At 44.5% G+C, this 144,179-nt stretch overlaps 2 protein-coding genes across 3 annotated transcripts; both read right to left on the bottom strand.

The window, feature by feature from the left end:
* Window positions 1-7,383: 7,383 nt before the first annotated feature.
* On the bottom strand, window positions 7,384-21,878 carry Irf4 (interferon regulatory factor 4). Its single transcript, XM_057787836.1, has 8 exons — window positions 21,651-21,878; window positions 20,520-20,706; window positions 19,588-19,676; window positions 18,837-18,981; window positions 17,102-17,209; window positions 14,401-14,754; window positions 10,641-10,753; window positions 7,384-8,696 (listed from the first exon to the last, which is right to left on the bottom strand). The coding sequence occupies exons 1-8, from the start codon at window positions 21,864-21,866 to the stop codon at window positions 8,556-8,558; spliced, it is 1,353 nt and encodes a 450-aa protein (XP_057643819.1). The 5' UTR covers window positions 21,867-21,878; the 3' UTR covers window positions 7,384-8,555.
* A 40,406-nt stretch (window positions 21,879-62,284) lies between these two features.
* Dusp22 (dual specificity phosphatase 22) lies at window positions 62,285-118,423 on the bottom strand. 2 transcript variants are annotated; one of them, XM_057787445.1, is made up of 8 exons: window positions 118,275-118,423; window positions 108,697-108,730; window positions 104,859-104,941; window positions 81,497-81,546; window positions 68,559-68,633; window positions 65,647-65,818; window positions 64,783-64,855; window positions 62,327-62,884 (listed from the first exon to the last, which is right to left on the bottom strand). In XM_057787445.1, the coding sequence occupies exons 1-8, from the start codon at window positions 118,293-118,295 to the stop codon at window positions 62,838-62,840; spliced, it is 555 nt and encodes a 184-aa protein (XP_057643428.1). In that variant the 5' UTR covers window positions 118,296-118,423; the 3' UTR covers window positions 62,327-62,837. The 2 variants fall into 2 exon arrangements, with proteins under 2 accessions (XP_057643427.1, XP_057643428.1); XM_057787444.1 differs by having other exon boundaries at window positions 62,285-64,855.
* Between the last annotated feature and the right edge of the window lie 25,756 nt (window positions 118,424-144,179).

The raw sequence follows: 144,179 nt of genomic DNA, 5'->3' as shown, positions 1-144,179 counted from the left end.
CTGTTTCCTCCTGTCTGTCTAGCAGCTGTCTGACTGGCTGGCCCCTGCAATTCCCTCTTTTTCTCCCTCATTCTCTCCTGAGCCTGGATTCCTTCTCCTACTTATTCTCTCTGCCTGCCAGTCCCACCTATCCCTCTACTACCTATCTATTGGCTGTCCAGCTTCCGATTACACCAGTCAGTTACCTTAGGCAGGTAAGATAAAAGAGCAACACATCTTTATATAGTTAAACAAATGCAGCATAAACAAAAGCAACACATCTTAACAGTTAAACAATTATTCTGTTCCACAACAACAGAGACCTATCAAAAGATGAGAGACTGCGCATGGTGTTGGTGATTTGATGATAATCTGGTGAATTTTTCTTTACATGCTAACAAGTGCTTTTACCTTGCAGTTTTTAAAAAATGTTTTAAATTGATCTTTTAAGAATTTCTTACAATGTATTTTGAACACATCAACCCCAAGTCTTTGCTCAGCTCCTCTGAGAGCTACTCCCACCTCTCTATAGACACAATTTTATTTTTTTTCATTATTTTTAAAATAATGCATCAAGTCCAATTAGCAATGTCATACACTCCTAGACGTGAGGCCATACACTGGAGCCTGGTTGACTTACTAGGACCACACTTTTAAAGAAAACTGACTCTCTCTCCCTGAGAAGCCATCAACTGTCTGTAGCTCCTCATTTAGGAGTAGGGGTCTCATGAGTGAGCCATCAACTGTCTATAGTTCTTTGGTTAGAAGTGGTGGCTCAGGAGCATCTTCCCCCTCGATGCCATAATGTTGACTGACTTGATCTTGTTCATGAATGCCACATGCCATGGTTTTTCTTTGTCTAGGAGACACTGTTTGCTCTGGTTCTTTGCATTGTCTGGAGCTTGCCATCTTTTTGCCCCCTTCTCCTTAATGGTCCCTCGTCCTTGGAGGGGTATATTTTGAATGTCCCATTTGTGATCGAAAAATCCACTGACACTTATTGCCTGCACTTCCGCCATGTGTGTGTTTCTACATTAACCACCATCTGCTTCATAAAGAAACTTCTCAGGTGAGGTTTGAAAGTTGCACTGATCTCTGGGTATAAAATATGAATTTAGGGGGCAGTTTGAAACTATGCCCACTTAATAGAATAATATCCTGAGACCTATGGGATCATCTACCATGGGTTCCTGACCAGACTTACAGTAACCAGGCATGAGTTCCCCCCTGTGGAATAGAAATCAGAAAGTAGTTGGTTACCTATACAACAATCATGCCATTATTGTGCCAATCATTGCTATATTTCACAGGGTTCACAGCTAGGTAAGATTGCTTATGATATCCCCCCTCCCTACCGAACTATGAAAACTAGGTAGTTTCCTAGTCTGCACCAACTTGAATCTCTCTGTTCCTATGATCAATGTGTGTGATGTCTTCGGCAATGGGATTTTACCATGAAGTTCTGGTGGGCAACCAACAGCAATGAAAATGGTCTGTATTGTTTTGGGGGTCTCCAGGACACCTCTGACTAACCACTTGAGGGGAAGTATCTCATACTTGGTGCTGTTAGCATATGGCTTCAGTGATAAGTATTATTCCCTGTGTGTATGAAACTTGTAACATAGGTTTCCATATGGCTTTTTTAGACGTCCTAGTGGTACTCTGTGTCCCTCATTTACAGATTTTAATATTCTTTCTTTGCATACTTGAAATCTAGAACCTGAGCTGGTTGTCTTACTTCATTTATCTGTGTACTAAACTCCTCTTTGTTGACACTGATTCTTTACAAGACTGAGATCATGAAATCTTCTTCTGTCATTCCATCTTTTGTTTTCCAGAATTAGGTTGTGAATCTGTGGAAGGGTCAGGGTGGCAACTGTTCCTGGTTTGTGTATCTTTGTTTTGGTTTATACCTGTTTGGTTGGATGTGTCCTCCAGTATTTGATTCTTTCCCCCCACTCTTTTTCTGTGTTTATTGTGTTTCTCCTGAGTCTTCCTGGTGTGCTGTCTTCACTTGAATTCACATGTTCATGAAAACTCAGGGAGAAAGCCAGCTGCAGTAAAAAGCATGATGGTTTCTCAGCAATCCTGGTGCTAACCTGCAGTAGAAGACACAGGTGCTTCCCTTGTGTCTCCAGGACATTTCAGGGACAGCAGCACTAGTGCATCGATTGTGTGTGATACGGTTATTCATTTAATGGATATAAATAAGGAAGTATTGAAATGAGGCAGGATGGAAAAAGAGGAAGTGAAGTATGGATGTGTGTGGGCAGGAGGTAAAAGAGTCTGGCATAGATGCAGAAAGAGAAAGGGCATTTATAAGTGCTTATTTAAGCAAGGCAGAAACCAAATCAGAATTGAATAATTATAGTACAAGTGTGTACATTTAAAGTATTTTAAGTAAAAAAAATAAATAGAAAGTAAGTTTCCTCATGTCATAAAGTACTTAACTAGTATTGAGCTTTACATGGTTATGAATTATTTTGGTTCATAGATGGATTGCCTGTGGATCTTCGTGGGCAGTGTTACACAGAAATGCAGATCTATCTAAGTTCCCTAAGTCAGTCTTTTTCCATCTATTTACTGAGTTCCCACCGTGGGCAGATAGCAGTTCTATAATGGCATACACACTTTCTCTCTGTAAGAAGTTGATAGTCAGGAGGACATATTGATGAACTTGGAAATCGCCGTAAAGAATGGCCTGTGCCATGCCGTAGACACAGATATTACATAGCTTCTGTGATTGGTAAGCACTACTGGGAGGTGAAACAGTTTAGTTCAGTCTTTGACAGGTGGGGCCTAGCGTGAGGAAGATAATTGAGGGTGTGCCCTTGAAGGAGTTATTAGGACCCTAACTCTGCCCCCATTTCCTGTTTGTGTGCATGTGCCTATGTTTGTAAGTTCTGGCCCCATATTCAGCTCTACTCAGACCCATCTCGGCATGTCCATAATTCTTAGTTATTGGTTCACATAGTCAACCAGGAAATTGTCCTCCCACCCTGCGGATGTAGTCTTTTATTGCCTGTGGCTCTCACCACTCCTCCCAGTTTACTTCTCTTCCAGGAGGCAGAACTGTAGTGCCATTTCATGTGTAGTTTAATAAACAATGCCTACCTGAAGATCAGAGAGTAAAACAGCTCCTCTGGTCAGCCTTACACACTAGGTAGTGGTGACACACACCTTCAGTCCCAGGAACCACACTAGTTGCCATAGAAACCAGGCGGTGCATGCCTTTAATTTCGGTTGTACATGTCTTTAATCCCAGCCCTAGAGAGGAATATAAAACAGGAGGAGACAGCTCAAAGCCCCAGTCTCATTCTGAGATTCCTGGAGGCAGGGTCGCCATTTTGAACTGAGGTAGAGCCAGTGGTTGGTTGCTTTGCTTTTCTGACCATCAGGTTGAACCCCAATTTCTCTCCCTGAGTTTTTATTAATCATGCTTCACAGAATATAATTCTCTTTTTAAGGGACTACTGGCATCTACACCTCATTTGGTCTCATCTTCCATCTTCTCTCCCTAGATCAAGCATTTTCTTCTGCTAAGCAAGATGGCCAACAGAACTGACAGGATTAGTCTTTCTCAATGTTCTGTCCATTTTGGTCCCTGGTCCCTAAGGAAAGAAGAAAAAGCAGGAGATGGAGTTTCTCTGGGCCACAGAAATGCCACCCTTCTCAGAACCAAACAAAGTATGCATGGGAGGTGAAGTGCTTCCAGAAACGACACTCTAACCTCATGGGAGAGGGTTGCCTAGGTGAACTGGTGGCAGGAGAAGTCTCCCAGGGAAGAGGACCAGAGTACCTGTGAAGACATCCTCAAGATAGCCCTCTAGCCCCTGGCTCACACTGCAGGAGGTACATCCTGGTTGGCCTTTAATTCATAATTAGACCCAAACTGGAAAAGACATACCTCTGCTAGAAAATGTGAGAGATTACAGCCAACCCTGCAGTTCCTTCCCAGAAAGACGGCATGCATGGATGCCATGTCTTCCTGAGATAGATGAATATCGCTCCAAGTGCAAAGCACAACCAAACGTGTTTGTTCTGGCACTACCAATTGACTACAGAAAACCAACAGTCAATCTTGTACCGGAAAGAAAAATCTAAGACCTAGGGACCAGTAGGAATACAAAAAGCTAAGACCTCAATTCAGTGAAATCCCTTTGAACAAGCGTAGGTTTGAGTAGTAAAATTACTTGGTAAAATCCTGTCTGTGTGTGCTGATTTGAATCCATCTATGCTTATGGGGTGCAGGGAGCTCCCAAAAGAGAATTAGTGGGGTTATTGGTTACCATTTAGTAAATTCAAAATCACCCTGCTATTCTGGGTATCCTACAGCTACACTAAAACCTTTCCCCAGAGCCCAATGAAGCCCTGAGCTTTTCACAGCCTAGGCTGTAGTTGTGGGCTGACAGTCTTCCTATGAGATTGGGAAATATGGAAGTTCACAGCCATGTCAGGAAAAGAGATTCAGCAGAGAAAGATTCTCTGGCTTGGCTTCTCAGAGAGAATTCCAGCCAAGGAGTTCCGGATAACAACCAGGATTCTACGTGCACCTTGAGCCTGCCCCCCAAACCTGCCCTATCAGAATGCTGGCTTGCTCTATGTTACCCCTGTGACGAGAAGCTCAGAGGGACTTGAAGTATAAAACCGAACATTAAAACAATTAAAGACTATTTTGCCTGGCTAGAGAGATGGCTCACCTTCATTAAGAGTACTTGCTGTTCTTCCTGGGGAATGGGAATCGGCTCCCAGTCCCAATTTATGTGGCTAACACCCCCCTGTAACACAGCCACAGGGGATCCGACCCACTTTCTGGGCCCTGTAGGCACCTACATGTGCATGTACCTACACACAGGAAAACACACACGTACTATAAATTAATTCTTTTTTCTTAAAATGAAAAAAATATAATCCCTGGGTCCACCAGGCCTTTCAGAAGACAGCTCTAGGGAGGAAAAGGCAGGGTGACTAGGGGCTCCCTTCAGACCAAACTGAAGACTTAGGTCTATAATGGCGCAGTCGTGGAACTAGCTTGCTGTCTTCCCTCCCTCTTTCCTCCTCCCTCTTCCCCCACCCCTCAGTTGAATAGGGCTCTGATTTCAAGGACACGCAGGCAGCCAGGAAGGAAGTAGGGTGCTGACAGGCTCCCCAAGAACCCAGCAGATGGAGGAAGTATTTCAAAGGCTGCCAGGGTTGTATTAAATGTGCTCCATAGTCAATCTTCCTAGAAATCCTTTATTTATCAAGTATTTAAAAACACGCAGTTTGCTCTGTGAAGCAAGTTTTACAGCAAAATGTATGGCATATGCCAACCCCGCATGCAGAATGGGAGGCATCCTTGCCTTCCCAGCTCAGACATGGCAGGACCTCCAAAGTATGGGCTCTGATCCAGAGATTTCTGAGTCCTGCCCCACCCCCACCCAGTTCTCTTACTGTGAAGTGGGTGCACAGGGCATGGGAGCAAGGGGGCATGGATGTCTTTCCCTGTGAGGGCAGTCTACCTTGAAGAGTGTGAAGCTTGTCTCAGTGTCTAACGGGCTGGCCTGCTGGCCTTTCTTTTCTCCTCTACTTGAGTAATCTCGGGAGATGCGCTTCTCCAAGCGGTGAAAATGGATCCAGGGAAATCGACCTTCCCTGTGTTTGTGTAACAGTGAGCAGCAGTTGGCAAAGACTGGGTGAGTCCCCGCATACAGCACAGGCCTCAACTAGAGAAGAGGCGACTTGCAAAAAGATGTGTGACCCTATGGCAACATCAAAGTGGATACAGCAGCCACGTGATTTAGGGAGATAAATAACAAAAACAGAGACCTTAACAATTTCACAATTTTCAGCAATAACAAACAACAACATATTTACCTGTAGAAAGGAGGGAGGAACAAAAGGGCATTTAAACCTTGTTTGAATTTTGGTCAAAATATCACCCATGGAATAAAAGTTTTTCCTATATAGGACATGACACCTAGACTCCCTGCTAGATTCCCTAGAATCTTCTGCTGCTGGGGTTTACACTCAACTCCTCTACAGAGTAAGAGTACCTCACACATGCCTTAACCAGTCACCAAACTCAGCCTGGTGGCATTCCTTATACCCGGCATACAGCCAGTCAGGCAGTCCACCCAGGCCTCTACAGTCCTGGTATTTTCACAATGAAGCAGGCCCCTCGTTGCTCCAATTCCAGAGTCTAGCCGGATCTCAAAAGGTGGTTTCTATAACCTTCTTTGTCTAGGACAACAACGGAGGGATTGGGGGCTTTTTAATTTTAAACTAAGCATTAATGACTGCCCAAGGACAAGAAACAAGCCAACAGCACATGTCCTTGTGAGCCGAGTATTCCCCCCCCCATCATGCAGTGTGCCTCAGCCTGCCTCTCCCACAACATCTTCCCATGAGAAAAACTAGATTCCAGTATGTGCATGCCACTTTGTTTTAAAAGGGACGAGGAAGCCATTCCTTTCTATGTCAGGAGCGTTCGCCTGCTCGTTCTGTGCTTCTCTTTCCTACATGTGGCTCAAGATTGGAGCCATCAGCATGCATGGCTGTAAAGTGAGATAGGAGTTAGTGGTCCAAACGACCAAGCATTTTCCAGAAAATTCAGCTTCACTGTTAAAACGGCATTGCGTTAAGGTAGAGGAAAAGAATTCACATGGCAACTGGGATGAAGTGTCTGCTTTGGGGGGAAGAAGAGTCGTGGTCATACCGGACAGGACAGAGAACTTTGGCGAAGTGCCAGATGTGGGTGTGGTTAAATATTCTCCAGGATCATAGCTACAGTTTTGGGCCTCGGGGAAAGAGCAGTTCTCACTTTTTTTCTTCCCTTGGGATAATATACCCCAGAATGCTTTGCATCTATAAGATGTATAAATGACTTCCATTCATGAGACTCAGTGGGCTGCTGGGATGCATCCCTGACAAGTAGCTAATGAGATGCCTAAACCACAGCCAGGCACACTGCCGTGGAATTCCACATGCCACTCAAAAGGTGAGGTAAGGCTGCATAGTCAGGTACATAAGAGTCTGTCACCATCTCTCTCCTCTCTCTCTCCTCTCTCTCTCTCTCTCTCTCTCTCTCTCTCTCTCTCTCTCTCTCTCGGTAAAAGGCGTCTGCATGCGTAAGTATAGAAAACTAAAACAGCTTTAAAGAACAGACTGAACTCTCAGAGCTAATTCTAGGAAGGAAGATTTAAACACAAAATGCTTTTCAGTTTTCCCCTTCTCTAATTGATGATATTTTCCATAATGTGTATTATTTAACAAAGGCTCCTTTTTAAACATAAAAAATGACACTCCAATGCTCCATTTCTTTGAATATATACTGCGGAATGACTTAAGAAATAGTAACGAGTACCATGTTAAAAAAAAACAAAACAAAACAAAACAAAAAAAAAAAAACAAATGAGTGTCACGTGTTTGAGACAAGCTGACTCTTCCTGAGCCTGGGAGAAACAGAAATTACATGGTGGTAGGGGAGAAACCCTGGAACATGGCAAAGTCACCTAAACAAAAACAGTAGCAAGAGAGTAAGGCACCAGACTTACGAAGGCAAATGGGCCTCTTGGAATTCTGTGAAAGAATGTATTTTGGGAAAAGTCTAGTAATTTTGAGACTGTCAGACTATTACTGGCACAAGGAAGCATCTAACATACAGAATAAACAGAAACAGCCTACTGAATCTGCAGCTGTTCAGTCAGCTGAACCACTGGTGTCCTGATAGTTCCCAACCTGCACAAAAGCTCCTCCCTTCCAGTGTTGCCATGGAGACTACGGATGGCCAACAAAACAAATAGAAGGGGAAATGGCACAGAACTTAAAAAAAAAAAAAAACTACCTCTAGTATTCAGTCTCTTGATTTCTAGCTCTCTCTCTTCCTTCCTTTCTTCCTTTATTTCAGAAAAAAATAATAAAGGGAGACAAAGAAAAAAGCTTTGTAGTCATTGTTAGAAAGAAGGACATTAAAAAATGCCCCATCTTATGTATCCCTGATGCTTTTCGGCTCAAGTATGTGACCACAGAGTACACCAGCTGGCTGTGAGGGAAGGCCAAGGAGAAGGAACAGACAGGATACAGGGTCTACTTGCAGAGACTAAGTGACAGGGACATTGCAACCTAGACTAAGGCTGAGAGACATGACCCCACCATTCTGGAACACATTTTCTGTGGGTGGGCAGGGTAGTCTCCAGTTTAGACTTTACTTTCCTGAGAAATAGACTGCTTAAGTCTGCTTTCTCTAGTCAGGGATTCATACCGACAGTTTCTCAGTCTGCAAGCAAAAGCCGGTCTACACCAGGCTCAAGCCGGCATTTAAGTACATGTAAACACATCACTGATCAGATCAGGTCTCACAGTTATAAGCCAGGGCACGGTCACCAAAATACCAGCACTTGTCAAGACCCGGATGAGAGTCACTCTTCTGGGACGAGCGCCTCTGTTGAGCTGTTGGAGCTGTTTTTCATCACAGACCCCTGCTGGTGGTGTCTTCAACTGTGAACCCACTTGGTAGCTCTTCTGAAAAAAGGGGGCGTCAATCAGCTGCCATGTCAGAGTATATACAACGAAGCAAAATCCTTGGTGTGGCTGGTTCACTCTTGAATGGACGAATGACGGAGCGATCGGTGGTAATCCGGAGCACTGATGTGTTCAGATAGATCGTAGCCCCTTAGGAAGTGTCCACTGTTTTGTTGAGCAAAATAAAACAGTTGTCTGGCTAACAGAGGTTCCACCTTTAATAAGACATTTTTAAAAAAGAGACATTAGTAGATGTGAAAAAACATTCTCTTAGCACCATACAGTTGAAGCGTCATGAAATGACCCTCAGACTCTAAGCAAAACCCCAAGTTGTAAAAGGTAACATAGCAAAAACATGTTCAGAACCATTTGAAAAACCAGTTTTGTTTGCCCTTACAACACCTAGAAGGCCTATCTTGGAAACAGTATTCTTGATTTTATAATTGAAGCTGAATATGGCATTTTTCAAACTAATTGTCTCTTGGAATTTATTTGACTGAATGACTGGTATCAGGTGATTAAATTAAAATTTAATTAATGGGGGGAGTAAAACTCAGGGTAAGTTAGGTTCATGAGTTTGACAGGGAGAGGGGGTCACCCTGAACAGACAGAAGACCATGCGATATGTACAACTCTGAACCACAGGGAGAGGGGTCACCCTGAATGACCGGATGGCCATGCAGTATGTACAGCTCTGAATCACAGGGAGAAGACAAACACTTGAACAGCATTATGGCAAACCGTGGTTCACTGGCTCTGGTGGATCTAGTTTGTTTGTGAGCATAGATCACATTCCCAACCAAAGCCAGCCTTCACTAAGTCAGGCTGAATGATCTGTATCAACCAATCACAAATGCATTAAAACTTCTCTTATTTGATATACAATGACCGATATGACTCCTCTGTAATCACCCTACATGAATTAAGTCTGTAATAAGACAATCAAGAGAGTCTGTGAGTGGGCGCCTGAGGATGTTTTCCACCTATGGACCTGAGGGCAGCATTTTGAGGCCCTTGCCTATAGGCCTGCCCTTGCCTTTCCTTGTGGAGCCCCACTGCACCCAAATTCCTTCAAATCAGATCAAGGCAGGAATTTCCTCACTACTTTTAAAATGCTGCTTATCAATGCTAGACTCACCCACTCGGTTACAAACTTATTGTATCAACCACCAAATAGAACTGAGGAAATGCTCAAGTCCAGGATTAATGTTGCTTCTTGGATTTTGTTTTGCAATCAGGAAGGGAGGCTGAGTGTTCAGCATCAGTGCCCCACCCCCATCCCCAGCTGGGTCTGGAATCCAAGGCTTTACCAGTGCTGGACAACTGTTTACCACTGAGTTGTATGCCCGACTTTTAATTTTTACTAAGAAATACTCTCAGAACTAAAATCCCCTTTGCATTTGGATATTGTGGGTATTTAGAGATGTAACATTGACTTGGTACTGGATGCTTTTCTAGACAGGCAATAGAGGAAAATCTTCCAATTAAAAACATCAGGTACTCAGAACTGCTTTTTAGTTATTAAACGAGTGTTACACATTGTCTAAATAAATCTGTTATCTTTTCTTCACAAAAGATATTTACAGGCCATGGTTGCACGCATCTTAAACTGGACTGGGTGTAAGGACACACTGGCCTACCTGGACTCTTGGGAAGACTTAGGCCTCCTCCACAGACCTCTTGTCGAATTATTAAATAACTTCCCAAAGTTCCACAGAAAAAAAAAGAGGTCCTAGGAATTATCTGGAGGGAACCTACGTTATATAAAACAGGCAGCTTCCCTGTGGGGAAAGTTCTTCCCCTCAAGGAAGCTCTACTAGAACAGACAGCCCTTTAAAAGCCCACAAGAAGCAGAGAGGTCAGAGGGCAGCTCTTGGTACCAACTGCTTAAAATCCCTCTAGAAGGGGACGTGAAGAATAGCGGACACACAGAGCCTTGGGTTGAAGACATCCACCCTGTTGCTTTGATGGTGACAGACTTTGGCTGGAAGCTTGTCACCCTGAGCTGTGCTGTTCACTGGAGCCTGTTTCCTCCTCTGCTATTTTAAGGGCTGCGTTTATTTTCCCAGGTGAGTTGACGTTTGCTCTTCGCTTGCCACTTCTCTAAAAGGGACCACTCCACAGTGTGTGACTCGACAGTGATGTAACTGGGAACTCACATGAGCCGTGATGAGCTTCCTCTGCCTCTGGGGGTCTGGAAACTCCTCGCCGAAGCACAGGGTCACCTGGAATCTCGGTGCTGGCCGGCCATGGTGAGCAAACACTTGCAGCTCTGGGAACCCACAAAGGAAAAAAAAAAACTGCTCAGACATCTGGTAAAGTGGGCAGAATGGAAAACAAGAGCCACGTGTGATTCTGCTTTGGGGGAGCCCAAGCTCTGTTTCCCTAAGTCTAGCCCTTGGAATAGACCCAGACACAGAGCCTCATGTTTGAATTCACCTGTGACCTCATAAGCTCATTTTACTTGAGGAACATGACCGAAGCGTGAGAACTTTGTTCTGCAGCACTGGACTCATGGAAATGCACAAGGTGAGAGAAGGAAGTGAGGGAGGACAGAAAAGACAAAGAAAAGTAGTAGCCTTGTTGAAGCAAACAAAGAGCACGGGCAAAGGAGACATTTCAACTTCAAAAGGCAAAACCTTCTGGGTGGCCTGAGGTTATTTTTAAACACCGCTGCCCTACCCGTGGTGGCCACGTGGTGTTTGGGCACCGAGGGCATCTGTCTCCCACACCAGCTGTTGGCAGTAGTGTCCCACAGGGTACTATGTCTAAAGCTCCAAACCATGACCTGAGTAGACTTCAGTCTCACTTTAGGGACAGAATGATGACGTAAGAACAGCAGGTGGGTGGGGGTGTGGGGTGGGGGTTGAAAAACCCCTCTGGCAAGGATGTGCCTGCTGAGGGTATTCCTACTTGAGAGACGTGAAACAGACAAGAACATTGTTGAAAAAAAAAAAAACCTCTCCCTGGCCGGGGGCGCTGCCACTGGCCAAGTATTTGCCTTCTGTGTGCAAGGCCCCGGGTTCCACCCTTAGCATTGCTAAGAACAAAAAGAAAGCCACATTCAATCACTGACATCAACCCTTACTCTTCCTCCTGGCACTGTGTTCCCAGGTCTTGTCTACATAAAACTGACAGAAAAGAGCCGCCCTCCTGCAGAGCAGCCCTGAAGACTCTGCCCTTATCTGATATGAATGCTCAACCCTGTAGCATATAGGGACTGTCCCTAGTAGGGTGCAAATCCTGAATGGGTAGATATCAAAGATTTCCACTGCTCTCTGCAACTGAAGAGCTTCTAGAAGCTCACATAACCGACTTCCTGCTTCTCTCTCTCTTTCTTCTTCTTCCAGAATTCAAATCAAACCCAAGTGGTTCAGTCACAGTGTGTAAAGTGCATATCCCTGAGCCTGGGAGGACACCCACACCACAAGCTAGTCAGAGGAGCAAGTGAGGACAAATCTCTGAGAAAGCCCACCTCAGCCGGCTAACTCGAGAACACTGGGCGGGAATCCCTAGGTGCAGAGGCTGTTCTGCCGCTTGGGGACTGTGGAGGCTGTGGATGCCAAAAGAACAAGTCCCACTACAGAAGGGGGAAACAGATATGAACAGTTCTTGCTTATGGAAAACTCTAAGTCCGAGAAAGTAAATTTCCAGCCAGCAGTGTTCTTTCTACTGTGGCACCAGCCTCCTGCCTGGATCCCCAGCAGGAAAAAAACTAAAATCAAGAGTACTTCCCAATCCCGCTCTGGCAACCGTCATTTGTTCTGGGATTCCTTAGTCAAGCAGGGAATTGGTGGTAATCTTCCGGTGGGGTGGGAAGTGGGGGCGCATGAGGACTTCCAGACCCCAGTGCAGATGACCATTCCAAGAAGTTGCTCTATTTTGCCTTAGACTACAAACGCTACAATTCACCGCAAGGGAAGCAAAACAGTCTTGCCAAGTTCCGAGGGTCTTTCCTATGTAGCTGCTTTGGAGCCTGAGATGGTTCCCTTTTAGTGCCCCAACTCTTAGAAAACGGTATTTATCAAGGAACATGCTTTGCTTTGGGAAATAAAAGAGTCTTTGGATGAACCGAAGCAAATGCTGGCCACTGAAGCTCAAAAGACCTAGGAAATGCCACTAGCACCAAGAACGCTGGGACTTGTAAGTGAATGGGAGGGAGAAGCACATGGAAGTTTCAGTTGTCTTCCCTGTGTACACATCCAGGGTAGGGTGAATCAGTGTTGGGGAGATAGTTGGACTCCCACATGATAACAGCACCAGTTAGAGCATCTCAGATAAAGAGTTATCCTGTGTGCCCACCAATTAACACACAGATAGAGAATGCCATGCAATATAGATAACAACAGAATATTACTAAGCTCTTATAAAGGAGGGTCTGCAAGCTGTAACGACACAGAGGAGCCTGGAGAACATCACGCTAAGTGAAATTAGCTATGCATCCGAAGACAAATACTGCGCGACACCCCCATGTGAACTCTCATATAGCTAAACTCATAAAAGTAGCACTGAATGGTGGTCACCCAAAGTGGGGAGTGGTTAGGAAGCTATGGGTCAAAGAATATAGGCTCTCATTAAGACAAGAATTTGTTGAACGCAAGCTCAACAATGGTATATCTTCATGACTACAATAATGGACCACATGCTTGACAATAGCCGAGAGTAGATTTCAAGTAGTGTTCTTGCCAAAAAAAAAAAAAAGATAGGCATACAAGATGATACACATGCTAACTAGTGTGATTTACACAGTGTACATGCATTCTAAGCTACCCTGCTATGCACAGATGAAAGGAGCAAAACCACTTCAGGTTCAAGAAATGGAAAGCACAAGAAAAGTTGGAGGTGTGGGTTGTATGGGAAGGGCTTCAGGAAAAAGCAAGCTCAAGATATGATGGGGAGACTGGCAGCAGCCAGCAGAGCAGCCTACCCCCCAAAGACATCCTGTGCCAGAGAGCTAGGGAAACCCTCTGGATGGCACCCCACAGTGGCATAGAGAATGACTTCATAGAAGCCATCTTGGGGCTAACTTAACTAAAGAAAAGCAAAATGTAAACAATAAGAAATACAGGTTCTGGCCAGGCGGTGGTGGCGCATGCCTTTAATCCCAGCACTCAGGAGGCAGAGGCAGGCAGATCTCTGTGAGTTCGAGACCAGCCTGGTCTACAAGAGCTAGTTCCAGGACAGGAACCAAAAAGCTACGGAGAAACCCTGTCTCGAAAATCAAAAAAAAGAAAAAAAAAAAGAAATACAGGTTCTGGAAAATATGACTAGAAGCCTTTATGTGCCAGAGATAAGGCCAAGCTTTCTCAGCGTGTCCCCCCTGCTGAAGCTGGTCCTTACACTCTCCACCTTGGTCCCACCTGCAGTGTGGCACTTTGGTAAGGATGACACATCTCCTGACCAAGAATGTCAACAATATGCTTCTAACCATCTTCATTTTTCTAGGAACCCCTAAGAAGCTGTAGTGTCAACAGATAAACTTGCGGAGATCATAGAGCCGGTACAGTGGAACCTTGCTGGTGGACAGGCACTAGCTGCCGAAAACCCACATTTTACTTCGTTAGCCACTTGTGATGGTGCACATATATAATCCCAAGGCATCTCCAGTTCTAGGCCAACCTGAGCAACATAGCTCTTGCCTCAAAAGAAAGACTGATAATAATAATGATAATTTAAGATATCAATTTGCACCATAGTCTATCCTGGCCAGGTCATAGGGACCCTCTTCCTGGCCCTCTGTTAATAAGAGGAGCACACAACAGACAAATGTAAGACATGAGTCAAAGAGACACCATATTCCTGGGTGAGCTCACTAATCTCAAGGGGAAGACCCCTGCTTGGGCAGACTCCACCATTTGGGACCTTCCAATTGCCAGCACCCATCACCACCTCCATCAAGCAGGTTGTGAGGTATATTACCTGATAGGAACTGCTGTGTGTCAAAGAGCTTGCAAGTCTGGTCTCTTTCTAGTTTGTTGGGCCGATCGCTGCACAATGCCAGGGGCCCATCCCAGTAGATCCTGCTCTGGCAGAGTCTTTTGGCATAGAGCCCATCTGGGGCCATCCAGAGGACCAGTCCCCTCTCCAGGTGGCTCAACAACTTTTCGATGTTCTTCCTCTGCCCATTGTCCTCTGGGTAGGGGAATAGGACCTGGTCCAGGTTGCTGACATCATAGGTATGTCCGTGGGAGATCCGACAGCCTTCGGGGCTGGATGTGGTCAGCTCCTTCACTAGGATATCCCGGTAATAGAGGCAGATATGCAGCCGGCAATCTGTGAAGAGAACTCTGGAGTCAGTGTTGATGGACCTGGGGCAGATACCACAATGCTCAGAGGCCCAAAGACTCAACGACAACACTGATATGTGTTACATATCAGTACAGTAGGTGGAACACTAGTGTGTAAAGATGCTCCATGAACAAGCAGGAGGTTGCAGGGCCAAGGGAGTCTGGGAGATGTGAGCTGCCCTTGTCCCCTGCAGATTCCTGGACCACAAAGAAACTGGAAGGAAACTTGTTTCTCTAACATGACTATTTTCAAAGGTTGATGTGGTTATTTACTCCTCTTGGGGGAGGGGTGCATTGCTTGGATTTCCAGCCCATTTTTACTAGACAGCACCTCTATGTGGGTTGGTTGGTTGATGATGTTAGCAGTGATGGCATTTTGTCTAAAATAGGAAGTAACACCACTGAATAGGAAGTCATTTCACAGCCAAATCCATTTTAATTTTGAAGTTGAACCCCAAGATTAATTTCACTAGTAAAAACTACAGAAATATCTCAGAAGACAAGCCAAACGTGTCGACAGCTCTGAAACTTCCCTAACGTATCACCATGATGTCATCTAAGTAAAAACAAAACAACAACAACAACCAACCAACAAACTCTCATGTACATATGTTGGAAGTAAGAAATGAAATTACGATTTCTGGGCCATGAAAAAAAATGATACCTTTATTTTCTTATTTTCTTTGGGTGGGAAAAAGGAATTGATGAGAAAATGCTCTAAGAGCCAAAAATTAATGTTAAACCTTATAAAATCCCTCTAAACTTTGTGTTCAACTTTGAAAAGAACCCAACAACTATATTTTCTACAGCTTTAAGACATTATTGACAAATGATTTTATTGTTTCATAAACCGCTTTAGAACACCACCCACAGTCTTAAAGGGCAGGTTGGGTGTGTAAAGGGCTCCCCAGACAGAGACAGATACCTGTGGTGGGGGTTGGAGCCCAAACAACGCCTGGAAAGAATGGCTTTCTGAAAAGTGCACTCTGGGTTGATAATTAATTATGCAAAACAGAAAAAGAAACCCACAAAACCCTCGTATTCTTCAATGGCAGATTCTGACGCAGCCCACATCATGGTGTCTCCTATTTCTGCTGCTATAAAGAGCAAGTCAGGCAATGCACCCAAAGAGAGGGGGCGTTGGCCATCTGAGGTGACTGGCAGGGCAGGTTTCATTTCATTTAATGTCACCAGAGTCACCAGATTGCAGAGCTAAAAACAGATATTTATTTCCCACTCTTGGGGTACCCGGGGCACCTGTACAAGTCTTAGGTGTTCCCGAAGAGGGTCTGGGGCTTTCTAGACTCAGTGGCAAGCCCTAATGCTCAGAACTGTCTCTCTGCTGCTCTTAAGTGGCTCACAAAGTCTCCCCAAGCATCAGAATTGGAAGGAACTAGGTGTCAAGACTTATTCCTCCCTTGTGAGCAAGGGAAGTGCCTAAAACTGTTACAATTTAGTTGATATTTTCAATCACAGACTTTTAAGGCAGCCATAGGCGTGGTGAGAATTCTAATGTGCAAACTATTTTTAATATTCACCCATTCGATTTTTTTTTTTTTTGAGACAGGGTTTCTCTGTGGTTTTGGAGCCTGTCCTGGAACTAGCTCTTGTAGACCAGGCTGGTCTCGAACTCACAGAGATCCGCCTGCCTCTGCCTCCCGAGTGCTGGGATTAAAGGCATGCGCCACCACCGCCCGGCTATTCACCCATTTGAAAACATACAAAAAATCATCTAAAGATTAAATGGACATAGGCTGCATATTTCATTTGTGTTGGGGCTCCCTTAAAACATGTCAGTATCTCTAAGCTCAGGCTTAATTAGTAGCAGAACTTTAAAATCAGATCAAATCCATTCATGATCAGAAATTCTGTCGAAGCTGCAAGGGAGACAGAGCAATATAGTCCTTTGGGGGGGGGCATAAGAACTTCTCAGAGACCAGGGTCCAGAACCAGCATTCCCTGGAAGCAGTTCAGGACCACCTGTTTGTGGCTAACACTGAAAGGACAAACAGCATTTGGAAATGAAAAGCTTTATGCCAATGAAGACTCTCTGCTCCCTGATGTTGGCTGGAGGAGGAGCCTGGCTACACATTCCTGGAAAGTTGGGCAGGTAATGGAGAGGTTAAGGACGTCATCCAAATAGTATTTGGCTAGTTGTTACTCCTGCAGAGATTTCTAATAGTGTTCTTTAGTCTCTGTGATATTTGCAGATCCTGGGTCAATGTCTACTCCAGGCCTCAGGTCCGGCAAGGTAAGAATCTAAATCCTCACCCAACCTACCCGGAGGAGAGATGCCACCTCCCTGAAAGCCTTAAAGGAAGCGCTACACTCACCTGAGAGCGCCAAGGCTTCAGCAGACCTTATGCTTGGCTCTATGGGGATTCCAGGAGCCTGGGACTCAGGTGGGGCACAAGCATAAAAGGTTCCTGTCACCTGGCAACCTGTGTTTGCAAATAAAAATCAGTTGATGTCTAAGCAGAAAGTCCAAGTGCAGGGGGGCTCTAGAGTTGGGAGGAGCCATGTCCTGTCACCTTCCAACCCAAGCTTGAGAGGCTCCCAACACCCACTGCCAGCAGAGCACGTGATTATGAGGCAAAGGGCAAAGTCCAAGTTGAGTGGGGAAAATACAGAGTGGCGCGGAGGAAGGAATTAGAGCCCAGCCTTGGTGGAAATGTGGAGCTCTCTCCATATCCCATAGCAGGACCCTGGGGCCCGGAAGGAGAGGGATTCGCACCAGCCACACATCACATTTCCAGCGGGGCCAGAGTTCAGATTTAGATAAAAGCTGGTTAAACACATAACAAATTGTTCAGTCATCATTTATGCTGCTCGCTGTTTGTAAGTTTTGGGGAAAACTGAACCATGTTCCCTGGCAGCCCAGAAGTTATGGCACACCAAACCAAGAATAGTCTAAGCAAGGATGGAATGCAGGTACTAGGGGGCGGGGGCAGTGAAACTGTGACAAGGAAATGATTCCCAGATAATCTCAAAGGACTACATGTGTGGTGACCTGTGTCAAGACTTCTATTTAAATAATAAACTTAGAAGTCCTAAAAGCTTGGTTGAAGCCCAACCTGGTGGTACAGACATGTGATCCCAGCTGCTCAGGAGTTCAAGGCAAGAGGTTCAAAGAGTGATCTAGGCTGGGTAATTTAGCAAGACTCTCCCTTAACACACACAGTTTAAAAGGGGCGCAGGGTACAGGGTACAGCTCAGTGCTCTCGCCTAAATAAATACCAAATGATCAAAGCTTTGCCTAACAGAGTTTGTGGAATTTTCTGTGTCCGGTTAATTGGTGGGTTTGTTATTGTTGTTGTTTGTTGGTTTGTTTGTTTTTCTGTGGGAGTTCATCTAGCATCTGGGGACCCTGCGGGTCTTCTGGAGCTTGACACTCGTTTGTAGAGAAGCTTTGTGGATTACTTGTGCTCTGTTCCACCCTTAGTGCCAAGAACGGCTACTAATGACTCACCACTCAAGGGACATGAACTAACAATGATCCCCTGAAGTCCCTGGAAAGGTGGGCTGGGCACAGTTTGTAGTGTGGTCCCTTACAGGAGAGTTGAAAGAAATAGACTAGGGAGATAGTATGGCCCTCTATCAGTAATAAGGGACAATTCAGAGGGAAGGCTGACAAAAATCTGCCCCTCTGTCCTAATATGACAAAGAAAGCATGATGTTATGGAGAGTTAAGAACATGTTAACCAAACAATTGAAACAAAAAAAAATAGACAAATTTTATAATTGACACTGGGCACTTGTAGATATCCATGCTTTTCTCTATTTATTAAAAAGGGGGTATTTTTCAGCTGCTTGAAATGATTTCTGGGATCTTTTAATTAAGTTCCCACACAGAGTGAAACTTCTCATGGCTCTCAGGACTTCAGCATCTTACAGGACAAGGCAAGAGCCCGCCCCACAGCCCCCACCCTCTCCAGTCTTCATGTGATGTCTCTCAGCATCTCTGTGGAAGGGGACAGCCCTATGGTGCTAGGCAGGAGGGCCACCCAGGGGTGCCCACACCCTAAGCCCAGGTTGTTCTTCTGTCTCCTTCCCTGGCACATTCCTTACCATTTTCACAAGATGGACCTTGCCAGTGGTGGCCGCGGGGGCCGAACGTCACAGGGCACTGATACGGGATTTCTGGGTGTGGCTGATCAGGAGCATAATCCCTCCAGGTTCTGTCATGAGGTGGTATCATGTAATTATGAACCTGCTGACAGAGCACAGGCATTGCTAAGAGGAAAACACCTTTTTTCTGGCCAGCAGCTAACTCATCTTGTCCAAAAAGTAGTTTGCACTGTCTATCACAGTAGGTAAGAAACAGCCATAGAGGGTCTAGGGGCACAATGGGGACATTGTGTTAATCTGTGATTTTTGTAAAGTTTCATCATATGGCTGAGCATGGCACCAAAAATGCTGCAGCGCAGTCTGCCCCTTTGTAAGCCGCCAAAGAGAATAAAACAGTACTGTAATTGACGTTGGGGAAGCCTAGAGAAGTCAGCTGCCCTGTGGTTTCACATGACAAGGTCCTACTTCCAAATTCCTTGACTTCCACAAAAGGTCTCATTCCCAGAAGACTGGCCATCAGTAGAGAAGCACATCTCAATAGGTGGGACACATCAGACTCCCCAACTTCACCACCAGGGAGAGTGACACCATGTTGAAACCGAAACATCCTCTCTGGCCAGGGGTTTGTTCGCGTTTGTCCTAGCCACAGCAAACAGCAAGCCCGCTGTTTTCATTTGTGTTTTCCCCTCTCGGTGGAGCCAGCCAGAAGACTCAGCCTAGCCTCCCATAAGCCCAATAGTCCCCCACATACCTGGGCTGGCAGTGAGCCATAAGGCGCTGTCATGGGGTAGGGGTGGCCCATGGCCATCTGTGTGTCTTCCAGAGTGAGCTGTTTCGCTCCTGCGTGTTTGGGGAAGAAGAAGAAACAGCACTGAAAGAGGGAACTGGGTTAACTGAATAGCAAATCTTAGAAAAATACCTGAGCATTTAATTCTTAGAATGCATAGCCATGTTAACCAATCAGGTGTTTTTTTTATTTTTTTTTTTATTTTCAAGCAATTCCCTCCAGCTATTATTTGTCTGTGCTGTTAGACTGTTTAAGCAAGTTTTGACTTGTGTGTGACAGCCAGAAAAAGAAACACCACGCAGGGCTCTGTGATCCACCGAGTGAGTGGTTTCTGGCAGTGAGATGGTGTCTAGCTGAGGCATCCTGCCTGATTGGAACAAACACATATTCCCGGGCTCCGATCTAGACACACCAGTTGGAATCTTTGAAAGAGGAAAGTGTAGATCTGAATCTTCATAAGTACCCCAGCAGGCCGTAGAAACTTTGGCATTCTTATTACAATAAGTGTGAATACTTATGGGGTGTGCAATGTGCTTTCCCCTCTAAAAATGCTTAATTATTAGAGGATATTAGGTAATTAAAACTTTAGTGGATCTTGCAGTTTTTGTTTGGAGATTTGGTTCACATCCTAATTGAATGGAGTAACCGGAACACTTTAACGCCTGCATGGGCATACCCACGCCCCCACCGGGCTTAAAGTCCGAGTCCTAATCTTAAACTAATACCACAGGGTTTTCACTCATAACCTAGAGAGCATGGGCAGAGGCTGCTGGGCTCGGCCATGGGGCAGGAGGTAGCAATCTACAAAACAGAAGTAGAAAGTGGCCTGAGTGGGAATTGGGATCTATGTGTCAGGCTGCCTCTACCCTAAGATCTATATCGGGGGAATCCCCTACCTTTTTTGGCTCCTTCAGGAACAATCCTGTACACCTTGTACGGGTCGGAAATATCGAGCTGGCTCCTCTCTACCAATTCCTCAAAGTCATTGCTTTTGTTCAGAGCACATCGTAATCTTGTCTTCCAAGTTGGAGGATCTGGCTTGTCGATACCTTCTCGGAACTTTCCTTTAAATAGCGCCCAGGCCTAAGAGTGAAGAGAAGCAAAAGTCAGAGCTCAGGTCTTCACAAGGAATTTACAAATTGTATTTCTGAAATGAAGATTGTCGTTTCAGCTTGGCTGCTGCCCAAAACGTAGAACATGATACCGGATTCCGTTAAGGTAAGAACTCACCTACGACCCTGTGGTGAGATAGGGAGACCCTCCCCCTCCCCCCCGCCCCCCCCCCCCCCCCCCCCCCCGGACTCCAGGTACCCAGTGCCTGCATCAAGTGTGGATAAGACTAAGGCCTGCAGAGCTGCGGAGGGGCAGGCCCCAGAGAGGGCATCTACGAAGTCACACTGAGGTACTTTGAACAAATTCCCGCAGGAAGTCCCCTTCCCCTACCCTGCTGCCAGGTGGAGGCTGGGGGCTTCACAGTTCAGTGAGCCAACTCTCTGGGGACCTTACTCACGTGCGTGTGTGTGGGGGCGTCCCAGAGGAACACTTGGAATAGACAAAGTCACCCAAAGAACAGAAACAGAGATGGAAGCTTCCAGAACTAGAACCAGACTACAGAGGAGCCCAACCAAAGAAACAAAACCCAGAGAAACTCAGAAAAGTAGAAAAATAGAGACAGGGTACCCGAAAGAGGTCCTAGTCATAGGCGGTGACAGTGGCAGGAAACAGCCTAAGGGACTATGTAACAGAAGCCCCAGCCTCAGGGCACCTCTGCGCCCCAGGGATGTTCAAGTAAGAACGGGGACCTGGTTTTCCGATGGTGTAATCACCAGAGAGATTAGAGCCTCTTTCCCTTCTCCCGGGGCTTCTGCCAAGCAGGACCCCCAAGCTTGACGCTCAGGCCTCTGCCTCGCGGGGCCCACCCGACCTCCCGGTCCCTTGCTCTGGAGGTACAGAGAGTCCAGAGAGCTTTCTGACTCTCCTCTCTTCCCCCACTCTCTCCCACCCTAGGATCCCCGATTGCCTGTAACCTTGAAGAGGGCGGCGTCCTCTTCGCGGTTGTAGTCCTGCTTGCCCGCGTGCTTCCACGGGATGCGGAAGACGCTCTTCTCTTCGTTCTCCCACACCAGCCCGGGGTACTTGCCGCTGTCGATCTGGTCGATCAGCCACTGGCGGAGTTTCCCGTTGCCGCAGCTCACCGCGCTCATGCCGAACTCTGCGCCCCGGCTGCCCGCCTCCAGGTTCATGCCGCGTGCCAATCTCCTCCCGAGCTCGCGCACTGTGGGGAGACAAACTTCCCTGCAGACACTGTCGCATCTCTTTCAGGGCGTCCTGACCCAAACTCTTGCAGTGACCACGAGGCCCCGGAGTTCCTAAGGCTGCGAGGTGCTCGCGTGCAGTGCCAATTTCGCCAGAGTCCCCCAAGAGAAAGTATCTTGGCGAAGGTGTGGAGAGCATCCCTTGGCGCGCACCATCTCGCCCCATCTTGCACTCACTGTTCACTATTTTAACGCGCTCCCCATCGCAAGCTCCTAGAGACACAACTCTCTGAACACTCCAAGTCTTGTGCCATCCTGGCCGCCCCGTTTGCTTACTCGCTCCTCTTTGCCGGCTCCTTTCACCCCACTTTTCCCTCACTCTGTTTCTACTCTGGTCCCCCTCCTGGGGTTAGGCTGCTCCAGGCGCGAAGGACCTGGCACGTGGACTAGCCCTTGTCCAGGTCCTGTGCCCATGGTAGATGTGGAGCACCTAGCTCTCCTCTCCCTCGATTTTTTTCTTCTTTTCTTTGACACCCTCACTTTGTCCCCGGGATAAAGCCAGGCCTACCTACCCAGCCAGAGACAGTTACGTGGGCCCTGGAAGCAACAAGTGGAAGTCTGGGTTTGGGGTGAGCAGCGCAGCCAAAAAGCGGGAGATTCCAGCCTGCAGAGGGTCGGTGCGACCCCAGGCGGGGGTTAAGGCGAGTCTGGCAATACTTGGTGCTGCGGACAGCAGCACCAGCTCCCCTGCGCGGGAAGCGAAGTAGGGCGTGGGGGAAGGGGTTCTGAGCGCCCCAAGTTTAGAGCTCCTAGTTCTCCTTGGCCATCTAGCCTAGGAATCGCGCTGGAGTCCTCAATGAGTTTGGGTCCTTATGAATCAGGATTGGGAAAGGAGTTTCCGACGGAAACAGACAGGGTCAGTGGCTGTCCCACTGCGGACAAGCTGCCGCCAGTGTGTGCTCCTTTGATGGTAAGACAGTCCCGTTAGCTCGTCCCGCCCAGCCCGTGGGGATGTTCTGGGCGTCCAAGTAGCCTCACACAGAACCCACAGTGCACATATCCCGGGTCAACGCAGACTGAGGGGAGCCGGTGGGACCCCTATCTCGCCACGTTCCCTCAGGGATTGGGCTCAGGGATGAAAGCTGAGCTTTTCGTTCCCGCCCTGTCCTGTCACCAGCATCATACTCCTCCTTCTGCCCGACTCCAGGCCTTACCTCACCCGCACTCTGAGCTGAGGGCAGCAAAGGGTCCCAAGTTCAAGTGGTGAAACTCGGAAAGCGAGGTGAGAAAGAGGAACTTTATAGAGCCGGGGCGGAGCTCTGCGCTGGGCGGGGCGGGGCGGCTCCGCCTGCGAAGGCGTGACTCGCCTAGACCGGGCCAGCCCTCCATCCCTGCCGCGTGCCAGGCCAAACGGCTGGGACAGGAGCTTCGGATTGTAGCCCGCAGGGTCAGGGGCTGTCCCCCTGCGGACAAGCTCTGACTTTCTCCAGTCCCTCCAGGGGAGGGGGCTTGGGACTCTGACACACTCGGAAATTCTCAGTTCAATGGGACAGTCACTCTGGCCCGTTGCAGTGGAGGACAAAGCTCAGGAAGGAAATCTCCGCTAGATACTAGAACCTACACGGAGACTAGCTGTTAACTAGTAACCGCTCATCTCTATCGGCACGACCAGGGCGGGAAGCGGTGGAGGGGCTGGAGTCTAGGGAACTTGGTTCTCACAGCACGTGACAGAAGAGATAGATTGAGAGGCAGGGAGCATCCTTGGCACAGACAACGGAAAGCCCTGTCTCTCCACAGTGTTTAGAGAACATCAGGCTCACTAAAAAGAAAATAGAGAGAGGAGTCCATAAGTCGTGGTCCAAATACGGTGTCTGAAACGCTTACACACTTTGGGTGTATGAAACCGATGAATTGAGATGACTCAGACAACACAGCCCCCAAAGTTTCATTATGGCAACATAAAAGAGATGGGGATCCCTAAGTATTCAGGTAGTTAGTACTTCCGGATGTCAATTCACGTTAAAATGATAATTTTAACCTCAGTCTCCGGAGAGGCAGTTACCAGTTACCGGTGGGGTAAGAGTGCCCCAAACAGGAGAACTAAGCGGATTAAGAAGTTTACTTCATTGACAATGTGGTCATTTAATTCCCCGAGTTTTCACCACTGGCTTTCTCCAGCCAGCCTTGGACGTCTGCAATATGTTGTTTACTTGATATTTTCAGGTAAGCAGCCAAATCACCAGTTTCTATATGATTTTAGATCACAGCCACCGCAGGTCAGTTTGGAACGTTTGTAAAGCTTTTCATTTCACTTATTTCTCGGTTTTTCTTTTAATCTTCTACCCTGGGTCCTGGACTTTAGAAGAAACAGCTGAGTTTAGCCCCAGCACAACAGACTCAGCGATGCCCACGGTGATGCTTTTTTCCTAACAGCAACAGGCTTTCTCAGAAATTAACAGGATGCCATGTCTTTATTTCACCCCAGTCAGTTTTCCACTGTCAGAGCCGGGGTAGTAAACAACAGAGTTTCGTTCAAAGAAAACTCTGGTCACACCCATTTTCCCCTCTTCTTCCTTCACAACTTTGTTCATTCAGAAATATTCTTTGAACACCTTCTACCTGTTGGGAACTGCCCTGGTCGCTGGAGACACATCTCTAGGTGAAGGAGAGATCATTGCTTCAGATAGCATGGTGTTGCCACTGGGGAATTATTTTCCTTCACAGTGTGCACAAATAGGAGACTGCTCCACGCAAAAACAGCAAACCAGAATTTTTTTTTTTTTTGTCCTTCCATCCACGTGTGCTCTGTCTTGGCTTAGACGGTTTTAACATTTTCCTCGCCCATCCACATCCTCTGTTTTCAGAATTTTGAACAATAGTCATTACCAGAAACCTTCTGAGACTTCGCATGGCTATCTCATTTAAAGATGTGATTACTAATCGTCAACGCCATCTTCTGGCTTACTTGTTTGTCATCGGCTAGATCCCCTAACTGTGATAATTTAACGGTGAGGTGGATGCAAACAATAAACTATCTGAACCATTAACATTTCCTGGTTCATTAGCATCTTTTAATTGCACACAGTAGTAGGTTTCTTCCCGGCATTTTTATCCACAGATAGAGAATACTCAGGTCACCTTCCCCTCCTCTAGTGCCATTTCTTACCACTCACCCCTCGAGCTTTCCGCCGTGTCCCACATCCTTAGGCGTCCCCTTTTACTTTCATGCCCTTGCCTCAACACGTGAAAGCATGTGAGACACATGTTTGAGAGACTGGCTTATTTCACACAACACATTGAGGTCCGGTCCCAACCATTCTTGCAGACAGTATGATTTTGTTTCTCTTTTTGGTTGAATGAAATTTCCTTATGAATCACTGAAGGTTCTTGATGTTCACATTGTCGCTGGTGGAGAGAAAGGAGTGGCCAAGGTGCTCACTGAGAACTTCTTAATCATAGTCACAGTTGACAGGAAAGGGGCAGTTTTGAGAGTCACAGATCCCCCCCCCCCCATCCTCCTTCCCACTGAGACTTGAGAAAACCACACATTCCACAGTGAAGTAGTGGACAGTTGTTCTAAAATGTCATGGGAAATTAGTTCATTGAGCACCCATCCCAAAGGCAGAACTCTCTGGTCTGGATGGAGATTATTTGGATTATTTGGCTAAAGAATGCTGAGCAAGGAACCAGATCTGAACCAGGTAACCTTTTCATTAACACTTAACCATAAGGAAACTGAGAAAAGCTGAATAGACCTAAATTCGATAGTTTAAGAATTGACCTTTTAAAATTATACATTCACATGTAAGAAAAATGGTTTCCAGAGCCCACAGACACACCAAAAGTCGTTATTTGGCCACGGGTGTAGCTTGGCAGTAGAGTGCTTGTCTATCTCCTAATGGGCGCTGGGTTCAACCCCAACATCCCTAAGCAAAGCTGTCACCCCTCCAAGAGGCTCAGACCTTGTTTTGGATAAATATATTTTCTCATGAAGTCACTCCTTAAAATGAGAATAACAATTTGTCTTTTAAAAAAAGTGAAATTCTGTACTTGAAAAAAATTAATGTGACTATTTTTAAACTTTTGTAAAAAAAAAACTAAAAAATGAAACAGGAAAGTTTAAAAACATGTTCTATGGTTTTAATGCAGGTTGCCTTTGACTTAAAAAAAAAATCTGATGCCCTGACTACAATGTGTGAAGAGTCAGGTATGATCTCTGACCACATTATGGTAAGTGGCAGGGAATGATGGGTACGACCTCTGACCACTTTATGGTAAGTGACAGGGAATGCTGGGTATGACCTCTGACCTCTTTATGGTAAGTGTCAGGGAATGCCTCTGACCACTCCATGGTTAGTGTCAGGGAATGCAGGGTATGACCTCTGACCACTCCATGGTTAGTGTCAGGGAATGCTGGGTATGACCTCTGACCACTCTCTGGTAAGTAAGTAGCAAGGAGGAAGTGATTAGAGCTAATGGTAGTGAAGGCTTGGATAGTGATCTAACTTTCCCATGGTCAAAAGTGATAGTGACCTGCCCTCTGAAGTGTCCTGACAGTGAAATCATATATGTCACAAGTGTTCACTCTCTTGGAACTGTGACTGTTTGTATCCTAAAGCAGCACTTGGGAGGTGTCACAGACATAATGACATTTGTCCTTCATCCACGGTTGTTCAGGGCAGCATGTATTCAGTCCAGTTGTGCACATGAGGAGAGAGACCCGGAAGGGCTACTGGCCATCTCTGTGACTTGCCCAAGGACTCAGCTTTTGTGGACCAGTCTTTCCCATTTATACATCTGTTTGCTGCTCCTGGGGTTAAAGTTAGAGAATGGGGAGATGGCTCAGTGGGTAAGAGTGCTTCCTCTGCGAGCATAAGGGTTCACCCTGAGTTCAGGTCCTTAGCACCCATGTAAAAGGCCGGGCATAGCTTTGTGTGCATATAATCTCAGAATTGAGAGGATGAGGCAGGTGGATCCCAAGAGCTGAACTGAACACTTAGAAAAGCGATGCATTATTGGGCAATAATTCATACAACTGTTTTTATGTAGTCCTGAACATATCTTTTTAACTGAAATTGCAAAATGCTCTGAGTGTTTCTGTGCTTTTGCACAGCTCCAGGATCAAACATCCCCCAGAATATCAGTCATGAAGAAGCAGAAGCTGTTGTGAACACGGTCGATGCCAGGAATCAAAATATGTGGCTGTGTCCTAGGCAGAAAATAACCACTCTCAGGCTAGTAGGAAATGAGACTTGTCATTTTAATCAATTATGTAATAAGGAGTCACCAAGTCTGTGACTCTAGGGCAACACTGCCCCTTTCTTCTCTTTCGTCATGTTTATAAACAAGGGACTGTTCCCCTTTTGTCCCCTTTTATCAACAGCATTCTAAGAAGTTTCCTCGTAACAGTCCTCTCTGACTTGCTGGGCTTGCTGCGTAAATAGTGACGTGACTCTGAGCAAGGAGACACTTGATCCTGCCAACTCCTGTTCCCAAGCCAGCAAAAGTGCAAATGGGGTGCAATCACTGAGGACAATTTTCTGAAAACAAGCAAGAGGTGAAAGGCAAATAGCATTGTCTCATCTCGCCCGTGTGTAGCATTGCTTGACTCTCGATCATTCTAAACTGTAGCTGCTATTTTTTTCAGCAGAACACTGTGCATCACTTGTCACACGGGTGCCATTATTTCTGATGCTGGGGCACTTGGGGTGGTAGAGTATATCTTTCAGGGAATGTGACATTGTGTATGGTCAACCTCGGGTTTAGGGGTCTGACTTCCTTCTTGTTCATATGGGTTATTCAGGACCAGTCAATGTGGGACACCATTGACCTCTGGCAAAGAAAAGGGGTTCAGCAAGACCCATGCACTAGCTTCTCATGCTGGCAATGAGCAGTGTGTGTAGAGCCATGACACACATTGCCTGTTATGAGGTGAGAGCCACAGCAAAGGAGGGATTGTCTGGCTGTGGTTGGGTACGGCAGACAGAGGGGAATGACCAGTCCTGGGAGGATTCTACAGCAGAGACAAGGTCCCAGGCAGAACAGGCACATGGGAAATCGGGGGTGCTAAGGAAGAGGACCTGAAGCCTGATGAGGAAAGATCCAGTTGCAGATATTAGAAAATGGTACCCCTGAGAATCCACTTCCCAGACTCTCACCGAGGAAGTGTGACTCTGAGCTGGAAGTTGGGGACCTGGGTTAATACTGTCAACTTGATGATGTCTAGATCTACGAGATGAGCCTTTGGGCATGCCTGGGGCAGGTATTGTCTATACTAGGCTTTTTTTTTTTTTTAATTTGAGGGTATCCAAGTTTGATAATCTCCACTTTTAGCTCAGACAAACCTTTTTTTCTGTTGCTGTGATAAAATACTCAACTAAAGCTTGAGTAGATCACTAGACAAAATAAGCCTTCATCCATGATGAATCTGAATTGCTGGTCTTCAAGTCCTTTCTGGTCCAAAGGTTCTGCATTCCCTTTATTGCTGTGGGACAATGGTCTTGTACTTTGTAAAGATTTGTCACTTGTATTTTAATAAAATGCTGTTGGCCAGTAGCCAGGCAGGAAGTATAAGCGAGAAAGTAACCAGCAGGAAGTAGAGGTGGGATGACAAGAACAGGAGAATTCTGGGAAGAGGAAAGGCTGAGTCTGCAGTCATCACAGAGGAAGCAAGATGGAAATGCCTCACTGATGAAAGGTACCGAACCATGTGGCTAACACAGAAAAGAATTATGGGCTAATGTAAGTTATATTATATTACAATATAATATAATTAATAAGAAGCCTGAGTTACTAGGCCAATCCGTTTATGATTAACATAGACCTCTGTATGATTTTTTTGGGACTGAATGGCTGTGGGACCAGGTGGGACAGAAATCTCTGTCAACACTTTATAGTTCCCCATCAACACTGACAAAGAAAGACTAAGGGTATCCGAGTGGGTCCCCTTGGACCTCTACATTGTATGAGCAATAACCCCATGCTTTCAGGTCTTCAGACCATCAGCATATTGATAATCCTGTACCAGAGGAGTCTTTTAAATGTCCATCTCAGTTTCCAACCAAGTGCGTCTCTCTGTGTCTTCTGGACCTCTAACCTTCAAGAGTTCGTATCTGAGAAACTACCCAGTGATCATGGGCAGTGCAGGGGAACAGGGCTGCTGGTCATTCAAGTTGACTTTCTTAAGGTGAATAGGAAGTGAAGGATTTTGCTTGCTGTGTACCGTATGTATCCTTCCTGTCTCCCCCACAGCCTGGCTGTTGATGTATTACCTACTTGTTGTGGTTCAATGATCTCTCTTCTGGGAGTCCTAGAGCGGTGTGTTTCTAGCATTTCCAGGGGTCCTTCTGAGTGTTCTATTCTCCAAGCAAGACGACACAGTGATTTTTCTCTCAACTGAGCCAGCGTCCTCACTTCCCCAGAATCAGCCTCATGAGGGCTCCTTCCAGGTAGGCATCAATGTTCCTCAACTTCTACTGGTGCTGTGCCAAACCCATCATAAGTTGAAAATATCATAAGTCACATGCATTTCTACAGTTAACCTTTCAAATATCCCCGCTTCGGAGATCAGCACAGTGTAGAGCTGTCTCCACTGGCGACAGCACTGAGATTGGGAGTTGAGGCCCCTGCTGGTGCCTGGCTTGGCAAGATAGAATCAACTCTTTGTGGCTAAGCTGGGAAAGGATCAGAGTTCAGGATTCAAAGGATGATTGCACTAGTTGTGCATCATTTATGGCATTATAAAAACTATTAAGTCAATCTAAGGTAAATCAGAGACCACCCACACTGTGATTCCTTTTGGAAGCAGACCCCATCCTCCCTACGATGCGTCATCTAGTCACTTGATCCTGGCTGTAGGTTTCTGCATAGCCATGAGGATGGAGTGGGAGAGGGGTGGATAACGGCAGCATGGTGACTTACACAAGGGGAGTATCACTATCCTTTTCAGAGAGCCTCTGGGAGTGGCCGTTCCCTCTGCAGCCAAAGATACCGCCTGGGCAATATCTCCTGCATCCATGAAGGACAGTGCCAGGCATCTCTTCTTTCCTGTCTTCTCTGTGTAGACTTCACCTGCTTGTTTCTCGTCCCCGTCCCTCCTCCTTCCTCTTTCCCTCCACTCCACCCTCCTTCCTCTCCCCTCCTTCCTCTCCCTCTTCTCTCTTTCCCTTCCTCTCCCCTCCCTCATCCTCCATCTCTCTTCTCTTTTCCTCCCCCTCCTCCCTCTTCCTGTTCTTTTCCCTCCTCCTCCTCTCCTCCCTCCCCCCTCCCCTTCCTCCCTCTCCTTCTCCTCTACTTCTCTTTATTCAAAATCTTGACATAGTTTATTGTTGCAGATTACCCTACAACAAGGGCCAGAAAGAGAAACTAAGAAGCAGTTACATTAAAACTTTTGCTGCTTATATCTGATGGTTGTGAGTACACCGAAAGAGTTCTCTTGAGTGTCTTCGGTCCTCTGAGGCAGAGAGACAAAGGAAGTGGTTTCTGATCCAAAGCAATCTTAGCTCTCATGTCATTCAAATAAACTAAAGTTATTTCCCACATTAGGGGATCAACATTTTTCAATTTAAACTTATCTTTCAGGTGATACCAAAGAGAACCATGAAAATCATGTGTATTACTAGCGTGCTGTGCAGTGTTTTGATACTTGTGTGCCCAGTGTTCCTTTCTACATGATGTGATTAGACGGTGAGTGCTGGCATATGGCATGTGGCGTATGTGAGGGCATCACACCTCCCTGAGGTTTCGGCAGGAAAATTTCCCCCTGTCACACAGCAGCCATGGGCAGTAGGCTCTTCAGAGAATGCGAAGGAACTATATCATGTGAGAAGCTACGCTTGAGCAGAACTCTGATTGCACAACTATCCTTCTCCAGACTGGGCAGGTGGAGGAAAAGTTCAGATAGAGGCATCAGAGGCTAACAGACCAGTTTCCCAGCCTGGTTCTTGGGCCCACTCTGCCTCTGAGTTCTGGAGTCATGCCTCTGGCTGCTCAGGGAGTCTTCAGGAAGGCGATTTTAAACAGACTGTGGGGGTCCAATTTAGTCCACATTGTCCTTTTGCGGAACACAAACATTTAAAGTGATCTTCACAACCAACCAATTTTAGCAAGAGAGTCGAAAGGTTTGTTTCAATGTCAGCATTAGACAACCCAGAGAAGATTCTCTGTCAGCTTCCTTCCATGAACATTTAAACATCTGAACATGTTTTCTCTTCAGTGTTCTAAGGCTCTCATTTATGAACACCGCTGATTTTTCCCATTTCAAGTATAGTGGACTGCATGGGCCAGACAGCCAGGGCTCTCCTCAGACAGGACTGTGGATTTGTGCCTTCTGTCTTCTCTGAAGGACCAGTGACAGAAAGTAATGTCTTTGGAAGCTAAATGTTGAATTCACACTTTGAATCTCGAACTTGAGTGAAGGGTTGATGTTTCTTCAACTCTCTGCTTTTCTCTAACGACTGGCCCCCAAGGCAGTGGGGTATGGCAGTGACCACAGACCTTCCATGGCAGATGGGAAAGAATGTAGTCTTGAACTGGCGTGAGCCCTACTCCCCAGACCTGCCCTGGTTTTGGATGATCTCACAAGGTAGCTATAGCACACACCCTCAGCTCAGTAGCAGCCCCAGGCTACAGTTTCCTCAGTCAGTTTTTACTATGGCCAGGTGGGGGAGACAAGTGGGGAGCATAGTCCTACCTTAGAGAGGAATATGTCAACACCATGGAGCTCCCCTGCAGTCGCCCAGATGGCCATGGAACCAGCTGGGATTGAGGACAGCCTCACCACACACTTGAAAGGTGTCACGTGCTCTAAACTTTGGCTTGTTCCTGATACCTTTCTGGGGTCACGACCCTTGATGGTTCCCTTCGTTCATCTTCATTTGCTCCTCTCCCCAGGATTTGGGAGGCCTGGAGTACGGAGCAGTGTGATGTCCCCTTAGCTTTTTTCTTTGACTTGCGTCTTACAGTTCACAATTACCAATGCCTTCGCCTTATCTACAACCCACCTGATCTCCTTCTTAGAGAAAGTAACAGTTGAGGTGTGAGCATCCTGCGTCTTCCCTTTCACCCTCTCCTTAGAGGAGGCTTCAGCCTGTCTATGGCTTGTTCCCATGATCCAAGAGTGAATAAAAGAATCATGGAGTACACTAAATGATGCTTGTTGCGTCTCCTTCAAAGCACTACAGTTAGGTCAGGTACTCAGCGAGGTTCACCTTTTTGATGTTGCTTAGGCATTTCCTCTCAAGTCTTTGGAATTCTAGAAAGGCAAAGTGACAATATTAATGGATCTATGGGCATGGGCAGAGATCATATTGGGGACATTCAAATGTAGAGACAGTTTGGACAATATACAATGTTAGGACAGAGTACAAGTGCTGATGGTGCTGTGGGCATGGACAGAGGTCATGCTGAGGACATTCAATCTTTGTTTTCGACAACACTACACAACATGTTGTACCAATCTCTAAGCGAGCATGCGATGTAGATTGTTTATGTGAAGTGTGTTGCTTTGTACCAGGCAGCAGCCACAAGCAGTACTGACAGCACAAATTTGTTAAGAACCCATTTTACGATCCCCATGAGATGGGGTCCCTCCTCGATGCAGAGAACTTGGTTCTCTTCTCCTCCCTCCACTCCTCCAGGTCTCTGGGATTGTTTCCCCCATGTGCCTTTGGAAGCATCTTTGTGGAAAGGTCTCTCTGCTTAGCCTGCTGGACCAACTCAGACCAACTGAGGTCACAACGCTTCATCTGGGAACTGCCTTCTGTTCTAAACCTTGTGCTTTGCCCTGGACTCTTTGCAAAATCGTGATCCGCAGGCAGTTTCTTATGAAGAGATACACAGTCTTGGCTACTTGTTCTTATTTGATATCATCCACTCAGTGTAAAAGAAACCCATTCATAGAGAAGACGAGCCCCCGAGGCCCAGTTGTGTGTACTCCACTAATCTTCTTCAGCAGATATACTCTGCTGGAAAGGGAACACTCACAGTGCATGGTAGCCCCTGGTAGTGTGATCAGCTGCAGAAACGGATTCTTCGGAGTGGCGTGTGGACATGCTCACAGGGAAGGAGCTGCACAGAAGAAGCTTAACATGTTGGACTTTAATCCTTTTTTATTTGTAACTGTATGAACTTTTAATTTGAGTAAATTTTAATTGAATGCCTCCTTTATTGAGCAGGCTCATAGTCTCTCCTGCTTTTTATCAGGGAATCTGTTTTTTTTTTTTTTGTTTTTTTTTTGTTTTTTTTTTTGGTTTTTCGAGACAAGGTTTCTCTGTGGTTTTGGAGCCTGTCCTGGAACTAGCTCTTGTAGACCAGGCTGGTCTCGAACTCACAGAGATCCGCCTGCCTCTGCCTCCCGAGTGCTGGGATTAAAGGCGTGCGCCACCACCGCCCGGCTATCAGGGAATCTGTAATGAACGGATTCTCGTGTGCTGGCTCATTCACCTCTACCATTTATAAACCGGAAATCAACATTTTCCCCCGCAGAAACTTCCCAGTTCTTTCAGAGTTTTTTCCCTTGGAAAATCAAGCACACACACACAAACACACACACACACCAAAAAAAGTTAAGTTTCAGGATGTTAGCCAATCACTCCGATGGTATGTACTCAGTGGGCATAATGCATAAACCTAGAGGAGTTTTCACAACGTAGCAGTAACACTCCTTGACATGACTGTTGTCAGTCTTTGGTGACCAAAGGACCACTGTAGCTGCATCCTCAGGATGCACCGGGGGCATCTGCCATCAGATGGAGCTTGAAAACAACAAGGAGAGCTGTCAGCTGGCTTTTCCATCTGTGCAGTAGGGGAAGACATCCCAACATGCCACAATATTCCAAGAGAAGCTCGATTTTCCAGGGCACGTGGACTCTCTATGGTAGCAGGCCTTTAAAAGGCAAATAAGCAGGTGCCCCACACTGTTGGATTTGAGTACCAAGTTCAACTTTCATACTTTCTTCCCTTCTCTTCATTGCCATGAGCTATCCTTCCCAAGGGCCAGGGAGCATCTCTCTTTGCTGGCCATGCCCCTGCTTTGCAGAGGCCCCTTGTTTGGGGTTTAGTGTTGTTTCGTAGGTGGATGAGATATTCTACCATAGGCAGCTGCCTTCTTCAGAGGTAATGCTTGCAAAAACAGACCTAAAATTTGTGGCACTGCTGCTGTCACTCCAAAGCTCCAACCTTTGAGGTATTTCTCCATAGCATGAGTAAGAAAATCCCAGAGACTGGTATTAAAGCTCAGCCTGAAGGTCAGAAAAGCAAAAACAGCCAGCCACTGGCTTGTACCCCTACCTCAGTCCGAAACAGTGGTCCTGCCTCTGGGAATCTCAGAATAAGACTGTCTGAAAGCTATCTCTTCCCGTTTTATATTACTCTCTAGTGCTGGGATTAAAGGCATACACCACTTCCACCTGGTTTCTATGGCATACTACTGTGGCTACTGGATTAAAGGTGTGTCACAACTGCCTGGTCTGTCAGGCTGACCAGGGGGTGTGTTTTACTCTCTGATCTTCAGGCCAGTTTTATTTATTGAAAGACAAATGAAATATCACTATAGGCCTCTCCTTCTTATGACACTCTGAGGCCTAACGCTCAAGCTAGAATGGCCACCTGCGTGGAACACTACGATGTTCTCCTAAGGTTCCATTGATTCAACTCAGCTCTTTAGCTCCTGTGAGGCTCAAAATGAGGCAGTGAGGGATGGCGAAAGAGCTTGCTGAGGGTGACTCAGCTTGGTACTGGGTTCATATCACTCATCTCCAAAAGTATCATTCTCTAGGAAAGTACCAAGTAGCGGATGAGTGGAGATGACAGAGAGAACCAAAGAAAAAAATCAGCAAGAAGACTTCTCTTCTGAACCTCGGAGTCGTAGGATTTCAATACAATATGAAGGAAAAGAACCTTCTCGGCTGAGACTAGCATAGTTGAAAATCTTAAAGTATAACGGGGGATATTAGTAGAAGAGAAACAGTCTGAAGGAGACATGGGGACTGAGGAACTGGGAAAGGAAGGCCATGGAGAAACTCCAGACTTTTAAGGCCCTTGTTCTGGACAGGACATTAGTTCTTCTTCGTCACAGGGATAGGATGCACTCAGGGGCCAGCCCAAACTCTGGGGTTCAGCCAGTAGACCTTGGGATCTACATTTCTATTAGATAGTAAGGGGATAGGAGTGTGGGGAGGTTGAGTCGGGCGGTCTATGAGACACGTGCTTCAGAGAACACTGTTGGAAGAGGAGCGGCTGGTAGTTATGTGTGACACAATTGAACTGGTATTCTAGGAAGGCAAATTTGCAAGACTAGCCTAGATAGAGGTGTAAACAAACTATGGAAAGATAGGATGGACATGCTGAAGGAGGGCAAGCCTGGGGTTCAGAGGGCAAAAGTGAGGGGGAGGTGGGTCATTAAGGATGTTGAGCCCTAGGGACTGTGGTGTCATTACCAGGGGGAAGGAAACAAAGACAAAAGTGATATTTAGAAGGGAAGGCTGAAAGTGGCGAAGTTAATATTGATTGACAGCTCAATGAGATGGAGAAAGAATTGCCATGAAAACAGTCTCTGAAGAAGTTTCTAGATGGGGTTAGTTGAGGTGTGAAGACCCACATTGACAGTGAATGGCATCCTACTGTGGGCTGGAGTCCTGAGCCGAACAAGAAGTAAAGGAACCCAGCCTTAGTACCCCACATCACTCTGTCCCCTGGCTGCTGACATAATGTGACCAGCTGCCTCAAGATTTTGCCACCACGACTTCCCAGAATTCCCTGAAACTCTGAGCCTGGACACACACATGTAGGATGCATTTGCACACCCAGAGGGACATGTGGATGGTGAAGTATCTTGAACACAGTGGATATTGTGGTGAGCAGCTGGCTTCTCTATTTTCTTGCCTCTGACTGGTTAGGTAAGGGCCAGGGGGAGGTCAGGAGGAACTAGGTTCCTTATGACCATGGACACTGATCGCTTCCCTCCCTTCAGGTCTACTCATGATGGCTTTGGAGTCCCTCAGGGTGGGAACAGTGAAGGTCACTTCCTTTTGAAGACTGTAGCAGGCTCCTGTGCACAGGAAGGAAACTGCCTGTCTGGAAGGCACGAGTGCAACAGCCTGAAGCAAGGGAAACCGGTACTCATTGGATGAGCATGGTGTGGGACACAGTCTGAGGGAACTTTCTAGGAAGGGACTGATTGGAACATTATTGCCCTGAGTTGGCTTTGAGACTTTGAGCTCTGGAAAGGGATCCTGGGGCCTGGTTCCATCACTGAGAAAGGTCTTGGGAGGCAAGAGGATACCTCATACAAGCTTTAATTACTTTGGATCTTGGATCAGCGTGGGGCATCAAAGCGCACAAGGATCAACCTGATATCTGTTCAGAGGCTATGGGACTTTCTTCACTGAGCCCCAGCAATGTCTCGTATAACTGAACATTATAATCCCATTCTAGACAGTACAATGTGGTGAAGGGGACCTGGCCAAGCTCTCCAATGTCAATAGAACCATCTGGGGAATGAGGGCAGCCTCTGTCAGTCACATGCCTCATTGAGAAATGCACCATATGAAAAATAAAAAAAAAAAACACATCTGTCCTCCTTAGCAATCCATTCCCTGGAATGCTGCCCGCCCCCTGCCTTCCTTCAGGCCACTTCCTAGAGAGTCTTTAGGGGTTTCCAGAACCCACAAAGGCCTGGTTGCTGGTCACATTCTCTCTCAGCCACTCTAAGCATGCTCTCTGTAATCACTTTCTCTGAGCAGAACACAGGGGTCTTCGATGGTCTTGTTCTCTGGAGACATCTCCATTGGAATGTGGAGATGTGGCAGGGCTGTTTTCTGAATGAATGAACAAGACACTGGTCCTTGAACAAGTAACTGGTCCTTGAAAAGAGACAGACAGCAAATTCCCATGCATTAATATTAGAGCAGATAACAACCACGTGGCTAAAATGGGCATTTTTTCCTCCAATGTCTTCAAAGACATTCATCTCAACAGTGACTGAGGTGACACTAAGAGACACTTTAAATACTGAATCACGGGGGAACAACTAAATATGCATTGGTACATCTGCACAGTTGGAAACTTATACTTATGAAAATTTTCGTTAATTTTGGGGAAAAGCTTATGATTCAAGGTTAAGGGAAGATAGCAGATGCAAAATTGCATGCATGATGTGATCTTAACTCTGAGAAAAAGATATGGCAGTTAGGGAAATCCCCAACATGTTACCAACATGGTTAGGGGTCACACACTATTCATATAAATTTTTTTTTCTCTTTTTTCCCTCTGAGTTTAACACTCTTTGGGGATAAACACACAATGTTATTAAACCTATAAAGATATTTCTTTAGATTTCTAGTAATTTCTCAGAAAAATTACTTCTCAGCAAGCTTAACTAATCATGTTGGCTTCCAGCAAGCCCAAGGCCGCCTCTACCCTTTGCTTTAACAGTGCCCTTCTCTGTGACGGCCCCTGTTTCTCTTGCTTTTTGTTGGATAGTCGGATAGTTTCCCTGAAGCATGTCTTGGGTACCAGTTACTTCTATTTTCACATGAATGTCCTTTTCTGGATTACTTGAAACCTGGCTTGGGCTGAACCTGCTGTCCTTCTCGGTGCTAGCGGTGTTAGGGGAAACACAGACACAGCCGAGCATGGTTCCTGTCCGGAGCACACTGCCGGATGACTGACTGGCTCTTCATTTCTGTTCTTTACCTTGGAGGAACTGCATTTACCAAAACCGCCAGTGACATTCTTCTGGCAAAATTCCAGTGGCCTCATCCCCTTTTCTAAGCCTTTAGGCCTCTCAGCACTTCTGCCAAGGCGGTCGGTCCCCTCATGACATCTCTCCACTGTGGTCACTGGGGGTGTTTAAACCCTCAGTCGGTGCTCACGTCACGATCCGCCGAGCACCAAGCATCCCTTCCTCCTTCTCAGGTCTCTAGGCCTCACCACACAGTCCGGTTGGCCCAGGTGAGCTGAGTCAGTCTCTGAAGGTATGCCATCTCCACCCTGAAGGATTGCTACCTTCCCCATACTGTCTTCACTCATGTCTGTTGACTTACGCTGGTCATCACTGCCACACAGAACCTCACTTCTGCCTCTCAGCTCCTGGAGAGCCAGTGCTCCCTGCAGAGCAGAAGACAGGCCTCTCAGCCCCCAGTTCAGGCTCTACCACAGCTTCCTTTTTCGGTGGTGCTGTCTAACCCACTCACCTTTAAAGGTTACCTGAAGTTAATATTTATAGGATGTGTAGTATCTATGGGGACTCTGAAAAAGATTAGCTAGCCAAACTGAGGTTTTTCCTTTAAAAATTTATTGCACAAAATAGTGGATTCCATTATAGATTATACATACATATATTATACACACACACACACACACGTAAAACCTTACCTTGTCAGTCCACTACCCTCTTCCCATTCCCCATCTTTCTTCCCAGTGGTTCCCCTCAAATAGCTCTTCTGTTTTCATGTGATCATACGTATGTTTGCTTGTGTGTGTGTTTATTTGTCGCCTTTCTTCCTTCTCCCAATTTCCTTCTCTCGCTCACCCCCTTTAGACTTCTGCCATCTTCTCGCAGTATCCCTTTTACTTCCAGCCATATACAGCTGTTAATATTGCCTATGCTGAGCATAGGAGAGAAAATTAGGATGTTTGTCTTTCTGAGTCTGACTTTGTTTGTTTAGCATGGTATTCTGTAGCTCCACTCAGTCTCCTTTCTGGATGAATGAAATTCACACACACACACACACACACACACACACACACACACACACACACACACACACACACGACATCTCTATCCACCAATCTGTCTGTGGATGTTTAGGCTGGCCCATATGGCAGCTACTGTGGACAGTGCTGTGGTATATATTGAAGAGCTGCCCTGGAGTCCTTCAGGTGTGTTCCTGGGGGTGATACAGCAAAGTCACATGGTAGTTCTATTTTTAAGAACTGTTTTTCTTTAATAAACTTCTGTACTGACTTTTCATACCGACTGGACCCATTTGTGTTTCCACTGGCAGTGTAAGTGGCTTCCTTTCCCTACATCCTCCCTGGCATTTGTTTCTTGCTATTCATTTCTTGATGGCAATAATTGACTCTCTGACGGAGCTGAGACTCTCGGTGTAGTTTTAATTTGTATAAAATATAAACTTTGGTAGTATGAAATTGAAAATCAATAAAATATGCTATTTATTTTGTTACGGTTTCCCCCTCTCTCCCTTCCCTCCTTGTCTTCCCTCCCTCTCTATCCTTTCCTTCTTTCAATTTGAATTAACAAATAAAAACTATACTTTTTTTTTTTTTTTTTTTTTTGGTTTTTCAAGACAGGATTTCATTGTGTAGCCCTGGCTGTCCTGGAACTTGTTTTGTAGACCGGACCAGTTTTGAACTCACAGGGATCTACCTGCCTCTGCCTCCTGAGTTCTGGGATTAAAGGCGTGTGCCACCACTGTCCCACAAAATCGTACATACTTTTTGTTTAGCTAACTTTCCATCTCTGTGCCAAACATGATATACTTAACTTTGAAAGATAAAAAAAAATCGTTTTGGATCATGAGTCAGTTTGCAGCTCGTGATCTTGTTTCTTTGGTTCTGAGACAGCAAAGCAAGTCACGCTAGAGGTGTGTAGAGAGGAGGCTGAGCCATCGAGCCGGGAGGCCCGAGACACAAGGACTTCTGTCAGTAGCCCTTTCAAGTGGTAACTGCAAGCGGCCCAACTTCCCTCCACTAGACCCCACCTGCTAAGGTCCTGCCGTCTTTCAATAGCTGGTGACCAGGCCTTCACACATGGGCTTTGGGGGACATTCCAAACCACAGCGCTTGTGGTGCACAGAAGATGATCTGGTGTGTGCATGTACTGTGAAGTTGCCGTTAACCTGGCAGATCTGCATTTCCTCGCTTATTTACTCATTTAGCAAGAACACTTAATTACGCTTCAGCAGTCTTCAAGTATGTAATTCATTGTCTTTAACTGTACTCATCTGGTAGGTCCCAGGAGTTTACTCTTCTTTGCTGACTGACATTTTGTGTCCTCCCCGACTCCTCCCGACCCAGGGCCCCAGCCTCTGACCACCGCTCTTGGACTCTTTGCTTCTGAGTTGAAAGTCTTTAGATTCTGCATCTGATGAGAGTCTGTGGTGTTAGCCCGTGCCTGGTCTATTTCACAGCTGATGTCTTCCACATTCACCCCTGCTATTGCCAACAGCAGGGCTTCATTCTCTATGGGCCTACCCTGTAATATATGCTTTGCATAATTCACCGTATCTATCATACTATGCAATAGGACACAGCAATTCCTTTCTTTCTGTCTAACTGAAATTCTGTACCCATTGTCCTACATTTCCTTTTCCCCTGAGTCTTTATATCCACCATCTGCTTCTAAGAGTGTGGAATTTACCTTTCTATCCCTGGGCCTCTCTTTGAACATGATGTCACCAGAATTGTCAGTGCCATCACTAACGGGAAGACTTCTTTCCCCTTGAAGGCTATATATTATTCTCTCATGTACGTTCGCTGTTTTCTTCATCCAATCCTCTATTGGTGGATACATAATTTGATTTGATATCTTGGCTATTGTGAGTGCAGAAGCAAACACAGGAGCGCAGCTAGCTCTTCACTGTGCTCATTTAATTTTTGGATATATATTAAGTAACAGAATTGTTGACTTTTACATACTTCTTTTCTTCAGGCATGGTTGTGCTAACTTAACTTCCCAGCAGCAGTGGGTCAGGGGTTCTTTTCTTCCATGTGGGCATTATTTTTTTTTAATTTCTGTTTATATGTCACGCATGTGAATGTTTGATTACATGTATTATGTGAACATGTGCATGCCGGGTTTCCTACAGAGGCCAGAAGAGGGCATCAGCTCTTCTGGAACTGTTACAGGTGGTTGTAAGCTGTAAGGTGGATGCTGGGACCTAACTGCAGGTTTTCTATGGGAGAACTGGTGCTTTTGCCGCTGAGAGATCATTCCAGTCCCAGGCATTCTTTGAAATCCTTGATCAGTGTATTTCTCTCTATATACCTAATTTCCCCCAGAACTTCCAAGAGCGAGGATTAGATTATGCTTGCTTTGATTCTTTCTTCCTTTCTTTCTTTCTTTCTTTCTTTCTTTCTTTCTTTCTTTCTTTCTTTCTTTCTTTCTTTTCCTCCCTTCCTTCCTTCTTTCCTTTCTTTCCTTCTTATTTTCTTTGCAGACTTAAAATAGTATCATGCATAAAGAGAAAAAAGTCGAAAGTTTCAGACTGTTTTAAAAATAAGGCTAGTTTTTAAAATTCTGCTTTATTTGGTTCTTAAGCAGCATACAAATGGGTTTCATTATAACCTCTCCGTGCATGTCTATCTGCGATCTGCGTACTCCTCCATGTCATTCCCTTGCCATTACTTCTTTTGCTCCCCACACCTCAATCCACCAGTTACCTTCCTTCCCCCACCCCGCTGCATGTGAAATCTAGATTCTACATATGAAAGAAAATATGCAATATTCGATATTTGTCTTTCTGAGTCTTTTATTCTGCTTAAGAGATGATCTCTAGTTTCGTTCATTTTCCTACAAATAATATTGTTGAGCTTTTGTGTACTGTTGTACACTGTGTACTGTTGACAAGCTTCAAGACTGGTTCCATACCTCAGTTCTAGTGGAAAATGCAGCAAAACACATGGATGTGAAGTTCTTTTGTGGTCTGATGACTTAGAATCCTGCAGGTATAAACCAGCTGTAGGATAGTGAGATTATATAATGGCTACGTTTTCTTTTTCAGAATTGCATACTAATTTCTATAGTGCCAGTTCCAGTTTACATGTTTTCCAGTACTATATAAAGGTCTCCCTCTCCTCATAGACTCATCACTATTCAAGGGTGTTTTCTTGATGACAGTTATTCAATGGGGTGAGATAAAACCCAGTAAAGTTTGGGTTGTGTTTTCAAGATGGCTAACACTGTGGACCACCGAAGATGCATTTCGCAGCCTTTGGCACTGTTTGAGAACCCGCCTTCAATTCATTACTCACTCATCAAATGATAACTTGTTTGATTTTTAATTTTTTTCCCCTTTGGGATTTATTGTTTTGAGTTCCTTACAGATTCTAGATACTAATCTGTGTTAGATGCTTAGTTGGTGGAGATGTCGCGTTGCCCTGTGGTCGACTCTTCATTCTGTTCATTGTTTTCTCTGCTGTGGGGGACCTTTTAATTCAAGCCCATTTGTCAATCTTTGGGTGCATTTTCTGTGCAATCAGAGTCCTTTTTGGAAAAATCCGTGTCTGAGCCTCTGTCTAGAGTGTTTCCCTCCAAAGTTTTTCAGGTCTACATTGAGATCTTTTATCCAATTTTAATTGTTTATTATATCAGTTATATTATTATTGTTATTATTACCATTGGTATAGAGAGACAGCATATCTAGTTTAATTTTTAATTTTAATTTTTTGGTTTCTCAAGACAGTTTTCTCTATGTAAGCCTAGCTGTCCTGGAACTCACTCTGTAGATCAGACTGGCTTCAAACTCACAGAGATCCACCTGCCTCTGCCTCCCAAGTGCTGGGATTAAAGGTGTGCGCCACCACCGCCTGACTTAGTTTCATTCATATGGTTTATTCATTTTCTTTAGCACGGTTTGTTGAAGAGACTATCTTTTCTGCAGCATATGTTTTTGGCACTTTTTTGACTAGGCGGTGGCTGTAGCCATGTGCACGAACAAGGTTAGTTTTAATGTGTTATTTTGTTTTTATTATTGTACAGCGGCTACATCCTGTGCCTTCTCTTTTTCTGCTTTACTCCTGACACCAGCCCAGAGCTACAGCTGATGTTTAGCTTCTGACAGGACTTCAAAGAATCCCAAACTCTGTTATTTTGGTGATTTTAATTTAATTTGTAAGTGTGTGACAAGGTCTTGATATGTAGCCCAGGCTGGCCTCATTGGCCTCATGGTGATCTTTCTGCCTCAGCCTCCTGAGTGCATGGCTCTCATTTTGGTTTTGAGGAAAGCAGATTTTTTTTTTTTAACGGCTGGTCCCTCTGTCGGTTTTGGGTCCACCCTTGTCGTTCCTGCCGCACTGCTTTTGATACCACTAGTCAGCAATTTCGCAGAATGTCTCTCCATTGCCTGGTGTTTGTTCTGGTTTCATTGCGGTCAGTGCACTTTTGACAAAAATCCCACAGAAGCGAGCTGTGTCCTCGGTGCATCACAGCGATGGACGTGTGACAGTAACGGGGTTTGTTAGTGTCGCTGTTCCCCAGAAGAGTCCAATTAGGGTTCTAACTGAAGGGTTTCCCCACTGATTAGTGATCGGGTTTTTCTCTCTCTCGGGAGAGATAAGTCCAGACTATGCAAATGCAGTCTCTCCTGCGTGCTGTGCCCAGTGATTCAGTGACTCTGGGTGACCGGTCTGCTTAGAGCTATCACTGAAACCGTCATGGCGATTCTGTATTTTTTCATTTGTATTTCCACATCTGCTCACCTGAATTCTTCTACAAGCAGGAATGCTTCATCCTTCTACTTATTTATTTACTCATTCAGTTCCATGCCAGTGTGGACTCATGCGCATTTATTCATGTTGAGCTGTGCGTTAGACGATAGTGTTCTAATCCTTTGTCGTTCAAGCTACAGCAGTTTGGCCCTGGCTGGCTCTGCAGCCTTTTGACATGTCCACTTCTTTTCCAAGCACCCCCTTATTCCCCGGCTGCACAAACATCTCAAGCTCATCGCATGGTCTCTCCCTTTCCAGGCCTGGCATCAACCACGCCTCCCTGACAACCTATGTTGGAGTTTTTTCAACACCATCATTGATTTCTGTCATCGCCTTCTGAATGAAACGCTGACCACCGACAGTGGGACCCAGCCACAATCCACACCTCTTAGAGCAGCTCCAGCACAGCCGGGCAGCTTCACAGAGCACTTAGAAAGATCAGCCACTCCCATCTCCTTTAGTGGCTTTTGATCACTCAGCAAAAAGTTCTGGAGAATGGCCAGAGAAAGAACCGTGAAGCAATTCCAGCTTCTGCCAGCCTGTGGAGCCTGGAACTAGGAATCAAACCTCTGTCCTCATTTTTTCTAAAAGTAGTTCTTAAGGCAACAGGATCCAGGACTGTGCAAGCCACTCACACAGCCGAGTGCAGTGCAGGCAGCCGTAGGACAGGACATCTCAGGAGTGGCATTGGTGGAGACAAATGTGTAGAAGTTGTTAGTGTACACAAATAACCTAGAGCCAGATAGGGAAGTGCTCAGCAGGCTGAGGACAATAAACGCTGCAGGGGGCTGACTGCGTGCTAGCCTGCAGGTCACTCTAAGTCCCTGAAAACAGGATCCAGTGTGTGGCTGTGGCTAAACGCTCTAACCAGGTGAGTGAGCTTCTCTCTCAGACTGGTCTGAACACTTCTCTCCCGCTGCTGCTACTGCATTCCTAACATGAGGAGACATTCTGCTGAGTCACAACAATTCCTGAAGTGTGGCACAGTGAAGTGCCAGTAATTTAGGTTTTACCAGAACGGTCGGGTTTCAGGATCTTAGAAAATCATCCAGTGCTCCGAGTCACTCTGTAGCACAAGAATTCGGGAGCCCAGGGAGACTCGGGGTTACCTTCAGAAGCGTGTGGGAAGTCAGGGGGTTACCTTTGGAAGCATGTGGGAAATCAGGGGGTTACCTATGGAACCTTGTGGGAAATCAGGCTTTGAAGGTGCAGCCTGCTCGGGTGTCTCCACTCCTCATCCGTGTAACATGATGCTAACGCAACTCTGCCACACAGTCTAGTAAGTCAAGAATCCCTAAGACAGAAGCCCCCACCCTCTGCCCAAACAGGCTTTGTGCTTTTTCTTATGATTGCTACGCAAGTGCTCTACCACTGAGCCACACCCCAGCCCATTTGTTTCTCCGTGGCAACATGATCTTGAGGAACTTCTAGCCACCAGCCCAGATCCAGTGTGATGGCATCATTTGTGCTTGGACTGGTTCTGGCCAATGGGAGCTCCCGCTGGCCAACTTTTAACTCTTGGTGACCACACCGTCCCTGATGGTTAAACAGACTTCGGGGCAGGGATTCCTCAAGCTTGACCTAAGGGGACTGATGTGGGAAAGACCCACAGGGGTGCAAGAGTGACGTGTGGGGTAGAGAGAGACAAGTTGCCAGGAGGAGAGGGTGCAGCCTTTGAGGAACTGAAAGGGCTACAGGCTGTGCCTGTGGGCAAGTGTTGAGGAGGTGGGGCTCAGTGAGTCCGGCTGCAAGAGGCCTTCCGAGGGAACGGAAGCCTGTGTGGGCTTTGGAACTGGCTGGCTTAGGATGTAAAGGCGGTAACACCTAGCGATGGTGTATCTATTGCCATGGAGAAGGTGCTGATAGAGGGATGCTGCTGTTTGTTACCACCACTGCTCCAGCTGCTGCTGTCTCTGCCATTGCCACTGTCTAATACTATTCTCTCCTGCCACTATTCCCGTTATCGCTGGCATCCCTGAGGCTTCCTGCTGGCATTATCTTCCTGTTCCACTGTGGTGGTACTTCTAAGGCTGCTGCTGTGGCCTCTGCCCTCTGACGTAATGGACACTGCCCACCACCTTCTGTCCTCTGCACTAATCTCCACTCAAGAAACTATGAGAAAAGTCCTTAATCTGTGATCCTCCTGCATGTCTGAAGACTGGGTCCTAGACATCCCTTAACCCCTCTGATCATTTACAGGGAAGGGGAGGGGAGCTTGTCTCCTGGCCTTAGGAAGCTCCACCTTGAGACCGAGAGTGACTAGAAGCAGCGACTCCATATAAGCCCTTGTTACCTACAGCACATGAGCCTGGGCTTTGTGGAAAGCTGGCTTCAGCCCTAAGCCTTCACTTCCTCAGCAAGCAGGAACCAAGTATCTGTGCCTTGCCAGGTACTATCTAGCGCCAGCCCCTCAGAGCTTGCATCTGAGTGAGCAGAAGTGTCTCATTGTCTACACATCTGTTACTCCCATTGTAATGCTAAGTATTAAAATGTAAACCGAAGTAATCCTTAGCCTAGGCAGAGACAGTGGCCTCACACGGGCACCTGTGAGGTGCCCAGTGTCCCATGAGAAGGTTCTATAGGGAGACGGCCTCCAAAGCCCTACAGGCCGTCGTGGAGTCTTCCCCAGGGACAAGAATGGCTCACTCCAAGTATCCTCCTTCAGTGGGGTTGTGGGTCCAGTTTTAAGTAGACGACCCCCAAAGGACTATTCAAACCAAGGGAAATCAGAGCTTATGTTTGAAATGTTCAGAATGGCTGTTTGCTAGTGACTGTCTCACAGGATGAGGTGGGAGCTTAACTCACTGCGTGCGCGCACGCGCGGGCACACACACAAACACACACACACACTGCTGTCTGTAGAGGTTCAGAGTGCATGGACTTAGGAAAGCCCCACACTCACTGAATGAGTGATTTATTCAATAACATTTACGGGAGGTTGGTGTTGAGAAGACCCCATCTCTAACTTCCAATACTGCGTCCTCTCCACCGCGCGCCCCACCCAGTGTGCTAATGTACCATATGAGAAGAGTCTCATTGCTTCTACACAGAGGAAGATCTGTGGGGCAACAAAGAATGTGTCTGCGGATGAGAGAGGGTTCTCAAAGGCTCAGTCCTAGGGAAGAGGGAGCCCGTAGATTTTTTACGAGACAGCATGCCAGACCAAGGGTGAACTCAAGAGTTAGCTGGGGAGATCTAAAAGGGCAAGGTATTCTGAAGGAATAGCAGGAGTTCCAGCATGGAGACAAGAGCCCCAGGGCTTATCAGGATGGGTTCCAGACACTGCAACATCATGCCACAATGCAGCCTCTTGTCCTGTCCTAAGCAGCCTGTGTCAAGGAACTGAAAGGCTAGAACAAGCACCAGCCAACTCATTTAGATAATTACCTGCAGACTTTGGGGTCTGTAACCAAATCTCACAGGGACCACACAGTCTGCACTGTCAAGCCAGGCCTCATGAAGGGACAGTGACATGTAGTCTCATTCCTGCTTTAGCCTGCCCAGGCCTTGCTCTTGCCTCCCAAGAGACCACCACTCTAATGACTTTGATCAACACCCCCGATCTATTTTCTTTATATGTGTACTTATAAATCTTTTGCTTGTTTGGAAGTTCATGGACATTTTCTGGGCTTGGTGGTACATGTCTATAATCCCAGAACTCAGGGGCCGTGGTGGGGAGACCCTGATCTTGAAGCCAGCCATAGCTATATAGTGAGACTTATCTCAAAACACAACACAAAAATACCAAAAAAACCAAACACGAACAAAATAGTAAAGGTTATAGAGAATATATTTAAAATTTGCAGTAATCATACTTATGTGTATATATACATTTACTCTTACAAAAAGAGCAGACATGACAATCCATTGTCAATGATTAAAGCAGGACCCTGACTATTTGGAATAGGTACACTTTACAGATTTTTTAAAGGTATGCAAACATTAAAAACTTTAATTAAATTTCATTTTATATGTAAAGTTATATATTACCCAGAAAGATTATTCAAAGAAGTTTCAAAAAATTAATATACCAACAGTGTGTAATATAAAAATATCCCTTTTTGAAGAGGCTGTTGATTATTCACACTGTGAACTAATTTTCACTGCCATTAAATTATCCCCAGGGAAGCATTTCAACTATATCTTGATTAATAGTTATTCCTAAATGAAAAATATAAAAATTTACCGATGTTGATTGAAATCTCTATTACTCACTTATTTACTTATTGCCCTATTAGCAATTCTTAACGAGAGACTGACTTTCATATAAGCAGGTATAATTTATTATAAATTAATGTTAAGTTATAGCTGCTTCTATTCTCCAACTAGTGACCTCATTTCATTTCTCCTGTTTGTCATTTCAGTATTTGATCTGCATGGATAGACATTTTTGCTTAAGGAGGATCCTTCTTTGCTTGTTTGCAAATGATGGTCTTCTGTAATTACTCCTGTCTTTCCGAAAATGAGTTAGGGATTGACCTACCATCTTAAAAAATCGCATTACATATTTACATATCACATTTCTTCATAAGTCTCTTATATTTATGCTATATAAAATATTATGTCATTATTGTAAAATGTAGAGAGTCCAGTAACACTATAAACTGAAAAAATAAATACCTCATTAGATGAACTTATGTGAAATTTTCCATCCTAAGACTTCTCACTGAAATTTGTACTATGAAACATCAAAAGATATATTTCTATAAGTAATCACAGTCGGCAGGAAAAGCTCAAGTACATCTCAAATCATGAGTTAATTTTTGAAGTTTACATTGTCAACTTTTAAATACATAAGCTCTCCCAGACCATGGTAAACTAGAATATTTACACATAGCACCTGACTGCAGCTATCAGACTGAGTGGTAAAAGCCGGTGTTTATTTTGTTTATCTGATTAGGAACAAATGGGAGAAAATCCATTTCTAGAGGACAGGCTACCTGTGTTTACTCACAGACATTTATATTTCTACATAGTACTAAAGAGTCTAAGTCAGAATCTCATTTGATGAGCAATTTTTGACATACAGTAAGACTTAAAAATATCCAGATTTTATATTTCCTTTCTTTAAAAAAAAGGGAAAAAAAAAGCAAGTAAAGGGGGCTGGGTGGCTAGGTGGTTCAGAGTACTGGTTGTTCTTGCGGAGGACATGATGGACAGTGGCTCAAAACTGTCTGTAACTCCAATCTCAGGGAATCTGCTTCCCTCTCCTGGTCTTTAAGGGAGCCAGGCACACACATGATGTGCACACACACACGCAGGTAAAACAGTACACAATTCAAAACAAAACAAAACACTAAAGCCTGAGAACCCAGGTGGCAGACAACTTGGGCCCCATCAGCTGCTCCATTGACCTTCAGGAGACAAGACAGCATACAGACCTCCTCAGCCACTCCTCCGGGGTTCCTGACACCCCTCCCAGGGGCAGGTGACCCACAAATGCCTGGGTAGCTTCTGCACGCAGGCAGAAGTCCTTGCTCTGTTGCTTTTGACCAAGAGACCCTGAAGCAAGTTTCCCATTGCATAGAGAGCAGAAATAGCTGGAGAACCAGCCTGGATGATTCAAGGTCTAAAATCCTCAGTCTGCAGTCAGCTGGGAGCAGCAGGAATTGTGAAGAGCCTCCCTCCACAATCGTGTCCTCCTTCTGATGAGATGAGAAGGGGACCAGAGATGGGGAAAAACATCTCCCAGGACAAGGGTGAAAGTTCAAAACCTGCCTTTTGAATGCTGTCTGCTGTGGTAACTCTGGCCAATTAGCATATGTGGCACCTCACCTGCGTAGTATTTTAAGTCTACAGTACATTAGCTATAGTCACACAGTATCCGATCAATCTCTTGAACTCCGTGCTGTGCACATATTTCATAACACCCCAAACACAATATTTTGGTCAAATTAAAAACAAACAAACAAGTTAAATCATAGGTTAAAGTGTGCTGTGCACTTCAGAGGGAGAGAGAGAGTTTATAAACACAGGACAGTGTCTTTGACAGTGAGGAATGCCAAGTCTCTCACTTGGCAGTTTAGGAAGCAGCTTCAGCCAAGGGCTGGATACAGATGGGAGTTTGCCAATTTTGAATGATGCCCGCCCCTGCCCCCCTCCCTGGTTGTACTTTAGGTCAGCGTAGGCCTCTTCCAAAGCTGGGAAAAACATTTCCCACGTGCCAGAGTTGCACTTAAAAATAATAGTAACCCAAACCCTCTTATCTACAAAATAAAATGTCTCCAGAGAAGAAAGGTACCCTGGAAGGAAAAGTTAAAAAGCAGAATATATGACTGGCTTCATCTAGGAGTTTAGGTAAGGTCAGGGGTCAGGTACCTGGCTTTGGGAGGAGGGTTTAAAGTGATCGTATTTCTATAGGCTGAGGTGGGTTCCTGCTCAGAGATCCATTTAGTCTCCATTGGCTGTCCCCACCAGTCGCAGAGGGACAGGGTTCTTGAGGGAAAGAGCAAATGCAGACAAAGGGGGCTCCTTCTTGGGGCTCTCAGAGATCCACCCACCCACCAATCCAGAGGTAGAAGAGAGGAACTGAGGGGTCACGGGCTGGCCCCGCCCACCGACACCTGTGGCTTGTCTTCACAAATCTAAGTGCAGATTCCTAGAGAAAGGATGGAAGGAGGGAAGAGAGGGCAAATTTGCATTTTTTTTTTTTTTTATGGGAGGACAGAAGAGGAGTGAGAGCAAGAACAAGGGTGGGGAGGGAGGGCACAGCCCTGTTTTTCTCTGTTGTCCACACTAATCACAGTCTCATCCTGTCCTGGGTTTCTGGAGGACAGTTAAGTATGCCCCTCCTGTGACTCAGTGGTATTTCTGGGAAATTACCTGAAGGAGAAAACGCTATTTTCCCAAGTATTCCCAAGAAGGGAACAGGAAGTGCCCACTTTAACAACAGCCTGCCTGGACTCTTACTTCCTGTGTCTTGATTCATCTCTTCTCTTTGCTCACTCTCGTGTAGGTACCCAGGACACGGACCAGCTTGTCCATCCATAAGATGAAGAACACAAACCACTGTAGTCAATGCTTGCTGGAAGAATCCGAGATGTTAGAAAAATGGCTCCAACCTCAAAGAATATGTATTGAACAGATACTAGTTGTGAATCCACACGGCCATATAATGAGAAATTAGACGTGTTGACACAGATGCCTGTGTGCACTGGTGAGTGAGAACAGGCTGCAACAGGACAGCGTCCAGTGACAGTATCGTCTGTGTGCCCTTGTCACCCTGTAGCCATCTGTCTGAGCACTGCCTGTCGAGCTGCTGGGGGAAGGCTGACAAGATGCTGAGGCTGCTTCTCTCTCAGGGAGGATGGGGACAGTGCTTGCTTTCCCTGCTGCTTCGTATGCACACAAACTGCTTGGACAACACACATCTGCTGTTTTTAGTTTTAGGGAAGGTGCTGATCTTATTTGAAGATGAAGGATGAGGTTGTCACCCTGCTGTACAGCAAGTCCAAGAAGGCTTGAAAGGTTTTTGAAACCACAGCTGGAAATTTTTTCTACATTTGATAGAATTATATATTTTTAATTGTGTGTGTGTATGTGTGTGTGTGTGTGTGTATGTATGAGGGAGAGTTCATGAGTATAGGTACCCTTAAATCCTCTTGAACTGGAGTTACAGGCAGTTGTGAGCCATCTGACATGGATTTTGGAAACAAAACTCAGGTCCTCTGCTTTTATTCAGAGTCCTATCTCCAGGCCAGAGTTACATATTTCTTTTAATGATATAAATTATAATTTTATTTTTCAGTCTTGTTTGTGGGATGCACTTATAATTCATTATGTCTTACATATATGTCAAATGCACTTTCTAATAAGTATACTGCTTTTCTAATTGTTGCTTTCAAATCTTTTATTTTAGTGACGATTCTCCCCCCCCTTTTTCCTTTTATTTATTCTTCTCTCATACAATACATACCACCACCATCTCCCTTCCTCCACTCCCCCACGTCTTTTTAGAAGCAAGATTTTCTTTTAATTTTTTCCCCTTTTGGAGTTTGGATTCAGAGAGAAATTGTTTCACTTAGATTGTGTCTCAGGCTGTGTAGGTGACCAGGGAAAGCATTCTCGACAAAATACAGATGCTGTGGCCAAGATGGAGACAGTGCAGAGTGCCTTCAGTTGTGTAGGGATCTGTGTGTGTGCACGCAGGTGTTTGCACAGGTAGCTGGTGTCTGCGGTGCGGGTGGGGTAGGGGAGAAGGAGGGGGGGAGAGAGAGAGAGAGAGAGAGAGAGAGAGAGAGAGAGAGAGAGAGAGAGAGAGAGAGAGAGGAGAGAATTGCCCTCAGTTGACTTCTACCATAGGCTTCTTTTTCCTTGTCCCCTCCTTGTGGTGGGGATTAGAAGCCAGGGCGTTGTACACATTAAGGAAACGATCACCATCCACTCAACTCCAAACCCAGCATTTGCTTCCAACATGCCTCAGTATTGCTGTGGACAGGAGAGGGATAAAGGTCATTTCCGGTCCATGCTCTCTTGCCTTCCTGTGACACATTTACTTTTGGGCTGCCTGTGTTTTCCTGTCACTACTGAGCCTCACAGGGCTGAGGCAGAGCTGCCCACTGGAGCAAAAGAGGGGTCAATGTGAGGAGAAGCTGCTCAGGGAGCCAAAATGCTGCTGTTTACTTGCTGTATTCCCAGAGGTCCCTGTGCTGGGCGGGGGCAGTGTTCTGACTCACTCAGTGTAGGTCTCCTTTTATGTGAGTGATCTCCAGACAGAGGACTTCGTTGCTAATTCATCATTGCATAAAGCCACAAAGAACTGGGAGATAGAATTCCACCTCTTGGCATCTCAGCCACTTTAAAGAGTGGATGGAAGCAGCCAGGAAGTCCCTGGTCACAGATAAAAGAAATATTTTAATTCTGGCTGATTTCTTCTTGCTTGCAGCGGGGTTTTATGCTCTGCCAAACACTGGGTGATAAGAGCTTTAGTTTTGTTTTCTTAGATCTGTTTTCTTTCCAGCTCCACCCGTGTGTAGGCTTTATCTTTTCTCATTGAGAATAACATAGATTGGAAATTCTGTTTCATGCCATCTTGAGGTTTTATCTGTACCAGCTAATACTTGCTATTTTTAAAAGTTCTAAACGTTTTAAACCAGTATATATTAAGATCTCAACTAGGAGACGGGAATAATCCATCCCCTTCCCCATGTCTTCCTTTGGTGAAAAGTATGTACAACAGAATAATATATCAGGGGATTCCAGAACTTATCCAAATGGTTAAAAGAGAGCAATTTTACTAGCATCTGTGTTTTAGACACACATCAAAACGGGACAACACATGAATGCAGTGACACACAAGTCCACTCAAAGGGAAGGTAAGCACCACGTCCCTCTAACTGACAGAAGAATCTTAATGAGGAGAGGGAATCCAGGGGGGGATCTCCCAACTCAGTGCTGTTCTTATTTGGCCGTGAATTCTCAGTTGAGAGGCTGTTCTTTATACTTCTGAGATCAGCAGCATCCTGGTCTCAGTAACAGACGCCAGAAGCATCCCCTAGCCCAGGTGTGACAAGCAAATTCATCTCTATATTATTGCCACATGTACCCCCAGGGGGCAAGATCAGCCCCAGCAGAGAGTCACTGGTCCCGCCCACTCGCCATGAGCCTGCTGAGTCCAGTAAAAAAAACAAGCAGCAGACAAGTCAAGGAAGAGGAGAGGCCTGCCACTATAGGCCACAGCAGGACAAGCTCAGCAACCTTACACAGGAGACAGGATGCCAGACAGAGGCACTGCACACCGTGTGTTGTGTGATTCCATGCCAATGCCGTGTCCTTGGGAGGTGGAGTTGGTCCAGCAAGGCAGTAGGAAGGTGACTAGGTGCAAGAGGACAGGCCAGTCTCATCAGGTGGTGAACGTGTTCGGAGATAAGACTCTGAAGATGGCCAAGCCACTTGGTGGCCTTATTGCAGTCACTGAAGTTACACTTTAGATGAGTGAGGCTTCTGATATTTAAAATCCTGCTAACCAGTTTTTCTCTTTTAAGTAAGAAAAATAGGAGGGCGGCATCAGAAGGAGAGGATCCAGACAGGGACATCATGATGAACTGTCTCTGTTCAACGGGCCAGATTCCCTGCGTTTCTGTCTGCCCCAAAGACGGTTACAAGAAGCTCACAATATTTTTGCTGGTCAGACAGCTGCAGTCTGTTAGCACCTGATGCAACCCAACGGGCTGTTTAATTCGCCCTGGCCTGCATCTTCCTATGGAAAATAGTGTGTATGCATGGTCACTCAAGTTCAACACAGCCAGGAAGGTGGCAAGCAACCAGCACGGGTGTGTCTTATAGACAGCCTGTATTCTCTGTTAGAGTATGAATTAACTCAAACCAGTGATCCAATATATCTGGTACGACATGCTATCTGAAGAGGGAAGAGAGTCAGAGGCCACGCAGAATTTCCCACTGCCCACTGCAGTAGCCAGACAAAATAAAAAACAAACCCCAAAAACAGTTGTTTTCTCTTTCTCTGTCCTTTGGTTTAAATGGCAGCTGTTCTCATTATTCAAAGAAACTCTGGGGACGTTCCCTGTAAATGATGCAGTACAAGTTTTTTCTGGAGAAAATGTTAGCTGCTGTCAAAATTACTATAAAAACATTCAAGGTGGATGAGGGGGGACTGGGACGCTGGTGGAATATGTGTGTGTGTGTGTGTGTGCGTGTGTGTGTGTGTGAGTGTGTGTGTGAATGAGTATCTTCCTGTGTAACAGTCCTGACTGTCCTGGCACTTGCTTTGTAGACCAGGCTGACCTTGAATTCACTGAGATCTGCCTGTCTCTACCTCACGTGTGCCATCACCACCCTGCCTAGAATGCTTTACTTCTTTTCTCTCTCTCTCTCTCTCTCTCTCTCTCTCTCTCTCTCTATCCCTCCCTTCCTCCCTCCCTTCCTTTTTCTTTCCTTTTCTTTCTCTTTTTATGCCTACCCTTCCCCCCCAAAAGGTGACCACATTCAAGTAGGTCATCTAGGGAAGGCTCAAAGCCTGCAGCTCACCTCCACTAGCCCATATGCTTTCTCCTTGAGGTAAATTTGTGTGGCAGGCAAAGGTGGCTGGGTTCTGCCAAACACTAAACATCTTGTTTTGCCAGCACCATCAGGTTTCTGTGCCCCTGTGGTGTGCCCATGTGAAGGTGTGCAAGCGGAGGGGAACCCATGTATTAGAAAAGTACTCAAGACTTGGTAACACACCACTGAAACGCCATCCCTCCCAGATCAAAGAGAAAATGTATCTAGAAAGAGACAGAGTGGGGCTGCAGAGACGGTTCATGGTCAAAAACACTGGCTGCACTTCCAGGAGGACCCAGGTTCGATTCCCAGCACCCACAAGGCAACACACAAACATCTGTAACTTCAGTTCCAGAGGATCTGACATCCTCTTCTAATCTCCGAGGGCACCAGGCACACACGTTGCTGGAGATACGTTCAGCCGTTAAAGGCTAGGCTCACAACCAAAAATACTCCTAAATGCTTTCTAAAGATGAGAGCAGTTACAGGAAAAGTTCCCATTAACATGTTCTGGGGCAAATGTGGAGCAGACCAGAGCCCCCACCCCAGATCACTTTTAGCAGTTCCTTGTTGACTCCAAAGTGTTTCTTGGAAGCTGGCAGCAATTACGGCTGTTATCAAATTTCTGGCCCCATATATGCCATTGCTAATCCCAACCACATGAAACAGACAGGAGGCACCAGACACTGAGCTTCTATCCATCCAGCTCTTCTCCCTCACTGTACTTCTCAAGGGGCATCCTGTGGATACCTCTACATGGGGACCAAAGCTTACTGGATTCTAGGGACACCACCCCTTAGCGTTTCCCTTGGCCACAGGGGTGGAAGGTTCTAGCTGCAGGCAGGTTCTAGCTGCAGCAGCCCTTGCTTCCTTTAGCTCTGTCCTGGGTAATCGTCCCAGAGAGATCTATTTCCCGCCAGGATTCTCCACGTTTCTATAATCCATCCCTTACCTTGCAGTGACAATGGAGCATGGGTGACAGAAAGCTCACAGCTGAACATTGCTCGTTCGCAAGAGTCAACTTCCCCAGGTCCCCAGATGGTGTTGGCACCTTAAATGGACAAGGCCGTTGTTCCTATTGCTGTGACCCTTCAATACATGTCGTGGTGACCCCAACCATGAAATTATTTCATTGCTACCTCATAACTGTCACTTTGCTACTATGATGAATCGTAATGTAAATATCTGATATGTGACTCCGGTGAAAGGGTTGTTCAACCTCCAACGGGTCATGATCCACAGGTTGAAAATCATTGGACTTTAAAGTTTGGGGCACATCTAGCCAGCAAATCTCACTGCTTGAATTCTAGCCCTGACTTTGCTGTTTTCTGGTTGTGACGCTAGAATTAAATTTCATTTGTTAAATGAGGTTAATAGTAAGGCCTGACTCACAAGACTGCCATGATGATATTCCAAAAAGAAAGGCCTCAGTCCCTGCTGTGAGGGTACACATTTAATGCTCAACGATAGCTGGCCATTACTCAGTGACTTTCCTACCCTCTAGAGGGATTGTGTCTGGGAATGAGAAAATTCACAAACACAAACGCTACCTAGGAAACCGGTTCCAGCCACATCATTGTTCCTGTAGAGGTATGGCATCATCTGGCCCCTCTCTTCTCTCAGAGGGAGTTTCTGCTGCAGTAGACTACAGGAGAAATTCCTCACATGGATGGGTGGACTCTTCTGGGACTCCCCCAAGTGTTCCAGAGAACTGGATCAAACTGGGTCTCAGTCAAGCCTGCCTGGCCTGTGATTCCTATCTGGTCAATCCCAAGAGTCTCAGTTCATCTGCCAAGGAAATGCCTTCACTCAGCTGTATCACCTGGACCTATGTCTCTCCCTCCTAGGCAGGTAGGAGATGACTGGAGGAGGTTGTGAATGCACAGGACAGGGCATTCTGTGGGAGGGCCATGACTATAACGCTGTGGGGCCATGTCAGGCCACCTGACACCACACTGTCAGACAGAGCTGAATCTGCAAGCAGCTAACACACACAGTTCATCCGAGTGCCCTCTCCTCACACCTCTCTTTCTTCCCTCTTGGTCTTCACACAAGGCCAAGGAGGATCCTAAGCTTGGGGCCCAGCTTGGGGCACACGACTTCTAAACTCAAGGTCTGAGGGAAATGCGTACCCTTTGAGATTGAAGTCGTGAAGGCCACACCCTTCTCCGAGCAGAAAGCAACATTTCTCTGATGCATGTACAAACCTTTCTGATTTTCATTTTCCAACATGGCTTCCAACCAGTGCTCTGGGTTTCCCCAGGGCAAAGCACCTCACCAGAGTCTGGTTCCTGTTTAGACTGCCGTAGCAGCTGCTGGGGACAAGAGCCAAGGCTGAGAGCGGGGCACACCAGACTAAGAGGATTCTGAGAGGCAAGATAGTCAGTTGTCCTGCTTCTGACACGTTCCATGCACATGGAGTTTATAGCTAATGTGTGTGCTGAGCAGCAAGCAGCGACCCCTGGACAGTTTTTTGTTCTTTGCACCAGTCAGCATGGTTCCCCAGAATGGTCCAAAAGAGCATTATTTCTAAAAGGAACTGTCCCGGTAAGACCCTTCCCCAAGCACTGATACATTTTTAAAAACAGACCTTTGCACATGGGTATGTCCAAGAATGTCCACTCTAAACACCTCCTGCAGAAATTAAGTACCTCTCACGATTAGAATACTGAACTGCCCATACTTTCAGACACCTGCTAAAATAGCTCCTTTGGTGATCAGATTCTAATAACTGAAATAAAAGCTTCAGGAAAATTAACTGTGAGCTGCTAACTCTTATGATCAATAGTTTGCATAGAGACCTGGAGCCAAAATAAACCCCAGCTTGCAGATGTTCAGACACGTGCTGGCAGGTCTTTCCCATGATGGAAAGATGCGGGTCCAGCGCTTAGCACCCAGAGTACTGTCAGATGCTTCCTGCAGTCCCCTGAGCTGCGAAAAGAAATGACACTAATTTATGATACTGGCAACAGCGACACTGAAGGAATCTCACCCCACTACTTGGCAACAAGTCTCAAGGTCTTGAGCTGTGACAGAGAGACAAGATTGCAAAGGGACCAGCCCTCAGGGCATGGGATCGTGCTCAGGTGTAACACTGCCCATGCCCTTGGCTGTGTTCTGGCGCATCTGAGGACCAGGAGGTGCCACTGAATGGAAGAAGGGAAGAAGTTTCCAAGTAAGGAGCCAAGGGCACATTTCTTGTTTCTCCCTTTTCTCTGGCAATAAGGGAAGCGGAACCACCCTCTGCAGTCTTGGTGATTTCTTGTTAAGTATATATATAAATACCAGAGTGTTGAAAGCACATTCTTAATAAAATTATTAATAACTCAGGGTCAGGATGGGAGGAGCCAGATGATGTGGGATGGCAAGGGTGTGACTCTCTATGTGTGTTCCCTATTTCTATGAGCAGAGAGCTGGCATGCAACACTGGTTGGTGACCAGCTCTGGCTGTAGGGTATGGGCTCATATGCTTCCTAGGCCACTGACAGGTACCACCCGAGGACCCGAATGTCCAGGTATTTGAGCTTGGCATGTCCTAGACATGGCACATGCTACTCCCTACTCCCCTGGAGGAAATGAATAAACAAACAAAAGAGCAGCAATAAAAACAAATACCTTGAGTGCATGCATGTGTGTCCCAACCCCATCAACTGAATTGATTTGTGGATAAATAACAGGTTTCCTGCCAAGACAGAAACGAGAAAGAACCAGTGCTCAGTAAACTAAAAAGCCACTAGTAGGAGTTTTTCCTCTGGGACAAGTGCAAGTGCCAAAGCTTATGTTTGGGACTCTGAGAAACAGGACGGACTGTCGGCAGCTTTGGTAGAGGAAGTGGTATGGACGTGGGGATCTGCCTGCAGCCCAGCAGAGGTGTCTTGCTGAAACAAGCGGACTTGCCTAGCAGGGGGAGATGGAGCCTCCCGGAACCATGCAGGTCTTCCCTTCTGCAGGCAAACGTACAGTGCTGGCTGCGGCAGCAGCACTCGGGCCAGGGCATGCAGCCGCGTATGCAGCCGCGTCTGGGCACGGTGACTCCATGCCCTGCACAGGCCTGTCCTACCTTGTTTCCCATGGCTGTGACAAACACCACGATCAGAAGCAACTTGGGGAGGAAAGGGTTTATGTCATCTAAGGTTTGTTGTCCACCACCCCAAGAACTCCAGACAGGAATTCAAGGTAGCATCAGGAGGCAAATTGCAGCAGAGGCAACGGGGGATGTTGCTTGCTTGCTGGCTTGCTCTTCATGACTTGTTCAGTTTACTATTTTTGTTTTTGCTTTTTTTTTTTTTTTTTTTTTTGTGACAGGGTTTCTCTGTGTAACAGTCCTAGCTGTCCTGGAACTAGCTCTTGAAGACCAGACTGGCTCGAACTCATGGAGATCCGCCTGTCTCTGCCTCCCGAGTGCTGGGATTAAAGGTGTTACTTTCCTATATTCCTAGGACCGTGTGTCCAGGGCTTGCATCACCCATAGTGATCTGGGCCCTCCAACATTAATCAAGAAAATGTCCCACAGAATTCCTTCCACGATAATCTGATGGAGGAATTTTCTTGAATGAGGTACTTTCTTTCCAGGTGACCTCATCTTCTGTGAAGCTAACAAATGTAATCAGCATAGAAGCCCGGTGACCAAGTTGATCTCCCAGGAGTTCTGACAATGAGAGAGAGAGAGAGAGAGAGAGAGAGAGAGAGAGAGAGAGAGAGAGAGAGAGAGAGAGAGAGAGAGAGAGAGAGGCTGGCCAGAAGACAAAAATCAATCTTTTAGAAAGTAAGTATTTCCTTCCCCCAAATTAGGAAATTGGAGGCTGACTAGTACATTAAGGTGGATGAGTGTGACTCTGGGGACTGTGTGGACAAGCTGTTTGCACACTGGGACAAGCCTTCTTGGAGATGTATCAGTTTCTTCCTTAGCATTCCCCTACAGCTAACCTGAACACGGCAGAGGCACACTGCCATGCTGTGCAGGAGACAATACTAAAGTAGCAGTGTTGAGAGCATGCTCCCAGAGAGCAGACAGGTCCCTAAGCTCAACCCCCCCTGCCCCCCACAGCCACACAGTTCCTGTCTCACCTAGTCTCCTTCAACTCCAGTCTCCTTGCTTGCTTGACCTGGCTCAGGGATTCACCTGGATGGTGGTCACAACTGCCTCCACATAGGCCTCCCGTCCATTCTCAACAACACCCGAGTGTGAAGTGAAAGTCTCTCAGACTGAGTGACGGATGGCAGAGACATGGAATGCTGGAGATCCAGAGCCCAAATCATTTTGGGCTCTCTTTAGTCCCCACAGTAGTTATTTATTGCCCACCTCTATCTCTGACATCATTCGATCAGGCGAAACATCTGGATTAAATTGACTTAGCAGACCCATAGCGTCCATCACACTCAAAGCTAAGAATATGACTGGATACCATCTGAGACCTACCGCAGTGATCGCCGCACTTTCCTGAGACCTGCACATCTGATGTCACTGCTAATGGGTTTGGTATATGCACTAATTTGACTTTCATTTTTTCAAACTACAAAACAGCATTAATGTAACTGACTTCAGGGTGGAACATATCATTCAGGACAACCTGAACCTGTTCTGGAGCCATGGACACTCTAATCTGGCTCAGAATAAACTATTTCACATTTCATTTGTGTGGGGCAAACACTTTTTGCGTTGTGTAGACACTAAAGAGCATTCCACGCGCACACCTGCTTCTCCGGCTCCGTTCAATGATTTCCTGCAGTGTCCAGGGAACTAATCTATAGCCCTTAGCTCCTTGCGATGCTCTCAGTTCAGGACTAAGTCACAGAAGGTCAGAAGAAGCCAGTGAGAAGCGTTGGAGTGGTGGGACCTCTGCAAGTGACAACTGGCTGCCACTACAGTTTGACTGCATGTAACTTTAAAAAAAATGTGAAACCCACAATGTTTCTACATCCAACTTGGTTGAGCACTGGTATTTTCTACAAATGGGAAATCCCAGACTTGATATCTCAAGCAAACAGCAACAGTCAAAATGCAGATGTGCTCGCAATAATGTATAAAAAATTACCTACAGACTCTGTAGGTCATGTCTATATACTCAAGTTCATATGAAGCAAATGTATTTTAGATTTATGGAGGGCCCTGTGCCTAAGACAGTGAGTTCCTGATGCTCATGAAAATGTTCTAATCAGTGAACCATCCCAAATCCAAACCAGTTCCAGGTGCTAGCATTTCAGGTAAGGGTCGAGCCTATACCAGCATTACAGTTCCTTACTACTACTGTGTTCTGCTGCTTTCTAGTCCCTGGGGATGGCTCACATGTGGCTCCCAATACCGGGCTCTCACACCTTCACATCACACTGACACTGACTTAGATGTCAGGTCTCAAATGAGGCTGCAGCGTTTTCAAGATGCCTTCCCTTACCCCCCTTGTCCCCTTAAGTGGGAATAGTGTTTCTACTCCTGCATGGCACCAAGGGCAGCTGCATTGGTTCTACCCTGTTGTGAAATAATCCTTTTGTACATTCTAAAAATGTGTCATTCTGATTGGCTTAATAAAATGATGAATGGCCGATAGCTAGGCAGGATTTTTAGGCACACAGGACGCTGGGAAGAAGGTGGGAGTCACCAGCCAGATGGAGAGGAAGCAGTATGGACAGTACCAAGGTGATAAAGCCACAAGATAAAAGGTAGATTGATTAAAACAATGGGTTAAGTTGTAAGAGCTAGTTAGTAACAAGCCTAAGTTATTGGCACAGTTTTTATAGTCAATAAGTCTCCATGTCACTATTGGGGCGTGGCGGTCCTGATGAAAAGGTCCAACTACACTACCCCACTATTTGGCCATTACTACCTCAGTTTACTGTTCTGGGGCCCAGCTGTGGTGAAGACAGATGCATCAGGTCAGAGAAGGAATGAGGTGGATCCTGTTTCCCTCTGTGGACAGTGATGTTGAGGGACAGGCTGCAATACATCTGTGTTGCAGAAAAGCAGCCCGAGGACTGCACTGGATCATGACCCAACCAATCTTACAAGCCGAAGCCCCATGTGTGTGTGCAGATCCCAGGTCTCATCTTCAGGATCTTGTTCTACCTTCAAGTACTCGGTTTGGTCACGAAGAGAAAGTGCTTGGGCTTCTTGTCTAACCACATCAATGCCATCTTAGGGCAGGGAGCTTCCAGATAAAAACAGTATGACTGCAACTTAGGAACTCACCATGAGGGTAGCTGCAGGTTTCAGGTTTGAGCCTTCAGGGAGTGAAATACTTCCTTTCTAAGCTTATAAAGTGGAGGAGTTGGTGTTAGCATCAGATGTGGTTACATGGCGAGGGACAGCCAGGAAGGGACGTCAGGCTACAGGTGCTATTGGCTCAGGCAGACTGGGTCTGTGGCCCACGAACCTGATTTCCTGCTATGTTTTCTTTCCCATATGTAGGCATGACAGTTCTCCTGGGACTGTGATGGGGCCTGGCTTCTGCTGTCTCAGTGTCCCCACAGTCTCACAGCTGGTTTGAGAGACATGCCCAAGGCTCCCTCCCGATATCACCTGCCTTTCCTTTAAGTTAACCCTCACCAGATTTAGACAAGAAAAGTTCAGGAGCTGGCCTTAAGTTGTTTGGTGAGTTTTGTGACCCTTCATAGTAAGAGCTGAAAATGAATTTGGAATGAGTTTGTGGACTGCCTGGACAATGTATCCCTGTGGTACACGCACTAACCAGAGAGACCAAGTACTCCATCTTCATTTTGCAGGGCAAGTTTCACTTCTGCATCTGAATTTCTTTACACCCAGAAACGATGAGGTTTTCTTTTTGGTGCCAGGGATAAAAGACAGAAGGTAAGGGCTTCACTTTGAGCGACACCTCCAGCCCCAACAACTCTAAGACATTTTTATTTATCTTTCAGTAATCAGACAGTGTGTTATGTGCCCCTCCTAACGTATGCTGCCTGCCTTCTGGAGGGAAACATGTCTTCTGTGCCAAGACCAGGTGCACTGTGACCCTCCACAAACATACGTGACCTTCACATGTCACAGACGAATACACGGTACATGACATTAGACTTGGTTGATGTGCCCTTTATTGACGAACGTGAGCAGCTTTTGGTAATTAATTCTACCATGGAGACAACAGCCATGGATGACATAACACACTGGGATGTGTCTTGAGCTGGAGAACATAACAGGAGGGCAGAGTTTGCACTACACTTCCCAGGTGCCAGCTTTCCTCCCTGGGCAGCGTTCATGAGAAGCAGTTACTTCACGAAACAGAATGAAGCAGTGTGATAGAGCTCTTGAGGCTGTTGGGTGAGCATCCGTCCGGCAAAGGAACAATCACAGTAGTGGAGTTAAGGCAAATATTTTCTCTTGCTACAGAGTCTCCATAGTTCTTAATGTATTCCAACATGATTATACATGCTTTCAATTTAAAATGAAAATACAAACAAGTTTACAAATTACTACTGGACACTTAAAAATAAACTCTATGTCACTTTTCTTTTTGGCAGCACCAGCCTGAACTTTGCAATATTTCAGAAACTTCAGGTACATTACAGTCTTCTGAGAAAGGCCCAGTACTTCAGAATTCCCGGGGCGGCTGTGAAGAAAGAATGTTACTGGCAACAAAAGTTAAGACAGTTGAGAACCTACTGAATACGTGTAGCTGTTCACATGTGTGCACACATGTTTGGGCTTCACTTTATTGCCCTACTGTTCTGCTTGTCCTTCTCTCTCCTGTGCCAGGCCTCACATCCACCCTTGCGCTCTGACAGCTCTCCCCTCTGCTTTCCTACCCAGCAGTCATACTCCTTCTAAAACACATTGTTTTACTTGAAGATGCCGAGTTAGTTCACGGATACCTCACCTCACTATACACACACACACACACACACAAACACAGAGAGAGAGAGAGAGTTGGCTACCTTAGTTTTCCTGGGCCCCAAAGGGCTCAAATTTGACATGCTCTACACACACAGAAAGATTGTTCTTCTTATTTGGGGGCTCTTTTGGTGATGGAATTCAGAGAAACCAGGTGGCAGCATCTTTGTAGGGAGAGGTTGAGTGTATTCATTCATTCATACGGCTCTGCGTGCTTAAGGAATATGAGTTGGCATAACGGACTAGACCATGCATAGCTTCTTGGGGTGCCTTCTGCAACAAACTTCAAGCTGAGGAGTTCTCATGGTCAGAATCTGGGGTTTGACCCACTAGAAAACCTCATGGAAGTCCAAATTGAAAATTTTAAATAGCTCAATGACATAAATGTTTTTTTCTTTGGTTTAAAAAAAACAAAAGCAACATAACTAACATTTTCAACTATGAAGCAGAATTGACAGGTATACCAAAGCAACCCTAGCCTTAAAGAAGAAAGGAGGAGAGAAATAAATCTAGTGAGGTAGCTGAGGTCAAAGATCACGTCCACAGCCTATACCAATGAGCTCAGGAAACGCTCAGGCATTTTTAAACACAAACCACTATGGTGTTAACAACTGTTCTTCCTTCCCAATTGCTGCAGGTCCATGCAAACCTGAGATGGGTCCCTGCACATGAGGCCAATCAGAGGCTGGAGTGTGTGACAGCAAACAGGGGCAGGCCAGACCTCTGGTGCAGGGTTACTGTGGCTAAGGTCTTCCTTGTCACCATCAACTCAAATGACACTGCTCCCAGACAGAGCAGGCACTGAGTGAAACTCAGGGATATGACTGGCTGGCAGGTAAAGGATGGCAGGAAGCCACAGGGAGCTAGGGCCTGATATGCCCAGGATGCCCAAGGCAAGTCTCTGAAGTCCCCTACCCCGTCCCTCCAGACATAATTTTTGCAGGGATCACGTCACCTTCTTCCTCTGCACCATCTCAGGTTTCAGAACACCACTGTTTCCAGCTGCGCATGCCCTGAGTTCTCACTCATCACAGGTACAGGCTGTTACGTGGTGAGCAGTTTTTCAGAGGCCAAGTTCACATGACTTCCATGTGGCCATCCCAATTCTGGTGGCAGGGATTTCTGACTTTCAGTACCACAAAGACTCAGTTCTCACAGCCGAGACACCTTGACAAGTATCCCCTTTCACAAAGCACATATTTGCAGGCACACAGGCACACCCTTACACACATGCATGCACATACACACTCTCGCACGCATGCAATAAAATACACAGCGGTATCCTAGGCACAGCAAGCTCAGGTGAGGCCAAGATTGGATTAAGATGGGCAGAGTGAAAAGGCCTTGAGCAGGGCAGGGTAGGGTTGCTAGGGAAGGAGCCCTGAGTGGTCCACCTCGCTGTGACCTCCTTTTGTAGTCCTCAGAGGCAGAAGCCAATAACCAGGCACACCAGCCTAAAGGCAACCAAGAAGACCCGTAGCAGGAAGGAAAACACCAGATCTCTCTGTTAGGTCTCTGTCGTGTAGTTACTGTAGGTCAGAGGAGACAGGGCTGAGAAGCTGCTCCACCGCCTCGTGCTAGGCCGGGGCTCCATGCGCCCTTGCTCTTTATATTTACCCAGAATACTTTTGGCTTCTTCTGCATCTCGCAAAGGGTTCTCTCCATACTCTTCTTTCAGCCACTGGCGATACTGGAAGAGTTGGAAACAAATCCCAAATGTCACATACAGACACACACACACATGCACAGTGACTTTCACTTCGTAAGCAATGGTGAAGTTTCCACATACAAGCATGGAAATAAAAGGGCATCAGGTGATCATAGCTTTGCGGTTGACAGCCAATGGCAAGCAAGAGAAAGAGCTGTTCCTTCAACAGTCTGAGCTCAAGACTTGAAAATCTACTATACATCTATGTAGCAGACTTTGAGCAGTTACTGTCTGCTGCTAAGGAATCTAAAATGCATGCAAGAAAAATGTGTCCTTGTGCCATCTGCCTGTGACAGCAGGACTGACGGAAAGAATTCAGGGAGAAAACAGCATGAGTTAAGGTTTGCAATTCAGAATCACTGCATAGAGAGGTAACCCCATCTACGCCAGCCGAGAACTTGACACTGGAGTTATCATAATTAGTATGGGAAATACCCCCTTCCACTCTCATCTGCTTGGTTATAGCTCTAACAGCTCAAAGGCTGAGATATGAAAAAGAAAAAATAAGAAGAAAGTAGGCCAAACCAGGAAATGCTAACTACACCCAGAGGGAGAGAAACAAGCAAATATGGAGAACCTGGCACAGCAAAGTGCCAAAGCTGCCACGCAGGAGCACAGAGCATGCAGGAAGCGCCCCCTCCCCCCAGGGATGCAGGGAACTTGGGCCTGATAACATCTGTGGGTCTTTCGGTTGCAGTGCCACCATTCTCAAAGGGTGAGGTGTGGTCCAGGGTGGCTGTCTACATTTGAAAAATTCCTCAAGGAACACTCACCTGGTTCACTTCATATTTCTCAAACTCCTGCAGCTGCCTTTGGAAGCCCAGGTTGGGATTGGCACAGGACCTCCCAGCTCGAACGGTGTGCAAGGCATCTTCCCAACCGAAGTCAGTGACAGTCATGATGTACGCGGTCACCAGTGTCGCACTCCTGGAGACTCCAGCCAAGCTGCAGAACCGAGACCGTTTAAGAACTGCAGATCCACCCTCCATCCATCCAAACAAAGGACCTCATTGTAGAAAGTCTGTCTGCCCTGAGGCTTTCACAGAAGCAGGCAAGGGCTTACCAGAGAATTACTCAGAAATAAAACAAGAATTTTGCTCTACTCCAGTTCTACTGGATCTTTATCATTCTATAGGCATCTCGGCCTCATTTTCCACAGTTTTTCTATAGGATACAGCCTGGATATTTTCTATTTCCTTGGGCACTAACGTAACTGCAGCATAGTGAGGGACTTAGAGCTTCCAACCCTCTGCAACAATTCCACTCAGAACCTGAAGGCTTCATGGCTTGCTTAGCTACCATATATACAAAGGGCAAGTCTATGACTTTTAAGGCTCACGAAAGGGCTGAGAACGCAGCTCAATGGTAGATCACTTGCCTAGCATGCTCAAGGTGTGGGTACTCATCTTCAACATGGACTACAGAAACCCTTTCTAAACCTTAGCATCTAGATTTGTTTTGCTCTAACCAGGCAGAGCACTATGGTGGGCAGACTGAACTCAGAGGGTGTTTGTTGGGTGGTTCATACCATCAAGGGGTTAATTTTAAATGCACATGCAAATTAAGACATAGAAGATTGTGCCTCCTCAGAGCGCTCTATCAATGAATGAACATAGGGAAGCTTGGAGAATATTCTTGTTTTCTGAAAAATTTCAGATATACATAAATACATTAAACAGTAATTCTTAGAATATCACTAGAATATTCTAGTGACAATAAAAAACTTTCCCTTAAGCACTATCTCATCACCAGGGCTTTTTATTAGGAACTGCAAGGGAATTTTAAACAAATATATCCTCTTAGGCTTGATATGAATTCACCAGAAGCCTAGAGAGACCCCAGGACTGGGGCTTCAGAATCTCTATCAAGTGCCTCTAACTGCACTCCCAAGGCACTTTAAACTCAATGGAATGGAAGGTTGAAACAAATATCACTTGTATTGGTTATACTACCTGCTTTTTAAAACACTATAGCAAAAAAAGGTACTGCACATTATTTAATGTCAAAACATAAATCTGTGTAAATCTGAAAAACACTATTCTTAAAGCTACGGAACCATCTCATGTCCTTTTCTGCTTTTGTTCCTGGACTACTGGCTCACAGCTTTTGGATGGGCTTCTCTGACCCACGCCAGTACAAGCTCCGAGAGCCACCTTTGCACACTGCTTGTGCCGCAAGTGGGGGAGGGGGTGCTTTCACTCAGAGACTTACACTTTCAGTTAATTACTATCACACATCATTCAAGACACAGGAGATATGATCCATCCCCACTTTAACTATGACAGAGCGATGGCTCCAGAATGTTGCAAGCTATTATCACTCCAAAGGTAATAATCACCTAGGGCCTACTTAGTGAAAAGCAGAGTAGTGTACAAACACTACACTTGCTAATTATGCTGGCTTGCCTTTCTTGTCCGTGTGTGTGTTTGTGTGTTTGTACAGGTGATCTTTCTGACCACGGGTCACTAGTCTCAGGACTCACTGTGGATACCAGAACTCATGGTGTTCAAGGCACTGGGTGCCATCTGTGTATGTCCTCCCCAACACCTGCATGCATCTCTAGGTGACACTGCAGCACACAGCAGTGCAAATGCGGCTCAGCAGCTGCTGTTATCCTAAATTGTTTAGGAAATAAGGACGAGAAAAGCGTGTGCAGACTTGGTATAGACATACTTTCCCTGGATATTCCCGACTCATGGTTGCAATCATGGATTTGAAGCAATGGATATGGAGCGCCGAGTTTCCATTTATGATACAAAGTACAGCAGACTGAAGGTAGCGCCCCGTCAATAAAATACTTAATTCTCAGTCTGCTTGGATCACTTTAAAGCTCTAGAGGCAAACACACACAACAGAAGCCCCAACCTGAAAGTGGAAAGGAAATATTCTGGTATTATTATGTGACTCTACACAGCCACAGTTACTACCAGAGTCTGCAGGAGGAAGCAGGGCTGTGGAATGGCCACCATGGGGTCTGGTGTGAGTCTAACAGATGAGCTGAGACATAAGATGCTGTTCTAATAAAATGTCAAGATGGTAATGACAATGCTTTGTGCCTGCTAACCTTGACAACAACCCCTAGAAATCTTAGCACTGACTGAAGCAAAAACTAAAGCGAAACCAGTCAGTTTTCTTTCTGCCAAAGGAAACAAGGAGCCGGCAGAGCAGGGCAGCAGTACAGTATGCATCTGAGATCCAGAATCTACCGAGTTCTCTGAGGACATGGACTGGTTAACCACACAGAGGAAGTGTGATAGTCTGAATAAAAAAGGCCCTCATAGGCTCATATATTTTAATTCTTGGTACCCACCTGGTGGGACAGTTTGAGAAGGATTGGGAAGCATGCCTTGTTGGAGGAGGTGTCACTGGGAATGACAGTGACTCTGTCTGGGTGCGGAAGCCCAGGCCATTCCAGTTAGCTCCCTGCCTCATACTTGTGGATCAAGCCGTAAGCCTCCCTTTGCTGCTCCAGCACCGTGCCTTCTTCCTGCCTGCTGCCATGCTCCTCGCCATGACGGTTATGAACTCTAACTTTCTGCAACCATGAGCCCCCTGTTAGACGCTTTACTTTGTAAGTTGTGTGGGTCATAATATTTTATTACAGCATTATAAAGGCAACCGAGATAAAAAGACGCCAACTAGAAAGCAAACTTATGACAACATTATCAAGAGACAGCACACCTACCAGTGCACAAGACAGCCCTCACCCTGGAGTCGGCACTCGTGAATGAACTTGATACTTTCTTTAAAATGTCTTGTCCTATGCACAAAAAAAGTGAAAAGTGACATTTACTATTTATCATCTGATGAAAAGAAACATTTGGGATTTCCTAAGATGTCTTAGAGCAGTGGCTCTCAACCTTCTTAATACAGACCCTTTAATACAGTTCCTCATGTTGTGATGACCCCCATCTATAAAACTGCTACTCCATAACTGTAATTTTGCTACTGTTATCAATCATAATGTAAATACCTATGTTTTCTGATGATCTTAGGTTACCCCTGTGAAAGGGTCTTTTGACCCCAAAGGGGTCATGACCCACAGATGAGAGCCACTGTCTTAGAGTCTGCCCCATCTAGAGCCGGACCATACTGGGACCAGGGTTACTTAAGCCTTAGTTGGTCATAAACACAGTGAGGCTTAAAGGCCTCCAATCATCAGAATTTTCCAGATTTTATCTTCAAGTCATCCCTGAACCACGTGGTTGCTGCTGACAGACACATGGAGTTCTTGTTTAACTTCTTATTTCATCTGCCTCTCACACTGGCTGTGAATACTGTATAGCCTCAGAGCTCAAACAAGGGAAGTATCCTTGTTATGTGGACTTCCCGTCTTAGAAGCCGGCTTATTTCTGACACCCTGGAAATCTTGGAGACACTGGCTGTAATGATCTCCCTAGAGACACCTCCCCCACCCCCCTCACCCCCGGGCATTCTCATCACTGGACCTATGGGAAAAGGAGAGTTTAGTTTCAACCTGTTCTGCCGCTGTGTGTGGCCTTGGAAGCATGACTTAGAACGCATGGATGACGGCTCACAGAGGTGACATGGTAAAATATCAGTGAGCTTTGCAAACTCTGCAGTTTGCAATGATGGTGAATGTCACGGTTCTTTCTTTTGACCCTTAGATGTTGGGTCCCTTCTTTTCTGTGCACTTGCTCAGCATACAACTATTCAGGAGACCACGGTCAAGTCCCCTGGCAGCCGACTGGCCCCTTGCATGGGCCAAGCAAAGGTTGCGATGGGTAGGCTCAGAACCTTTTACCAGGTGTATTCTACCTTCAGGTGGTTTCTAAAGCACTGAAACCCCCAAAGCTCCCCATGTGCCCCATTTGTTTCTCTATAAGCACTGAGTACTGGCCATTTACCAGGGATTATGAAAGGTTTAGAGACAGCTGGTAAGGAATAATTCTCCCTGCAGAAGGACAGGGCAGGTACTGCTACAGAAGAACTCCGTGGGGTTATGTTGGCAAGAGGTAGTGTGCTGATTTGAACAGGGATAGCCTCATAGACTCATGTGTTAAGTGCCTGGCCAACAGAGGATGGCACTACCAGAAGGTGTGCCCTTGTTGGAGTAGGAATGGCCTTTTTGGAAGAAGTGTGTCAGTGTGTCAGTGTGGAAACCAGCTTTGAGGGCTCATATATGCCCAAGTCACACCCAATGTGAGTGTTTACTTCCTGTTGCCTACAGATCAAGATTAGAACTCTTACCTCCTTCTCCAGCACCAAGTCTGCCTGCATGACACCAAACTTCTCAGCAAGATGATAATGGACTAAACCTATGACACTGTAAACCAGCTCCAATGAAATGTTTTCCTTTATAAGAGTTCTTGTGTCGTGTCTCGTCACAGCTAAGACAGAAGTAAATACCAGGCAGGGGTTGGGGAATTGCTGTGATAGGTCAGACCATGTTTTTGTAAGAAGTATGTGGATGGAAGAATGTGGACTTTGGGAGTTTGGATTAGAAACACCGTTATATCCTTTAAGTGGGGCTTAATGGGCCATACCCAAAAGAGCACGGAAGACAGTGGTGCTGAGAGTGACCCGAACTGTGTGGGCCTGGCTCAAGAGGTTTCAGGGGATTAGAATTTTAGTTTGTGGCCTAGAGACTAGTTCTTGTGATGTTTTGGATAAGAATGCGGCTGTTTTTTGCCATTGTCTGTAAAGTCTGCTTGAGGCTAAATTAAGAGTTTTGGATTAATTCCATTGGCAGAAGAAATCTCAAAACAGCCTAGCATAGACTCTGTTGTAGAGTTACTAGCACTCACTCTTATGAAGATCTATAATGAAAAGGAGCAAGCTGAGCAAAGAAAAATATAAAATGTACAGTTTGAGGAGAAAAGTAACACCAGGAAGTAGAATGGAGTTAAATCCTGTGTTCAAGGAGATAAACAGATGAAAAGAAAGAATGAACAGAATAAAGGGAGTGGAGACCTCATGGCAAGATCCAATCCAGCTAAGCTTCCAACGTGCGGGAAGGAATTAAAGAAGAGCATAGGTCTGGGCATGGCAGCACATACCTTTAAGCCCAGTACTCAGGAGACAGGCCTCAGATCTATGAGTTCAAGGCCAGCCTGGAACAGCTCTACAGAGCAAGTTCCAGAACAGCAAACTTAGGCAGTAAAGGAAACTATGGAAAACAGAATGCTGGTGAAGATGCAATTGAATAAGGAGACCATGTTCTAGCTCCAGGAAGCAGCAGAACTTGGCAGCTTGGCAAAGCAGTTCTGGCTTTAGAGAAGAAAGGGGTGATGGAATCGCCCTCCAAAACTAAGGAGGCAAGGGTATCTCTGCACGGAAATCCGGAGATCCAGAAAGGTCATTGTGTGAAGCTGTGAAGGTGAAGCCTGGATTGCCTTGGAAACCCCAAAAATGTTGGAGATGCCAGAGTCAATGGATACTTGCCATGGAGAGCTGCTAACAGGAAGTGGAAATTGTAATGATTTTAGCCACAATAAGGTTGATACTTCCAGGATCTAGAGGCCATGCATATGCAGACAAGCCCTCAGGCAGAAATGCCTAATGGCCCCTGGGGATGTTAAAGGGCTCTGCATGACCCACATGCAGGTGTATTACATCCCCCACGTATGACTCAGCTAAGTCCTTGCCCACATGCATGAGCCCGACTTCTGCGTATGATGTAGCCCTCTGTGTGCATGCGTTAGGCAGCTTTTAAAAGCTGGATGCGCCATCTTCCTCTCTCTCTCTGCACACTGACTCCCCCAGGCCTGTGAACACCCCCTCTAATGAACTCCTAAGTGGGTTTGTTGTGTGTTCTGTGTTTCCTTCTCACGCACACCAGGTAATTTCAGAAATAAACCAAGAAAAAGAAGAGTTTGCGTTGTCAACAAAGCTGACAGAAGTTGGAGATCAGACATGGAGATGCAGAGTTTGCAGTTTGCCCATCTGGTTTTCAGTCTTGCTTTGGTCCACTATTTCTGTACTATCCTCCCTTCCATCCATTTTGGAACAGGAATGTATATTGAAAATATGTGATCTGTTTTGATTTTGATTTTACAGGGGGCTACAGTTAAAAGATGGTGTGAGTCTCAGAAGAGACTTTAAACTTTAAATAAGTTTGAGACTGTTACAGAACATGGTGATGTATTCTGAAGCTGGACTAAATGCATTTTGTATTATGTTATCATCACAAGCCTATGGGGGCCAGGGAGTAGAATGTGGTGGATTGAAAAGGTATGGCCCCATAGACTCACGCGTTCGAATGCTTGGTTCATAGGGAGCGGCACTATTAGGAGGTGTGGCCTTGTTGGAGGAAGTGTGTCACTCGAGGCAGGCTTTGAGGACTCATATATGCTCAAACCATGCCCATTGTGAGAGTTCACTGCCTGTTGCCTGCAGATCAAGATACAGAACTCTCATCCCCTTCTCTATCATGTATGCCTGCATGCCACCATTTTTCATGCCATGGTGATAATGGAATAAACCTCTGAAACTGTAAGCCAGCCCCAGTTAGATGTTTTCCTTTATAAGAGTTGCTGTGGTCATGATACCTCTTCATAGCAACAGAAATGCTAAGAGAGGTAGGAAATATTTTTACTAAAGTGAATGTACATACAACACACACACCCATGCCTGCCAACAACCACAAGAGTCACTGAAAGTAGAGATTCCAAGTATACCAACCTAAGGACACCAGACTGCCACAGAAGTCTCTAGCATGGCATGGCATGACATGGCGGAGCATAGCATAGCATACCAGTTTCTGATAATTTACCAGGGAAAAGACTTCTAGATATAAACACAGGGTTCAGAGAACTGCAGTCTTGTTCCCAAGTGGCCAAAACCAGGCACAAATGTGTCCTTGCTAAAACTGTATACCTGGCAACACTAGTAATCAGAAGCCTAGAGCCATATCTGGTGGGAAGGGAAGGTACAGGAACAATCTAACAGCTGGCGGGGAAGGTGTCTCCAGGCCTGATGCATGTGTTGGAGGACTGAAGCAGGAGGGCAGAGCCTCCCAAGTTACAGGTCAAACCAGGACGTCCCTGACACTGCTCTGACACCACAGCAAAACAGGCTAAGTACAATGATTCAGTTTTGGGCAGCACAGTGCTCAGGTTCTGAGAATATTCTGCTTCTGCCAGCTGTGGCCACAGAGAAAGAAAAAAGAAAGAAAGAAAAAAAGAAAGGAAGGAAGACAGAAAAAAGGAAGGAAGGAAGGAAGAAAGAAGAAAGAAAGAAAGAAAGAAAGAAAGAAAGAAAGAAAGAAAGAAAGAAAGAGGGGCGAGGGAGGGAAGGCTATGGGAGAGGATTTCTGCAAAGGTCGCTCTTTCTGACGGAAGAAATGTGCCACGTCTAGCCTCCAACCAGAAAGCTACAAAAGTCGCATTAAGAGCTGTAGCAGAAGCACAGAACTTGGGGGTAAAGTGCAGCAAGGGAAGCCAGGTTCTCACAGGATGACAGAGTTTTGCTGCCATCCCTGGGAGTACCACTCAGGCTTCTCCACATCATCTCTCCCTGAGACACCATTAGAGACAGTCTACTTACAGCCAAATGTACCCTCTCATATCAGAAACTAACTCAAGAATTAAAAAAGTCCAAGCCACCTCACCTAGGCCAGAAGTGTCCTTTATGGCTAGTTTTATGCCAACTTGACACAGGCTAGAGTCTTTGGCAAAGGGAACCTCAACTGAGAAAATGTCCTCACCAGATTGGCCTGTGGGCAAACCCATAGTGTAGTTTCCTGACTTGATGACTGACGTGGGAAGGCATAGCTCACTGTGGGCAGTGCCACCCTTGGGCAGGTTGTCCTATGTGTTATACAAAAGCAGGTTAAGCAAGCCATGAGGAGCAAACCAGTAAGCTTTGTTCCTCCATGACCTTGACATCAGTTCCTGCCCTGACTTCCAAGGATGATGAACAAGCTGTAAGATGACATAAACCCTTTCCTCCCCAAGTTGCTTTTGGTTTTGGTCTTTTATTAAGGCAATAAAATCCCAGCCAAGCTACTAGGCTGCAACGTGCCTCATGGCTTATACAGGTGTCCATTCTCCTTGCAGTAGATAGGGTTGGACTCCAGACTTCAGACTTGCAGTAGATAGGGCTGGACTCCAGACTTCAGACTTGACAGGCTATCCTGACTCTAAAATCCCTGCAGATCAGATGCACATTCCTTTGTCCACCAGGCTGCTCACACTGTGGTTGTCAGGAGTGTGCACAAGTTCTCTCCTAGCTACAGGTCCTGCCTCTTGGTAGGGAATCACTGGTCTATAAGCATGAAAGAGGAAAAGAGTACCAGAGAGAGCCACAAAAGCAAACCAGAAAGCAACGAGTGAGTGCCACCCAGATGGAGGAAGAAGCCACAGACTCCTCAGAACACTCTGCCATGAGCACAGTGGGGCAAAGCCAGCAGAACACCTCTAAGTGCACACAGGACTTGCAGTCTTCAGGGAGGGGTTGTTCTACAGGCTCAGAGGGCAGGTCAGTTCTTCTACTGAGGCCACGCTGGCAGCAACTTCTTAAATCTGTTTCTCACACCTGCATGTCACAGACTCACGCATTATGAAATCAGGCCTCCTATATACTGTGATGTAGAACCCGGATTCAAGAGTTAACCTTGCCACAGTGGACTGAACAATACTCAAACCTGCACCAAGCTCACAACAGTGTGTTAAGGAGCTTTGCGAGGCCTGGGGAGGTGGCCTCACTTATTCCCCCCAAATAGCATTTCCTTCCTTTGGTTTGCATGTCTGCATGTGACAGGTGCTAAATCAAGGACAGCATACAGGATGCTGTTAATGGCCATTACTGTGCTGGGGGTACAGACTATGGAGCTGCAGGGCAAGCATCTGTAATGGGGACACCAGCTCTCTCAGTCTGAGAGCACAATGATGCCACAGAGATGATGGAACACTCCACCCTGAGACTTGACTCATACAAAATCAGGCACTGGGCCAAGCCAGGCAGGCATTCCTAGAAATGCCTTTTACAAGAAAGACCAGGAGGTGGGCTGGCCCAGTGCTGCTCTGGTTTAAAACTGGATGATGCAGACAGAGTTGTGTGTGTGTGTGTGTGGGGGGGGTTATTTCCAGGGAAAAAATGACATAAATCCAAGCTCTTGTCACTAAACTCCCTCCTCCACAGTGGGAAATACCCACAGTCTGGGTTCTTTTCTTTTCTGCTGCAGTGTGAAGCAGAAGCTCACATCTGCAGCACCATCTCACCACATGCTGTTTACGTGAACCCAGTTCCCTCTTCGCGCTCCTCACTTGGCTGGCAGTTAGCCTTCACTTCCATACAAAGACTGCCACAGGCCTGTCTGCAGAAGGAAGTGTGTCTACAGGTGTATACTCATCTAGCAGTGCCAACATCCTAAGAGAACACCTCAGGGAGGAGAGGAGCTCTGGTGGAGAGATGCTCTTTATGTGGATTAACCAGGGGGTCCAGGTCTTACTTCTCACTGACCAGTAGCTCAACCACTCTCTCTCTCCATTTTAGAGGCTATGAGTGACCAGATCAATAAAAGATGGTAGATAGAGCAAGTCACCACATGATACTCTCATGTGGAGACTTCCTGCTGCTCTTAGATGCCATGATCCTGAGGTGATTTGACAGTCCTTAGGTTCAGCCCTTTTGATGTGAGATTTCCCTCTGTATGCTGTGATTATCATTAATGAATAAAGAAACTGCTTTGGACCTATAGCAAGGCAAAACTTAGCTAGGCGGGGAAAACTAAACCGAATGCTGGCAGAAAGAAGTGCAGAGTGAGAGAGAAGCCCCACCAGAAACCAGATGCCGAAACTTTACCTGGTAAGCCACAGCCACATAGCAATACACAGATTAATAAGAAATGGGTTAAATTAATATGTAAGCATTAGCCAATAAGAAGTTAGGACTAATAGGCCAAGCAGTGATTTAAATAATACAGTTTCTGTGTGATTATTTTGGTTCTGGACAGCTGGGACTAACAAGCAGCCCCCCTACAACACCCTTTGCTTACTGAAAGAGTTGGAGGCCAGTGACCTGGCCACCTGGAATGGTGGTGGGTCTTACTTCAAAGTTGGTGGTATCAAATGAGGTTGTGCTGACAGCAAAGGCCACAGACATATACAATGTTTCTCCTCACCCCCTGAATCCAAATGTGTGAGGAGAAAATCCCAGCAAAAACAAGCACTTTATAGTCCTCCCCCCCCTTTTTTTTAAAGCAAAGTGGTTGAGCACTCTATGATGGGATATTCTTCCTGGGGCAAAATTGGTCCAGACACCCCAAGATCCCATGCACATCTCTCAGCTAGATCTTTGAAGGCAATCCCTCTGCATTAAACACAGACAACTCACACTTGTAACAGTGACTCCCAAACTTTATGCTCAGGAACTGCTACCATTACACGAGAATTGGAGGATATGTATACCACACTTTTCCTTTGCTAGATACATCCATTTAAAAAGATAGCTTAAAAACAAACACATCTCTCTACCCTTTAAGATGGAATCATTTGACAAGAGAAGAGTTTAATTCAAGAGTAACAAGGACAGTCTGAGACCAGAGGACTCTGATGGCTATTGCAGCAAACACTGATTGTATCTTTTCCAGAGATCTCCATTTACCACAAGAACAGGACCACATCACTGAGTGAGTGATACAAAGATCTCAAGAACCATCTGGACGCACAGCTACAGTGGTGCAAGGGCTCATCTACCTCTGATCTTGAAAAGCTGCTCAGAAACAATAGAAAAACGGCAAATGAAAGAAAAACGGGAATACAGACAATGTCAGCTACACATAGACAACACAGACAAAATGACAGGGTGGTGAACTAAGACCAGAGTATTCCCTGATTTCCCCACAGAGCTCCGTGTAGTGCTCATGCTCACCTCTCCACAAAATCTCAAGAAACACCGACACCCACTTGGTTCTGAAGCCACAGAACACCAGCGACTACTGTAATGCTATAGACTCCAGAGCCTATGACAGAGCTCCCTCAGACTTCGCAGAAAAGGAAAGACTTATCAACTTAGTGTTACCTGACTACAAACACCAACTTACTGTGTAATAAAAACAGAATAAGCAAATGCAAGTGAATACATATTTAGGCATCTATTTTCTAAACACATTAGCATTCCTTACTTTGAATACAGAGAGAATACAATCTTATTTTTATAAGTAGTAAAGAATTAATAAAATATCCAATTTCATAATCATCTCAATACTCTAAATCTCCAAGGAGATGAGCAGATTATTAAGCGAGAAGGTTAAAATGACTTGCTTTAGAGAAACCATAGAGAAAACAAACGCAAATGGGTTTGCAGGCCTTCATGTACTAAGCCCCGGCACTGACCACTTGACACACATGCACGGCAATGTGCAAACACCCACTCTAGCATATCTCTTATGACAACATCATGCAAAACATACCACAGTAGGGTTGTGGGGTTATTGGGACACGGAGAACTTGAACTTTTATATTTCCTGACTTGGGCAGAATAGGTGGCTGGGGGAACCGAGCTAAAATTTTGTGTTAATGTTATCTCAAACCAGGTTTCTGTATTTTAAGTTCATGGAAGGTCAGATGGGGGAGATTCTCTAGGATTAAGGCCAAGGCAGAAAACCAACTTTTCTGAAGTTCACAGCAAGTGGCTATCAGGTGACTGAAGTGTCAAAGGTCACATACTTCTTACTAAGCAAAGCAGCCAGAATTCCTGCTGCTTGGGACTTTGCAGAAAAAGAAATATTTAATCTTTATCTTACCAGATAGGGTAAGCATTCTAGCACTGAGTATTCCGCAGTCCAAGATTTAGGAAATAAAGCATTTCATTCAAAGCTGAAAATCATTTTTAAACCAGTATCTAAGTTTAAAATACTAAGCAGTGCAGACTTCCAGGATTTGTTCTGTCATTGAAGAGAGGGAACAGGCACAAGAAGTTAATGTGGTCAGACGGAAGATTGTCAGTTGATAGCTGTCTGGGTTACCAATCCCAAGTTTTACAAACTATTCAAGTTTTTCTCTTGGCTTATTTATTTATAAAAAAGCCCCCCAAATTAAGAATATTTATCCTGGTTTGGAGAGATTGCTCAGTGGTAAGAGCATTGGCTGATCTTCTGAAAGACATGGGTTCAATTCCCAGTGCCTACGTGGAAGCTAACAACTCTAGTTCCAGGAGATCCAAAACCATTTTTTTAGCCTCTGTGGGTATTGCATGTACCTGGTACACAGACATACAAACAGGCAAAATACTCATATACATGAAATTAAAATAAATCTTTAGATTTAAATAAAAAAGGAGACTGATCTCCTGACTACCCATATTAGTCAATGACACAGGAAGTGAAGGTTCACTGTGAACTCCTCGTATTTAGTGAGTAACACAGGAAACCCTAAACGAGTTAGAACATACAGAGGGAAGCATTCCAACTACCAACTTAAGGTGAATCATTTGATTCTACCATGGAGTCACACTCACTGTTATGGTCTGAACGCCGCTTCTTCTAATGTGTTTATTGGAACCTTAATTCTTAAATCTGGCAATACTGGGAGACAGGCCAGGTATAAGTATCTAGGTCATAGAGCCTCCATGAATGTCTCAAGCACCTGGCCCCCTTTTCATCTCTTCTACATACACACTCACTCTTTCTGTCTTTCCATCATAGTACTAGGAAGTGGCACAAGTCTCTCAACAGATATGGCCGCCTAATCTTGGACTTCAAGCTTCCTGAACTATGGGATAAAACTTATTTGTTTTCTGTATTAATTACCCAATCTCAGATGTTCTGTTATAGCACAACAGAAAAGATATGAAAACACTCAACCATCATCACTGGCAACAGATAAACAAAACCCAAGTCACCAAAGCTTATTTCTACAGTCATTTCTGTAACTCTGAAGACACTCAGCATAGTAGAGATAGATCCACACTTTTCAAAGTGCCAGGAAGACACAGAGATATGCTCAAGGACATAACTGCCTCTCCGAATCCTAGCGATGGGTGTTTTCAGATGAGAGAACGTAAGTACAGACTAGTTAAATTGACTGCTTTGCCTTGTTCACTGGTCTACAATGCAGAACTGCCAATACTTGTGTTAGATCACCGTTATGGAAGTTGAAGATGGCACTTAGCTCCTAGAAAAGCTAAAATCTTATAGCTGCTCAAAGCCCAGGGGCCATGTGTCCTGGCAGCACATACCCAGGATAGGTTCCAGCTTGATTCCTGCCAATCAGGTATTGACACATTCAATTGTATGGCTGAATCGTGGTTAGAGATGAGAGCAAAGAATCATTCCAAAAATTGTCACCAAAACAAGGGCAGAAGATTGCTGTGATCTTCGGAGAAAGGCAGCGCCTCACTTCCTTCCGCAGGGACCATGCCCTTCCAACCACTTCTGTTTCTTGACACGACTGGTAACCAAGGAAGTTCTCTAAAGTTGCTGCTTCTCCTTCCAGGGTAGGCTACTACTTTGTTTTCCTAGTAAAATCTTGCCTCTCTCTTTCTCACTTTTAAAGTCTCACCTCTCTGTGAAATATCAAGAGGCGGGGTAGAAACAACCCCTGGCCTGGGCAGAACAAGCTTGGACCAACTTTCTATTTACGCAGTGCTTTCCTGGTCTAACTCTATTTCCACTGTCCCCTGTCTGACTCCCCACTAAACTGTAGACCTACCCTGCCCCTCCTGCAACAGGGAGGTCTTATAAAGTTACAGCCTGATCCATGTATTCTCTGTTCTCTGGCAGTGAAGACTTAAGGATGGCTGATATTCCAGCAACTTTTAAAGAAGACTGTCAGTCAGGACAGAAAATACAAGTATGCTGTCTGCCTCACTGACAAAGAAGATCTGAATACACCAGCACTCGTTTACAATGGAAGATGAACCCTGTGGTCTTTCAGACTTAACAATACTATTTGAATCTGGGGCACTTTTGATGAAACAGTAACATACAGTTCCAGGAGAGCTGTCATGCTGGCCCCCAATATCCAGGCCAAGATAGCCAGAAGCCAGGTTCAGCGGGATGAGTAAAGTAATGGAGTCCCTAGCATCTCAGCCTGCAAGGGTCAAATGCAGGCCTGAGGGAACTATCACCTATCCACGCTAGGCCTCAGTTGGGACAAAGGGTGCTTGCTGCATTTGTAACTGGGCCTCCAGCGCTCTGTCCCATCCTACTGAGGCTGTACCACTGCTCAATGTGGATGCTGTCATTGAGGTGAGCTACAATTGTGAATCCCTCTTAAATGGTTAAAATGACAAAGAAGACCCAGCCAAAGAAGGCTGGTGGGTCAGCATATTTCAGCACAAGCCTGAACCCTGGATTAGATCCCTGGAGTCCAGAATGAAAGAAGAAAACTGACCCCTGGAAGTTGTCCTTTGATCTCCCAAGTGTATAGTATGGCACACACATGCCCACACTCACGCCCAAATGTTAAACCACACATATACACAAATAAAACAAAGCATAGGCATATATTTTGGAGTAAAAAAGATAAACAGGACTAAAAGGATGTCAAAGGTTTATATAGTTATGACAACACAATGGAATGGCAAACGAGAAAGAGCAGGGCACTCTGATCATCCAGGCTTGAGGTCCAGACTGTCCTGCGGGGAAAGATGTAAACTACATGCGAGCACAGACCAACAGAGAAGAGCTCTCAGGGCAGAGGATGCACATCAGACCGCTGTGACAGCATGAGGGCATGGGAGAGAAATATCTTGGGAATTTTTATAGTTAGCATGTATATTTTTACATATAATAACCACATTTTAGATATACTGGATTAATAAAATATTAGAATCAATTTAATGCTGACTGTTTCTTTATTTGGGCACTGGGTACCTTCAATTACTTCCACTTCTGATTCAAGACTGAGTCTCATTTGGCCTAGGATTTCACCATGCAGGTCAGACAATCTTGCCTATGAGTTTCCAGAGATTTGCCAACACCTTCCATTTTATGTAGGCTCTGGAGATTAGAACTCAGGTCCGCATGCTTGCAAGGCAAATATTTTACTAAGCCATCTTCTCTACACTCCAGGTGTTCTGTGTGTGTCTGTGTGTGTGTGTGTGTGTATGCTGTGCATGCACATGAGTACATGTATGTGGAGGCTAGAGGTAGATGGCCAGTGTTTTCTCCCTCACCTCATTTTTTTTTTTTTTTTTTTTTTGGAGACAAAGTCTCTCCCTGAATCTGGGGCTCCATAATTTGGCTGGACTAGCTGAGCAATGAGCTCTGAAGATCATTTATCTCTAGGTCCCTAGCACTGAGGTTATAGATATGCACCTGTGTTAGTTTTTACATGGTGCTGGGGTCCTGAACTCGGGTCCTCAGGCTCGCCCAGCAGGCACTTTACTGACTGGCCCATCTCCCTAGATTTCAAGTCTTCTTAAAAAGAGCATTCCTGGGGACACCCAGCCTTCATGTTTCACAGTAGCACTGGAAAATAACAAGGTGCCTCCACCCGCAGTTTGCAGTGGCCTAGCCAATTAGGATTTCTGCAGACTCACATCCTCCACCTCAGGATAGTAGCTATGCAAGGACAGCAGCAACTCCAAAGATGCTCTCAAGCGTTTACTTATTTCCTTCAGAATCCCACATTTGCTTTTCAGTTGGCCCAAGAACTGCTGGAACACACACTGCACTTATTCTTAATTTCTCCAAATAACACAGAAAAAACTTACAGGTTTTGAGATGGTGAGTCCGCTGCTGGAATGCACAGGTATTTAACTCCCTGTAGAAGGATAAAAATATATATATATTTACATGCATATAAATAAAAATAAAAAAGATGATACAAAGGTGAGTAAAGACTTAAAAGGAACCATTTACTTAGATAAAAAAACAAGAAAATAAAAAGGAGAAGTTTTTAAATCATCTTTTGTTGCCAAGGAAGCGAGGAAAAACTCTTTAATTCAGGTTCCTGATTCTTTTCCATGAGCATCTCAATATTCATGCTTTGGTTTGCAAGCAACATATATAACAACATTTAGACAACATTTGAGGGACTGAAAACAGGAGTTGAGCACTTCAGTGCTGACGTTCACAACTCACTGGAACGTTTGCATTCATACTGTTTCCTTTGGATCCCGAATGTGCCCAGAGGAGGCACTCTTAGCCTATGCCTTAAGAAGGGCTGAGAACTGTGATGTCCTGCCATAGCCTTCTATGTCATGTTATTGTTATAAGAACTACAATTCCACAACTGGGCCTTTGAAACCTGAAAACAAAGTCGCTTGCTTTGCAGAACACCAAAGGCTTCTGTAATAAACTACTATATTTATTTCCCCCTAATTTGAGGGGAAAAATTACCAAAGGTAATGATTTAAAATCATGCTGAGCTGGAGTTTTATAAAAAAACAAGTGCTTTACTTTTCTACAGAAAAGATGGACATAGTAGTTCTAAAGTCTTCAGTGTCAACCAGCACAGGGCACACAGATCTTATCAACCTTGGCAATGGAGTGTGTAAAGGACAGACGAACCATTCATGAGTTTTCTCTCATATCTGGCAAATGTCACAGAATCTTGTCACAAAGTCCTGGACAGCCAGAGAGGAACTAGCTAGTACGAGAGGTCAGCCTGATGTACAATAATGATACAGAGGTAGCCAAGTTCCCTGGGAGAGGAGGTGACAATGCAACCTGCTTTGTAGATTTGCTTGAAGTCTTTCTGTAATTTTTAGTGCTCATCTGGCCCCCCGGGAGGTGCGCTGGAGCTGCAACTAGACAGGATAGTACCCACTCTGGGACCAGGCCTTCTAGGTCGGGCAGGCTTACAGAAGGCAGGGACAGAGTACAGCAGCTCAGGCTTCGCGGGTACAGGTGCAGGCAGAATATGGGGAAAGTTGTATAATGAGAAGGCTAAGCTGGTCCTGAAACGTTAGCACAGAACCCATTCTCCAGCTCTTATGAGGAAAACAGAAGCCTCCAACTGCTTATTAATCTGCCCCTTTCTGCTGACACTGGCTCAGAGTATGACATGCTGTCAGCAAATAAAAACCTGAAAGATACAACCCCCTTCCTTCTCATCTGCCATTATTGGGGTGGGGGGGGATCATCAGGAAAAAAAAAAACCTCAAAAATAAAGATCAATTTTTTCTCACCATATCTGTGCAGCGTTTCAAACTTTGAAAAAGAGAATCAAATTATTTAATCAGGATTTGAAAAAGAAGTATTATAACAGCAGTTATTTTATCTTTTTGTACAGGATTGAGTCTTGGAGATGAGTTTTACCTCTGTTTTCATCCCAGAGCAAATGTACTTTGCCAAGAGTGGCCCACAGGCAGGAAAGGGAGGGAGGCGGTGGGCCCTTCCTTGTATGACTATACCTGCAGCCCACCGGCCCCTTCTCTTCAAGTTTCCTAGGCTCTTGAGGCTGTGTTATGCTGGGAACACTGACCAGTTATTTTAAACATTTAAAGCTCTTCCAAACCTTATGGCATATTAAAAGCATAATTTGAAAAGAAAGGAAGTACTTCTGCCAAAAAGGTCCTTTCTGTCCTCTCTTCCACTGAGATAGGGACTCCCCCCCTCCCTCTGGCTCTTGAGTAAAAGCAGGCAGTTAGGTGGCCAGGTCCAAATGCTGTGGAACCCTTCTTCCCACATACTCCCTCTATCCGCAGGGCAGTCCGGACGTCCAGAGGACAGGGTTCTCAAGGGCACTACTGTCACCTCAACTTAGCAACTCCAGTCAGGCAAAGGGCTAAGTGGACCCTCCAGCACAGCACAAAAAAATGTCTACCTCTCTCAATGTTGATGGCTAGCCACCACATTCTAATAGAGTCTAAAGTCAGCCCAGTCTACATACTAAGAAGATAAACAAAAATAGAGACAACGAAGAGAATGGACAGAGGTTAGGCCAAACAGCGCTTGGCATACTAAGAGTGCATATACCTGGAACACTTGTCACCAGGGTAAATGGGAGTCATTGTGCTTCCTTTAGGTTGTGCTGAATAGGGAGGGCCAGATTCATGTCTGTGCTGCCTGATGCACAGAAGGAAATAAGCTTGGACCCACAAAGTAGAACCTGCCCAGTATCCAGGAAAATCTACCAGCCATAGGAAGCAGGTGGAAGGCATTCTCTCTGTGTGAGTCACAGGATAAGGAGTAACATGTCATTCTAGGCTCCTTGCCCTCATAGCTGAGCCAGGCAGGTAGCAGCTTCCCATTCATGCATCTTGCGAAGATGAACATGTGGCTCTCAATTACATTTGAGTACCCTGTGCTGTTAAAGCAAAGCAGAGAAAAAGACAAGACAGTGTAACATCAAAGACTGTACATATAAGCACAAGAACGTTAACTTCCTGGACTGATGCCCATGGTAGGCATTCACTCCAAGTTTGCATGCTGAGGCTAAATGCTAATCAGATCTGAAAAGATGGCTGCATGAGAAGAGGGCAGGGTGAGTGTGTGCTGGTAAGTACCATCAGGAAAGGGGGAGAGCTGGGTTTCAGGCCATGCAAAGGGCACGTTGTCTACATACGCTCGAGTGACACTCAAAAAGAACACAAACCACCTCACTATGACCTACAATAAAAAATATGCAAATCCAGTCATGGAAGGAGTCAAAACTGTCAAAAAGGCTTAGCTGTTTGCCCCCAAGAGCATATATTTATCGTGACTTAGTCATTAACAAAGCACAGATATCTTTGAGGCCACAAAAGGCAGAACTACAGCTACCTAAAACAGGCGTCAGATGCTTGCACATGTGCACAGCTTTTAACAGTTAGTTACTAATTCAGAAAGCAGCACTGAGACCCCTGTGCCACCAGAAAGCTGGGCTGACTTAAAATCACCCTTGGACCGATGTGTGGACTAGATGCTTCCTCTTTGATCTATATGGAGGATTGTACTCCGGAGAGCTTCACAGAGAGACGGATGGAGGGCAGGATGTATTTACTGACATTATGGAAAGAATATCAAAAAGGAGGTTAAAAAAGAACTTAGAAAACTCCAACAACCTGAAAAATCTACAAGGAGTAAAAACAGCAACAGTGTTTCCAGTAGTATGCCGTTTGTTACACATTTTCTGTCTCATGTTCCCTCTAATGTTTTGGAATACATTGTAATAAAATTGCTTTTCTGTTCCTTGAAATAAGATGCTTACAGAATAAGGAAAACTAAAACACTGAGCCCTTTCTATGGTGTTTCAGAATAGTGGGCTGGTGGGAAGCCAGTTAGCACTTATGGAGCTATTAAATATCAAGTCACAACTGTTCACACCATAGAGCAGCTAGTCTCATTTTGTACTGATCTACCTGAGCTTCAAGGGTCACAGTCCCACAGGAACGTTGGAAGGGCTATTTATTAGCCTAGCGAGGCCTTCTGGGTGGCAGCAGCAGCAATATGAATGAAGTGAGCATCATAATCAAGAGACAAGGAAAGGTGCAAATGCTCTGTGCCCACAGAGAACAACTGCGCATGTTGGATATTCACCACTTCAGGGACCACATGGTGTAAACACCAGAAAACACAGGACAGAAGTAAAAGAGTTACAAGGGATCTGCCCTGAGAAGCTCCTGCTGAAATTCTTGTATTTGGGTTTTGAAATTACGTCAATAGACAATACTGGGTCAAGAAGAAAGTTCAGAGAGAAATTACATCAACAGACATCACCGGGGAAGAAGAAAGTTCAGAGAGAAATTACATCAACAGACATCGCTGGGGAAGAAGAAAGTTCAGAAAGCATACCAGAGGCTTGATCTGAATAAGCCAGAACTGTCATATTCTCAAAAGTTCCACAGTTTTTCAGTTTTCTGTTTCAGCAAGTATAATAACCACTAAAAGGTAGGGTTTTTGTCTTTCTTTGGACCGAAACTAAAAATCACACTTAAAATGATAGACCTGAGAAGCAGGGCCAAGCTTCTGATCACAAAACCAGGAAAGAGGCCAAGCTCTTCCTTGTTTCAAATGTGATTTCAAAAACTACCAGACAACCAGACGGTAGAGTCTGCTGAGAATCCAGTGACCTGTTTTCAGAAGATGCAGCTGAGCAGGGCCACGCTCTTTCTCACAGGGACGCTAAGATGAAGCGCTTAGAAACAGAGCCCCATCTCACATCTACAGCCAATGGCCGGACCCTGAGGGCATTACAGACAGCACATAGGATCTTCCTTACACGGGAGCTGAAGCTGCTCCTCTCATACGAGAACCCAGGCAGGCAGTGGGGTGGAGGGATGTGGAGAAGACTGGCAACGGTAAAGGGGATGTCGGAGGCAATGACTCCAGAGTTTGGCAGGGAAACAAATGTGGCAACAGCAGAGAAGATGGATGTGACATAAGCTGTTTATATGATTATTGCACATTATATACATGGGCAAAATATGCACAAATGCTATGTACCTGTTTTAAATAAAATAACACAACTAAATCCTTGTAGAAATATTAAAAACAGACGCAAGAGAGTAATTTCTAGAAGGGGCTAGAACTCCACAGAATGGAAAAATTATTTTACTGTCTAAAAAAAAGGATGTTATTATTATAATTTAGTACCAGAGACAGGATGGGTGAATCAAGGGGCTTCCTCCTACAAATATGGCATCTTTTCTTTGATAAACAGGCCCATCCAGAGTTCCAGGACGCCAGCTAAGCAGATCTTTCAGTTCGAAACACTCAAGTCCTAATGAAACAAGGATAGAATAAGCCTTTAACCCCAGCAAGAACTAATTTCACCACTGTCCCCAATGACCAATTCTTTACTCCCAGAAAGAAAAAATAAAATTAAAAGGAAAACTGACCTCATTTGGTCAGAAGCCAGACCACAACTTTATGCACTGCTACAAAACCCACAAAGCCAGCTCGGTGCCATGCTACATGTTTTTGACCTCAGTTCTTGGAGGCAGAAGCAGAAGGACCAGAGTTCATGGCCATTTTCAGCTATCTAGCTGGTCTGAGGCTAGCCTGAGCTACATGAGACCCTGCCTCAAAACAGAAACAATCAAAACTCCAAAATCGTGTAGCAAAGGTGTGTTTCACTGGTGGAAACAACTCACAGAACTGAGGAAGGCGATGAAATAGTTTAGTAATCTGAGAGCCTACCTGGTTCGGATTATACACACCTCCACACTCTAGTAATGCACTAGTTAGCCTAGATCCCTTACCTGTATATATGTACATATTGCCCTCTCTGAATAAAGCACATAGCAACTTTGGATCCCTACCTGCACTGGGCTACATGTACATCCCCCTTCTGAACAGTAGCAAAAATTGTTTTTTTTCTACCCCTAAGACAAACAAATTTAGATAGTTTCTATTCAAGTATATTCCCAGTGTATCTAGTATGAAGAATATACACAGTAACGCAAAACTGTGCGCTCAAGTAAACTTTCAGGGAGAATCCTCTACTTAGCAGCTTACACCTATGCAAAATTGGGCATGCATATATTTTAAATGAGATGCATATGGGGACATGCACAATAGAAAAATAATCTATCATTCAACAGAGAACCATCCAAATTATATCCAAAGTAGCCAAAGTTCTTCTTGAGTCCATAAAAAAAGCCCTGAATAATATTCGGGGATCCTTGACTATCTATACCCCTGCTCTCTTGCAATGTATTCTGATCTTTTCTACTGTTCTCTGAAAAATTTCCTTGCTACTTTTGCAAATCTGTGTATGCACTCACTTTCAATCCTTTGGATTAGAAGTAAAAAACCTGGAAACATCCACCACCCCTACTACACAAGTATCAGCACCGCACTCATCTCTAGTATGGTAAAATGAGCATACAGAATGCAAACTTACCACCTTAAATTTATTTTACTTTTTTTATTTTGGCAGAGCTGGAGATCGAGGCAAGGCAAATGCCACACTACTAAATCACTATTCCTAGCCCTCCTTTTATTTTGTATTTTGAGACAGGGTCCTACTAAGTTGTCAAAATTGGCTTTGAACTTTATCCTTCTGCCTTGTCTCCTGAGTAGCTGTAGTTATAGGTTTGGTTTGTTTGCTAGTGTTCATTTGGAGACTCTTTATGTTACCCAAGCTGGCCTTGAACTTGTGGACTTAAGGGAATTCCTTGTCTCATCTTTTAAATATCCATGACCACAGATGTAGTCACTGTACCAGGTAACATACTGATATTTCCCAAGTGAACATCTTCATGGCTGCAAATCATCAACATCATGTATACTGGGTTTCCATTACACACCAACTCCTTTTCCTTCCTATCCATTAACCCTGCTGATATCCAGTCTTTCCTCTGCCTCTGTGGATCTGAGTACTTCTGCATTTCATCTAAACCGAAAGGTAAGAAAAACTGTGAAAAACTGAATTCTTAGAGAGCACCCAGAGATGACAACTGCTGACGTGACACATTCCATGCACACTCCAGGTGAGGCCACTTTAGTCCCCGTCACATGCCCCCCCACCCCCGCCCCCGGCAAGAATGTCTATTCCAGAGAGGCACTGGAGACTGGCACCTCTATGGTGTGTGTAAGTCAAATTCAGTGCCTGGTCAATGAGTTTTGATTGATGTCTTTCTTCAATCTAAGGATTTACCAACAGTCCACAACAGCTGAAAAAAACTACACTGTATCAAACAGAAAAGTATAAGTCAAAGTTACTTCCCCAGGAAGAATAATCTAGAAACACTCTAAGTGCGATCTGAGAAGGAATCAGAAGTAAGGATAGAAAGTAAACAATAGACAGTAAGGTCTATATTCTTCATCACTTTCTTTTTAAATTTCTAGTATTGTGGCAAAAATGTCAATGGAATTACTAAATCCCCTCTGAAGATAAACACAGCCTTGTAGTGATACTCCACAATGCGAGCCTTAAGTCTAGATTCTGAACTGAAAAGACGTTTTCTGAAAGTACTCATTTGCCACTGATTCTTCCTGCAGGCTAAATTTAGGCTCTATACCACAAATAACAACTTCCAAGAACACTGTGGTCCTTGGTGGCGTTTGGGGGGAGTGGGACGGTCAGAGCAGAGAGGTAAGATTTAGCCTTGGGCTTGATTTTGTGAGCCAAGATGCAAATAAGAAGTCTCTACACCTGCTGCTTCTTTCAGGTTAGTCAAAAAACGACATACATTTGACTTGTCAGAGCGACAGAAGAGGATTCTGACATTTATTTTTGTTTAAGGTATTTCAAAGACAGACCACAGTGGCCTCAGTACAAGGGGTTTCCTCTGGCCCACACGGGATGGATTATAGGAAGGCAATGAGGGAAATCCGGGCTGCCCCACCTCCCCACCTCTTCGGGGTTTGCTTCAGTGTGAGGGTTACTGGTGTACAGCTGTGATTCAGAAAATCTGCGGCCGGTTTTATATGTGCTCCAAACCCAGGCATCCTGCAGTGTACCTTCGTGAAGAGGAAGTGCCATCCAATCACATCAAAAAGTGATTGTGGAAAAAAAAAGTGATTGTGGAAAAACTGCTACTCAGAATCTAATTAGAGAACATCAATAAGAAAACATTACTTCTGTAAAAGATACATATTTATTTGACCATGTTTGCCTAAAAAATACTCAGTAGCACATCTGAATCTGAAAAGTAAAGAAGATCAAAATTTAAGTTCTGGAGTGTGGTCACAGCCCCAGTCTATCACCATCCCCAGCTTGGCCTGCATGTGAGTTCCACACTCCTCCCGAGCTCTGGTTTCCAGTCTCTGTGATTTCTTCTCCCTCCGGCTCCTCCCAATGGCCTTTCCTCAGCAGAACTTCAACCTAGCACAGCACCTCTTTGCAGGCTTCTCTCACTATGTCGGCTTACAGAGACTTCAGCTCTGTGTTCCAAGTGTCTCCAAGACCCTAGAATGTAGGCGCCTTAGCCCAGCATGCCAGGCTTGGGCTGCTTTATTCCAGATTCTTACAGTGGTAGCCATTTTCTCAGTCTCTCTGCTCTTGCTCCTTGAAAAGCAGTAGCAAATGCCTTTGAGTGAAGAAAAAGATTCTTCGAAAGGGATGCATCTTTAGAATTTCAAGCCTGTACATCCTAAAGGCACAGCCTTAAGCTGGCTATGAAAGTTGGAGCTCGCTCTAGAATCAGTGGCTCCATGCAGGCACACTGGTACCTTCTCTTAGAATGCCTGAACTCCAGCTTTCACTGCCTGATGCTACAAATGGTCTCAGCAGGACACATGGTAAACATGCTCATCAAAAACGAAAAATTTCGGCAGCCATTAGAATGAGTTGTCATGGATCTAGTTTCTCTGACATTTCTATAAAAAAGTCACACAGAAATACCCTGTTTCTCTGGCTCTTATAACCTCCCCACCCCTTCTCTGCTATGATGCCTGAGCTTCAGGTAGGGATGTGCTGCAGATATATCAGCAGGGGCTGGGGACCACACAGTCGCTTATTCTCTCTATTTTTTTTTTCTCTCTATTTTGATGGACCGTGGTTCTCTGTAATGGTTGTCATTTGTTGCAATGGCTGCCTATAGAAGATATGAACAAGGATGACAGCAATAGACATGAGAACATGGAATGGGGAAACCTCATGGAGCATCAACTCTAGACAAAGAACAACAGGCAACTAAGGAATACTGAGAGCAGGAGAAAAAGGTTTCTCCAGGGAAGAGACCCAAAATTGGTTACCCAACACCAAGTGGTCAGCCCTGAAATTATGGATGTATATATAAAACACAACAATTAAAAAAATAGAGGCCATAAATTTTAAAGGGAGAATATAAGAAAAAGGTTTGGGGCAAGAAAAAAGGATAAAGAAAATGATGTAATTATATTTTAATTTCAAAAAGAATGGAAAATTTCAACAGGTGAGTATTAAGTACAAGGCAAAGCCATTTGCACATTCTCAGAAGTCATTAAACTGGGATAACACAGCTCAAGCTTTATGTCAGCTAGCCTCAGGAATCATGCATGCCATTGTAACAGAGACTTCTTAGGCACTGACAGTAAAGGCAAAGAGGACAAACTGAGGCCTGTGTTTGCCTCGCACAGTCAAACTTGTTGCTTATACACCATCCCTGGTTCCATGCTTACAGAAGAGTGGAGAAGCTTTAACAGAACCTCTAAACCCCAAATCCTTATTCTCCTGGCCTTGACAGACAAAAGGGCACTGAGCCCTGGTCTAGGCAGACCCTTTTCATACACCCATTCAGAGGGCATGAAACTCAACTTCCCGGCTCACTTTCTTTCCCAATTTCATGGTATCTGACTCAGCATACTGCTGGTTTAGAACTGCATTCTTCAGGGACAACAGCTGCACTGCATTCTCTTCTTTACTCTGCTATTGAGTGGGAGGAGGGGGTTTTATAAAATGAGGAACTAAGATCAAAATGTGAATGACCCCAAGTATGATGCTAATATAAAATAGGTGCTCAAAAAATGGCTGACACCAGGTGTGTGATCAGTGGCTCTCACTTGATGGTGGTCCTGTTTATCTGCTCAGCTATCAGCAAACAGTACCACACAGACTAGGAAGTGGACCAGCATCTGTGTCCCCAGGAGAGTTATCTGCCCAGCCAGCCTCATTCTCTCAGTGGGACATGCCTTCCCCTTAAGCCCATGTGTTCCATAGGGCACAGGGCACAGTGTGGAACAGTATCAGTGCCTCTTCTCAGATGCCACAGCCAATTAGTTCTTGAAGTGCCTCACCCGAGAAAGCCAGAAGGACGGTCTGGCTTACAGATGTGCCACCACTTCGGGGTTAAACAGCATCCATGACACCCTAGTCCGGCTCACTGTTCCTTCTCTGGACCACCTTGGATGTTTTAGAAGGAGGTAAAGATTGACTCAGAACTGGGTGTTGCTTGTAAGGGCTGGTCAATTCCTTGATTGTGGGGTTCAGGCTCCCAAAAGTAGAGGTCAAATTTAGCAAGTGCTTGAACAACATGAGCAGGGCAAGGAGCTTTCAGAGTAGAAAGGATTCAGGAGCTGAGCAGTTAGAGAGAAGTAAGGAGAGGCTGGCATCTGTCATTTCTCCTCCATACGAAGAGCAGCATCCTTCTGCAATGTGGTCAACTGTGAATGCTGCCAGGGTTGTCATGGTACTGCCTGACGTTTACAACATGGTAGGTGCAGCTGGAAGGGCACCTGCAGTCTTAGCTAGGCACCAGTGTCCTCAGGCCTCCCTTTGATTGGCAGTGCTTTATCACACTCCTCCCCCTTCCACTCTGAGTAATCTGATAGGCTATTTTTATTTTGACAGCTGTGTACTCTAGCACTGGACACAGATGGAAGCCCCAGGCCACCTTGGGCAGAGCTCACTTTGGGGAAGCCCCAGGACAGAGAGCACCAAGGAGTCAGAGGGTCACCAGGGTCTCAGAATGACCAGTTAGAGACACTGACTGTAACATCATTGCTCATGCAGAAGCAGGAAGAACAGTGAACAGTTTTCATAAGAAAAGGCAGGGAATCTTAGTTTAAAGGAGCAGAAAACAAAGGAGATGTTCAGAACACCTGCTCCTTCTGGGTTACCCAGAGGCATTCTTCTTGAGGGTAGCCTTCACACGGGGCACAGCTGAAGTTCACCATCCTTAATAAGTAATTGCCTTTCCCTGGGACCACAGAGCCGGCTCCTGGGAAAAGGAGTTCTAACTTAGGGAAATGAGGTTGTATTTGCTACAACATGTTAGCAAGTTCCTAAGAGTAGGACTCTCGATGTGCTGGCTTGGTTCTGTTCACCAAAGCTACCTCACCCCAGAATCACCAAATAACAAGAGAGGCAGCTGGTTCTCACTTTCAGCCTCCTTGTTCCAGCACGGACCGAGGTTCTCGGCAAAGGAGCCTAGGGTGCTGTGGCTCATCTCACTTTAACTGCAAGAAAGTCTGCGGGAAGAAGGAGAAGTTCCACGCCAGACCTGGTGGTGCAGTCCTGTAACCCCAGCTACTTGCAGGGCCGAGGCAGGCTCACAAGTTCAAGGTCTAACTGGATTAGAATAAATTCAAAGCGTAGCCAGTCTCGGCTACTTAATGAGACACTGCCTGAAAACGGTTTTGGAGATGTAATTTAGTGGGGAAGTACTTGCCTAGTTTGCAGAAGTCCTAGGTTAAATCCTTTGTAAGACAAAAGAAAAAAATGGAAAAAAAAAGGAATGAAGGGAGGGAGAGAAGGAGGAAAAGAACTAAGAAAAGAGAGGTTTTAAGATATTGGGAACATAGTGAGTCCAGCACTGTGAACCATGGCAGTTTGACTTTCTATAACTTTGGCCTTGCATTGTTTTCTTTCCCATCAAAGAGGTCAAGAGGTGGCCAATACTCCTCCTGGTCTGTAACCAAGGCTAGAAATTGATAACTGTTGTAGTTATGGTAACAACTGAAAGGGGCAAGTGATGTCTCAGTGCCCATCCAGGGGCAGATGCCATCCTCCCCAACACACACAAGTCCCCAGAACATCCCAGGGACTCGGGCTACAGGGAGGGAGCACACTTCAAATGCATTCTGGACACAGCTTGTTTGTCCGGCCTGCACTGAGGAACCAGCTACACTATTATTGCTTCACACTCAGAAGTTTAAATAAGATTGCATCACTTCCCTTGCAGGTGTGGGCAGAAACTGATCCACCTGTGTCACTATCCAGCAATGAATTATTAAGAGAACCCGAAAACAGCAAATTTGCTTAAACTGATCTTAAGTAAACCTGGATCCATTTTAACAATCATCTTTCCTATGGTGAAGAACAATAATGGTGTTCATAGTAGGCCCCAATTTAGCTCTTACCACTGAACAGTTTCCACTTGCCATTCGAACTTCTGATTGTAGATTCTGAGGCCTCTTCCTAAAGAGCCTGCAGCACATAGAGCCCCTTGGGATAGACACTGGCGTGCTCATCACAGTGCTCAGGGTGTCTCATGTGTGCCAGTCATACACTGCACCATCCCAATCCAGAGACAGAGACACACTTCCCCTCTCTAGATGCCATCTGGTTACTTCCACCAAACTGAGTCAGTTTTTAAACACCTTTAGACATCACATGCCCATTAAATTCTGACCCATTTGCTTTATATGTAACATAACTTCTTATTTTGGTCGCCTGTAATAGCCACATGAATAAGGTTCTCCCAAGCTGAGGGTCCATAACAAAGGAACTAGAGACTCTTAGGTAAAACAAAATGTAAACCCTACACCTAGTCCAGGGTCAGACTACCCTGTGATGCACCTGCAGAGAATCCCAAAGGTTATAACCAGAAGAATGGAGATCAACTAGAATGTACAAGGACTTTAACAGGAATGACACACACAGAGCTACCTCACAGTGCAGATCTGGGGCTGATGGCATCCTCTGCTATGCTTCCAACACAAGAATGGAACAAACGATTTTCTGGTCTTCCTAGCTTGGCATTTTCTTCTATGGTTTTATTCAAAACCAATGAAGTGGCTATATATTTTACAGAAAAGAGGTTCAAATATTTGTGTTTAACCAAAACTTTCTCTGGAGCAATGAATGGACCTGCATTTCCAACAAACTTTGGAATACAGCAGAGGCATGTCATCCAGAGCTCTACGGTGTGTGCATATCCACCCATGGTCCAAGTGCCTGCCCCATGAAGCTATTATGTAAGCTACTCTGACACCTCCCTTGCCCCATCCCATAACTAAACACTAGATAATTCCTTCCCACTCTACCTGAGAGTTCTCAAAGTTGTTTATGAGGTGTCTAAAGGTTAAAGGTTGCTACAACTTTCTGATGGATTATTCCTTCTGTTCTTTATGTGGTTGACCTCTTGGCTTTTATACACATATCATGTGTATGTCTAATAAGACTGCTGTTAGTCCCTCCTTCTTTCACATCATTTTGCTTCTGAATCTTTCCCTATTCTTTCATTTTCAACATTGCTGTATCATTTTGTGGGAGAGTCCCAGATCCAATCTGATCTGTTATTTCTAGAAAACAAATATGACTCCCCAGCATTCCAGGTCAAGCCCTTATTTCTAACGAGGAATAAAACAAGAGCTTCCAAGGGTCTCCAGCACATGAAACTCCTTCCTTCCATTCTATTTCTGCATCGATACTACTGGAAAAGCAGTCTGCCTGAGTCACTTGACTTGGTGCACAAATCTTGGGCAAGCCTTTATTTCCCACATGACTCTTACGCCTGATGAACAACTGATCGTCTGTGAGGTTGCTTTTCTAGCCTGGCCACCCTTATAATGTGTTCAGCTGGGCTTTTGCGGGCCAGGACACACCCTGCCTCTGCATGCCCATATCACCGCACGCAGCATTCTTTACTAGGAAACATACCTGAACTCAAGCATCCTCTCTGTCACCACCTAGCAAACTGATTATCTTTCAGAAGCAAACAAAACTGTCACCCTTTGGTTGGTATAATCTTGTCAACTGTCATATCCTTCTGGGTGTCTTGTGACCCCTTATATCTGGTAGATACTTGCAACTCTGCAGCACTATGAAGTCATGCATGCCTGCATCAGTATGGAAGCCCTTATTTCTCTTTGTGCTCCCTATACAAGGTAGACTCGTGAGCAAGAGTACTACAGAGAAGTTTGAAGAAGAGGGACAAGGTGCTTGTAAAATGTCTGGCTCCACTGCCAGGAGACAGACATGTAGCTCCTTCATTCTGGAGGGTTAAAAAACATCATTTTCCCCCAAGAATCAATCTGGTATTGGGGCTCCAGCCTTTCTTCTGTCCCATGCAGCCTTATACTAGTGCTCCATTTGCAAATCAGCTGCTAGCAGAAACAGGCAGATAGGAGTAAATCTCTTCTGTACTTGGCTGCCCCCACATAAGAAACTCAGACAGCTGGATTTAAGAAAGAGCAATTACTAGACAGTTTTCGATCCTTACAGTAATTATTTCTATTTGAGTCATATCTATTTAAGTCTGGGGTTAACTTCAAACAAATTTGCTTGAACACACGAAAGGCCCTGCAATCTCTGAGCAGAATAGGTACCACTGACTTTTAGATGACACTCGAAATTCTCCTAGAGAAGTGAGAACCAGCTGAGGTTGCTAGAAACAACCATCAATCAGAACGTAATCCCAGGGCAAACAGCAGCTTGTTTCCAAAGGCACTGGGCTTCACTACCAGCTGGGGAGACTGGTGGATGTGCAATGCTAATAGGAAACAAAACCACCCAGGTTAGTGGAGACAGTGGCCATCTAAAGCAGGAACCCTGGTCCAGTGCTTTAAGCTGCAGCACAAGGCCAATCTGTGAACCCCAAAAGAAAAGCATAAATGCACTCATATCCAGTCAACCCAGGAGAAACACTGTTTTGATGTTCAAAATAAAGCCTCTATCATGACAGACATGTCCTGAGCTAGCTTCTGCCTTTGAAGATTAAGACAACTTGAAGTGGGTGATGCACTTTCTTTGCATCTGCTGACCACAGACCACAAAGGATGTTTGATGCCACATATCACACATGTGTCCACGGCACACAGTGATAAAAAAAATGCAGTATCTTGTCAGGCTGAGTCTGATCGATATGCACAAGCATCTACCTGCTGTTGCCACAGGCACTGAGCATTAGCTCAGCAACCTTCCTTCCCACCACAGGCTGCCTAAAACCACCTGCATATCAGAATTTACATACAACTCAGAACCGTAGCACAACTTCAGGTATGAAGTAGCAATGAAATAATTTTATGTCTGGGAGTCACTGCAACATGAGAAACTGTATCAAAGGGTCACAGCATTAGAAAGGTTGAGGACCATTGCTCTTATTGGAACAAGTAAAGTAAGGAATAAGAGAACATAATAAAACAATACCCCATTCTTGGGAGTCTGGTACCATCCTTTCAGAACCTTGCCTGTATATTTAAAACTTTATATATGTAATAGAAATAAATGCTGATTTTGAAATTTACATAAATGAGATCACACTGTAGATATTTGCTACTATTGTTTCTGTTTCCTAGTGAGATCTTTCTTTAAATGCACAGACATCCCCTCTTTTGGAACTGCTTCAAGTAGCTTTGCATATGCACTGGCTGATACCGGCTCTACCGCTACACCATTACCAAGAGTGTCCATGAACTTCTGCACCCAAACATCTGCACACCTCTTTAAACATCTGTGTGTTTAAAATGAATGGCTTTGGGAGTCCATTCTCCTAGGAGAAATGTGACTTAACAGTTTCCACAACTTGGGATAAGCCTGAACATGCACTCTGGCCGCTAGGTCTCTGTGGCCTAACACACAGAGGAGTGCAGTGGTCACCAGACAAGAGAGGCTGAGGAGGAGGTAACACCTGGGTGTGTGCCTGGGTAGCTACCCTTCTTATCCAGAACACAAATTTCTACCTCAGTTTCTGATTTTACTATAGGCTCCACGAAGTCTGAGACCATCTCCTTCAACTCCATGTGCCTACCTTGAACATGACAAAGTTTCTATGGACTGACTATTATGAATATACGTGATCTTTTTTATAGATTCAATCTTCCATTGCCAAGCAAAGGTCATGAGAAAGTCACTGACCCTTCTGAGGGGATTATAGGTTAGTGATACTGCAAGAGAGGCCTGGGCAGCAGCACAAAAGCAAATACCGTGTATACCACTACTTTCTGGCAAGGCAGGAACTGCGGCAGCAGCCCATGTGCGGGAGGCTGTAACATACTAATCAGAGCCTCTGGCACCACAAACTCCGGACATGAGGAAACCACTTCACCAATGAGCCACATGTGACCAAACACATGGTTTCTCACTTTGGGATGGGGCTTAAAATAGACACAGTTCTTTGACCAGCATCTACATCCCTGCATGCCAGACTAAGCTGCACATCACTGGAACCAAAGAAAGCTGCCACAAAGGCAGCCGCCTACCTGCTGGTTCAAGACTGTTACATGGACCAAAAAGACTTTGAGCATCAAACAAATGTTGTCACAGATGGACAAATTTCATGTCCCAACTAAGAACACAAAGTGTAGACACTACAGAAATGGAAAGAAGCCTAAGATAAGATTTTGAAGGAAAGGAGACAAGATGAAGACAGAGGAGTACCGTGTGGTCTCCTTCTCTTGTCCAGGGAGATGAGCATATGCAGCAGTGATTACCGAAGCTGGAGAAAGGGGCTGGACTGCATCAGTATTCCCTACATTCATGTGTTATCATTCTGAACCACACTGGCAAGAAGAGACGAACAGGAGCATTTTCCCTTAAACTTTAAACAACATTTAACACTGGTTCTGCCTTTCTTCATATTTCAGAAGCCAACAAAACTTAGGAGACTGAGACAGAATACGGAATGTAAACCAGACTGGGATTCACAGTGAGAATCGATTGCAGAATGAATGAATGAATGCACAAATGCCGATCTATGAAAACATGATGGTTATTACCTAACATATATACTAAAAGGGTTCAAAATACAAAACTCAAGCTTAAAAACAAAAACATTCAAACCAAATTCCAGCTAATACAATCTACCTGTTAAATACGTAACACACAAATATATAAATTTTGTTCCTCTATCGAGTCATCAATGCAAAATTAAATTCTTTGATATGAAGAAGTTGTGTGAGGGAACGAGAACACTGGTAAAACATTTCTATTAATAGTGAAAAGTAGTTGTTTCCTGCAGGTGCTGGCAAATACATAGAACGAAAAATGAAACAAACTCTGAATTTTTACATCAGAAAGACAGGCTGCTGTTTCTTTTCTCAGGGGAAGGGAGAAACCTTTCATTGCTCAATATTACTTCCTCAGCACCCACGAACATTATTGAGCTTCTAATTGGAAAAAAATTACCATTGTTAACCTCTCCTCAATGCTGAAGCAATCTTTAGGTTCTGAAGACACCAAGCTAATGCTAGTCTCTCAAATAAGGAAACACTTCCGTGCATGTGTGTGTGTGTGTGTGCACGTGTGTGTGTTGTGCATGTATTTGTGTATATGCTGTTGCACATGTGTGAGCATGTAAGTGGAGGTAGAAGGACAATCTCAGGTGCTGTTCTTCAGGTGATGTCTACCATTTTTTAAAACAAGGTGTCTCTTTAGCCTGGAGCTTGTCAACAAGACTAGGCTAGCCGCCCAGTGTGCTCCAGGGATCTGTCTGCCTCCCCAGTGTTGGGATGACACACAGAAACCACCATGCCTGGTTTTAACATCAGTTCAGGAGATAAAACTCAAGTCCTTTTGCAAGCATTGTATTGACTTTCAAGCACTTACTATCCCTGCAATCCATCAAGGAAACACTTAATAAATGCAAACAGTTCCCAGCCACAGCCCAAGCATAGAATCAGATGAAGAATTTTTATACCCTAAATACTGTAACTACAGATCTAGAGGGTTTTTATTTGAAATTAATCTATGTGTTGATAGTTTCTCCCTATAAATGCATTAGTAACATGTACTTCAGTGATTGACACCAAATCATAGTCCTAAATGATTATCCAGGAGAAAGACCCTTGCCTTTATAATGAGAAGACCTCAGAGTCTAACCCTGACCAGGGTCCATTTGCTGACAGGTGGAGTCACCCAGATAAGTTACATCATAAAAAGTAAGGATAGTGCAGTCTGTTTGTAGGCTTGGAAGTCTTGGAGGTTCACAAAATCACAGTGAAGTGTCTGGGCCACACAGAGGGGCTTACATTCTGGTTCTCTCTACCAGTTTTTTCTGGCCATAACACCATAAGAAGATTGAATTCCTAGTCATTGCTTACGGCCATTCAATGCATGCTCAGTAAAACAACTCCAGATTTATGGGTGGAAAACAGAACTCACCCTCAGGTCTTCAGGTCTACTGTTCCTGCTTAACTTGAACCTACCATAAGCCACAGCTCTTCTTTCACTAGGCTGCAATAACTTGAATACTTATAAAATAATCAGAATGTAATCTTGCCTATGGAATAAAGGTTCTGCCCAGGCAGATGATGGGTGGTGAGCACACTTTCAGTGTCTTCAGTGTTTGTCCCTGTCCATGCACACACCAGATGCTAAAGTAGCAAATATGCCATTGACTCCCAGCCTCCACGGGAAAGAGCTGTCTTGGAAAGGAATAAGACTTTGACCAAAAAATAAAATAAAACAGAAATTTTGCTAAATGCAAAGGAGGGTAAAAGAGGGTAGTAAGTATTATCAAAGTATATTACAATCAGGCATGGAAATATCATAATGAAATCCATTAGTTTGGACAATTAATACGTGCTTAAAAAATAAAAGTGTGCTGGTACTGGGAAGCAGGCACATTTGCACACTGCTAGTGAGAGCTCAATCGGTACACCCCTTCCCTAAAGTGGAAATATCTCTAAACACTGCCATTAAAAACATTGGTCATGGCAGCAAAGAACTGCGACAGGGAGCATGCCGGGGAAAAAAAATCTCTGGCCTAAGACAGAAAGACTAACTTCTCATCAAACTACCTAAAGTAGGCATGGGGCCTCGATGCCTTAGGGCTGTTTACATTTACAACCATGGAGTCAGGAAAGAGCATCTGTGGGAACCCAGTTCTGCTGGGAACTGTCACACAAAAGGCAGGGCTGGGCTAGGGTGTGACTCAGTGTTACAGCGCCTGCCTAGCATGAATTTGATTTCCAGCAATACACAGGGGTAGGGGCAGTAGGAACAGAAAGGGAATTATAGCTCTTTAGAACCCCAGAGGGAGTTGGAGTTACTCTATGTGCTGCTCTATTTTTAATTTGTGTGTGAAATGTTTGTCCAGGTTCATGCATGTACGTGTGTGTAGGAGAGTCCAGAGATCAAAGTTAGGTGTTTCAATAGCCCTTCACCTTATTTCTGAGACAGGGTTACCTGGAGTCCATGGGTTCAGCTAGACTGGCTGATAACAAGTTCCAGGTATCCTTCTGTCTCTGCCTTCCCAGTGCATACACTGCTGGACCTGATGTTTTTTAGGCGGATACTGGGGGATCCAAATTCAAGTCTTCATGCTTAAAAAGCAAGCACTTTGCTGAGCGAGCCATCTCCTCGGCCCCTTTTGTGAGGTTTTTGAGGGTTTTCATTCTGTTATGAGCCTGACCTGGTTCCTAAATGGTTTTAGAGTTACCTCTTCAGAGACAGGGGATGGGGAGGTGTTAAAGCAGCAATGAAGGCCCATTAAGGGAAAACTTTTGGTAAAGAGAACAGAATCTCTGGCCTGGGTAGAGACCTAACAGTCCAGTTGGTCCTGGCCAGTTTCCTGGCCATGGGACCATTCTTAGAAAGGCAGATTCACCTTAAAAACAGATAGAAGAATCAGTCCTCTGATGAGATACTTTCCCTTTCCAGAATTTGTGTCCAGCACAAATTCTTTCCAGAATTTGTGTCCAGCTGTACAGCAGCTTACAGGGCCGTAGCTGTTCAGCTCTCTGAATCTTCTTGAATTACTTAGGAAGGCCAAGTTCTGTGTGTTTAAAGTGTTCCCTGACACTAGGCTCCCTTCTCTAAAACTGTAGATATTTGTGTGATTTCCATTCCAGCGTGGTAGCATGGCTTTTTCCTTCTCTCGTCCATTCTCTTCCTCCAGGCAGTTCCTGAGACCCGTAGCTTGCCTGCACTGTGGTTGTTCTCGAGTTTCAATAAGCAAGCAAGCAAGCAAGCAAGCAAGCAAGCAAGCAAGCAAGCAAGCAAGCAAGCAAGCAAGCAAAGTGTCTTCACTCTGGAAGATCATCTTAGAAACTCTTCTGAGGGCCATAACTGGAGTCCCAGACCTCTTTTCCTGAACTATCTTATCCCATGCACCAGAGGCCACAGAAACCTTGACTCATCGGGGACACTTCTTCCACTGACCAAAGACAATGGCTCAGTCACTTTGGTATGAGTGTTAGATACTTTTGGGAACTTTCTCCAAAACTAATCAAATAATGGCAAGTTGTAAGCAGTCAAGCTAAAATCTAACAAAGCCTGAGCTCTTTATTCGGCTGAAAAATAAAATCTGTAATGCAGAATGACTAACCAGGTTTTCATCTGACTGTGGTGGATGCAGTGTAGGACACTGTACTAGCCACGAGCTGTGACAGGAAGAAGACTGCTACTTTCAGAGAGGATGGATGTCCAATACGTACTAGACCTACAGAGCCTCTCCTTCTACCTACAGCAGATTCTAGTGTGGAGAGGCTCAAGCTGTACAAAGGCGGTCTTAGCTGGCAGGTCTGAGTACAGTCTCTCCGGCCTCAGTGCAGCAGATGCTCAAGTACTCTTTGGTCACACTGATAATACAGTTACACAAGACTGGAGCAGTCACGAGTCCCATCAACAGGCACACACACAAGATCCTTGCTCAGAGACAATGAAAATATGTGTCTACATTGCAGCTTATGAATGTTTATCTTCTCAACATCGCCAGGACTTTCACAGGAGTCTATGGCATACTAAATATCCTTAACTTGTTTCCCCAAAGCATTACACTCCATTCCCACAGAAGTTCACCCTCAGAGAATTCTCAGATCCCCTCATCAATTCTTGAAGCATGTTCAGTGGTGGGACCACATGCTCTCACATGGCTTCTCTTGCAATAAGCTGGTCTGAAGACTCTAAAGTCCTTGTTGATAATAACTTTAATGCCTGAAAACCCTTGAGGTATTTATTGAGATGACCCAAGAAGTATCTGCACTGTAGAGCTCCATATATGGCTCTAAAGTAGCTATGCTTCTGGAACTCCTGCCTGGATATTATGGGACTAAAATTTCTTGATTTGGGGAAGTGGCCATCTCCTTATTACCTATCCACTCCAGAGAAAGGCTGTCCAGAGTAAGCTAGGGGCATTTCATACACATGCCTGGTTTTGAAGTTCTCAGAAAATGCAGAGTCTTGGCTCTTTCTTTTCTTACCCCATCCTCTACCCTCAGGTACAGGTCCCCACTAAGCAGAGGATCTGCTCAGCGCACTTATGTAGCCTTGTACACAATCCTACCTTCAAGGATCAGGGCCATCAGAACTCAGAGTTGTGGAAGACCACAGCCCAATAACTTCCCAGCCTCTTCTCCAGATTGGTTAGCCCATGGATTCTGGAGCTGACCTTGGAATTTCAGAGAGCAGATGACTAAACGAGTCCCCGAACCTTTGGAATTTCAGTAACTTACTGTGTATACATCGCGCCACATGGCTCCCACACATGCAGCTACAGAGGCTATCAAACAGCTTTATAGGAACTGATGAAAGGGTCACCCACGACATAAACAAAGACCGCAATAACATGGACGATGTTAAATCATGTTATGCTGTACAAGTGTGGTAACCTTTAGTAAACGTGAACTACCACAGGAGCTCTTGTTAGCAAGCTGAGATAGTGATAGTATCCAGCAGCTATGACAGAATATTCTAGAGATCCTGAAAGCACAGCTGGTAAACTGTGGGTGTAAGATGATGATGCTTTGGGGAAACAATAAACACTCACAAAGGAGCACACTGACTTCCCTCTCTTCATTTCCCTCCTCTCTTTGTAAAGGCAAGATCTGTCCCTATAGACAAAATACACAGAACCCAACGGACATGCAGTGTGTTAAGAATGGAGGCCCACGGTCTGCCCAGAGCTCTGACGTTTCATGCATACTGTGCCTTCTTTATACCTGGGTTACAACCCCACCTGTTTTACTTTCCAGCCCATCAGAGTTTCTGTGTGTAGAAGGTTGTTTTTGACAGAAAGGCTGGGCTTCTAACACTTCGAGACCTTGTATGTAGACAGAAGTTAGAAGATTAGGAACATTGTTCATATGACAATGTGTTCCATTAAAATGAGTAGACAATAGAAGGCAGACCTAGTGGCTGAGGGTGGGAAGGATGGCTGTGTAATTTATTAAAATAAAGGAAACCTCAAGCCTCATCTTGTGATTTAAGAGGAAGTCAGCCATGACCACTTTGCAGTTTAACTTGTCTATGTTTTAAACACAAACTATCATTAACAGATTTAAAAATGGAATAATTGTTTTCAAAGTAACTGCTGGACTTGGGGGAAAAGGGGTTGTCATTCCCACTGAAGCTAAGGCAGGGCCCAGCAAACACCTAGGGGAACGGCAGAGGGAAGTGTGAGCTTCCCACCGGGAAGATGGAGGGGAGGAGGCATCTGGGAAGCAGTGAGAGCTGCTGCAGTCACGCTTAGGAGCCACTTCTCAGCCTCCATTTTCACCTACCTAGGTTAGATTGGTTTGCTCTAGCTAAAACCTGGACGCTCCAAAGGCTGAGGAAAATACATAAATAAACACTACCTATTCTTGCGTGATATGACTTTCAATAAAAACAGCTTAAACCAGGATTCTTTCTTTCAGAACAAGTACCCCTCCCTTCCCAACACCCCACCCTAAAATAGAAGAAACCATGTATCACAACCACACAGGCATTGTTTTCTAAAAGGAGGTTAACCTGGGCTGTGTCACAGTAGAAACAGAAATAGATTTGGTCCTGAGCAACAGCTCAAACCGTCCGTCAGGGTAAAATTGAAGATGTTTTTGGAATTAGTGTACAAGCAGACACACCCTGTTTACTAATGAATCTAAAACAACAGCTCTTCACTGACTGTTCCTGTTCAGACCACGCCTGGGAAAAATCACAGGGATGCTTTGCCTTCCTTTGTCCTGAACACAGATGGTATTAGAACTCTTGTGGAAAACACCAGGAAATGAGCAACTTGAATTCTTTAGCATCCTCCTAAGACAAATAATTTTGAAAGCAGCAATAGGTCTTATTGACTTAGCGTTTTTTCCTGCAGTTCCAGTGATGGAACCTACATCTTCGTAAGTGCTAGGCTACACTACCACCAAGACACCCTCAACCTGAATTTTATTTTATTTTTTGACATAGTGTCTCACTCTATAGCCTAAGCCAGGCTGGAATTCACTGTGTAGCCTTGGCCTTGAACTCAAAGCCATCTTCTTTCCTGAGTGCTGGGAGCATATGTATAAAACCACCATATATTATGTTTTAAATACCCTTCATATTCAAAGGGAATGGAACATCAGTTTAGTTTCTGACATTTGGGAAAAAAAGGCAAGCAATCAATACAGCAGGGGCATAATAAGGATGCCTTGTCCATCAGGCCACACGATGTCCAAAGTGGACACAGGAATAAATTCAACTTGAGTACAAAGTAATCCAGCCAGTGACCACAGGCGCATACTGGCGTCAAAATATGGCTGCTTTCACTAATGTCGCATACACTTCTACAGAGCATATACACACTGACACACACAGAGAGAGACACAAAGGCACACACACATACAGATACACGGAGACACACACACACAAATTCTTACCTCAATCATGGGCCTGGCACTGTCGTGCACAGAAAGAATGTGCGTCACCTTGTTCCTGCTCAGTTGGTCTGCATCTCTTGCATCTGCCATCAAAAATAAAAGAAGAACATTTTAATAGTTTCTGTGAGTTCATCGCTCTTAAAGTCTAGGCAGAAAACAGCACATGACTTACAGATTTTTTTACTGATACTTCATGACTGACCATATCCAGAATACTGTAGATTGGTAAATTTAGGACTTTTATGTATCTTGCCTTAAATTATTTCTGACTAATACAACTTCAGAGCTCAAGTATAGAACTCAAATTAAAAAAACATTGTCATTGGGAGGCTGTTAAAGGAGGAAATGTAAGACGCTACAATATAACGCACTAGTATGCTTCTACATGAGATACATATGATAAACATATTTGAAAAAAATCACCTCGTAATGATTACTTAAGTTGAAAGTAAAGTCCAAGGACCCACTTGTTGTAGGAGACAGAGGAGAACACTGCACAGTTCTTACCCTGACAGTGGTAAAGTTGAGATAGGACTACGGTTTACAATATCTCTATCCACATCACATCCACTATGGTTTACAATATCTCTATCTATAAAGCAAATAAACAAAACTCCAGAACGTTTTCCAGAAATTCTACACAGAGTTACCAACTGGCTATTATGCCATCCTCATAAGGAACTGGGACACTTTCTCATGCTTCCAGCTATAGGAGAAAGACTAATTTGGGGGTGTATTCTGAGTTAGAAATCTTGTGTAATCTACAAAACAGTCCAGCAAGGAGAAGAAGGCCCACTCTTCTGAGTTTTGGGCCTTCGCCAAGCTCTTCAAAGGGATACAAGAGAAAAAGAACCAGAAAGCAAGTACTCGAGGAAACTGTTCCTCAAGAATATCGGCTGATATGGGAAAATATTTTGGGCAAGGGGAAAATTCAGGCACCAAATTTAAGTACACTAGAAACTCAGTTTGCACAAACATGTACAGCTAGAAATGTATCTGTAGGGTAAGCAGTAAACACACTTACTAAGATGTGGAATAAAGAGGGACTGTCTCCTCTCTCGAGTGCCCTGCGTGTGCATCTAAGAGTCTGTCATGCACAATCTCTCTAGGCGTCACACTGGAAAGACTAGTTCCGAGTTCCAGTCTAGTTCCAGGTCTACGGTCAAACTAGGTCATTTACATTCCCAACAAGCCCTGGGACAGAGCAAAAACCAAGCAACAATCTTCTAAATATTTGTCAATGTCAGGAAAAGTCCTTAAATGTAATGTTAAAATGTTTGTTTTTAATCTAAAGATTCTCCTCACTGATTCAACCACCCTGGGCTTCAAATTCCAGTCCGTTCCCCACTCGTGTCCTGTGCTTCATCTCCTGTCCTCTTACTAACCCCGCTCCACTTTCCTCTACTTCCACATGAGAGGATACACTTCTCCTTCTGAGCCTGGCTGTTTCACTTAACATGAGGATCTCCCACTTCAACAAGATTTAAATTTTCGCAATCATTGCTTGGCCCCATACAAATCTGCTTCCCTGTAGTCATAAGAAATGTATGTATCCACAGGTTCAACCAAAATTGGATCAAAGATTCTGAGAAACTTGCATCTGGACTGAACACATACAGACATTTGTTCTTGTCACTGTCCCTAAACAACCGAGTACAAATCTCACACAGCACCCGTCCTGTGTTAGGTAGAGATGGCTTTCATATAGATGACACAACGGGGGTTTATTCTTCTTTTAATTTAACTTTCTTTTTTTAAGAAATAGATTTAATTACAATGATCCAACAGTTGTTAGGCTAATACCCTGGGCCCGGATGACGCCATGGTCCCTGGTGGCAGCACAACAGGCCAGATCTGTATGGTCCCTGGCTGCACCATGATCCCCAGTCCAACAAGGCCACAGGCCGTGGCTAAGATCCTGGGCCTCCGTGTGAGCCCTAGTGGCCACCTGGGTCACAGACTTCAACACAGACCCCAGCTGAAGCTGAACAACATACCCTGACATGTTCCAGGCAGCAGTACAGCCTGGTTCACATCCTAGCTCCCAGTGGTAGTCCCAGCCACTCCAACGTGGCCCCGGACACGAAAAGGACACATGTTGGGGCTTAGACCCCAGCCTTCATGTGGCCTTTGGTGGCAACATGGACTACAGACTTCAACATAGACCTTGCCTACAGTAGGATCACAGACATATAGACACAGTCCTTACAAGCAGCCTGGGTTTCATTGCCACCACGGCCCCAGGCAGCAGCAAAAGCCATCCAGATTGTCACAGCCCCAGAAGCAGTGTGCTCCCTGGACCCTAACACAGCCCCAGGCTGCAGCACAGACCCTTGGAATAAGCATGGCCCTTGCTGGCAACAGGAGCCATGAACGTCAGCACTGACCCTGGCTGCTTTGGATCAGTGACCCAGATATGGCCCTTGGCAGCAGCCTGTCTGGACATCACAATGGCCCTGGGCAGCAAGCAGACCTCCCCATTAGCCTACTCCTCATGGCCTTCACCATGACCCCAGGTGGCATGCAAGCCTCCAATATCAGCCTACCCCTCACCGTCTTCATTTCTTCCTTTCTGCCTCTTCCCACAGCACATGAACCATTTTCTCTCTCTCTCTCTCTCTCTCTCTCTCTCTCTCTCTCTCTCTCTTCTTTCTCCACTACATATCTGCTTACCATAATGGGGCCCATGGTTGTTTTCCCAACAGCCAGGGTCTTGAGGACCCCCGATGGCTAGACCCTCCTTCAGCAGAACTGCATCAGGTAAGGCATGGATTTCTTCCTATCAGCCAGGGCCTTGAGGATCCTGACTGGCCTGTGGCTGGTTAGTCCCCATCTCAACAACTGAGTTTCTAGGAGGGTGCTGTATTACTTTAAATAAAGGACTTGACTTTGGTTTTTGGTTTCTGTGAGGGTCCTAAAGCCAGACCCTACTGAGGGACAGTGTACTTAATGAACTATTTTAAACCGTTAATTTTATTTTATCGTGTTGTAATACACAGCAGCATCTCAGCCTTTGGCTATGGTCAAGCAAAAGCATGACTCACACACCATAGACTCATACATGCATGTCAGCGGTTCTTTAGTACATTTAGAGTTGTGCAACTATGACCATAATCAACTTAAAATTTCTCATTAGCCATAAAATGCATTTTATAACAGATTACCATTTAAATTGTGGTTTGGTGGTAAGACTTGAATAAAGAGGCCCACTCTACCACACATGACCCAGTGGGCTGCAGGTCCCTGAAGACAGGGAAGCAAGGCTTGGCTGGTGCCGCTCCTGCCGCACCTCCTTCCCACTGCTGCCTCAGAAGACGCCAGCGCGGTTGCTCTACTCTGGATCACTCTCTCCAACGAAGCTCAGCACAGGTGTGAGCATGCATGAAATCCTTCATCAGTTTTGCTGCATGATGACAGTGGACCTTCGGGACTTACTGACCTCAAATCACTGGGCATTCTAAACGGAAACTCACAACCACAGCCACTGTGGCAGTGGGCTGTGCACGTGTGCACAGTAGCTCACTCACTTTAAAAGCCTGTAAGTCTGAAATCAGATCTTCCTGGGCGCCTTCAGAAAGGTGTCACTTGGCAAGTGTCAGGCGTCTCAAACCAGAGTCACATATGCCCAACCCACTGAGCTCTGAAGGGCTAGGGGTTCTGAGTTTCAATCTGGGAAAAGGGAAAGTTCTGGAAATAGATGGTTGTGATAGTTACACAACCATGTGTAAAACTTAGAGCTTTCTGACCTGGACATGGAGATGGCTGCAGTGGTACTCTCTGTGATATGTGTTTTACCGCCATAAAACAACACAACAAAAAACCCAAAGCTTGCACTCACCTTTGAAGTTGCCAATGAACAGGCCAGGCAGGATCTGGAAGAGACACAGACATGACGGTCACAGGACGCCAAGCGGACAGTGTTGCTGCCTAAAAGGGTGAGGCTCTCACAAAGTTTCCCAGCCAGACCTGGGGCCCCTCACCTACCATACCCAGTTCCCACACCTCCCTGAGAACAGACGGAAACTCCAGCTCCCTTTGGCTCCCTGAGCTTAGGGCTGGGATGACTCAGAGACAGCACTACCTTCTCCCCGTTGCACCTCCCTCACTGCCTTGGCCAACATACGCTCAATGCTCAAGATCTTTGTACACAGTGCTCACTGCCAAGTGCCACTAACGGTGCCACAGTGTTCTGTGAGCCCATTCAGTAATGCTGTGGAAGGCCAGCTTCTCTGCAGCACTAGAAAACTTCTCATGCCCCCATGAAGGCTTCAAAGGGCTGAGACGCTACATAGAGAAAGTACTTTTCATAAACACCCGATGACTTTCAAAGTACCAAGCAAATCCTTGCCAGTCTTTTGCAAAGGCAGTGAAATCCAATTACAAAAATGCTCTGGAAAATAAAATTATGTCCGGTGACCTCCTTGCTGCAATTTCCAGTTACCCTTGGCTTGCTGGTTCTGCACACATGCAAATGCTATAGCCACACAGTCCTCCTGTCTCTTGCCTCCTCAGTGTCAGCCTCTCAAGGTCCCTATTTTTATGAAGCAGGGCAGAACAGGCACCATAGCATTCCTGTCGTAAAACAATATAATAATGTGTGTTCACCCTGGAGCTGGACCAAGCTGAGATTCCCTGGCAGCTTTTGGCTGCCTGGAGCCTTTCCACCTTCATGGCCCATTCCTCAGGGTCTCTGATCTTTATTAGAATATGACACCAAATACTAAAGAATGTGCTTTTTGTTTTGTTTTGTTTTTGGCTGAGTTATACATCCTGTGATACTGGACCAACAAATGGCTGTGGACTATCATAATTCAACCATACAGAAGTGGAGACGTTTACAAACAACACTGAAAAGAAAGCTATACATCCTCAGGATAGAAGCAACCATCACAGGCCTACTACATAGTACTGGAATGAATGCTATGAAAATAGCAAGGATCTATAAAAAGGTAGGCTATGATTCATTAGTGGACCCAGCGTTCACGCCCTTGAAGCTGTATTAACGGGACACCACAGTCACCTTCGGAATGTGAATGAGACTGGGAAGGTACCCATCAGTATGGGACTGAGGATTAGGACACGGAGGAGCTTGATCCTGATAGGTCTTTCTGTCAGGCTACAAGATTTACATTTCTTGCTGGAAGCTATGTGGAGTTAAAAAGGCCATAAAGAAGCTGGTACAAATACAAATTTGGAATTTTGAAATTTTTTGTTCAATTTCCATGAAATCATTTATTCATGTGTGTGTGTGTGTGTATAATATTAGGTGGGCTGAGCATGTTGTATTTACATATTTAGGTGTATGTGTACACACACACAAATGCATACAGGCACACCTAACAATAAAAACTAAAGAAAAAGAGGCCATGATTTTGACACAGTATAAGGGGGTGGAATGAGAGGAGTTGGAGGGAGGGAAGAAATGAAGGGGGAAACTGATGTAATTATAATTTAACTTGTAAAATATTGAAAGGAAAACTATCAACCTCAACAATAAAAATAGAGGACCTAAAAAAAATCCAAGGTTGATTTAATCTATGGATGTGGAACCACAGATACCAAGGGCTGACTATATTTTTCCTAAATCTGATTGTTTCTGTCATAGGTAGATAAGGAAGTACTTCTTTAATGATAAACAAGCAAATAAACAACAAAAGGGTAGAAAGAAGCAAATCAAAGAAAGAGGGGGCATAAAGGTCATAGTTGGCAAAGCCTAAAGCAGGTTTAGCCAGTACTCAAAGGCTTTCCCTTGCCTGGGTAGCTTCCATGCAGGGGACAGTGACAGCAGCATCTGCAGGGTTTGGCCAGCATGGAAGAAGCTCGGGAGCCCAGAGAGTGGCTATAACAGGACATCAGAAAGCGTGGATAAAGAAGCTGCTCATTGAAAATAATGGAAGATGGGGATTTACAGGCATTTTGAAAACTGTAAAGAAAGAACAGAATTGTGTCAGCCATCTTTTGACTTTATTTTCTAGACAGGACAATGAGCTAGACTTCCGTGGGCTGTACCCACCCATTTCTGTAGTTGAATTCTGGCTCTCTTCCACACAGAATGATAAAACAAAATCAAGGAAGGCTGGTTTGGGATAGATTAGAAGTACTTGGGAAAACTCACGCAGACAGCTTTGTAATTTAAACATGACACTCAATATGGCAGACTCACCTACTTGGCTGATACTGTTATGGTTGGTAACCTTTGGGCACGGAGAAAGAGACAAGGAAGTCAATCAGCTGGAATGAGTCTCCAGCAAAAGGATGGTTTGAAGAGGAGCTTGCAGAGCAGTGTTCTTCGGGACAACACAGGAGACCATGGTGAACACAAACAGGGAGTAAGAACAGACATTACCTGGTCAGCAGCAAAGATAGGTCAGAAAAGAGCCTTGTGACTTGGGGATGTTTGACTTCTCCAGAAGAATAAGTAGAGAATTGGTCCTGATCATCTCTGCCTATAGAGTCATCATTATGTCTAAGATGGTCTGCCTTCCCTACCATTTGCCCAGGGGTTCCTTTACAGAGAGGTCTCTTCTGGTCACAAACCCCTTACCACACTCTCACCATCTGTCTTGTCTATTTTCTCTACTATAGTACTCAGTACTCAGACTTTTATTCCTTTACTTTCGGGACTGACATTGAAGAACCAGGCAGGTGTCTGCTCTAGGTCCACTGCTCCAGCACAACACTGAAGACCGAGTAGTTTACAGAGGCACGGTGTTTATTTGCCTCAGTGTTCTGGACCCTAGAGCATGGCCCCCGCACTTTGCTCAGCTTCTGAAGCTTGAGGTGGGAAGGCAAGCTGGGGCATGCGGAAGAGAGACCGAATTACAACAGCTAGCCCATTCCTGGGAAGAAAACACCAATTCCCTGATGAGAGCTCTGCCTTGGGTCTCAGATGCCTCCTAAAGGACCTTCCACCTCTCTGCACTGAGGATCGGGATTCGACAAACGTTTGTGTGGGCACAAACCATGTTCAAACCAACGCAGAGCACAGCCCTTCCCACCATGTAGCACCGGAACTCGTGAGGCAACAATACCAACCCCAGAGGAATGGACTCTCTGGAAGCCCCTGGTCAGAAAGATGCTTGTCTATCACCAGACAACATACAATGTAACAAAAGCAGAACCCTAAATGGCAGAGCACTTTGGAATCACATGACCCCAGGGGTTCCAAGGGTCTCTTGATCAATCTCCTTCATGCCCACACATTATTCAGCTCTAACACTAGCCTCAGAGAAGTGTAAAAGTCTCAAATACTTTGTTTCAAAACATAATTATATCCAAATGAATTCTGCTTCTGAGGCAGGAAATGCTTGGAATTTATTTTTAAACATTTCTTGGTATTTTAGGATGCCACAGAATCTGAGAACCCCATCCAAAAGATGTAAGAGAGAAATTCCTGATCAAGCAGCTGGCTCAAAAGCTGTATTTCGAGGAGGTATGGCTTCTGGATTCTTCCAAGGTCAAAAGGACTTCTGGGTTTCAAATCCAAGAACATCTAAAAAACTCTGGTGAATTCCATGAAGAGTGAAATATCACAGAGTTCTCAATGTCCTTTGGTCATAGATTTATGCAGCAACAAAAAAAAAACATAACTAAGTGTGCCCTATGTATTCTTACAACACTACCTTAAGCATCTGTTCTGTGAAACGTGAAATGAAAATGTAATGTAAAGCAGAAAAGAGCAGGCATGTTAGCACATGCCTATGATTCCAGCTACCTGGGAGGCTAGAGCAGGAGGATCACAAGTTCAAGGCCAGCCTGGGCATAGCAAGGTCCTGAGTCAAAATAAATCAAAAAGGGTTGGAGATGCAGCTCAGTGGTAGAGAACCTGCCTAGTATGTGTAAGGACCTAAGTTCAATGCCCAGTACAAGAGATTGAGAGAAAATGAGTGAGGACAAGCTTCAGGGGTAGAGGAAAGGCATACTGTTAGGGAGCCATGCCCGACCACCAGCCCCAAATATGTTAACCTTCTAAACTGGAGTCCTCCATGACAGAACCAATGCCTAGGGGAGCGTCTTCTGGGTTCAGTATTTTTTACCCTACTACAGGGACTAGCACTGGGGCTTGGCAGCAGCAGGTGTGTATTGTACAATTTAAATGGTGGATGGATGCATGCATGAACAACAGCCAAGGTCCCTGGTGACAGTGGAAACGGTGTTTAGCAGGACAGAGATGTGGGACTTCTGGTCCCTTCCCACATTGAAACAGTACTTCCTGCAGAGTTAGGTCCACTCCTGATAACTTCCCAGTCCAGGTCAAATGAGCCTCAGGGGACCTAACACAAAGAACACTAGGCCTGAGGTTGGTAACCCGGAACAAGTTTGACCCCAGGAGATACACCAAGATTTGGGGGCTGTCCCAGTGTAGGGGAAGATGCAAATGCCACCCACTGGGAGAGGCGTGACAAGCCATTTAGGTCACTGTGATTCTTGCAGAGCACACAAATATCAAGTCCAGTATAAACTGGGTGGTGGTTGAGGGACCCTTCTCTACATGGGGGCACATATCTCCTCGGAACAGCAATCTTTCTTCACTCCTCTATCTTCTCACAGAGAAGACGTTAGTCATATCCAAGTCTGATACATCCCTGTGCTCAGCAGCGGACAAACCCAAGAACACTAACCACAGGGCTCAAGTATGTGTTTATAGTTTGGAAAAGTGTCACCCAAAATTTGCTTTTGCTTCTCCCAAGAATGTGAGTCGTAACTGGAGAGGCATTGTTCTACCCATTTTAGAGGAAATGAAGACTGAGTTGTGCTAACCACTGAAGGGCTTACAAAGTATTTATGAATCCAGGAAGAGAAAGTCAGGCTTTTTGACATTTCTGCCAAGAGGACTTCTCATGCAAAAAACCAACAGAAGCCATAGCAGGCTTCCAATATCCTTGCTCACCAGGCAAGGCGCAGGAGGAGGAAGAGGCCACCAGACCAGTCTGGTGAAAGCTAAGGAGTTAAACAATACTGACAGGTCCTAGAGAACAAGATGCCAGAGCCTGGGGGTCTTTACTTCCTGACCTACAATGGTACAGCTTCTGCCCACCTGTCGTTATCTTAGGCTGATCAAGCTAAAGGCGAACACAGAAGCATGTGGGGCTGCTCTCTGTGATATCAAACTTAATAAAGAGAGCAGCATTTTGGTTTTATTTTGTTTTTAATGATGTATTGCAGTATTTAAAACTAAGAAGAGACAGTGAGGACAGAGGTCTATTTATAGATCCTCCCTCTTAAAAACATGTTGGTCCAAACCCTTGAGAAAACTGAGTCAACTGCCTTTCAGAGACTTCACGGAAAAAAAGACACGCACATACAACAGTGTGCTTAGTTGGTCCCACTACTACCAGAGACATTTAGTAGGCTGGTCCCTCAGTCATGCCACGAGGCCCTCTGCTCTGTGGTTGTGAGCCGGACGAACCAGTTCTGAGTGCAGGCTCTGCCACTCATCAGGTGGGTAACTGGGCCAGTTCCTTCTGTGTGCATGTATGTGTATTTGTGAGCATGAACACACATGTATATGTGTTTGGGTATGTGAACATGTGTGTATATAGAGGGGAAAAGTGGCTCATTTCAATTTAATCAATAATTACTCTACACCTGTTTTATTGAGACAGGATCACAACTTAGCAAGGTGGGCTGAGCATCAAGCCCCAGAGATCCTGCTGTCTTCCCCTTCCCAGGGCTGGGGTTCTAAGCACATGCTACCATGCCTGGCTTTTGGGACAGGGGCCGAGAATCAAACCTGGATCCTCATGCCTGTGTAGTGAGTCATCTCTCCTGCCCCTGGTTCCTTACGCTCCGTGTGCCTCGTGTGAAAGACAGGCACGGAATGAGCAGCACCACGTCACCCAGCTGCTGAAGAATGAGCAAGTTACTCCACGACAACAAAGCACTGCTAAAAGGCCCAGGCAGCACAGACTGCAAGCCTGGTCGGCTCAGAACATCTATGGGGACTTAGACAAAAAGTCAGAAAAAAAAAAAAGGCAGCTGGAGCTGCTTGCCTTTAACGCCTCCTTTATCAAAGTCAAACATGAAGGAAGAGAGTGACATAGTTTTGCAAGGAATCTTAATCTATGGCGGTCTTCTTTTCTGACTTTTTTTTTTTTTTTTAAGAGATTTTAGGATTTACTTGAGACAAACTGGCAGTCTTGGTCAAAGGAAAGAGAACTCTCTTCTCCTCTAATCCATGGGCACGGGGATCCAAACCCAGTCCCACCACCTCTTGCATCACAATGTATTCTCTTATCTAGACTCTCCAAATCTCCGTTCCCAATCTGCACCAAGAGGCAAGCAGCTTCCTTAGAGTATGTAAAGCACAGGCACACGAGATGAAGCTCAAAAAGAATGGCCCCACGGCCTGCTCTCTGTTGCTCTTTTCTCCCATCTGTAACCGGACAGAAGACACGGGCCATGTCCCTTTCATCCTCTGAGTAACAGCGAGGAAACCGGGATGAATATCTACCGTGAGGGCAGAGGGTAAAAACTGCTAGCCCAAAGGGTCAGAGTAGAGTGTGCATTGTTTAGTCCGTAATTCTTTGCCAAAGATGACCAATTTGTATGTGATGAAGAACTCTGCCCCAAGAACCTCACGTAAACACCCTCTAAGCGACACTCTTAAATTCCAAGGCATCATCATTTTACCTATGTTCTTAGAATCACATCTCCACTGTTAGCACCTTCTGCTGATTCTGTAAACAAACTGTTCTTTTCTTCTCTTCCCAGCTAGGGAAACAAGGGAACCCTGTCTAAAGTCAGACAGCAATACACGGAAGAAAAAGATCTTGGTCACCAGCATCCAACAATTTACTCCGCCACTGCCTTGCCTTGTAATTTGGGTAATTCTCTCTATTTCGGATTAAGTATTTTTACTCTAGCAGGGATCTTTTACCGGGCTGCAGGCATTGTTTACATTGACACCTACTTTCCCCACGCTCCGGAAATTATCTTTAGAGCCTTTATCCCTCCACCTTGGGAGCTACCCCTCCCCGCTCCATCACACAGTCACAGCCAGGTATAGAGACACGGCAATCTGTGTCACGCAGTGCTCATTAGCCAGCGACTCCTGAGCATTTAAAGTGTAGCAATTACCTAGTGAGAATTTAAGGCACGGCAGGAAAAAATGTATTGGAAGAATAATTTTACTTATAGGTTACATGTTAAAATGCTTTAAATATACTCAGTTTAATAATGTTCTTAAGGTGATCACCATCTGCTTTACATTTCAAAGAAATTTTATTAGAGAATTTTAAATGATATATCTGGCTCATGTTATATTTCTACTGAACAAGAGGGGGCCTACACTGAGAAGGCCTGGGAAGGACTTCTCTGTCATTTGCACTGGCTTCCTCACTCTGTCCCCAAAAGCACTACACCTGGCCCATATACAGTTTTTTTTTTTAATTTTTAATTAAAATTTCCACCTGCTCCCCGTTTCCCATTTCCCTCCCCTCCTCCCAAATATTGCCCGCTCCCCCCACTTCCCTCCCCCTATCCCCACTCCTCTTCTCCTCCCCCCACTCCATCCCCCCTCCCTCTCGATACTGAAGAGCATTCCAAATTCCCTGCCCTGCGGGAAGACCAAGGTCCTTCTATCTACGTCCAGAAAGGTGAGCGTCCAAACAGGCTAAGCTCCCACAAAGCCAGTTCATGTATTAGGATCGAAACCTAGTGCCATTGTCCTTGGCTTCTCATCAGCCTTCATTGTCCGCCATGCTCAGAGAGTCCAGTTTCAACCCATGCTTATTCAGTCCCAGACCAGCTGGCCTTGGTGGGCTCCCAATAAATCAGTTCCACTGTCACAGTGGGTGGGTGCATCCCTCGTGGTCCTGATTTTTTGCTCATGTTCTCCCTCCTTCTGCTCCTCATTTGGACCTTAAGAGCTCAGACCGTTGCTCCAAATTGAGACTCTGTCTCTACCTCGATCCATCGCCAGATGAAGGTTCTAAGGTGATATGCAAGATATTCATCAGCATAGGATAGGGTCATTTCAGGTTCCCTCTCCTTAGTTGCTGGCCCATATACAGTATACAGTCAGTCTGTGCTGGACCACTGGAGCATCTAAATCTCTCTGTGCATTTATCGTTTTCTATTTCTACACTGGAAATTGTTTCTGCACAAGACAGTTATGATAATAAAATAGCCAAGAAATCCATTCCTTTGGAAGGTAAACAGCACAATGTGGATATGAATATTACCACTTTTACTGAGAAAGTGAAATTAATATTCCTTAGGTGATCATTTGCACATTTAAATCTATTCTTTCAATTATAGTATAAAATACTAGAAACCAAATGCAGAAAGGAGCAGTGAACACTGGAACAAACTAGAAATACCAAAGGAAAGCTGAGGCACAGCCACGATTAATGGGAAAACAAACAGAGCCTCCAAGCCCAGACTGATGTCTCTGCTGGTCTGACTTTAAAAGCGGAAGGCTCAGTGCTGCGAGATCCCCGCGCTAATGGGAACATAATGCAAGCATATATCCAAGAGGGGGAGTTTGTTTCAAATTCGATCACTGGCAAAAGAAATTTTAAGTGAACTAAATCCTAGCCACCAAAATACCTCGGTGTCTACAACACGCAAAAGCGCGGAGATAGTGGGAAGAGTTAAGGAACGTGGAAGATTCCACCAAGGGCATGTTCATTCAGTTCCCTGTCTTGGATCCCTGCCTCAACATTCATTCTCATGGAAATAACTAAACCACTGCAGTGTCCCTCACCCCATAGCAAAGACAAAGGGGAAAGGGGGAAGAGGAAGGAAAGAGAAGGGGGAAAGCAATCTACACCATTAGTGCCCATAAACATGGAGACGAGGTGGGGGTTGGAGGTGGAATACAAGGCCAGAAGCTCACCAAACCCAGGGATATTTACAATCCTTATACAGATGTGCTGTCTTAGTCCCGGGCATCTACACTCATAGTAAGATTTCCCTTTAAACCAGCAAGTTCCTAATCTTGAGGTTGGCACAAACAGACCCCAGAGGGCTGTCTCGGCCAGACCATCCTCAGCCTGGAGGGTGGGGGTGAAGACACCTTCTCAGAGGGTTTGCGCTTTCTAAAAGGTCCAGTGCGCACAACAGCCAGTCAACAGGTTGCCCTACGGAAGCCCCACAACCTGGGGTCAAGTACTCCAGACACCGAAAGCCAGGTCAGTTCTAGGATTTCCGTGAACTTCCCCACCAGAGAGGCTTTTCTGTGCACGCGCACACAAATCTGGGGAAGAGAAGAGGAAATTACAGAAACCGCCCATCTGGCCTGATTCGCCAAGGCTGTGGGTGGCAGGCGTCAAGGGGCCCGGTCTCAAGGGGGGGGGGGGGGGAGACAGACCACATCCAGCACGGGGCCCGGCTCTCAAAGGGCAGACGGTGCAGAGCCGGGCCTGGCTGCTGAAGCCGCAGAGGCAAGGGGCGGCCGGGCCCGGACGTTACCTGGCTCATCCCACTCCCCATGGCCGTGCCGCGCTCGCCGCTCCGCGCTCGCGGGAGGAGACAGCGCGCGGCCGGCTGGCCGGGCGGGGCGGCGGGAGGCGGCGCCAGGGCGGCGCTCGCAGCGCACTCCGCCGGAGACACCGCATGGCTGCCTGGCTGGTCCGGGAGACCGGTCCTCGCCCCCGCGGCCGGACGCCCAGCGCGCACGCGCACCTAAACCTGCTGTTCGCGCACGCGCGCGCGATATGGGGGAGGCGAAGGGGAGGGATGTGTGTGGAGGCGGTAGCTACGGTAGGGGGGGTCCCCACGTCCCCAAAGACGTTTTCCCCTGGGGCTCCCTGATGCCTATTACCGGCAGCATGCGGTGCCTTGACTCCCTGGGTGAATCAGGTGCTAAACGGAGCCTGGACTCAGGGGCTCCCCTGTCTGGGTTTTCTGAGCCGACAGTTTTAGGCGGGTGGGGATTCCTGTGTCCCTGCCCCACCCAACCCAGACCGAGAAGGCGCGTGCTCTGGGAAAGGTGGGCTAGGTGACTCACCTCTGCGGAGATGTAACCCAGATCGAGGAGAGGAAGGCAGTTGGAGGTACTAAATGGTAGAGGGTCTCCATCAGGAAAGTATATTGAGATCACTGCTCCCAAAAAGTCCCCCACCCCATATACCTGTGTCTAGGGTAGGTTGCATTCTAGCATGTAATAAAATTATTTGAGGACCATCTATCACCCATCCTAAATTTTAAATTTCCTTTTACAAGCACAAAAAAAAAAATCCTTCATCTAGAGCGGTGGTTCTCAACCTGGGGGCCAAATGACCTTTTCACAGGGGTTGTCTAAAACCATCAGAAAACACAGATATTTATGTTACGATTCATAACTCGCAAAATTACAGTTAGGAAGTAGCGAGGAAAATCGTTTTGTGTTTGGGGGCACCACAACATGAGGACCTGTATTAAAGGGTTGCAGCGTTAGGAAGGGCGAGAACCTCTGAGCTAGAGGTTTCTTGTTTTCATTTTGTGCTCTTGACAATGCCCTGCACTCAGTAGATTCATAGAAAGTACTGTTGAGTAAAGAAATGCCTACTGATGTGACAGGTCTGATTCTGCTGCCCCTGTATCATTTGCCCCTCCACCCACTTGGAATCAGCCTCAGAGGCTGCCCTGCTCATTCTTAGGCTTCCTATGCCAGATCTTTCCCAGGGTCCTGTGCTCCTGACATCTCAATCCCCAAGTCTTTGCATAGCTTCCTTTGAAGTCTCAGAATAAAGGCCCTCTTAAAAAGCCTTTCTATTAAGCCACCATATTTATAAGGGATACTCCAGGTAGCTATAACATTACTGCATTTTATTTTTTTCATAGCACTTAGGATCAGAAATTATACTTAACTGCTTAATATTGATCTATCCCGTAAGATAGCAACCTCCTGAAAAGGGTGTTTCTTTCTTATTCACTACTTAGCCATAGGACCTGGGAAATCAACTAGCACAAAATAGACTAAACAGTTGTTAAATCAATCAATGAATTCTTGGTTGAGAAGCCAGTGGGGAGGTTCTAAAAACAAACAAACAAAAAAATCACAAAAAAAGAGATGCCGTTGAGTTGTCCCAGCTGGTAAAGGCTCTTGCTACCAAGCTAGATCATCTGAGTTCAAACCCTGAAAACCACATGGTGGAAAGACAGAACCAAGTTCTGTAAGTTGGCTTCTAACAACATCTGTGAGTGTTCACATGCATACACACACAAGGCATGCACAAATAGCAAGCAAACATGTGAAAAATATTTTAAAAGTTTTTAAAGAATGCTAAAAAATTGTGGGAAGAGCTCATTGACTCTGTCTAATGTCATTTCTCCCCTTTGACACCCTAATTCTGGGCAATAAAAGGCATTCCCTCCCTCGTGTGCACTTGTATTGTCTTTGCCCGCAGGATGAGCCTGTGACCTGCTTCTGCTCCCTGTTATGGGCCTGTTCCTGTCCTGTCACCCTCGTGTCTTCTTCCTCCTGCCACTGGGGCAGCCTGCACTCTTCCCTCTGCACCATCCTGCCATGACGTCATCACTCCTGCTGCTTAGGGTAGGCATGGTTAATGGACTCTCCTAGGGGAGTCACATGATCAGCTTCTATTCCCAATCCTTAGGAACATCTTGGGCAAGATGATGCGCTTTCTTAGCGTTTCCCTCTTTAAAATGGGTTCACTGGGCTATGAGTTTATGAAGGTGATCGGCAAATTGCTAAATATTCCTCCCTGGCCTTAGGTCATTGATTCCCGTAGAAAAGCTGGTTTCTCGAAGCATAATTAGCTTGTCAGTTGGTACACACACATAAATGACAAATGCAAAAATGTGGGTCTTTTCTTCTGCCATACAATTGTAATACTTCTTTGTTTGCCTATGCTTCTGTTATTATTAATATTGCTATCACAGTTCCTCATACCTGTCTCCTGACAGAGTTAGAGTACTCTTGCCTGCATTTGCCTTGGCTCTTTCTAGAATACAAGCGAACAAGCACATTCTATATTGGATATGAAGTACACTAGGTGTGTTTAGTTTTTTTTCTCCTTCTCATAATGAAAAGCTACAAAGAGTTGAAAACCAGATCCTAATCATGTTATGATGGAGGGAGATGACCTTAGGTTCTAGAATGAAGGTAGGAGATGGCTCTTTCTAGAGTACTCACATGCCCAGAATTCATCTCAAATCCTCAAGTTTCATTTTTGAGAAGAGGAGGAAAAGATGATTAATGTCAGAAGTCAAAAGAGAGTGATTGTGTGTGTGTGTGTATGTGTGTGTGTGAGAGAGAGAGAGAGAGAGTTCCCTAACAAGATTTTCTGCCTCTCCTCATCTCCTACCTTCATTCTAGAACCTAAGGCCATCTCCCTCCGTCACAACATGATTAAGATCTGGTTTCCAACTCTAGCAGTTTGACGAGTTTTCCTCTCTGTAGCTTCTCATTATGAAAAGGGGGAAAATCTAAACAGACCTAGTGTATTTCATATCCATGTGTTTCCACACACTCATAAAAGTTTTAAAGACCAGAAACAAAGTATATTTCCACCCCATAAAAGGATTCCATTCATAATCTTTCTTCCTTCCATTCCCCTGCCCGCAGCATTGCCAACATCATGGATGAGTAAAGTATTCATGACACAATAAATGTCACCAGCCCATATTTGCATGCGGATTGCAATAACACTTGTCGTGACATATAAAAGTCCACAAGCAGAACTTCAAGAGAACAAGTCAGGCCATTATGTATGTTAATGTTAATTTCAGAGAATTCAGAGGAACCTCTACTTGAGTGAGTAGTTGTGAAATATGCCTTGGCCAAAGCACTAAAAGAAACAGAAAGGCAGACACCAGCTAGTGTGGAATGGAGAACAAGGCAGAGCTCAGAACTCCAGAAGAAAAAGCACAGATTACTTTCTCTGTTTCTGTAGCTCTGTCCAGAGGAAAGATGCTCAGCTGATCACTTAGGCCTCTGAGCCTACATGACAGACTAGCCACAGAATTGACCTCCATAGAGGATGACCTCATCCTTCAGAATGTCACCTGTTCCCAGCCCTCGGGCAGCCTACTCCGTGCAGCTTCCTTCTTTCGGACAAGAGGCTTACAGTGCTCAGATCTCAGAACTTCATGTAGGTGCAGTGTGATTCAGAGGAGAGAGGCAAGAGACCTGGTTCCCCGGTGACTGGGTGGAGCGGTGAGCAGGGCTTGGGATCTGTGGAGATGCTGCCAGGCTTTTATCTGAGCATTAAGAAAGGCTGTTGACCTGTAGAGTCCAGGAATACCGGCAAGACCTAGACGGAATGAAATTGTGAGCAGATTATAGAACAATGTCCTGAAATGACAGAAGACTGCTTCCTAACAGTGGGTGGACACACAAGTCATGACTACATGCCTGGCACTGTTAGCACAACCAGGCACTGCCAAAACTGTCGTTTCTTGAAGGCAGAGGCCAGCGGCTTGTTTACTTATTTGTTTGTTTTGGTGTTAATGACTGAAGCCAGGACCTCAAACTTATTCTTACACTGAGTTATACCGCCATTCCCAGGAACACTTGTTGTTGAACTTGGCACCAGGGCGCACAAAATAGCTCCTAATCCGAGAAGATTTATGTTAGGTAAGGAAAGGAGCATGCACAGCCAGGTTGTTGTTAAATCTATGTCTTAGATACGTTTCTGTTGCTGTGATATGGCACCATGACTAACACAGCTTATAAAAGAAAGTGTTTAATTTGGGGCTCATGGTTCCAGGTTAGCGTCTATGGAGATCATGGTAGGCTGGGAGTGAGGCAGCAGGCAAGAAGGCGTGGCGCAGGAGCCGCAGCTGAAAGCTTGCATCCTCACCCACAAGGACAAGGCAGAGCAGGCAAACTGGAAAGGCGTGGTCTTTTTAAACCCCAAAGCCTACCCCTAGTGACACACCTCCTTTAAAAGGGCCACACCTCCTTCCTGAATAATTCCATCAACTGGAGACCAAGTATGCAAACATATGAGCCTAAGGGGGCCTTTCTTGACCAGACCTCCACTCTGGGGAAATTTCTATTAGGTAAGGAAAGAAGCAGAGCCAGGATGCTGTTAAATTGTTGCAGGCATAAATTCCACTAATCCTTCATGTATTTATACACCAGACACTCGGTCAACCCTGAAGCTACCTGTCTTCCTCCTTTCCCTCCCAATCCCTCCCTTTGTTCTTCCTTTCTACGGTTTTTGTTTTTTGTCAGAGATATGGTCTTGCTTTGTAGCCCAAGCTAGCCCGCAAGTTTCTCTGTAGCCAAGGCTCTCTTCAGATTCACAATTTTCCTGCCTCTGCCTCCCAAGTGCTAGGAGGATGTATGTACGCACTCAAATCTCTTTTTCTTTTCTCCCTAGAGCAAGTATCAATGTCCCTAAAGCCATACAATGATGGCTCTATGATCCAATAGTAACCAAACTCCTATTGACTTCCCTTTTGGAAAACAGATACAATGCGACTCTAACAGAGAAAAGGGGAGGAGGGATAAGGATGGGGAGGGCAGGGAAAGGGGGTAGAAAGGCAAAGAAGAGAGAGGAGGAGGAGGACTGACTGGGGAGGAGAGTGCTGATCTTGTAAGGGTGCTTTCCACACTGCTGGGCTCCACCTGGTGCAGTGCTGATGTATCAGATCAGATCCCTGGGCTTTCTGGAGTTTTAGTCCTTGATAGTTTGTTGTCTGAGCCTTGCTTAAGAAACTTTGCCTGGCTTAGTTATTTCCATCGTGGATATTGTTTGTGGTTATTTTCTTTGCAGGAAATGGTTTGACTCAAGTCCTTCTCTATGCCTGCCAAGAAAGGTTCAGCAACAATGAACGTGTTCCTTTAAAATGTATAATGCATAAACAAAACCTTTTTATGGTTGGTAACTCTATATCCAAACAACTAGCAATATCTGAACCACTGGTGTCTTCTTAGCCCCTATAGAATATTTTACTTTATCTTGGTATTTGACGTAACAGTACTGACATAAGATCAAACTTGAGTCTTGCTTTGCTACCCACCCACCCCCCTGCTAGCACTTCAATTCACTTGGGTTTAAGACACACCCAGGAGGCTTACCAACTCTGCCTCTCTTCAGTACACTAGGCACAGTCTCTAGATCTTCATCAAACCTTCTTCAAACTGACCCTAAAAGCTGCAATGTGGGGGAGTGTAGGATATCCCCTAAGTGTCCCTGGTCAGAGAACTTCATCAGTTGGCACTTACTGCACCTGCTCTCTGACACTCACTTCTGCTTCTCCCCATGCCCAGAAGGGTAGAGGATAGCTCAGAAGTGCAGGCAGCAAGGGGCGTCTTGAGTCAGAGTGGTTCCGGGCAGTGGTTCTGGTGGCTTTAGCCATCTTGCACTGGTCTACTGGATGTAATTTTGGAACTCCTCCCAAAAGAAGGGCTTGAGCTTTGTTTTGCTCACCCCCAAAAAAATTATTTTTTTCTATGTGAAACCAAAATCGAATTGGAAGTGAAGACACACACACATAGCCTAGATAGGACCAGAGGGAGGAGGGGCTTTCCTGAGAGAATGGAATGTCCCAAGAGAAATTTCACTCACTGTGATGGGGAAGTCCATTTAGCATGAAATAACACTGTTGTTTATTGGACATTCTATCTTGGGTTTTACCTTTGTTCATAGTTATCATTGTTTTGACTAGTTAGTCATCACCGTCATCCTATAAGTTTGATAAGCTCATTGCACACTGAACACATCTCAGGTTGATGGTGGGCCAACAATCCATTATCCACTATGCTACACTTAGATTTACTTTTTTACAGAGCACTGCCCGTCTTCAAGGATGGGGCTGAAAAGCCACAATCTCACCCACAGTGGCCACCCAGTGCCAGTAATTTGTGTTTTCTTGAAAAGGGCTTCCCATCAATAAAGTACTAGTTGCCCTGGGTTTTAATAGCTTTGTTATACCTTCATAACCTTTCTCCAGACACCAACTAGCCCAAGAAAAGCTGTTGCACAGAGAATTAAGCAAGTGAGGCCCGAGGTATATGTGGGCCACACAAGATTATTATTGATTTTTCTTATACCTCCATCAGGACCTGAGAAGACTATGGCAAAGTGCCCCATTTGGCTTGCTTATCTTGTGTCACTGAACAGACTAGAATATTTATATTTAGTTTAATCATAGCCTTGACTCCTCTTTTGCTTCACTACAAAATGCAAGAGAATGTTTCTTTCTTCTTGTATGTTACTAAAGGATCTCTGATGGTGATTTTTCTCAAATGAAGGTACATTCTGTCTCCAAGGTGATGTGAGATCTCTGTCTCCCCAGACGCAAATCTGTGACTTTGAAGTATCAGTTCCCCATCACACTTTTCAAGGGGTTGAAGGGCAGTCGGATGACAGGGAAAGATGCAGGTAGGGATGCAGGTATAGAGTGGGTGGCAGGATGATGACTGGTACATAACTTAAGTGGTATGCTGCCGCCTTCCCCATCACAATGCTTTTACAAATAAGCATGACGTGAGATGAACTCTTGTCGTTTTGCAGTGTTTAACTGCTAAGCGAACAGTAGCAGGCTCTCGGTATTGCTGGAATTTTCTTCATACCGTGAAAGGCCATTGCTTCTTGCTACAAAAGGAAGTTTAGTTTTTCCCTTGATTGATAGCATCTCTGGTACTTGAGGGCCAGTAGTGGTGCTGATTTCAAGGTCTACAGTCGTGTATCTGAGCACCGTAGAGCGACAGAAGGAAATGCTTAGTGAAGTGGTGGACAGACCTAGCGTTTTAAACAGGACATCTGCCATCTAGTGACGTGGGATTTTCCTCTGTATGCTTGAATACCATTGATAAATAAGAACTGCTTTGCGCCTATAGCAGAGCTACAGGGGAACAGAGCTGGGCAGGAAAAACTAAGCTGAATGCTGGGAGGAAAGAAGGCAGAGTCAGAGAGAAGCCATGTAGCCCCTGCTGGAGCCAGACAAAACTTTGCCCAGTAAGCCTCTGCCACATGGCAATATACAGATTAATAGAAATGGGTTAAATTAATATGTAAGAGTTAGCCAATAAGAAGCCAGAGCTAATGGGCCAAGCAGTGATCTAATTAATACAGTTTCTGTGAGATTATTTTGGGGCCAAGAAGCTGGGAACTAACTAACAGCCTCCTCTAACAATCTAATCAGCTATTAAATGTAGTAGTTCTGCTGAGTAATAATCCCTTACCACTCTTTGTGTATTCCTTCAAAGATATATATATATATAAAATATGTGTTATACATGTATATTTATGTGTACATAAAAGTGGTTTTGTTTGCAAGATTGCCCTCTATTATCTTAAACTTAATAACATTTCTTGATGTTTGGTTTATCAGGGGCAAAGAAGAAATAATTTGGCTCTTTGATTTGTGACATGTGAGGTTACTTATTTGTTCTGGTTTGTCAAATATTTTTCCTCATTTTCAAACTGAAAACCCAATGTACCAGGAACCCTTTTGGTCCTGAGCAATACAGGACAGTTGGTTCCCTTAAATCTGTGGTGTGTTTTGGTGAAATGGGGATTACCTTTAAATGAGAAACAAAACTATCATTTAAGCACTTTCCTTTTCATTTACGAAAATCTCACCTGTAAAATGTGGGGAGAGAATGACGGCCCTCAATCACTGCACAGCGCGAGCAACACTGGCCTGTGCTTTTTGGAAAGGAAGTACTGGCTGCTAGGGAAAGTTGGAACCAGTATTTGTTGACGGAGAGAAGTGTATTTTGATCTCTGTCACAGTAAGCCAACATTTGTGTCTGCTTCCTTGTGAGTGTTTTCTTTAGAAACCCTCACAGAATCAAAATGAGAGAGCCCAGGAGAGAGTTTGTCAAATGGAGATTATAGTGCTTAAAAGGACAGTTTAAAGAAGACTAACCCTCTCCTACAGCCTTTCAGAGGGTCACAGTGTGGTGGGTTAGTGCATAAACGCCTCAATTAATCATATTTACAGAAATTCTTTTGCTGCCTGGCTGCCCACAGCTCACTCAATGACTTGGTGTCAAATACCCCAGGCACGGTGCCCATCTCAAGCACTGAGAGTCTTTTATATTCATTCAACCAATATTTAGCAAGAACCTGCCATGTTCTGGGCTTTGTGTCCAAATCTGGAGACACGAAAACGAAAACAAAACGTCTCCCGTGTTTGGTACACATCCAGCAATAAGTCTATCGAAAGAAGGACATGTACATGATTAATCTCTATACAGGCTGATATATATCTTGAGTTTGCCAAGCTTTAAAACTGCCTCCATGACCCCGTTTATTTTTTCTGTGCAGGAAATTTTCAAACATACGCTCCCATATGGGCTTCAAGTTCAACAACTTTGGTGACCGACGGTTAGAGATGTAAGATTGGCACATCCTCATGCTGTGTTCTGGAGATCTTCATTAATAAATGATGTTTTCCAAAGGGGAACATAACGAAGGGAGGCAGGCATCATACCTGGAAGAGTAAGGGCTGTATAGAATGTGCTCATCCTTGGAAGTCAAAGCTGATTTTGTGGGGTCCCATCCTCACCCATTTGTCTTCCAAGGGGCTCTCAGAGGTACATCGCTAAGAAAAACCTTTGGACTCTAGAGAGGCCACAAATTTAGGCAGCAAAGGCAGCTTATTATACAGGAACAAGCTGGTAGTGCTCAACCTTTGGAAGAGAAACGTTTTATCCTACATTTATAAAGGAAAACCCGGCTTTAGGACCTGATTAGGAACAATAAGCTAAATCAGCAAATTTGCCTTTGCAGTCATGAACAGAAATCAAATTGCAGAGCTAGAAGGCCTTCACCGATCATCACATTCTAGTCTAAACCAGCTGGCTAATGAAGTGTGAAGTGACATTTTTTCAGGCCACACAAAGTAAGGAGAAATAGAAATGTTTGTTGGCCTAAATTTTCACTCCATCACCAGCCCCTCCTTGGAAACCCTCCCTCTTCTAGTTTTATTGCAATTAAAGGGTCCTTGTCTGACTCACTGTAGAGGCGGCCAACTCTAAGCTTATCTTCTGTAGTTTTGTCAGTGAGCTTGAGAGTGCCAGGCTAGCACGAAGAGGAGCACCTTAGTCAGTGGGGAAATTGGTCCACAAATATTGATTACCTACATACAGCAGATACAAAGATATAACGGTAAGCTTCTAACGAGCTTTTAGCACCACAAGGGACACAGGGAAGACATCAGCTTTACCACTAAGTGTTGGAGTAGAACAGGAAAGGCAACATCTAGGCAGGAGAGTCAACCCACCCAGAGAGGCTGCGGAACTTTAGAGAGGATTTACTTAATGACTGGTGGGCCAGGCTTGAAAGAACCTAAGCAGTCAAAGGCTTCAGAGACCGGTAGCCATGAGCAGTGGTTGCTGATTGTCCAAGTCCATTTCAGAGAAAGAATGGATGGGTTGGAGCCAATAGGAACCAGAGTTGAGGAGTATTATGTTGAGCTGATGTGTCCCTTTGAATTCATGTGTTGAAATCCTAAACTAGTACCTGAGTTTGCGCAGATCGAATTCAGAATCAAAGCTTTTATCAAGGTAATTAAGGTAAAGCAAGGCCTTTGGGGTAGGACATGGCGTTTTCCTCTCTGTGTCTTCAAGGTTTCATAATGTTGTACTTTAAACTACAAGACCCTTTATGTTACTATTTTAGTTCCTAACAATCTCATATGGTTGCTATTATTTTCTCCTACTAATGAATAGGAACATTATGTTCTAGGAAGCCAAAAAAATGGTCAAGGTGACATTCACACCCAGGTCTGTCTGCCTAAGAGCCACCAATCCAAATTGCAGCCCATGAGTGCCAGTCACAAACTAGGTAAGGAAGCCTGAGAAAAGGACAGTTCCAAAATGACAGACATCTCTATAAAAGCCTGATAGCAAGAGAGACTCTGTGCTTTGGGGCCTAAGTCTGAGGACCAAGCATGGAGGAAGGAAATGGATAGATGGGAGGCCTGGACATGTCCTCGGTGCTCCCAAACCCAATTCCAGAAACTTTGCAAAGACTTTGGTTATAAAATAAACACCTTGAGACCAAGAGAGTACATTGGTACATTGGTCCCGAGGGGAGTGTAATCAGTGAGAAAATCAGTACAGAAAGTCAGATGAAGAGTCATGAGGGCCTTCAGTCAAGATGGGCATTAGGAGTGGGAGAAAACAAGAGGCTGAAGAGGATAAGGCAGGAGACTCACTATGTATGGAGACTAGCTGGAAGTAGGAGATGAGAGGGTAAAGGAGCCAATGGTGACACTGGGTTTCATTTGTTGGTTTTCCCATCATAACGTCACAGTAATGGGTATTAGGTAGAAAATAGATCTCAAATTGTGAGTCTTCGTCTTTTCTTGTACTGTAGCTATACAATGCCATCTTCTCCTGGTTCTGAGTAGTAGCAGAAGCCACAAGGCCCAGTCAGTCTCAGGAGTATGAAAAATGACAACCAAACTGGATGACCCCTGGATGAGTTAAAACAATAAATATGATAGGTGTATTGGGTATTCTCAACATGTGAAGGTTCCAAAGTAAGACTTATCTAAACAAATGGACATACGCCATGTATACCATCATATGATTTCTTTTTGTATATGATACTCATGATGTAGCAGCAGTTTCTCCAAATGATTTTGGAATATGTGTACTAAATCAATGTTTTCATCCCAGCTTAATCGATAAGAGCTATAGTTAATGTGACAGTATAAAGTCACAAATTGATGGATCTGCCAAGAAATAGTGGGTATGGCTAAGGTTTTCCACTAACAACACCTGAAAAGTAAGTAGCATTTACTATTTTCTTTTTATCCCACTGAAGAGCACTTACTTCTGGGGGGATTCTGAGTTTTGAGTCAATAGCAGGGACATGGTAGTCTGGCAGTAGGACATCAGGACAGTGCTTTCATAGACTTCTATTTGTGCAACAAGTCACTGTTTCTCTTCACAAGTGTATTTTTTGTTGTTTTTGTTTTTTCAACACAGGGCTTCTCTGTGTACCAGCCCTAGCTGTCCTGGAACTAGCTCTTGTAGACCAGGCTGGCCTCAAACTCACAGAGATCTGTCTGCATCTGCCTTCTGAGTGCTGGGATTAAAGGTGTGCAGCACTACCACCCGACAAGGGGATCTTTTAAAGAACTCTTGACTTCTAATTTGGGTGTTTTAATTTTTAATATTCATTAAGTTTTATAAATACCATAGTATTAAAATGAATAATAGCAAAAACAATGATTTTACTAGGCATACAAACACACACACACACTTTTTTTGAGAAAAAAATCTTGGTATGTATCTAGGGATGGGCTTGAACTTGAAATCCTGATTCAGTCTCACAAGTGATAGATAAGGATCACTATTTTTAAGTTCTGCTCTCTACCATGTATGTGTGTGTATGCATGTGCGTGTGTACAAGAAAGAATTTAGAAAGTCATTATACATATTCAAAAATATATGTAATCTCAGAGCAAAACAACAAGACCTTAAGTTCAGAGCTCAAGTTGATCTCCAAGGGCCCTACTAATTTCACACATGTGGTATTCAATAACAACAATAAAACCAAGGAATACAAAGGCTCAGGAAAGTATATTCTTTCATAGAAAAAAAATTGGACAGATTGAGAGAAGAAAAGCAAATGGACAGAAGTCATCCCTGAAGAAAGCTAAGTGGCAGACTCACTAGATAAAGAAATTAAAATGACTGTCTTAAAGATACTCAGAGAAGTGAAGACATGGGCAAATCCAGGGACATGACAAAGAACAAACTGTTAATAGCAGTAAAGAAATGTGTAATGTTAAGAAGAAAAAAGTTCTGGAGTTGAAAATCATACACACACACACACACACACACACACACACACACAAACAAGAGTCAAAAGCAAATGTGGACTTGAAGATAGAAAAACTTGTAGCTACTGAGTCAGGAATCTAACACAGGATGATCTCCAAAATATACAAAGAAATCAAGAAACTAGACATCAAAAAACAAATAATCCAATTTAAAAATGGGGTACACATCTAAACATAGGACTCTCAACAGAGGAATCTCAAAAGACTGAAAGGCACTTAATGAGTTGCTCAACATCCTTAACCATCAGGGAAATGCAAATCAAAACAACTCTGACATACCTTCTTATGCTTGTCAGAATGGCTAAGATCAAAACCACTAATGACAGCTTATGCTGGAGAGGATGTGGAGTAAGGGGAACACTCCACCATTGCTGATGGGAGTGCAATCTCATATAGCTGCTTTGAAAATCAATATGGTGGTTTCTCAGAAATCTGGGAATCAATCTACCTCAAGACCCAGCAATACCACTGTTGGACATAAAGCTAAAGGATGCATACTCTTACGACAAGGACATTTGCTAAACTATATTTATAGCAGCTTGGTGGGGGACGTCCTTCTGTATATGTGTTGAACAAGCAGTCTCCACCTACAAAATGAAACACCAACGTGGTCTAAAATGTTTGGGACTGATGACTGCCACCCACTTTGGGTCTGGAGCTTGTGTGTGCACTTGGGGTTGGGAAGAAAGAAGCTGAGACCATGCCTGTGGCTCAGCACTCCAGCCTAGGCAGGCTATGGGATTTGGTCTGCTAGGAGTATACAGGCAGGAGAGCATGGTGAATTCCCGCTGCCATACACAGAGATATTTCCAGGCCCTGCAGTGTGCTATATGACATATTTAGCTTTCACTCAGATAAAAAGGGTTTATGTGCCGCATTCTCCCTCTCAGAGTTAAAGTGGTGCACAGCTCCTACCTGGTAGTCCCAGAGCTGGCGGTAATGTTACCTCCACCATATTAAAAGGTGGAGAGAGGCAAAGTCAGCATCCAGAGCTGCTGCAACCAAGCTTCTTGCCATTTTTAAAGTGTTCCTGGACAAAAAATGATTACAGATGCACAATAAAGAGAAATTTAGATCAAAAAACCTCTAAATGGGCCACAGTATTAGATAAATATATGTAGTCTTGGAAGAAAAAATACTTATAAAAAATAAATGGTTTAAAAAAATAAAACAAAGTTTTTAAAAAGACGGAGTACAAACAGTCATAGATTAAAGGAGTAAAAAAAGCCAAATAAAGATAAAATATACAGAGTCTAGATTATATTTATTATTATGTTTTATTTAAACTTTTTGATTGTAAATGAATAAAGTACAGAGAGACATTTCATTGTATAGGCTGTTAAGATACAGTGTTAAGGTATCTTGATTTCAAAATTTGGGTCTAAGGATATGTTGCTTCAAAAAAGAGGTTCTTCTTTTGTTTCCACAGAGGATGAGAACCTGTGGATTCTTTCCTGACTAACTAATGTGGTTTGATGGACCAAGACCCCACAAAAGGTCTTTGTAGACCCCCAAATTACTTTGCCCAACAAAAAACAGTTTTAAAAAAAACTATGCCCAAATTCCCTAAATGATTGTTTATAAATGTTTATTTACATTTAAAGGGGTTATGCATCTTTAAGGTCAATTTTGTTCTATGCATATTTCTGCTCTTGATTAAGGTATTGTGTTTGTACAGCTACTTTAAAATGTAATGCATAATTAAGAAATACAGGTTAATAGATAACCATCTATGATAGTCAAGCTTATACTCAATTAGGTTTTCTAGAGATATAGAGATACATTTCAGTTAGATAATCTTCAAACTTTCAAAGACCTATAGAATATAAAATTTAAAATGTTTTAAGAACTTGGGACTTTTCATGACAATGAAACTCATGGTAGCACCAATCTATTTCAAAAGGATGATAGGTATAGAAGAGGCTCCAAATGGAATTCATTAGCCATTTGGGCAAGAAACTGCTCTTGCCTGGATTGCTTGATGTTATGCTGTATGAAATGGACATGCAGGACCCACAGAAAAATGACTGCTAAACTTGACTAAAGATGAGACCATCCTTTGGGGTTCCTGCTTCATGAAAGAGTCTGCCAGACATTCTGCAGGGCACACACAAAAGCAACTAATGGACTTTTGCCATTTCAAGGCAAAACAAATCTTCAGATTTCCTGCTTCATAAAAATGTCTGCTGAATATTATGGGCCTGTAGGCTAATGGATGCCACAACATTACAAAAGAACTTTGAGTGACTGTCCAGATAGCGAGATGTCTCTGTCAATTCTAGAGTTTTGGAAGTTGCTTACAATGTACTCCTGTTAACTTAGGTAATATATCCTTCTGGGGTCTTTGATGGAATTAAAAAATAGATAATTATAATTACAGTTTTCCTTAGTTATAAAAGGTAAAGTATATATAAATATTGTAACTGTAATTCTTACTTGATACCTGTTTTGTTATATATAATTTTACTGTGTTAAAGTTAAAATCTTTCTTTTTATTTGAACAGAAAAGGGGAAATGGTTTGGGAAGTCTTTCTATATAGGTGTTGCTTTTATTGGTTAATGAATAGAGCTGTTTTGGTCAGTGGCTCAGCAGGATAAAACAAGGTGGGAATCCCAAGCAGTTAGAGGAAGAAAAAGCTGGAGTCAGTGAGATGCCATGTAGCTACTGCAGGAGACAGAAGATGGACAAAACCCTGCTGGTAGGCCACCATCTTGTGGTGATGCTCAGATTAATAGAGATGGGTTAATTTAAGATATTAGAGCTAGCTAACAATACTTAAGCTATTGGTCAAGCAGTGCTTTAAATAATATTGTTTCTGTGTAATTATTTCAGGTCTGGGTAGCTGGGAAACAAATGAGCAGCCTCTGCCTATAGCATCATTATTTGTAATAGCCAGAACCTGAAAACAGCCTAGATGCCTCTCAGCTGAAGAATAGATAAAGGAAATGTGGTACATTTACACTATGGGATACTATTCAGTGGTTAAAAAAAAATAATGACATCTTGAAATTTCCAGGCAAATGGATGGAACTAGGAAAAAAAAAAAAACACAACCTGAATGAAGTAATTCAGACCCAGAAAGACAATCATGGTATGTACTCACTCATAAGTAAATATTAGACATAAAGCAAAGAATAACCAGATAACAACCCCACAGAAGCCAGGAAACTAGGAGGATCCTAAGAGAGACAGACATACATAGATCCCTCTGGGAAGGGGAAATAGACAAGTTATCCTGAGTAAATTGGGAAGGTGGGGAGAAGAGAGAGGGCTGAAGGGGAGAGGGAGGAGAACATGAGGGATTAGGAAGGTCAAATTGGGGAAAGATCAGAGAGGGAGAACAAGAAAGCAATATTTTGGTAGAGCCATTATGGGGTTAGTGAGAAACCTAAAACTAGGGTGATGTGGGAGGTTCTTTTGTCTATGTGTTGCTTTTATTGGTTAATGAATAAAGAAACTGCCCTGTCCTGTTGATAGGGCAAAACTTAGGTAGGTGGGGAAAACTAAACTGAATGCTGGGAGAAAGAAGGGCAGAGTCCAAGGGAAGACATGTAGCCACCACGGAGAGACAGGCACTGGGAACTTTACCCAGTAAGCTACAGCCATGTGGCAATACACAGATTAATGGAGATGTGTTAAATTAAGATGTAAGGGTTAGCAATAAGAAGCTAGAGCCAATGGGCCAAGCAGTGTTTTTAAATAATACAATTTCTGTGTGATTATTTTGAGGCTAAGCAACTGGGATCTAACTAGCAGCCTCCTTACTACACTAGGGAAATTCCCAGGAATCTGCAAGGATGACCCCAGCTAAGAATCTAAGCAAAGGTGGAGAGAGTGCCTGAACTGTTCTTCCCTTGTAATCAGATTGATGACTACCTTAGTTGTCATTGTAGAACCTTCATCCAGTAACTGACAGAAGCAGATGCAGAGATCCACAAGTAAACACTAGGCCAAGCTCCTGGAGTTCTGTCATAGAGAGGGAAGAGCGATAATATGAGCAAAGGGGTCAAGACCATGACAGGGGAATCCACAGAAACAGCTGATCCAAGTTAGTGGGAGCTCAGTGACTCTGGACTGACAGCTGGGTAACCTGCATACAACCAAACTAGGCCCTCCGAATGTGGGTGACAGTTGTGTGGTTTGAGCAATTTGTGGGGCAACTGGCAATGGAACTAGTATGTATTCCTAGTACATGAACTGTTTTTTGGAGTCCATTCCTACGGAGGGATACCTTGCTTAGCCTAGATGCAGAGGGAAGGGCCTTTGTCCTGCCTCAAGTGATGTGACAGACTTTGTTGACTCCTCATGGGAGGCTTCACCTTCTCTGAGGAGTGGATGTGGGGGAGTGGGGAGACTGGGAGGAGGTGAGGGAGAGGGACCTGGGTTTGGTATGTAAAATAAATTTCTTTACAGTCCAAAAAATAAATTATATCAGACAAAATCTCTCCTATGGATACACTAGAGGTTAGAGACCAATAAAAAGATGCTGAGGGTACAATTCTTGCGTACCTTATGAGGGCACCATTCTTGCCTAGCATATGAGGGATCCTGGTTTGACCCCAAGCTCTGTTCCCTACTCTATTACAGAAAAAAGAAAACTGAAAAGTTCACAATATATGTAAATTAGACTGTACACTTGAAAAAAATTGACTCAGGGAAGAAATGACAAGAGCAATTCGAATATAGCATTTAAACTTACAGGAGCCAGTGAAAATACTGCTGAACAGGAAATTTATAGCTATAAATGCTTACATTAAGAAAGATCTCAAATCAACAACCTAAATTTATACTTTGAGGAACTAGAAAAAGAAGAACAAACTAACCCCAAAGCAAGCAGAAGGGAAGAAATAATAAAGATTACAGTAGAGATAAACAAAATAGAGAATAGAGAAACAATAGAGAAAATCAGGGAAGCCAAGAGTTGGCTCTTAAAAAGATCAACAAAAACCAATAAAACTTTAACTAGATTGACTCAGAACAAAAGAAAGTAGACATAGATTACTAAAATCAGAAATGACAGCAGGGTCATTACTGCCAATTCTGCAGAAAGATAAAAGATTATAAAAGAGAACTATGAACAAGACACCAATAAGTTGGATAGTCTAAATGAATGGACAAATACCCACAGACACAAAGCCTTCCAGGAATGAATCATGAAGAAACTCTATAACTTGTGATAAGATTGAACCAGCATTCAAATACCTCCCATTGAAGAAAAGTTTAGGGTGGCTTCATTGACATATTCTACCAAATATTTAAAGAAACACCAAAAACAATCCTCTAACCCATCTGGAACATTGGAAAGGGGTTCTAATTCGTTTCAGGATGCCACTATTTTATGAATTCCAAAGTCAGACAATAACACTACAAGGGAACTATAGAGTATCTGTTATAAAGACAGATACAAATAGCCTCAACAAGGTTCTATCCAAACAAATTTAAAAGCACTGTTAAAGGATTATACACCATGACAAAATAGGATCTAACAGAGTTAGAACTACCATATAAACAGCAATATAGAAAAGTCAACATGCACAGGCTGGAGAGATTGCTGCTTCTACAGAGAGCCTGGGTTTTGTTCCCAGCACGTGCATAGGGGCTCACAATCACCTATACCTTCAGTTCCAGGGCATTCGATACCTTCTTTTATCCTCCTTGGGCAGCAGAAATGCATATGGTGCACTCACACATAAAATGCATCTTTTTTAAAAAAGTAAACATACCAAGATTATACACTAAAATAACCCACCTAAAATGTAAATCAAGTGAATAATTTCATTAATAATAATATGAAAGGCATAAAATAATAATAACCGAGAAAATGAAAGGCTTTTATAAAACTATAAAACATTTCATATATATTAAATAAATGGAAAGACACCCCATGTTTATAGATTATGACTTAATATTGTTAAGATATTTTTGTGTCCTTCCAAAAGGCCTGCATTAAAGACTTAATCACCAGCTGGTGGTGCTGTTGGGAGCTGACCTTATTTTGAAGGTGCTAACTTCATCCATCAATGAGTTAATCTGTTGGTGAGTTCATTGTTAGGGCATAGACTTGGCTATAGGAAGTAGGTCACTGGGCCTTGCCTTTGAATGCATCTCTTGTCACCAACTCCTTCTTCTTCTTCTTCTTCTTCTTCTTCTTCTTCTTCTTCTTCTTCTTCTTCTTCTTCTTCTTCTTCTTCTTCTTCTTCTTCTTCTTCTTCTCCTCCTCCTCCTCCTCCTCCTCCTCCTCCTCCTCCTCCTCCTCCTCTCTCTCTCTCTCTCTCTCTGTCTCTCTCTGTCTCTCTCTGTCTCTCTCTCTCTCTCTGTCTCTCTCTCTCTCTCTCTCTCTCTCTCTCTCTCTCCTTCCTGGACACATAAGTTGAGCAGCATTGTTCTAATGCTCCCTTTACCATGATGTTCTGCCTCATGACAGGCCTATAACAACTGGACGATGTGACCATGGGTTAAAGCCTCTGAAGCCATGGGCCAAAATAAATCTTCCCTCCTTTAGGTTTTTTTGTTTTTGTTGGCTTCAGGAATTTTGTTAAAGATACAAAAGGCTGCCAGGTGAGGCGCACGCCTTTAATCCCAGCACTCGGGAGGCAGAGGCAGGCGGATCTCTGGGAGTTCGAGGCCAGCCTGGTCTACAAGAGCTAGTTCCAGGACAGGCTCCAAAACCACAGAGAAACCCTGTCTCGAAAAACCAAAACCAAACAAACAAAAACAAAACAAAACAAAAAAAGATACAAAAGGTTGGCTAACACAAATATCAGAATTACCTATAGTGATCCAGAGATCAAATGCCACTATTACAAAAAATTATATATTTTTTCAGAAATATGAAGATACATCTTAAAATTCATGCAACATTGCGAGGGTTCTAGGAGAGCCAAAGGATCTTGAAAAAGAAAATGTTGGAGATCTAACATTTCCTAATTTCATAAAGATAGACCACATTAGTTAGGGTTTCTTTTTTTTCCTTGTTTTCTTTTTTATTTAATCACAGACTGGGAATAAGCAAAAACACAGCACAATGACTCAGATCCTTCTTTACACTGTGCACACACAGACCATGAACAGTAATCTGAAAGAAACTTGTAAATAGCAGTGAAATGCATTCGGCTTTTCTTTCCTTTGCAAAAAGAAAAAACCCACAAATTTAAAATCTCATCAGTACATACTCTCCTGTTACAAATGATTCAGACATAAATAGTGGATGCAAAGAAACTACATGCTAACAACTTCTGTATAACCTTTGTTAATGAGAAAACAAACAGAAGAAGTTGTAATGATTAAGATACATTCAGTTACTGATAATTAGTTGTGCCCAGAAGGGCATTATCAAAAGGGAATTGTGCTGCAGGGAGAAATTCCAGAGGGCTGTGATTTTTCCAGTATTAAACATGCATGTGTTGATCTTGCAGCTTATTTCTCATTGTGTATGTCTATATAGTTAAGGTTTCTAATGCTGTGATAAAATATCATGACCGAAAGAAACTTGGGGGAGGAAACATTTTATTTCATCTCATACTTGGTAGGTGACAGTCTGTCATTGAGGGAAATCATGGAAGGAACGAAAGACAGAATCCTGGTGGCAGGGACTGGAGAACAAGCCACGGGAAAATGGATTGCTCCGCCTACTTTCTTATCAACCCAGGAGCATCTGTCCAGGGGTTGGTACCACTCCCAGTTAACAGGTCCCTCCTGCGTCAGTCATCAATCAAGGAAATTCCCCACAGGCTTGCCTATAGGCTTCTGATGGAAGCATGTCCTCAATTCAGGTTCATCCCAGATAACTCCAGCTTATGTCAAGTCGACAATAAAACAAAACAAACCAAACCCAACCAGGACATAGACATATCCACCCAAGGAGTAGAACAGGCAGATCCGAAGTAACATCTCATAGGAGGTAAAGAAATTAGAACAAAGTTAATATTAATAGTCAGTTTGAAAGAATCTAGGAGACAAACATCGGGCACATCTAGAGGAAGTTTTGTAGTTGGGTTAATTGGTAAGCCCACCCTAAATGTAAGTGGCATCATTCTGTGGGCTGTGGTGCCAGATTGAATGCAGAGGAGAAAGCAAGTTGAACCCTCATTCAAGTATCTCTGCCTCCTGACTGCAGACCCGATGTGACAAGGCACTTCGCCTTCTGCTGTCAAGCCTTTCCCATCATGTGGACTGTGCTTCCCAGCTAGTGATGTCGTTTGCACTTTTGTAGCCTTTCCATTGTCTTGCTAACCTGGAGGAACTGGATTACTGGGGGGCCTTGGAGTCTACATCTCTGTCGTATTTTTGTTTGTTTTCTCCTTACCCAGATGTGAGCCTCAAACCCTGACCCCATAGCTCATGACTGCCCCGACCCTGTGCCTTCAGCAGCATGATGGAATGCACTCTCAAGCTGTGACCCAAAGTAAGTCCATCCTCCCTTATGTTACTTATCAGACATCTGATTTTAGCAATGAAACAAATAACTAATACAATAATATGCTCCTAAAACTTAAAAGCTATCATTGGTCCATCACTACTAAATGAATGGCGTATTTTATTTAGATTTTATTAGGTTCTTCATGAATGTGTCGTCTTTGTTCCAGGATCACATGAGCAACATCGTTATCACTTGTAGCTGCCTCTTCTTGTCTGTGAGAAGATTTCAGACTTTGTTTTGATAACCTTGACAATTGGGGGACCTATTGGTCAGGTGTTTTGTACACTGTTCCTCAGTTTGGGTTTCTCTGATATTTACTTGTGGTTACATTGGGTTTACTGGATTTGAAGAGGAGAACACAGGGGTTAGGTGTCATCCTCATTGTATTATGCCTGGAGTACTTTCTTTCAGCATGACTCATCGCTGATGATGTCGGCCTTGGCAACTAGACAAACAGTGTTTTCCAGTTTTCCCACAGTAACATTGTCCCTCCTCTTCCCTATGCAAGTCATGGATCAAAGCCCCTATTCAGCAGAGGAGCAGGAGTAGAAAGGAAGGAAGAATCACTTGTCCCAGAAGGCAATGCATCTATGAGAGATGTTGAGAGTTTGTTTATAGCAACCTTGGTAATCAGGAGGCGTACTCATCACGTATTTGCAGATTGCTCCTAGATTTGAGTTACTCTGATATTTACTTGTGGTTATATTGGGTCCACAGTGTGAACTCTTTGTAATCCTTTGGTATTAAATTTTGGTTATAGTTTCTTTCCCCTTTCTCTCCCTCCCTTACCCCCTCTCTTTCTTTCTTTTGTTGAAGAATGTTTAGAAATCATGGCAGCATGGAGTGCGGTCACTTCTTTTCAAGCACACCCCTTCCAGAGTCAGGACAAACACAAAATATCTATAATCATTTCTACACTACCCATGTGTTCTTAGCTAAACACAAGTTCGTGCTGGTTCTCCAACTATATCCACATTACATACTTCACACCAGGTATCCTACAGGGAGATACTACTTTGAGATCTCCCCAATGTCAGATTTATGCATCTGGCTTTACATTTAATTTTAAGATGCCATCAAAACAGCACCATGAGTCTCAGCTTTGCACCAGAGGTTTTCCCAACTTCTGCCACTGCAGAATGCTCATTAGTATGTCTCTTTTAAACTCAGGCTAGTAGTAACAACTTCTTGGATATAGGTATAACTGGTACACAATAACCTATAGATACCTGGAAGGCACAATTTTCCATTTTGACATATGTCTACATCTGTGGGTATGTGTAAGTATGTGTATACTCATGAAGCCATTTCTGCATCCTTGACAGTGAATCAATGTTTACATACTCTCTAACTTTTCTTATGGCATAAATATTCTTTTTAAAGACTTATTTTTAATTTTGTATATATCTGTGCAGGTGTGGGTATACGCACATATTAGTCTTTGTGCCCATAGAGTTCAGGAAAGGTCATTGGATCCCATGAAGCTGGAGTTACAAGGTATTGTGAACTGCATGACATGGGTGCTAGAAACATAACTCAGCTCTCTGCAAGAGCAGTATGCATTCTTAACCACTGAGTCATTTTTTCCTGCCTCAGCATGCTACATTTTATTTTCTTAATATATTTATTTTATATTATGTGTATAAATGTCTTTGCTTGCATCTGTGTTAACATGTGTGTTCCTGGTGCCAATAGAGATCAGAAGAGTGCATTTGATCCTCTGGAACTGGAGTTACAGATGGCTATAAACTGCCATGTGGGTGCTAGAAACCAAACTCTGAGTCCTCTGAAAAAGCAGCAAGTGCCCTTAGCTGATGAGCCATTTCTCCAGTCCACTATGCTTTAAATCCCTCCCTTTTTGCTGCACCCTGCCCAGTTCCCATCCTTGGGTGACTACTGACAGGTCATGCAAAACAACAATTTCAAAACAGCAGAAAAATAAGCTAAGGAGATGAGCAGAAAGCTTGTAGAGAAGAAAAACATTTATTCTATAGCTTCACAATGAGCAATCTTTAAGAATATTGGGACAATGGAAAATTTAGTAGCGACCCTTGTGTTGGCTCAAATATATGAATTAGTTCATAAAAAAACAATTATATATATATGATATAAGAAGCAAACTAATAAATTGAAGAATGAAATACTGAAGAGCTGTAGACTTTAGTATTTCATTAAAATGATGGATGTGTCAATCAGACAGAAAGTAACTTCGCAAACAGAGGACTTGAATAACACACTAAGTCAATTAAATCCAACAGTCATACTAAACACACAACAAATACAAAATATGCTTTCTTCTCAAGTGTACAAGGAATGTTCTCCAAGATAGACCATGTCTACTCCAACCATAGTGGAATGAAGAAACCCAGAGCAGGAGAGAGCAAGAGAAAGATCATAAGTGTATGAAAAGTAACCACCTGTTATAAAACTACAACAGAGTCAAAGAAGAAATCAGAGGGAAATGGGAAAACACTCAGAAGTGGCCGAAAGCAGGAGCAGTACACCAAATCTCAGAACACAGCCAAGGCAGAGCTTACAGGCAACTCTAGAGCTCCAAGTGCCTTTTAAAATACCAGTGAACAAAGCACCTTTACGTCTTGAGGATATACACCACAAAAAGAGAAAACAGAGCTTTCATCTGCACAGCTAGAAGGAGGAAGGAAATAGCAAAGATGAGATTAGTGATAAGTGAAACTGAGAACAGAAAAATAGAGTCAATAAACTATAGTTTGTTGACTTTTCAGCAAAATTAGTGTCTAAAAAGGAAAAATAGAAGACACAAATGAATGAAATCAGAAATGAGAATAGAGAAATTAGTATCAGTTTTACAGTAATGAAATATTATACATGGATTCTAGGAACAGTATGTGACAACAGATCAGATAAGTTAATTAAATGAAATGGACACATTCCTAGAAACACAAATTATAAAAACTGACATACAAAGAAATAGAAAACTTTATAATTTTATCACCAGAAATTGAATCAACAGTGAAAATTTCTCAATAAAGTATCCAACACCATACAGTTTCACTAGTGAATTCTATGTTTAAGAGAAATCATTACTAATTCTTTACAAACTCTTGCAAAAGAAGGAGGAAGGGCAAAGGAGAATGAGAAAGAAGACAAGGAGAAGGAGGAGACAATGAAAGAGGAGAAAAGCCATCTTAATGTGCTGTAAGAATCCAGCATTACCTAGATAGCAAAGCTAAGAAACCACAAGATAATTGCAAACAGCTTTCAAAAATGTAGATACAACAACCTATTGTGGTGTAGGTGGTCCTTCTGTATTTGTGTTGCTTTCATTGGTTGAATAAAGAAACTGCCTTGGCCTTTTGATAGGGCAAAACTGAGGTAGGCAGGGAGGACAGAACTGAATTCTGGGAGAAAGAAAGCAGAGTCAGAGAGAGCCACCATGAAGCTGCCAGGTCAGACATGCTGAATCTTTCTCGGTAAGCCATGACCTTGTGGTGACATACAGATTATTAGAAACGAGTTGAATCAAGATGTGAGAGTTAGCCAATAAGAGGCTAGAGCTTATGGGCCAAGCAGTAATTTAATTAATACAATTTCTCTGTGATTATTTTGGGTGTAAGCTAGCTGGGCAGGATGGAACTAGGGGCCCCGCTCCCTATTACACTATTGATAACAAATGAAATCCTACTATGTATTAGAAAGATTACACATTGAATCAGAATTACCCAACAAGGGCAAAGGTGGTTGAAAAAAAATTTAAAGTAATCACTATATTAAATTTATTAAGTTAATAGAACATCAAGGAGGTGGTGGAGGGGAAAGGCAGCATAGGAAATAGGAATAGCTTAATGAAAATGCCACAATTTGACCATCGCTTTGTATGCCCACTAAAAAGCTAAAATTAACAGGACAAAGAAAAAAAGAACATGTGATCATCTCATTTTATGAAAAAGAGGATTTGGTAATATTCAACATGGTTTCAAGATTAAAAATAACTCAGCAAACTAGAGTTTGTATAGAACCTGTTGAATAGGTTAAGAGCCATATGTGGAAAATGCAGATGACATCAAATTCAGTAGTGAAAGAAAGACTGAAAGCCTTTCCCATCTAGATTTGCCAATTTCCATTCAAGACAAGGATGTCTGCTTCCGACTCTGTATTCAACATCATAGATTCTAGTCAGAGAAATCAGACAAGGACAGAACAGAAATGAAAAGGAAGAAGACAACTTTCTACACTGGCAGGAGACGCAAAGTTCTGAAGAATCTGCTAGAGCACAAGTTTTCTTTTTCAAGATAATTTTGGCTACTGTGGGCCACTTGAAACTCTCTGTAATTTCAGTATCAGCTTTTCTGCATCCTCGATAGAGGAATAATTGGAGGTTATAAGGTCAATATGCAGAAATAATGTTTCCAGCAAATAATACATTCCAGCAAAGAACAGTCAAAACCATTACATTTTGAAAAACAATTCAGCTTTTAAACATATCATTGCAATGCAATTGCCTGCTAATAAATTTAACCAAAAAGGTAAAAGACTTATATAAAAACTATATTTTTTTTTGAAAAAGTACAAAGACATCTTGTGCTCATGGATTGGAAAATGTAATATTGCTAATATATTAATACCCACCCAAGTTCATATCATTTCCATCAGTGTTCCGACAGCCTCCACTGGGAATGTGGGAACACTGATACTGAAACGTATAGAGAAGTTCAAGTGGCCCACGGTCTCCAAAATTATCTTGAGAAAGTAAAACCTATTTTAACTTGAAGGAAGAAACATTTATTTATCTCTTGGTTTGAGGAACTTCAAGCCCACAATGTCATGGGGTCAGCCCATAGAGCCATAGTAACTAATGTCAAGGACGAAAATACAGAGAGCTTGGGTTGGAAGCTAAAGTGGGTATGGACACCAAAGGCACATCAGCGTGACCCACCTCTGCCAGTACCAGTCATATCTTGCATCCCGAAGGTCCCGTGACTTCCTAAAACAGCACCACCACTTGAGAATTAAGTGTTCCAACACCTTAGCCTATGAGGGACATTTCACATTCAAACAGAGGACTCGTACTTCCCATGTAAAACTTCCATCAAAGATGCAGTAAACATCTTTGTTATAATTTGTGATAGAAAGTTATACTAACATAGGCATAAGCATATAAACTTACAGAGTAGAATTATGACTCCTAAATTAAATCCACCATCTATAGCCA

This window comes from Chionomys nivalis, chromosome 13 (assembly GCF_950005125.1).
Source record: "Chionomys nivalis chromosome 13, mChiNiv1.1, whole genome shotgun sequence".
Lineage (NCBI taxonomy): Eukaryota > Metazoa > Chordata > Mammalia > Rodentia > Cricetidae > Chionomys > Chionomys nivalis.
Note: the sequence above shows the minus strand (reverse complement) of the source record. Positions and strands in the feature narration are given on the sequence as shown.

Coding starts and splice junctions, on each gene's coding strand:
- Irf4 (XM_057787836.1), bottom strand. CDS start 21,866: ATGAACCTGGAGGCGGGCAGCCGGGGCGCAGAGTTCGGCATGAGCGCG. Junction 20,707..21,650: donor AGGACGCCGCCCTCTTCAAG/GTTACAGGCAAT, acceptor CTTCACTCTTAG/GCCTGGGCGCTATTTAAAGG. Junction 8,697..10,640: donor GGAAGCTCATCACGGCTCAT/GTGAGTTCCCAG, acceptor GTCTTATTAAAG/GTGGAACCTCTGTTAGCCAG.
- Dusp22 (XM_057787444.1), bottom strand. CDS start 118,295: ATGGGGAGTGGGATGAGCCAG. Junction 108,731..118,274: donor TGGGGAGTGGGATGAGCCAG/GTAACGTCCGGG, acceptor TGTCTCTTCCAG/ATCCTGCCTGGCCTGTTCAT. Junction 65,819..68,558: donor GAGGGCTGTCTTGTGCACTG/GTAGGTGTGCTG, acceptor TCGGTTCTGCAG/CTTGGCTGGAGTCTCCAGGA.